Source organism: Saimiri boliviensis, chromosome X (assembly GCF_048565385.1).
Source record: "Saimiri boliviensis isolate mSaiBol1 chromosome X, mSaiBol1.pri, whole genome shotgun sequence".
Taxonomy (NCBI): Eukaryota; Metazoa; Chordata; class Mammalia; order Primates; family Cebidae; genus Saimiri; species Saimiri boliviensis.
Window position 1 is genome coordinate 131,756,278 of NC_133470.1, and position 136,180 is coordinate 131,892,457.

At 42.7% G+C, this 136,180-nt stretch overlaps 4 protein-coding genes, 1 non-coding gene and 1 pseudogene across 9 annotated transcripts in view; 3 read left to right on the forward strand and 3 right to left on the reverse strand.

Annotated features, from left to right (window-relative positions):
* The window catches only part of BTK (Bruton tyrosine kinase), a 45,921-nt gene extending 45,587 nt beyond the window's left edge, over window positions 1-334 (forward strand). For all 3 annotated transcript variants that reach the window (XM_074392332.1, XM_039464142.2, XM_074392331.1), the window contains exon 19: window positions 1-334. This exon is cut by the window's left edge and continues 171 nt beyond it. The gene's annotated coding sequence lies outside the window, so the exon portion shown is untranslated.
* A 765-nt stretch (window positions 335-1,099) lies between these two features.
* TIMM8A (translocase of inner mitochondrial membrane 8A) lies at window positions 1,100-7,140 on the forward strand. The gene is made up of 2 exons (XM_003940135.3): window positions 1,100-1,563; window positions 4,059-7,140. The coding sequence occupies exons 1-2, from the start codon at window positions 1,432-1,434 to the stop codon at window positions 4,218-4,220; spliced, it is 294 nt and encodes a 97-aa protein (XP_003940184.1). The 5' UTR covers window positions 1,100-1,431; the 3' UTR covers window positions 4,221-7,140.
* Window positions 7,141-15,800: 8,660 nt separating this feature from the next.
* On the reverse strand, window positions 15,801-15,907 carry LOC120362017 (U6 spliceosomal RNA). The gene has a single exon (XR_005578022.2). It is a non-coding gene; the product is annotated as a U6 spliceosomal RNA (small nuclear RNA).
* Window positions 15,908-41,565: 25,658 nt separating this feature from the next.
* Window positions 41,566-67,434, forward strand: TAF7L (TATA-box binding protein associated factor 7 like). Of its 2 annotated transcripts, XM_003940134.4 has the most exons (13): window positions 41,566-41,821; window positions 48,115-48,185; window positions 49,014-49,092; window positions 52,049-52,182; window positions 53,078-53,204; window positions 53,641-53,696; window positions 56,753-56,794; window positions 57,663-57,735; window positions 58,070-58,183; window positions 59,220-59,447; window positions 59,646-59,758; window positions 61,367-61,426; window positions 67,390-67,434. In XM_003940134.4, exons 1-13 carry the CDS (start codon window positions 41,566-41,568, stop codon window positions 67,432-67,434), a joined length of 1,398 nt encoding a protein of 465 aa, XP_003940183.2. The 2 variants fall into 2 exon arrangements, with proteins under 2 accessions (XP_003940183.2, XP_074248011.1); XM_074391910.1 differs by lacking the exons at window positions 41,566-41,821; window positions 59,220-59,447 and having other exon boundaries at window positions 48,117-48,185.
* LOC120361943 (5S ribosomal RNA) lies at window positions 59,870-59,987 on the reverse strand (annotated as a pseudogene).
* A 4,562-nt stretch (window positions 67,435-71,996) lies between the features above and the next one.
* Window positions 71,997-118,635, reverse strand: DRP2 (dystrophin related protein 2). 2 transcript variants are annotated; one of them, XM_074392290.1, is made up of 23 exons: window positions 118,242-118,635; window positions 105,403-105,580; window positions 101,132-101,295; window positions 99,388-99,544; window positions 98,044-98,164; window positions 95,585-95,853; window positions 95,048-95,194; window positions 94,540-94,618; window positions 91,726-91,786; window positions 91,359-91,420; window positions 89,653-89,727; window positions 88,533-88,734; window positions 88,225-88,310; window positions 86,229-86,386; window positions 85,404-85,570; window positions 83,470-83,581; window positions 81,520-81,656; window positions 81,157-81,222; window positions 80,832-80,897; window positions 79,832-79,975; window positions 77,578-77,815; window positions 76,315-76,435; window positions 71,997-75,986 (listed from the first exon to the last, which is right to left on the reverse strand). In XM_074392290.1, exons 2-23 carry the CDS (start codon window positions 105,517-105,519, stop codon window positions 75,862-75,864), a joined length of 2,874 nt encoding a protein of 957 aa, XP_074248391.1. In that variant the 5' UTR covers window positions 105,520-105,580; window positions 118,242-118,635; the 3' UTR covers window positions 71,997-75,861. The 2 variants fall into 2 exon arrangements, with proteins under 2 accessions (XP_074248391.1, XP_074248392.1); XM_074392291.1 differs by lacking the exons at window positions 105,403-105,580; window positions 118,242-118,635 and adding an exon at window positions 102,464-102,922.
* Window positions 118,636-136,180: the final 17,545 nt, after the last annotated feature.

Consider the following 136,180-nt stretch of genomic DNA (forward strand, 5'->3'; position numbering starts at 1 on the left):
TGCTCCCACTGAATACACAAAGACCCCTCTCTACATCTGGGAATGCCCCTCTTCTTTGATTCCCTGGGATAGTGGCTTCTGAGCAAAGGCCAAGAAATTATTGTGCCTGAAATTTCCCGAGACAATTAAGACAGACTGAATTTGGGATGAGAACATTTTTTAGGAGGGAGGATGTAAATAGCCGCACGAAGGGGTGCAACAGCTCTTTGAGCAGGCATTTGGTAGAGCTTGGGGGTGTGTGGGGGGGCAGAATTTGGCAAGAATGAAATGGTGTCATAAAGATGGGATGGGAGGGTGTTTTGATAAAATAAAATTATTAGAAAGCTTGAAAGTCTTTGGTATCTGTATTAATAATACAGCCCCTCTGAAGCGCCGTATCTCAGTAGTCCAGAAAGCTGCTGTGTGGCATTAGTTTGGCAAATTCCTACACTGAGAAGACAGGATCTTCCGCGTTTAAGCCCACTTGTTAATTCCTGCCTCTGAATCAGAGATGCATTAAGCCAAAACAGTCCTCCTTACAGCAGGCATACCATGTTATTAGAATCTGAAAGTTGGGCACAAAGTCTGCCAGACCTTCATTTCCCTATGTCGGGAGAGGAAAACTCCATCAAAAAACGAAAGCCGCCGGCCGCGGTGGCTCACGCCTGTAATCCCAGCACTTTGGGAGGCTGAGGCGGGCAGATCACCTAAGGTCGGGAGTTCGAGACCAGCCTGACCAACATGGTGAAACCCTGTCTCTAAGAAAATCACAAACATTAGCTGCGCGTGGTGGAGAATGCCTGTAATCACAGCTACTCGGGAGGTTGAGGCAGGAGAATCGCTTGAACCCAGGAGGCAGAGGTTGCCGTGAGCCGATCACACCATTGCACTCCAGCCTTGGCAAACAATAGCGAAACTCCATCTAAAACAAAACAACAAACAAAGCGCCACGAAAGCCGGGGCCCAGAATACCCAACTAACCGGCCCAGCTGTCCGGTCAGCGCACAACCCGGGTAGCTCAGAAAACGCGGGCCAATTTGGAAGTGCAAAGGGGCGGAGCTGTTGGGCTAGCCCGGAATGGACCACGTGGTCTGAGGTAACTTCCTTTTCTCCTTTCTTTTCTTTTTGGAATAACATCTCAACAGCACCTCGGCTCTGGGGTGCAAGCCCTGGGATCTCAAGACGCAAGGCTGGGCGCAACCACAGGGCTGTGGGGTTGCGGGATTGCACGCTTCAGTGAGTGAGATCCGCCAGCTTGGTGAGCGCAGCGCAGCGCCGGCGCCCCGGCATAGGAGGCGGCGTGGTGAACGTGAGCGCCGGCCTCGCGCAGACGCAACGCACTCACGGGGCGGTCCCGGAGGCAGCAAGCTGTGATTCCGGTTCCGTCGCGGAGACACGTGAAGGTCGGTTAGTTGGTACAGAGTTCGTCTCTGCAAGCGTGGTCGCCCTGGGATGGATTCCTCCTCCTCTTCCTCCGCGGCGGGTTTGGGTGCAGTGGACCCGCAGTTGCAGCATTTCATCGAGGTAGAGACTCAAAAGCAGCGCTTCCAGCAGTTGGTGCACCAGATGACTGAACTTTGTTGGGTGAGGAGCCTGGGGCTGGGACCTCAACACTGTGCCTACTTTCCTTCTGTCCTTGTCCCGCGGGACTCGAGACAACGTCGGGGATTCGGGGAGGGGCGGGCACCTGGCAGCACCCCTTGATTTTCTCAGGTTCCTGTGGCCTAGCCAGATGGGAGAAGGGTGACTCCACTTCTCAGGTGACAGTCATACCGGACCTCCGTTTTGTTGGTCCAGAGGACTGGGTATCAAAGAAGACTAATGCCACTGTGGACACCCAGCACTTGCAGGCACCCGAGGTTGAAGCTGCCTAGTGCTGGTCACCAAGACTGATCGGAGCCCCCAGTACTGGGATTTCATTTTTGGCAGCCCGAGTCCCAGAGAGTCAGTGAATCAGTGAATCTGCTATTCCTGGACTCCTCGGGATTCACCTTCATTACTCAGTTCTAACCCTCTCCGCTGAGAAATGAGTGGCTCCAGCCTACTAAGTATAAAAGTGGTGTAATCTCTTCCAACGTACATACGTATTTGCTTTCTTGTTGGATTGTTGTGTAATACCAAGCCGTTTCGGGTCTGAAGGTTGAGGAATTGAGCCTGCCCTGTGAGGGGACTTTGGCAAAAGGGTGGAAGGCATTTGCAGCTTGACAATAATGTGTTCTGGTTGCCAAGGACAGCCCTCCCTTAATATACAAAATTCACAGAATTCAGAGGCCAAGGATAATTTTCCTTGGAATTAGAGAGTCTGAGGCTTGTGTACATTGCAGAGAATAATGAACAAGATTTTTGAACTACTTAACTTGAACTTGTATACAGTTAGTCGTTTCCTTAGACTCTTTTCCATAAAGTTATGGTATTGCTGGACTATGACACCAGATGCTTACTTAACTCTGGTCTGCCTTGTACCAGAGTGCTTTCATCCTTTTTAAAAAATATCTGTGATTCATTACTTTGGGGCCACGAGGGCATGTGGTTAAATACTATTGTAATAATCCAAGGCCGGGCGCGGTGGCTCAAGCCTGTAATCCCAGCACTTTGGGAGGCCGAGGCGGGTGGATCACGAGGTCAAGAAATTGAGACCATCCTGGTCAACCTGGTGAAACCCCGTCTCTACTAAAGATACAAAAAATTAGCTGGGCATGGTGGCATGTGCCTGTAATCCCAGCTACTCAGGAGGCTGAGGCAGGAGAATTGCCTGAACCCAGGAGGCGGAGGTTGCGGTGAGCCGAGATCGCGCCATTGCACTCCAGCCTGAGTAACAAGAGCGAAACTCCGTCTCAAAAAAAAAAAAAAAAAAAAAAAGAATCCGGCCAGGAGCGGTAGCCCACGCCTGTAATCCCAGGACTTTGGGAGGCTGAGGCGGGCGGATCACGAGGTCAAAAGATCGAGACCATCCTGGCCAACATGATGAAACCCCGTCTCTACTAAAAATACAAAAATTAGCTGTGTGTGGTGGCGCGCGCCTGTAGTCCCAGCTACTCCCAGCTGTTCGGGAGGCTGAGGCAGGAGAATTGCTTGACCCTGGGAGGTGGAGGTTGCAGTGAGCCGAGATTGCGCCACTGAGCTCCAGCCTGGCGCCTGGCGACGGAACTAGACTCTGTCTCAGAAAAAAAAAAAAAAAAAAAAAAGAATCTGTAAACTGCCAAGTGTGGTGGCTCATTCCTGTAATCCCAGCACTTTGGGAGGCGGGTGGATCACTTGAGGTCAGGAGTTTGAGACCATGGGGAAGCCCTGTCTCTACCAAAAATGGAAAACATTAGCTGGGCATGGTGGTGCATGCCTGTAATCCCAGGCACTCAGGAAGCTGAGGCATGAGAATCACTTGAACCTGGGAAGTAGAGGTTACAGCGAGATCATGCCACTGTACTCCAGCCTAGGCCACAGAGCCAGCCTCTGTCTCAAACAAAGGACCAAAAGAAAAAAAAAAAGAACAAAATTGTAAGCTATGAACCCTTTAGGAAAATTCATACAACTTTCTGTTCGTTGTGACATGATTCAAGAATCTCTAGCTTAAGTAGACAAGGTTATAGAATCTCAAGTCATGGATTTTTTTCTTCTTTGGTAGGTTTTAGGGTAGCTTGCTGTAATGATTTATCCTTTCACCCTTTTATTCTGTAGTTAACTTGAAGGCATTTTGTGCGAACAGCATTGTGGAGTTACAGCCAAATTCACTGAAAGGTTACTTCACTTGTATTTTGCCATTTTCTTGCTCTGGAATATCCCAGCACTGCCATTTTCTGGCCCTATGACTTTGGGCAAAGTATGTCTGTGCCACAGTTTCCCTGTTTGTAAAATGAGGATTTATAATATATCTATTCCGTAGGATTGTTACAAGAATTTAATGTAAGGCTAGAGAACATTGCCATATACTTGGTCAGCTGCCAAACGTGAACTCTTATTAACATGTCAGATACTATTTTTAGGTAAAGTTTTTTTTCTCTAAGCAACAAAAGGGACCCCTGCCCCCAACCATCTTTTTCTTTCCAAGTTCCCTTTGTGATTCTGTATCTTGTCCTGAGCAGGAGAAGTGCATGGACAAGCCTGGGCCAAAGTTGGACAGTCGGGCTGAGGCCTGTTTTGTGAACTGCGTTGAGCGCTTCATTGATACAAGCCAGTTCATCTTGAATCGACTGGAACAGACCCAGAAATCCAAGCCAGTCTTCTCAGAAAGCCTTTCTGACTGATCTCAGCATTACCTCTTTGGAAAAGGAAAGTAGTTCAAGAAATGAAGAGCTGTTGATGGGATGATTGAAGAAACAGCCGATTGAACATTGGCTCCCATCTTTTGTTACTCTTGGGACATCCTGTCATCTGAGAATGAAGAAAGACAATTTTTTTTGTCTGTAGAGCTCGAGGGTCCTATGTTTGCTTGTATTTTTAATGCTAATCTTGTGAAAATAATTGACAAATGAATGGAAAACTCTATTAGATGCATATTACTGTATATGGGACTATGCTTTTCTCCAAGCCTCATTAAGTGCTTCCTAAAATTTTGATAGTGGGACCACATATGTAAAAATTTCTCATTTGTGTGGAATCATTTCTGATTTCAGGGGAGATCCTTGTCTATCAGAAAGGGCAGTAGTGGGGGAAGAATAATTTGGCATCCTTATCTTGTGCTTGATTATCACTGCTGGAGAAAAAGACCTGTAAGCGTGTTTATACAGTATACTTAAGTTTTCCTGATGATCTCCCTTTCCTCTATGGTGATTTACTTAAATATCCATATTAAGTATAGTCTCAAGGTAGGGTAGGCAGTGTGAGAGTCTAGAGGCCTTTAGTTATAAAGGAATCTAGCCAGTGAACATAATTCTTATTACTAGACTGCCACAAGGAAGAAGTTAACTTGCCCTGTATATCAGGGTACAAAAAACTTCAATGATGTGCCTAAATAAATTATAAAGATTTAGGCCAATCAGAATCTAACAGCAGTTTCAGCTAGAGGTGCATGCCTAATGTTAATCAGTGTAGATTCCATTTACTGCATTCTTTTAATCACTGAAATAAAAGCTATAAAAGATTCACCTCTGTGATTGAGAAGGCTTTCTATTGCAGTTATTATCTGCAACTCGGAGAGATTTAGCTTGGGCTAATTCCAAGGCTAAAATATAGTCAGTCCGTCTGGGTAACTGCTCTGCTGAAGATACAGCATAGTATTCCAAGGGTTCCTGATCTTTTTGAGAGAAAAGAGAACTTTGAGATGAGATGGGGAGGGAAGCAGTTCTGTGCCGGCAGTCAAGTCCCCGACTACAGTAGAGGTTGTATTGACTGAATTCACCTCTTACTTCAAATCCTTGTAGACTGGAGCACAGATCTAAAGTGAACCTACCTGTTGGGAGCCTCTAGTGCAAATCCATGAAAGCTGGGGAGATGAATATCTCTAAAAGCTTCAAGTTCCTGTTTAGATTTTCCCCATAAAGGTACTACAAGGAAGTTTTTGTTGTTTAGACAGAGTCTCACTCTGTTGCCTAAGGCTAGAGTGCAGTGGCACAGTCTCGGCTCACTGCAACCTCCACCTCCCGGGTTCAAACTATTCTCCTGCCTCAGCCTCCTGAGTAGCTGGGATGACAGGTGCACACTATCACACCTGGCTAATTTTTGTATTTTTAGTAGAGATGGGGTTTCGCCATGTTGGTCAGGCTGGTCTTGAACTCCTGACCTCACGATCCGCCTGCCTTGGCCTACTAAAGTGCTGGGATTACAGCTGTAAGCCACTGTGCCTGGCCAGAAATTTTTTTTAATCATGATGAAAACATAGTTAAACATTTTTTTTTTTTTGAAACGGAGTTTCGCTCTTGTTACCCAGGCTGGAGTGCAATGGCGCGATCTCGGCTCACCGCAACCTCCGCCTCCTGGGTTCAGGCAATTCTCCTGCCTCAGCCTCCTGAGTAGCTGGGATTACAGGCACGCACCACCATGCCCAACTAATTTTTTGTATTTTTAGTAGAGACGGGGTTTCACCATGTTGACCAGGATGGTCTCGATCTCTCGACCTCGTGATCCACCCGCCTCGGCCTCCCAAAGTGCTGGGATTACAGGCTTGAGCCACCGCGCCCGGCCTCATAAACTTTTTAAGTGCATACTCTGCACCACTGTTTTTAGTGACAGGATTTCAGCAGTGCACATAAATAAGGTACCTGCCCTTGAGGAGATCGTGGTCTAGTTAGGGGAGATAAGACAATAAACACATAAATATGTCAATGTAATAAGTACAGTGGAGAAAAAAAGCAGAATAAGAGTGTTAGGGAATATTTGTGGGGTATGGTTATTTTATATACAATGGTTTGAGAAGGCCTCCCTGGGAAGGTGGCATTTCAGCAGAGACCTAGATGAACTAAGTGACCACACTTTGTGGGTATTAGAGAAGAACATTTCGGGCAGGAGTGACAGCAAGTCCAAAGGCCCCAAGGTGGGAACTACATTGCCGTGATGCCATGGAGAACAGTCAAGAGGTCATGATGACTGGAGTGAAGTGAGTAAGGAGAATAGTAAGAAATAAGGCTGGAGAGGCCAGGTGCGGTGGGCTCACGCCTGTAATCCCAACACTTTGGGAAGCCAAGGTGGATGGATCACCTGAGGTCAGGAGTTCAAGACCAGCCTGGCCAATGTGGTGAAACCCTGTCTCTACAAAAAAATACAAAAATTAGTCAAGCATGGTGGCAGGCATCTGTAATCCCAGCTACTTGGAAGTCTGAGGCAAGAGAATTGCTTAAACCCAGGAGGCATAGGTGCCACTGCACTCCACTCTGGGGAACAGAGCAAGACTTTTTTTTTTTTTTTTTTTTTTCTAAAGACGGGGTTTCACCATGTTGGTCAGGTTGAACTCCCAACCTCAGGTGATCTGCCCGCCTTGGCCTGCAAAGTGCTTGGATTACAGACGTGAGCCACGGCGCCTGGCCCAGAGCAAGACTTGATCTCAAAAAATATATATAGCCGGGCGCGGTGGCTCAAGCCTGTAATCCCAGCACTTTGGGAGGCCGAGGCGGGTGGATCACGAGGTCGAGAGATCGAGACCATCCTGGTCAACATGGTACCCCGTCTCTACTAAAAATACAAAAAATTAGCTGGGCATGGTGGCACGTGCCTGTAATCCCAGCTACTCAGGAGGCTGAGGCAGGAGAATTGCCTGAACCCAGGAGGCGGAGGTTGCGGTGAGCCGAGATCGCGCCATTGCACTCCAGCCTGGGTAACAAGAGTGAAACTCCATCTCAAAAAAAAAAAAAAAAAAATATATATATATATATATATATATGGTTAGAGAAAAATGCATGCAATAGATCAGCGTGAGGAGTGTGTGTGCACTGATTATTTAGGGCTTTGTAGGCCATTGCAAGGAATTTGGGTTTTTACTAAGCAAGATGAGCCATTTGAGGGAGTTTGACAGATAAATGATGTAACAATTTTAGGAGGATCGGGGCTTTGGCTGCTCTTTGGGCAACATCGCATGATGAAGAAATTGTAACAGTAGCAGTAGTAGTAAGAATAATGGCATTTTGAAATCCAGGAAAATGAGGCGCATATATACTTTGTGTCTATGTGTCCCTGTTGATATTTTTACCTACAAAAATTAATGTGAAGCTGGGCACAATGGCTCACACTTATAATCCCAGCACTTCTGGAGGCTGAGATGGAAGGATTGCTTGAGCTAGGAGTTTGAGACCAGCCTAAGCAACATGACAAAACCCCATCTCTACAAAAAAATCCAAAAATTAGTTAGGTGTGGGGGCACATACCTGTAGTCCCAGATATATGGGAGGCAGAGGTGAGAGGATCACCTGAGCCTGTGGAGGTTGAGGCTGCAGTGAGCCATGGTCACGCCAATGTCACCAGGCTGGAGCCTGGGTGACAGTGAGACCTTGCCTCAAAAATAAAAAGAAAATGTGTTCTTGGCCAGGTGGAGTGGCTCACACCTGTAATCCCAGCACTTTGGGAGGCTGAGGCCGGTAGGTCACGTAAGATGAGGAGTTCAGGACCAGCCTGGCCAGTCCGGTGAAATCTCATCTCCACTAAAAACAAAAATTAGCCAGGCTTGGTGGTGAGTGCCTGTAATCCCAGCTACTCGGGAGGCTGAGGTAGGAGAATTGCTTGAACCCTGGAGCCGGAGGTTGCAGTGAGCTGAGACCACACTACTGCACTCCAGCCTGGGCAACATGGCAAAACTCCGTCTCAAAAAAAATAAAAAAAAGAAAATGTGTTCTTAAAACCTCAAGTCATAGAGAATGGTTCTTTAGTCTTTTCCTTATTATATTTATTATTTATTACTGTATTATTTTTCTTATTCATTTAGTATTAAAGTGATCTCATTACATGTACACAAACTTAAATGTCTTTACAGTATTGCTTGCTCAGCAAATATATATAATGAAAAAGGTCTGTCAGATTCATACAATATGCTTGAGCACCAATTATGTGTTTTGAGCACATAATTGAGCACAAGACAATGGAAGAGAAAAGATGTAACATTTGCCCCTGCCTTCAAAGAAGCTAAAAACTGGCCGGGTGTGGTGGCTCAAGCCTGTAATCCCAGCACTTTGGGAGGCCGAGGCGGGTGGATCACGAGGTCGAGAGATCGAGACCATCCTGGTCAACATGGTGAAACCCCGTCTCTACTAAAAATACTAAAAATTAGCTGGACATGCACGTGCCTGTAATCCCAGCTACTTAGGAGGCTGAGGCAGGAGAATTGCCTGAACCCAGGAGGTGGAGGTTACGGTGAGCCGAGATCGCGCCATTGCACTCCAGCCTGGGTAACAAGAGCGAAACTCCGTCTCAAAAAAAAAAAAAAAGAAAATGCTAAAAACTCCCTTGGCCAGGCGCAGTGGCTTAAGCCTGTAATCCCAGCACTTTGGGAGGCCAAGGCAGGCGAATCATGAGGTCAGGAGTTCAAGACCAGCCTGGCCAACATGGTGAAACCCCGTCTCTACTAAAAATACAAAAAATTAGCTGGGTGTAGTGGAAGGCGCCTGTAATCCCAGCTACTGGGGAGGTTGAAGCAAGAGAATTGCTTGAACCTGGGAGCTGGAGGTTGCAGTGAGCCGAGATCATGCCACTGCACTCAAGCCTGGGTGGCAGAGCAAGCCTCTGTCTCAAAAAAAAAAAAAAAAAAAAAAAAAAAAAGTTCCCAAAGCAACAATTTGGACTTTGGTTTGTTTTGACCGTCTCAGAAATGCATTTTCAGAACCTTGATAGATGGTACTGTTAGCCCTGATGACATTCAAAGTCTTCATTTCAAATATTCAAGGTAGAAAATTCAAAACTCAATTGTAAAACAATAGAATTGGATTAGCAGACCCTTTTCATGAAATGAAATCTCACCTAGAAGCCTGATATGTGGCCGGGCACAGTGGCTCACACCTTTAATCCAAGGACTTTGGGAGGCTGAGGCAGGCAGACATGAGGTCGGGAGTTCAAGACCAGCCTGACCAATACGGAGAAACCCCGTCTACTAAAAATATAAAAAAAATTAGCCAGGTGTGGTGGCGCATGCCTGTAATCCCAGCTACTCAGGAGGCTGAAGCAGGAGAATCGTTTGAACCCAGGAGATGGAGGTTGTGGTGAGCCGAGATAGCTCCATTGCACTCCAGCCTGGACAACAAGAGAGAAACTAAAAAAAAAAAGAAAAAAAAAAAAAAAAAAAAAAAAAAGCCTGATCTGATACGTAAAACAGAAAAGCCAAGTCGTTCTGGTGGTGGGTATCTGGAAGCCTGCCTACTGTTGTGTCCTCACCCACTTGCACTGCCAGTGGTACCTAAGGCTCTGTCTTCAAGATTCCACGTTCTACCAAGCACACTCCGAAACTGAGTCTATGTATAATCATTAGGGATAACAGAAGGAAATCAAGCAAAAACTTGCTATTTATTTACAATAAACTCCATTAGGAATTTGAACTCTAAAGTTAACAAATCAATAAACTCCATGTAAAATAGTCTTTACATGGAGTAATGGAAAACAGTAGATGGTCCTTTTCTTAAAAACCAATTTTTCCCCATAGCATAGCAATACTCTTTTTTTTTTTTTTCAATTTTTATTTTTTATTTTAAGATGGAGTTTCGCTGTGCTCTTGTCACCCAGGCTGGAGTGCAATGTCGCCATCTCAGCTCACTGCAACCTTTGCCTCCCAGGTTCAAGCAATTCTCCTGCCTCTGCCTCCCGAGTAGCTGGGATTACCAGCACCCACAGACACCCCCAACCACACTCAGCTAATTTTGTATTTTTAGTAGAGATGAGGTTTCACCAGGTTGGCCAGGCTGGTCTCGAACTGCTGACCTCTGGTGGTCTACCCACCTTGGCCTCCCAAAGTGCTGGGATTGCAGCAGGTGTGAGCCACTGTGCCTGGCCAGCAATACCTTTTGTTTTTGTTGTTGTTTTTTGAGATGAGGTCTCACTCTGTTGCCAAGGCTGGAGTGCAGCCATTCCCATCCCCCCATCACCTAGAGCTGCCATTTCTCCCCATGCTAGCCTTTCCTAACCTCCGTAGCCCCCGCTGTCCCTCCCCTAGTCCCCCCCAACAGATCCCAGTGTGTGATGCTCCCCTCCCTGTGTCCATGTGTTCTCATTGTTCAACATCCACCTTCTGAGTGAGAACATGTGGTGTTTGATTTTCTGTTCTTGTGTCAGTTGGCTGAGAACGGTGGTTTCTAGATTCATCCATGTCCCTACAAAGGACACAAACTTATCGTTTTTTCTTATTTATTTATTTATTTATTTTTGCTTCATTAGCAATGCAGAGAACTCATCATTTTTTATGGCTGCATAGTATTCCATGGAGTATATGTGCCATATTTTCCTTGTCCAGTCTATCACCAATGGGCATTTGGGTTGGTTCCAGGTCTTTGCTATTATAAACTGTGCCGCAATGAACATATGTGTACATGTGTCTTTATAATAGAACGGTTTATAATCCTGTGGATATATACCCGGTAATGGGATTGCTGGGTCAAATGGAATTTCTATTTCTAGGTCCTTAAGGAATCGCCACACCGTCTTCCACAATGGTTGAACTAATTGACACTCCCACCAACGGTGTAAAAGTGTTCCTATTCCTCCACATCCTCTCCAGCATCTGTTGTCTCCAGATTTTTTAATGATCGCTGTTCTAACTGGTGTGAGATGGTATCTCAATGTGGTTTTGTTTTGCATTTCTTTTATAGATTCACATGCACATAGCCAAAAGAACAACCCCATGTTTTCTAAAAGGCCTAGAGAGTATCTATCGTGTGCCTCTCCTCTTTTCCTTTGTGTTTATCATTTTGGCAGATTACTGGAAGATGGCGGTTCCAGCCGATTTTTTTTAAGAAAAGAATTATACTTCCCACATAACACTGGCATATCAAATAGATTATTTATATCTAAGGGCCTCGAGGAGGGCTGGGAGTAGGCTGGGGTGAATGAGGCACTTTCTTCACATGCGAAATTCAAGGGAGTACCAAAAAACTCAGTTATCAAGAAGAATGATGTTTTAATGAAATATTTAAAAAATAAAATTAATGCAAAAGTCCATAGTGAACAAAATATCAAGATTTTTAATAAAGACAGGACCAGTAACAGTGCCATACTGAGCCATATTGGAGCCTGAGGCAAAAGGCAAAATATAGATTCCATATACATGCTTTTATGTATTCTTGAATAGTTAACTTTTTTCAAGAACATTAAAGCAGTTGAAAAAATACTGAAAAATAGATAAATTAACACTCACAGGAGTTAAGTTTAAAACATGTTATTTACACCAAAACTAGAGTTTATTAAATTCTACTTTCTTGGTTTAATAGAAACAAACTCATTGAAAATATTTTCTTTTTCTTTCTTTCTTTTTTTTTTTTTTTTGTGAGACAAAGTCTCACTCCGTCGCTCAGGCTGGAGTGCAGTGGTGCAATCTGGGCTCACTGCAACCTCTGCCTCTTGGGTTCAAGCGATTCTCCTGCCTCAGCCTCCTGAGGGCTACAGGCACCCGCCCCCATGGCTGGCTAATTTTTTTATTTTTAGTAGAGATGTGGTTTCACTATATTGGTCAGGCTGGTCTCAAACTCCTGACCTCAGCTGATCCACCCACCTGGGCCTTCCAAAGTGCTGAGATTACAGGCGTGAGCCACCGCGCCTGGCCAGAAAATATTTTCCCACAATTGTGACTTTTCTGAGGTAAAACTGTCTGGCACTGATAATTTTTTTTATTTCTAAAAATCAAACAGAGCCTCTAAGAGAAAAGACTCAAAGCAAAACAATCATGGATCTAAATTAGCAAGGGCTGGAAGGTGGTGATAACTTCACAAAATTGAAAAGTTGGGATCTTGGATCTTGTTATATAGAAACAATCAGCTATGCCTTGGGATCAAAATCCAGGGCAAGCAAATGAAAATTACAGTGAAGACGAACAAAAGGGAAAGCAGAAATGGAGAGACCGAGGAGGAGAATCAGGCAGAAAGAGAGAGCAAGAAAAAAAGAGGAAAATGAAAAGGAGCTGGAAGATGAACAGGAAGAAAAAAGGAAAAGGGAAAATGAGAAACATCCCAAGAAAAGATTAGTCAGCAAATCCCTCATGGCCACTCTGTGGGCAAAGTTTAAATTAAACAGGTGCCCCGCAATACAAGAGAGTTTATCACTCTTGTTTCAATTTGGCATGACACATAAACAGGTAAGTCAATGGTTTTGTAAAAACAGAAAGAAATGTCTAAGAGAAAGCAAAGGAAAAAACAAGAGATGGGGTCTCTCTGAGTTGCCACAGCTGGTCTCAAACTCCTGTCCTCGGGGGAATCTTCCCACCTTGGCCTCCAGAAGTGCTGTAATTACAAGCATGAGCCATTGTGCCTGGCTAAGACATTTTTTCTTTTTCCTTCTTCTTCTTCTTTTTTTTTTTTTCTTTTTTGTCTCGCTCTGTCACCAAGGCTGGAGTGCGGTGCGGTGGTGTGGTCTCAGCTCATGGCCTCCACCTCCCGGTTTCAAGCAGTTCTCCTGCCTCACCCTCCTGAGTCTAGCTAAGATGTTTTATATGACATCATTTTCACCAATAAATGGAGTTCTGAAAGAATAAACAAGAAAATATTAACGATCATTAATTCCATGAAGAACTAAATGAGGGCAGTGCAAAGGATTTCCTATATATCCTATTTTTACCCTACTGTGGTTTTAAAGTTTTTATAATGGATGCTAATTAATTTTATTTCAGAAAAAAATCGATAAAGAAATTACCAATCTCTCAAAATATTTTGAGACTGAAAGGGAAATCCATTGTAAAAGCTGATGGGTTCAGTGCATTCTGCAACTTGTCAGTATATCTCTAAACATCCCTTCCAGGCCGGGCATGGTTGCTTACACCTGTAATCCCAGCACTTTGGGAGGCTGAGGCGGGATGATAACTTGTGGTCAGGAGTTCAAGACCAGCCTGACCAACATGGTGAAACCCCATCTCTACTAAAAATACAAAATTATCCAGGCATGGTAGCGCATGCCTGTAATTCCAGCTACTCAGGAGGCTGAGGCAGGAGAATTGCTTGGGCCCAGGATGTTGCAGTGAGCCGAGATCGTGCCGTTGCACTCCAGCCTGGACAACAAGAGAGAAACTCCATCTCAAAATAAATAAATAAATACATCCCCATATATATATATATATATATATATATGGCAGCAACTTGGCTGGGCACAGTGGCTCACGCTTCTAATACCAGCATTTTGGGAGGCTGAAGTGGGCATATCATTTGAGGTCAGTAGTTTGAGACCAGCTTGGTTAACATGGTGAAACCCTAACTCTATTAAAAATACATAAAATTAGCTGGGTCTGGTGGTGCATGCTTGTAATCCCAGCTACTTGGGAGGCTCAGGCAGGAGAATCTCTTGAACCTGGGAGGCAGAGGTTGCAGACCTGAGATCGCACCATTGCACTCTGGCCTAGGAGACAAGAGTGAAATTCTGTCTTAAAAAAAAACAAATCACAAGTTTAGGTCTAATATGTAGAATCTGGGGGAAGTTCTAGTAATCTGGTGCAATTTAAATGCAAGGTAGACATCGAAGAATCTTTAGAAATGAGAATCAGAAGGTAGACATGGACTACATAGTTATGCCATGCTAAGGAGTTTAGATTTTATTCTGGATGGGTATGAGAGTCTTGATCAAATTAATGGTTCTTAATTTATATATATATAAACAAAAAAACTGTTGACAATTTATTTGTTTGTGTGTTTGGTTTTTGTTTTTAAGACACAGTCTCGCTCTGTTGCCCAGGCTGGAGTACAGTGGCATGATCTCAGTTCACTGCAACCTCCACCTTCTGGGTTCAAGTGATTCTCATGCCTCAGCCTCCTGAGTAGCTGGGATTACAGGCACCTGCCATCATGCCCGGCTAATTTTTGTAATTTTAGTAGACACGGGATTTCACCATGTTGGCCAGGCTGGTGTCAAACTCTTGACCTCAGGTGATCCACCCACCTCAGCCTCCCAAAGTGCTGAGATTACAGGCGTGAGCCACTGTGCCCAGCAATCCCATAGGTTTTGAAAGACTGTGTCACTGTTATCATTCAGTGTGAAATTTTTTTTTTTTTTTTTTTTTTTTTTTGAGACGGAGTTTCGCTCTTGTTACCCAGGCTGGAGTGCAATGGCGCGATCTCGGCTCACCGCAACCTCCGCCTCCTGGGTTCAGGCAATTCTCCTGCCTCAGCCTCCTGAGTAGCTGGGATTACAGGCACGTGCCACCATGCCCAGCTAATTTTTTGTATTTTTAGTAGAGACGGGGTTTCACCATGTTGACCAGGATGGTCTCGATCTCTCGACCTCGTGATCTACCCGCCTCGGCCTCCCAAAGTGCTGGGATTACAAGCTTGAGCCACCGCGCCCGGCCTCAGTGTGAAATTTTTTAAAATTTTCATCTTGATTTCATTTTTGACCCAGTGATCATTCAGGAACAGGTTATTTATTTCCCATGTATTTGCATAGTTTTGAATGTTCCTCACCCCCATCTCCCATAGCAGCTGCTATAGTTTTGAAGGTTTTAAGATGGAGTTTTACTCTGTCACCCAGGCTGGAGTGCAGTGGTGTGATATCGGCTCACTGCAACCTCTGCCTCCAAGGTTCAAGCAATTCTCCTGCCTCAGCCTCCCAAGTAGCTAGGATTACAGGCACGTGCCACCACACCTGACTAATTTTTTTTTATTTTTTGTAGACACGAGTTTCACCATGTTAGGCTGGTCTCGAACTCCTGACCTCAGATGATCCACCCGCCTCGCCCTCCCAAAGTGCTAGGATTACAGGCATGAGCCACTGCACCCGGCTTCAGTTCAAATTGTTACAAAGTTCAGCTGGAGAGTTCCTTCTCCCTGTGATCTTTTCCAAGTGCCTCTGGCCACCCTACTGAAGGACCCCTGTAAGGCCAGGCAGAAATGGTTTGCTAGGGGACCCAGTGAGCTCACAGGACTTTTCCCACTGCTTCCTCTACTCCAGTATTTCACTCGACTTATCTAAATTGACTCAGCTCCAGGTAAGGTCAGAATCTTCTCCCATAATCTAGGCCTTCAGTTTCTCCAGCAGGGATGTGTGTTTGGGGGCAGACAATCTCCCTTTCCCACTTGCACGGTTTGTTCACTCACCGTATTTGGGGTGTCTCCTGAGTCCTGCAAGAGCAGTCCACTTCCTTCAGAGGGTCTGTGGGTCCTCTTGGGTTTCCTGATTTATTCCTGCAGTTGTTCTGGAGCAAAAATTAATGATGTGAGCCTCCACAAAGTTGGAGCTGCAATCTAGTCCTGCTTCCCATCTGCCACGATCCCCCACCCCCACCTTTTTAAAAATGTATAGAACAATGCACAGATTTGTGTGTCATCCTTGTGCAGGGATCATGCTAATCATCTCTGCGTCATTTCAATTCCAGTACAGGTGCTGTCGAAACGAGCCCAGGTGATTAGGTTTTGATGGCCTTGTAGAGACAGGAGACAGAGCCTTGGGCCTAAGTAAGGCAGCGAGGTGGAACATACCTGTAGAAAGTTGGGACTTTTACCAGCACTTTGGGAGGCCGAGGTGGGTGGATCACAAGGTCGAGAGATCGAGACCATCCTGGTCAACATGGTGAAACCCCGTCTCTACTAAAAATACAAAAAGTTAGCTGGGCGTGGTGGTGCGTGCCTGTAATCCCAGCTACTCAGGAGGCTGAGGCAGGAGAATTGCCTGAACCCAGGAGGCGGAGGTTGCGGTGAGCCGAGATCGTGCCATTGCACTCCAGGCTGGGTAACAAGAGCGAAACTCCGTCTCAAAAAAAAAAAAAAAAAAAAAAAAAAAAAAAAAAAAGAAAGTTGGGACTTTTAAAGGACTACACCTTTAATAAGGTCGAACTAGACAAAAATTCATTCACTAGCATAGGAAGACAACCTGGTCTCTGATAAGGTAGAAAAAAGGTCTCCCTCTGAGGCCTGCTTTCACATGGGTTTGGGATTCAAAATGTATACCTTCTACAATGTCCAGGAACCTTCTACACCAAAAAATGAGTATAAAGTGTATACTCACTTAAAAGTATAACTATTGCTATTCCTATCTGGCAGAAGCAACATAAAACAGCTGTAGAGAGACATATCTTTCACAAGATCCTCACAAGTAAAGCTGCACTGAACACAATTTAAAATAAAAAATCACAAAACACACGAAAAAACACCACACCATAATCAAATATCTGAAGACACACAAATAGAATTAGACCCCAAAATATGCAGACTCATCTGATAAACACAAATAGAATTAGACCCCAAAATATGCAGACTCATCAGACTAAAATAACTATGCTTAAAATGATTAAAGATATAATTGAAAACATAAGAGAAGAACAAGACATTATTTTATTTTATTTTTACAGATTTAAGGATACAAATGCAGTTTTGTTACATGGATATATTGTATAGTGGTGAAGTTTGGACTTTATTTATTTATTTATTTAAAGATGGGGTTTCACCATATCGGTCAGGCTGGTCTCACACTCCTGACCTCAGGTGATCTGCCCACTTCAGCCTCCCAAAGTGCTGGGATTACAGGCGTGAGCCACCGCGTCTGGCCAGAAGTTTGGACTTTAAAGTGCAACCATAACTCAAATTGTGTATACTGTACCCATTAGGTAATTTTTTTTTTTGAGACAGAGTTTCGTTCTTGTTACCCAGGCTGGAGTGCAGTGGTGCAATCTCAGCTCATTGCAACCTCTGCCTCCTGGGTTCAAACTATTCTCCGGTCTCAGCCTCCTAAATAGCTGGAATTACAGGCATGTACCACCACATCCAGCTAATTTTTTGTATTTTTAGTAGAGATGGAGTTTTACCATTTTGGCCAGGCTGGTCTCGAACTCCTGACCTCGTGATCCACCTGCCTCAGCCTCCCAAAGTTCTGGGATTACAGACGTGAGCCACTGTGGCCGTCCCATTTTTTTTTTTTTTTTTTTTTTTTTTTTTGAGACAGGGTTCCACTCTGTCACCCAGGCTGGAGAGCAGTGGCATAATCTTGTCTTACTGCAACCTCCGCCTCCTGGGTTCAAGCGATTGTCTTGCCTCAGCCTCCCGAGTAACTGGGACTGCAGGCGCCCATCACCATGACCAGCTAATTTTTGTATTTTTAGTAGAGATGGGGTTTCACCATATTGGCCAGGCTGGTCTCAAACTCCTGACTTTGTGATCTGCTCACCTTGGCCTCCCTAAGTGCTGGGATTACAGGTGTGAGCCACCGCACCCAGCCTGGCATGTCATTTCTATATGTTGGTAACATTTCAAGTACTCTCTTCTAGCTACTTTGAAATATACAACATATTTTTGGTAACTCTAGTGACCCTGCTCTGTTATGGAACATTAGAACATATTTCTTCTAACTGTATGACTGGATCCATTAACAAACCTCTTTTCGTCACCCCCTGCCACCCACACACCCTTTCCAGCCTCTGGTATCTATAATTCCATTCTCTATTTCCATGGGGTCAACTTTTTTCGTCTCCAACATATGAGTGAGAATATGTAGTATTTGTCTTTCTGTGCCTGGCTTATTTCATATAACATCCAGTTAATTCCATTTGTTCCATTTATGTTGCTACAAATGACACAATTTCATTCTTTTTATGGCTATATAGTATTCCATTGTGTATATATAGCAAATTTTCTTCTTCTTCTTTTTTTTTTTTTTTTTTTTTTAGAGAGAGATGGGATCTTTCAATGTTGCCCAGGCTAGAGTGTAATGGCACAATCATGGCTTCAATATCCCATTTTCAGCATTGGACAGGTTTTCCAGATAGAAAACCAAAAAAGAAATGTCAGACTTAATCTGCACTATAGAAAAAGTGGATCTAATAGATATTTACAAAACATTTCATCCAACAGCTGCAATATACACATTCTTCTTTTTGCACATGGGTCATTCTCAAGGACAACTGTATGTTAGGTCACAAAGCAAGTCTTAGAAACATTTTTTTGTTGTTTGTTTGAGATGGAGTCTCACTCTGTCACCCAACCTGGAGTGCAGTGGCACGATTTCAGCTAGCAACCTCTGCCTCCCCAGTTCAAGCAATTCTTCTGCCTCAGCCTCCTGAGTAGTTGGGACTACAGGCGAGTGCCACCACGCCTGGTTAATTTTTGTATTTTTAGTAGAGATGGCTTTTCACCATATTGGCCTCAAACTCCAGACCTCATGATCCACCTGCTTCGGCCTTCCAAAGTGCTGGGATTACAGGCGTCAGCCACTGCGTAGGGCCCCAAACGTGTGTAAATATTGAAATAACATCAAGCATCTTCTCTGACCACAGTGGAATAAAAGTAGAAATCAATGATGAAAGGGATTTTAGAAACTATACAAACATGCTGGGCGTAGTAGCTCACATCTGTAATATCAGCACTTTGGGAGGCCGAGGCGGGTGGATCACTTGAGGTAGAGAGTTCAAGACCGGCCTGGCCAACATGATGAAACCCCGTCTCTACTAAAAATTAAAAAAAAAAAAAAAAAAAAAAAAAAAAAAAAAAAAAAAAAAAAAAAGTAGCCGGGCATGGTGGCACATACATATATATGAATTGCTGAAAAACCGTTTGATAAAATTCAGTATTTGTTCATGATAAAAACCCTCAAAAAACTAGGTATAGAGGGAACATACCTCAACATGATAAAGGTGATATATGACAGATCCACAGTTATTATCACACTGAATAGGGAAAAATTGAAAGCCTTTCCTCTAAGATGTGGAACACAACAAGGACACCTACTGTCACCACTGTTGTTCAACATAGTACTGGAAGTCCTGGCTAGAGTAATCAAAGAAGAGAAAGATTAAAAGGGCATCTGGATTGTAAAGGAAGAAGTCCAATTACCCTTGTTTGCAGATAATATAATCTTATATTTGGAAAAACCTAAAGACTCCACTAAAAAACTATTAGAACTGATAAACAAATTCAGTAAAGTTGCAGAATACAAAATTAACATACAAAAATAGCATTTCTATATGCCAACAGTAAACAATCTGAAAAAGCAATCAAGAAAACAATTACATTTACAATAGCTACAAAACAAAACAAAACAAAAAAGCTAGGAATTAACAAAAAAGTGAAATCTCTACAACGAAAACTATTGGGTTGGTGCAAAAGTAATTGCAGTTTTTGTCATTACTTGTTTTTTGGTTTTTTGGGGTTTTTTTTAGACAGTCTTGCTCTGTCACCCAGGCTGGAGTGCAGTGGTGTGATCTTGGTTCATTACAACTTCTGCCTCCAGGGTTCAAGTGATTCTCCTGCCTGGGCCTCCTGAATAACTGGGAATACAGGCATAGGCCACCACACCTGGCTAATTTTTGTGTTTTTAGTAGAGGCAGGGTTTTGCCATGTTGGCCAGACTGGTCTCAAACTCCTGACGTCAAGTGATCCACCCGCCTTGGCCTTCTAAAGTGCTGACACTACAAGCCTGAGCCACCACACCCAGCTGCCATTACTATTAATGGCAAAAACTACAATTACTTTTGCACCAACCTAATATAAAACATTGATGCAAGAACTTGAAGAAGACACAAAAAATGAAAAGATTCCATTTTCATGAATTGGTAAATAAATGTTGTTAAAATGTCAATACTATCCAAAGCAATCTACAACAGAATCAATGCAATCCTTGTCAGAATAACAATGACATTATTCACAGAAATAGAAAAGAATCCTAAAATTTATATGCGACCATAAAAGACCCAGAATAGCCAAAACCATACCGAGCATAATGAACAAAACTGGAGGAATTACAATACCTGACTTAAAATTATACTACAGAGCTACAGTGACCAAAACAACATGGTACTGGCATAAAGACAGACAAATAGACCAATGGAACAGAATAGAGTACCCAAAAACAAATCCGTACATCTACAGCAAACTAGTTTTCAACAAAGGTGCCAAGAAAATATGCTGGGGAAAAGACAGTCTCTTCAATAAATGATGCTGGGAAAACTGGATATTCATAAGCAGAAAGAATGAAACTAGATCCCTGTCACCATCTACAAAAATCAAATCAAAATGAATTAAAGACTTAAATCCAGTACCTCAAACCATGAAACTACTACAAGAAAACACTGGGGAAACTTTCCAAGACATTGGACTGAGCAAAGATTTCTTTAGTACTGTTCCACAAGCACAGACAGCCAAAGCAAAAGTGGACAAATGCGATCATATCAAGTTAAAAAGCTTTTGCACGGTAAAGGAAACAATCAACAAAGTGGAGAGCCAACCCACGGAATGGGAGAATATTTGCAAACTGCTCATCTGACAAGTGATTAATAATGAGAATATGTAAGGAGTTCAATCAACTCTATAGGGAAAAAAATCTAATAATCCAATTTAAAAATGGGCCAAATATCTGAACAGATGTTTAGCACAAGAAGACATACCAATGACAAACAGGTTTATGAAAAGGTGCTCAACATCACTGATCATCAGAGAAGTGAAAATCAAAATTATATTGAGATACTGGCCGGGCGCGATGGCTCCCAGCACTTTGGGAGGCTGAGGCAATTGAATCACTTGAAGTCAGGAGTTCGAGACCAGCCTGGCCAACATGGTGAACCCTGTCTCTACTAAAAATACAAAAAAAAAGTAGCTGAGCATGGTGGTGCACACCTGTAATCCCAGCTACTCAGGTGGCTGAGACAGGAGAATTGCTTGAACCCAGGAGGCGGAGGTTGCAGTGAGCCTAGATCACGCCATTGCACTCCAGCCTGGGTAACAAGAGCGAAACTCCGTCTTAAAAGAAAAAAAAAAAAGGAAAAAAAAAAAAAAAAAGAACTCATTACTTAACAGCTTACGAAGAACAGTTAAATATTTATTTTTATTTTATTTATTTATTTATTTATTTATTTATTTATTTATTTATTTTCTGAGACAGAGTCTTGGCTCTGTCGCCAGGCTGGAGTGCAGTGGCACAATCTCGGCTCACTGCAACCTCTGCCTCCTGGGTTCAAGTGATTCTTCAGCCTCAGCCTCCCAAGTAGCCGGGACCACAGGCGCGTGCCACCACGCCTGGCTAATTTTTTTGTGTTTTTAGTAGAGACAGGGTTTCACCATGTTGGCCAGGATGGTCTCGATCTGTTGATCTCATGATCTGCCCAAACAGTTGAATTTTTAATTTATCTTTACCCCTGATGAAAAATATAAATAGTTTTAGCATTACTTTATTATATTACAGTGTTCTATAATTGATAGGTTACTACTTTTCAAACCTTTTGGAGGGATACCTAAAGTTTTTATCCCTTTTGAAGGGATCCTAAAGTTCACAGTGGTGATGCATACCTGAAGAAATGATTCTGGTGGGCTGGATTAATATTCAGTAAGTGTTCTTCACTTTACTACCTACTGGAATTACATTTAACCCAATGCTCATTTAATAAACAAGTTTGTGCTGAGAACCAGCAGAACAATATTTTTAAAACTTTTTCTTTCATGGATCACAGTCAGGTTTAGAATAAGTCAACAAGCATTCAGAGTTTCTCCTTTTCCAGAATTTATTCAGTAAAATCTCATTTCTTCCCATAATTACATGTACACTCCCATACACAGACATTGTCACATAAGCATAGACATATATTTACTTTCTTTTCTTTCTTTCTTTTTACTTTCTTTATTTCTTTCTCTTTCTTTTTTCTTCTTTCTTTCTTTCTTTCTTCCTTTCTTTTTGAGACAGAGTCTCACTCTTGCTCAGGCTGGAGTGCAGTGGCAAAATGTTGACTCACTGCAACCTCGCTTTTCTATAATAAAAAATTATCAAGAGTGTATCTCGGACTGAGCACGGTGGCTCTAGAATTGATATATTACTACCATTACTGTAATCCCAGCACTTTGGGTGACCAAAGTGGGAGGATCCCTTGAACCCAGGAGTTAAAGACCAGCCTTAGGAAACATAGCAACACCCCCATCCCTACAAAAAATTTTAAAACTAACCAGCTGTGGTGGCACACACCTGTAGTCCCAGCTACTCTGGAGCCTGAGGTGGGAGGATCATCGGAGCCCAAGAGGTCAAGGCTGCAGTAAACTGCGATGACATAACTGCACTCCAGCCTGGGTGACAGAGTGAGACTCGGCCTCAGGAGAAAAAAAAAAAAAAAAAAATAGAATTGTGCTGGGCGTGGTGGCTCACACTTGTAATCCCAGCACTTTGAGAGGCCGAGGCGGGTGGATCACCTGAGACTGGGAGTTTGAGAACAGCCTGACCAACATGGAGAAACCCTGTCTCTACTAAAAATACAAAATTAGCTGGGCATGGTGGCCATGGATTTCTCAGATATGACATGATCCATAAAAGGAAAAATCTATTAATTGGGCCTCATGAAAATTTAAAACTTTTACTCTTTGATAGAGCCTGCTAAGAGGATGAAAATACAAGCTACACACTAGGGGAAAATATTTTCTTTCTTTTTTTTTTTTTTTTCCTTGAGACAGAGTTTCGCTCTTGTTACCCAGGCTGGAGTGCAATGGCGCGATCTCGGCTCACCGCAACCTTCACCTCCTGGGTTCAGGCAATTCTCCTGCCTCAGCCTCCTGAGTAGCTGGGATTACAGGCACGTGCCACCATGCCCAACTAATTTTTTGTAATTTTAGTAGAGACGGGGTTTCACCAAGTTGACCAGGATGGTCTCGATCTCTTGACCTCGTGATCCACCCACCTCGGCCTCCCAAAGTGCTGGGATTACAGGCTTGAGCCACCGCGCCCAGCCGGGAAAATATTTTCAAACTATATAACTGTCAAATAATTTAGAATATATATATATATATATATATATATATATATATATATGTACACACATGTATCTCATAACTCAATAGCAAAAAAAAATCCATGTAGAAAATTGGCAAAAGACATAAACAGAAATGCATCAGAGAAGATAGACAGATGGCAAATAAACAGATGAAAAGATGTGCAACATCATCAGCCATTAGGAAAATGCAACTTAAAAAAATATATCCACAAGATATCACTACATATCAATCAGAATGGCTTAAAATAAAAAATAGTGAATACATCAAATGTTGGCGATGATGCAAAGAAACTCTATCAATGATCTTGAAGTGAGCATAAATGGTACAGACGTCCTAGAAAACTGCTTAACAGTTTATTTAAAAACTAACCAAGCCATTACTGTATAAACCAGAAATCACACACTTGGGAATTCATACCAAAGAAATGAAACTGATGTGCACACAAAAACCTGTACACGAATGTTCATAGCAACTTTATTCATAATAACAAAAAACCAGAAACAACCCAAATGTCCATAACAGGTGAATGGTTAAATAAAACTACTCAGGCATAAGGCTAGGTGTGGTGGCTCACACCAGCAATCCCAGCACTTTGGAAGGCTGAGGAGGGTGGGTCACTTGAGGTCAGGAGTTTGACAACATCCTGAAACAGCAAAACCCTGTCTCTACCAAAAATGAAAAAAAATTAGCTGGGTGTGGTGGCACACACCTGTAGTCCCAGCTACTTGGGTGGCTGAGGTGGGAAGATGGCTTGAGCCTGGGAGGCAGAGAGGTTGCAGTGAGCCAAGGTCGTGCCACTGCCCTGTAGCCTGGGCAACAGAGTGAGACTCTGTTTCAAAAAAAAAAAAAAAAAAGAAAAAAGAAAAAAGGCCGGGGGGAGTATATTTCTATCTCTGCCCTATAATCTGATTCATTTCTGTCTAAGCAAACATACCTTCACTTCTGTTGCTTGGCCTGGATTTACAGTTGAATCTCACAACTCAAGACTATACTATAGGGAAGCAACTTTCTTAGGAAAATGGTCCAAATAAGTGGGGCATTCTGGAAACAAATAACAGAAAGAGATAAGGATAAAGTTGATGTCAGACCCTAGAAATTGGGACTTAGTGAGACTTTCAATATAGTCCTGCCATTTTAGTCTTTTGATCTGGCAGAAGTAGCACTTTCTTAATCACAGTAAAATAGAAATGAAATGCTTAGGCCGGGCACGGTGGCTCAAGCCTGTAATCCCAGCACTTTGGGAGGCCGAGGCGGGTGGATCACGAGGTCAAGAGATCGAGACCATCCTGGTGAACATGTTGAAACCCCGTCTCTACTAAAAATACAAAAAATTAGCTGGGCATGGTGGCGCGTGCCTGTAATCCCAGCTACTCAGGAGGCTGAGGCAGGAGAATTGCCTGAACCCAGGAGGCGGAGGTTGCGGTGAGCCGAGATCGCGCCACTGCACTCCAGCCTGGGTAACAAGAGCGAAACTCCATCTCAAAAAAAAAAAAAAAAAAAAAAAATACAAAAAATTAGCTGGGCATGGCAGCGTGTGCCTGTAATCCCAGCTACTCAGGAGGCTGAGGCAGGAGAATTGCCTGAACCCAGGAGGCGGAGGTTGCGGTGAGCCAAGATCGTGCCATTGCACTCCAGCCTGGGTAACAAGAGCGAAACTCTGTCTCGAAAAAAAAAAAAGAAATGAAATGCTTATCTGCTACCCATTTCTCTAGGAAACATGATAGATTTGCTCCTTATTACCAGTCATTTGTGCAATTTCTTATATTTTAATTAATGGGTTGTAAAATGCTAGTAACTATCCATCTAAAAAAACTTTTAGTCTTTTCTCTCTAGAATAATGATACAAATTACTAGAGAATCAGTAAGAACTATACAGCTGCTGTGGGATTTATTTAATCAAAAACAAAAGATAGGGCTCAACTGAAATCTGGTAGAAGTTCAGAGTTTACATAACACAAGTGTGTTTCTAAGAGCTTTTGATTCTTTACATGGGCTGGACTTTAAAAACTGTAGTGTATTAGGCAAAATCATATACTCTAAAATAATTTTTTAAAAAAGAAAAAAACTGTAGTATGTGTTAAAACACAGCACAGAGACATTATGTTTTGTTTATAGTCACATCATCTTGCTTGACCATGAACTTTGTGTCATGTATGCAGTGGAAATTGGAGAAGCTGCCCTTTTCACAGCCTGTGCCTTTGCCATGGCAACACTGGTAACAACTCTGAGTGTACTGAGTATATTATTCAGGTAAATAGAATTAAGATGCTTTATTTGGGCCTTCTGTAAATATCAGCATCATTTTTACTCTAGTCTTCTCCATTCTTATTTTTAATTCTTATACCCCCAAATGAGTTCTAGCTGATGGTATTTTACTTCTGCTGAAAATGATCTTTTATTTCCCTTATTGCTTTTATTTAGGATAAATTTTATTTATATATATATACATATATATATATATGTATATATGTATATATATATATATATATATATATATAGAGAGAGAGAGAGAGAGAGAGAGAGAGAGAGAGAGAGAGAGAGTCTCACATTGTCACCCAGGCTGGAGTGCAGTGGCCCGATCTCAGCTCACTGCAAACTCTGCCTCCTGGGTTCAAGAGATTCTCTTGCCTCAGCTTCCCGAGTAGCTGGGATTACATGCACCCACCACCACACCCGTCTAATTTTTTGCATTTTTAGTAGAGACAGGGTTTTACCATATTTTTTGGTCAGTGGTCTCAAGCTCCTTACCTTGTGATTTGCCCACCTAGGCCTCCCAAAGTGCTGGGATTACAGGCTGAGCCACCGCGCCTGACCAGAAACTTTAATTTTTAGAGTATTTAGAAGATACTATATATTTCAGTAAATATTCTTCCATTTTAAAAATCCAACAACTATAACATTGCTTGAATAGTTACTTCTGCAACAATTTTTCTTTAATTTATCTGTCCTGTGTGTCTTTTGCTGCTGCTTCCTAGGAGCTCCTCGGTAGAATTAAAATATCTGTCATTTTTATTCCTATTGACTAGAAAAATTCTACGTGGTACAAGAACATTGAGTGAACCTGGTCACTTTTGTCACTTTCAAAGAATTGCCTAGCCTATGTCTGGAGAAGGAATTCTAGGTTTATTTGCCTTTTCTCTGTTTTTCCCACAGTTCGATTTTATCTTCTTACTTTTTGAATGAACAATTGAATATGCATGGTAAGATGCTAAGTGCATCTTAAGTGTCCTGAGCTCTATGTAATGGTGACCCATGTCCAACAGGGGGCACAGATTTCTAACCTGTCACAGATGGCTGAGAAATGAAAAAATCCAGGTACTGATTGAACTATATGAGATATGATTTTTATTTTAAAATAATATTTTTTCTACTTGAAAAAGTAGTTATATTTATTTCCAAGTATTAACGTATTAACAAAATAGATGATTCAGCAATTGGTTTACAGGCAGTAGGAAAAAAAGCAATAATATTAGAGCTCTACCTAATTTATTTTTAATTTTTATTTTTATTATTTTTAATTTTTAATTGACACATCATAATTGTATGTATTTATGGGGTACAGGGTGATATTTTGATACATGCATACAATGTGTAATGATCAAATCAGGGTACTTAACATATCCATCACCTCGAATATTTATCATTTCTTTGTGTTGTGAACATTCAAAACCCTCTCTTCTAGCTACTTGAAAATATACAATTAATTATTGTTAGTTACAGTCACCCTACTGTGCAATAGAAAACCAGAGCTTGTTTCTCCTATCTAACTGTAATTTTGTATTCGCTAACCAACCTCTCCCCATCCCCTTTGCTCCCTCTGCTTACCAGGTTTTAGTAACCTTTATTCTATTTTCTGCTTCTATGAGATCAATATTTTTAGCTCTCACACATGAGTATGAGAACATGTGATATTTATCTTTCTGTGCTTGACTTCTGTCTTTCTTTCTTTCTTCCTTTCTTTTTTTATTTTTATTTTTGAAACAGAGGTTCGCTCTTGTTGCCCAGGCTGGAGTGCAATGGCGTGATCTCGGCTCACTGCAACCTTCACCTCCCAGGTTCAAGCAATTTTCCTGCCTCAACCTCCTGAGTAGCTGGGATTACAGGCATACCCCCTACACCCAGCTAATTTTTGTATTTTGTATTTTTTTTGAATGACTTATTTCACTTAAAGTAATGCTCTCCAGGAGCATCCATTTTGCCATTAATGACAATATTTTATTTGCTTTATGGCTGAATAGTATTCCATTTGCTATATACTCCATTTTAATTTGCATTTTAAAATCACTTCACAACAAGCTAGACTATAACAAAGCAGGGTTTATTCCAAGAATATAAGGGTGGTTATACTGAGATACCATCTCACAACCGTTAGAATGGTGATCATTAATAAGCCAGGAGACAACAGATGTTGGAGAGGATGTGGAGAAATAGAAACACTTTTACACTGTTGGTGGGAGTGTAAATTAGTTCAACCATTGTGGAAGACAGTGTAGTGATTCCTCAAGGATCTAGAACTAGAAATATCATTTGACCCAACAATCACATTACTGGGTATATACCCAAAAGATTATAAATCATTCTACTATAAAGACAACTGCACCCATTTGTTTATTGTGGCACTGTTCACAATAACAAAGACTTGGAACCAACCCAAATGCCCATCATTGATAGACTGGATAAAGAAAGTGTGGCACATATACACCATAGAATACTATGCAGCCATAAAAAAGAATGAGTTCATGTCCTTTGCAGGGACATGGATGAAGCTGGAAACCATCATTCTCAGCAAACTAATACAAGAACAGAAAACCAAACATCGTATGTTCTCGCTCATAAGTGTGAGTTGAACAATGAGAACACATGGATACAGGGAGGGGAACATCACACACAGGGGCCTGTCAGGGGATGGGGGGCTAAGGGAGGGTTAGCATTAGGAGAAATACCTAATGTAGATGACAAGTTGATGGGTGCAGCAGACCACCATGGCACGTGTATTCCTGTGTAGCAAACCTGCACATTTTGCACATGTACCCCAGAATTTAAAATATGCTTTAAGATATATATATATATAAAGGTGGTTAAACATAAGAAAATCTCTCATTATAACCTGTTATATCACCAAATTAGAGGGGAATGCCCTATGATTATATAAATAAATAATTTAAAAGAATTTGATAAAATTTAGCAGGAATTCCTAATAAAAATTCTAAGAAAAATTTTAAAATCTACCTAAATATCATGGTTTATTTACCAGAAATGCAAAAGCAAATAGTAGCAGAAGACTAAAAGACTAAGTAGCAAAAAACTAAAATAATTTTAATGAATAGTAGGACTATACAAACACATATATTATTGTCATTACTATTTAACATTACTTTAGATATTCTAGAGCTATACTGTTCAATATGGTAGCTACTAGCCACATGTGGCTGTCTACATTTAAATAAATTAAAATTAAATTGAAAAAATTAGTTCTTCAGTCTCCCTAGCCACTTTTTTTTTTTGAAATGGAGTCTTGCTGTGCCACCTAGGCTGGAGTGCAGTGGCACGATTTTGGCTCACTGCAACCTCTGCCTTCCAGGTTCCAGTGATTCTGATGACTCAGCCACCCGTGTAGTTGGGATTATAGGCATGTGTCACCAAAACCAGCTAATATTTGTATTTTTAGTAGAGCTGGGGTTTCACCATGTTGGCCAGGCTAGTCTCAAACTCCTGACCTCAGGTGATCTGCCTGCCTCGGCCTCCCAAAGTGCTGGGGTTACAGGTGTGAGCCACTGTGCCCGGTCCCCTAGCCACATTTCAAGTTCCCCATAGCAACACATGGTCAGTGGCTACCATAACTGACAGTGCAACTATAGAACATTGCCATTGTCACAGGAAATTCTATTAGATAATGCTACTCTAGAGAATGAAATAAGATAGGAAAATCTGTATATATAGTGGGGGGAAAATGAGATTAATTTTCTATATCTTTTCGCTCATGTGTGCTTGTATGCATAGAAAACCCAAAGGACACTCACCAAAATGGTGGAGTAGAAGCGATCTGGCTTCATTCTCCCCCACAGAAAACTTAAAACAACTATTTTTTTTTTTTTTTTTTTTTTTTTTGAGACGGAGTTTCGCTCTTGTTACCCAGGCTGGAGTGCAATGGCGCGATCTCGGCTCACCGCAACCTCCGCCTCCTGGGTTCGGGCAATTCTCCTGCCTCAGCCTCCTGAGTAGCTGGGATTACAGGCACGCGCCACCATGCCCAGCTAATTTTTTGTATTTTTAGTAGAGACGGGGTTTCACCATGTTGACCAGGATGGTCTCGATCTCTTGACCTCGTGATCCACCCGCCTCGGCCTCCCAAAGTGCTGGGATTACAGGCTTGAGCCACCGCGCCCGGCCTAAAACAACTATTAAGTGCCAAGATTGTTACTAGCAATATCCTAGAACTCAAAACTGAGGTTGTGTTAATCTTTCGAGCCACAAAGAATTGAAAAACGGCGACTAGATGGTAAGAGAAACACACACCCCTACCTGTGACACCTCTTCCTCCAGCTGCCAGGCACCTTACAGAAAAGTCCCCCTGGATTCATGGTTTCTACACTGGAAAAAGTGAGATTGAGGTGTGCAGCCAGCTCTCTTACTATCTTGTGTTCCTTTGTAAGAAAGCCATTCCTGCTTTTCCATTTCCATTTCCCATGGAAAGCATCATTAGTGTCCGGAAGGAGAAAAACCCCTGAGGGCAACTAGAGACAAACAGTAGAGATGTGGCTAGCAACCCTAGTGCAGGGAAATTTAGGAGCTGCTCTTTACCTTAGGCAAAGGAGATGCCAAATCAGAGAGGTGGTTCAGCAGCAACATGCTGTAGGGAGCATGCTCCAAGGGTCCTCTGGCCACTAACCTCAGCCGGCCTTCCCACACAGGCAGGATATTCCCTTTCAGAGCCCCAGCCCCCTCATCTGGGGCAATGCTTGGAACTTTTGTGAGAACTACAGCAAATCTTGGCTAACTAGTGCCAAAAAGGAAACAGCAATCTGGGGTTAAGAGGACTCAACAAGCAAATTTCACAGAACTTCTAATCAGACATACTCTAGAAGTATGTGTTCAATGTGAAGCCATACACATATATACATAAGAAACAACAGCAGATGGAAAACATGACCTTCCCAAATGAACAAAGTAATAAGCCAGTGATCAATCCCCAACAAGACAATGATACATGAGCTTTCAAGAATACAAAATAACAGTTTTGAGAAAACTCAGGGAACTCTAAGATAACACAGAAAATCAGTTCAGTAATTTTTATAAGACAAATTTAACAAAGAGCTTGAAATAAAAGAAGTCAAACAGAAATTCTGGAACAAAGAAATACATTAACCAACTAAATTTCCAGATAGCCTGTCTTTAAGCTCACTGACTCTTTCTTCTGCATGATCAATTTTGTTGTTATCTTTAGAAAGCAAATCTAAGACACTGGCCTTAAAGAGGGAACTGAGAAAGAGCAAACGCTAGAAATCTTATTCAAAAAATAAGCACAGAAAACTCTCCAAACCTAGATAAAGATATAAATATCCAGGTATAGAAAGGCCAAACATAACCAAACAGATTCAATGCAAATAAAACTGCACCAAGGTATATAATAATCAAACTCTCGAAGGTAAAGAGAGGATCCTAAAAGAAGCAAGAGAAGCAAATAATGGGCCAGGTGCGGTGGCTCATGCCTGTAATGCCAGCAGTTTGGGAGGCCAAGTTGGGCAGATCACTTGAGGTCAGGAGTTCAAAAGCAGCCTGGGCAACATGGTGAAACCCCGTCTCTACTAAAAATACAATTATCCAAGTGTGGTGGTGTGCATGTGTAATCCCGGCTATTTGGGAGGCTGAAGCAGGAGAATCACTTGAACTGGGAGGCAGAGGTGCAGTGAGCCAAGATCACACCACTGCATTTCAGCCTGAGCCACAGAGTGAGACTCCATCTCAAAAAAAAAAAAAAAAAAAAGAAAAGAAAGAAAAAGAAAAAGAAAAAGGAAATAATGTATAAAGGAGCTCCCATTTGTCTGGCAACAGAATTCTCAGCAGAAACTATATAGACTAGGAGGGAGTGGGGTGACATATTCAAGTGCTGAAGGAAGAAACTGCCAAATGAGAACACTGGACCCTGTGTTTTCATTTTTTTAAAAAAAGCAAAGCTTTATCTCCTTCAAACATGGAGGAGAGATAAAGAGTTTCCCAAACAAAAACCGAGGGAATTCATCACAAGACCTGTCTTACAAAAAATGCTAAAAGCATTTCTTCAATCTGAAAGAAAAGGATGCTAACATGCAATAAGAAATTATGAGAAGGCATAAAATTCACTGGTAAAAGTAAGTAGACAGACAAATTCAGCATACTTTAATATTGTAATTGTGATGTGTAAACCACTCAGATATCTAGTATAAAAACTAAAAGACAAGGGTATCAAAAATAATAACCATAACAAGTTTATAAGAGATGGGCAGCATAAAAAAAATGTAAATTGGCTGGGTTTGGTGGTTCATGCCTGTAATCCCAGCACTTTGGGAGGCCGAGGTGGGCAGATCACTTGAGGCCAAGAGTTTGAGACCAGCCTGGCCAACATGGCAAAACCCTGTCTCTACTAAAAACACAAAAATTAGCCATGCTGGTAGCACATGCCTGTAATCCCATCCACTTGGGAGGCTGAGGCATGAGAATCACTTGAACCTGGGAGGCAGAGGTTGCAGTGAGTCAAGATCCTGCCACTGCATTCCAGCCTGGGCAACAGAATAAGACTCTGTCTAAAATAAATAAATAAATAAATAAAAATAAGTATAATAAGATGTAAATTGAGCCAATACAACATCAATAAGGAAAAGCCCAGAAGCTGATGGCTTCATTGCTGAATTCTACTAAATTTTAAAAGAGGCACCGGGCACAGTGGCTCACACCTATAATCCCAGCACTTTGGGAGTCCAAGGCAGGCAGATCACAAAGTCGGGAGTTTAAGAGCAGCCTGACCAACATGGTGAAACCCCGTCTCTACTAAAAATACAAAAATTAGCTGAGCTTGGTGGCATGTGCCTGTAATCCCAGCTACTTAGGAGGCTGAGGCAGGAGAATCTTTTGAACCCGGGAGGTGGAGGTTACGGTGACCCAAGATCATGCCACTGCACTCCAGCCTGGGCAACAGAGCAAGACTCTGTCTCCAAAAGGAAAAAAAAAAAAAAAGGAACTAATATCAGTTCTTCTAGAAAATTAAAGAGAGGAAAATTCTTCCAAACTCGTTTGGAAGAATCGAGGCCAGCACTACCCTGCTACCAAAACCAGACAAGGACACAACAAAAAAAGGAAGCTATAGGCCAATATCCATGATGAGCATAGATGCAATAATCCCCAACAAAATACTACCAAATCAATCCCAGGAGCACATTTAAAAGACCATTCACCAAGATTGGGATTTATCCCAAGAATGCAAGGATATTTCAGTGTATGCAAATCAATTAATGTGATCCATCACATCAACAGAATGAAGGACAAAAATCATTGTATCGCCTCAATAAACTCAGAAAAATGCATTTGATAAAACTCAACATCCCTTCATGATAAAAAGTCTCAACAAGTTAGGTACAAAGGAAATGTACCTCAACACAACAAAAGCCATATATGACAAACCTACAGCCAGCATCGAGCTAAAGAGGGAACAGCTGGAAGTCTTTACCTTCAGATCTAGGACAAGACAGACATATCCACTTTCAATAGTTTTATTTAATATAATGCTGGAAGTCTTAGCCAGAGTAATTCAGCAAACAAAAGAAATAAAGATAATCCAAATTGGAAAGGAGGAAGACAAATTGTCCTGTTTGCAGACAACATGATCTTATATAGAGAAAATCCTAAAAGCTCCAGCAAAAAACTGTTAGAACTCATGAACAAATGCAGTAAAGTTGCAGAATGCAAAATCAATTACAAAAATCAGTAGTGACTCCATACACTCCAACAATGAACTAGTGGAAAAAGAAAGCAAAAAAAGCAATCCCATTTACAATAACTACAAAATATACCTAGGGATATATTTAAATAAGGTAAAATATCAAGATGAAAAAGTTATAAAACGCTAATAAAAGAAATTGAAGAGGACACAAAAAAATAGAAAGACATTCATGTTCATGGATTGAAAGAATTAGCATTTTGAAAAAGTAATCTACTACCAAAAGTGGTCTATACATTCAATGCAATCTCAATCAAAACACCAATGACATTATGCATAGAAATATTTTAAAAATCCTAAAATTTGTATGGAGTCACAAAAGACTCTGAATAGCCAAAGTAATTCTGAGGAAAAAGAACAAAGTGGAAGGCACCACATTATCTGACTTCAAAATATACTATAAAGCTATATATAAACCAAAACAGCATGGTACTGGCATAAAAACAGACACATAGACCAATGGGGGAGAATAGAGCATGCAGATATAAACCCATGTATTTACAGCCAACTGATTTTTGACAAAAGTGCCAGGAACATTCATTGGGGAAGTGACAAGTCTACTAAATAACTGGTGTTGGGAAAACAGAAAAATGAAACTATACCCCTGTATCTCACCATATATAAAAATCAACTCAAAATGGATTAAAGACTTAAGTGTAAGACCTGAAACTATGAAACTACTAAAGGAAAACACAGAGGAAATACTTGAGGACATCAGTCTGAGCAAAGATTTTATGGCTAACACCTCCCAAGCACACACAACAAAAGCAAAAATAGAGTAATGGAATTACATAAGAAAGAAAGAAAATTAATTCAAAATGGATCAAAGATCTAAATGTAAGACTTTAAACTATAAAACTCCTAGAAGAAAACAGGGGAGAAACTTCATGACATTGGATTTGACAATGATTTCTTGGATATAACAACAAAGACACAGGAAGCAAAAGAAATAGTAGATAAACTGGACTTCACCAAAATTAAAAAAAATTGTGTACCAAAGGATGGTATCTAGCTGGGATTATAGGCACCTGCTGCCATGCAAGGCTAATTTGTTTCTTTTTCTTTTTTTGTACTTTTAGTAGAGATGGGGTTTCACCATGTTGCCCAGGCTGGTCTCAAACTCCTGACCTCAAGTGATCAGCCTGCCTCGACCTCCCAAAGTGCTGGAATTACACTTCACCCAGACAGAATATATGAAGAACTCTTACAACTCAACAACAACACAAAGTAGAACCCAATTAACCAATTAACAAATGGGTAATAAAGTCGCAGAATACAAAACCAACATAGAAAAATCAGTAGTAACTCTGTACACTCCAACAATGAACTAATGCAAAAAGAAAGCAAAAAAGCAATCCCATTTACAATAACTAAAAAAATACCTAGGAATATATTGAAATTGAATATACCGAATAGGCATTTCTATTCAATATTTCATGTGCTAATTGGCCATTTGTATCTCTTCCTTGGAGTGATGAAATAGGCATTTCTCCAAGAAATACAAATGACCAATTAGCACATGAAAAAGATGCTCAACACCATTAGCCATCAGGAACATGGGAATCAAAACCACAATGAGATACTACTACATACCCATTAGGATGGCTATTATTTTTTAAACGTGGAAAATATCAAGTGTTAGCAGGGACATGGAGAAATTGAAGCCTTTGTCCATTGTTAGTGAGAATGTAAAATGGTATAGCCACTGTACAAAACAGTTCGGTGGTTCCTCAAAAAGCTAAACATGGAACTATTGAATGATCTAACAATTTCACTTATAGGTATTTTCTTTTTTTTTTTTTTTTTTTTTTTTTTTTTTAGTATTTCCTTAAAAGAATTGCAAACAGGGACTCAAACAGATATTTTTGCACCAATATTCATAGCAGCATTCTTCACAATAGTTAAAAGTCACAAACAACCCAATGTCCATAGGCAGATGAATGGATAAACAAAATGTGGTATATCCATACAATGGAATATTATTTAGCCTTTAAAAGGAATGAAATTATAATACATGCTACAATATGGATGATCCATGAGAACATTATGCTAGGCAAATGAAGCCAGACATAAAAGGGCTAATACAGTCATTCCTCGATATCTGTCGGGGATTGGTTCCAGGGCCCCAGGCAGGTACCAAAATTCACAGATGCTCAAGTCCCTTATATAAAATGGCATAGTATTTGCATATAACCTGCACACGGCTGGGCGCTGTGGCTCACGCCTATAATCCCAGCTCTTAGGGAGGCAGAGGCAAGGAGGATAGCTTAAGCCCAGGAGTTCGAGACCTGCCTGGGCGATATAGCGAGATCCTGTTCTCCACAAAAAGGAAAAAAAAAAAAAAAACCAAAAAGACAAAAACAACAATAACAACAACAACAAAACCCTGCACACCTCCTCCTATTTACATTAAGTAATTTCTAGATTACTTATAATACCTAATACAATGTAAATACTATGTATATGTATTGTTTAGGGAATAATGACAAAAACGTCTGTACATATTCAATGCAGATGCAACCATCCATTTTTTTCTCCAAATATTTTCAAACCACAATTGGTTGAAACTATGGATACAGAATCCAGGGATACAAAGCACCACTGTACTGCATGAGTCTACTTATATGAGGTACCTAGAATAGGCAAATTAATGGAGACAGAAAGTAGAAGTTAGCAGAGGCTCAGGAGGGGACGATAGAAAGGAGACTAACTGTGAATTTAATTATGCAGGAGAGATCTGAATATATAGACATAGGCAGTATTGAGAATCAAATGGAACTGGGCTTAAATAAATTATTGGCTCTGCCCTTTATTAGGTGTGTGACATGGGTCAAGTTAATTAATTTTATTTTATTTTATTTTATTTTATTTTATTTTATTTTATTTATTTATTTTTTTTTTTTGAGACAGAGTTTCGCTCTTGTTGCCCAGGCTGGAGTGCAATGGCGCGATCTCGGCTCACCGCAACCTCCGCCTCCTGGGTTCAGGCAATTCTCCTGCCTCAGCCTCCTGAGTAGCTGGGATTACAGGCACACGCCACCATGCCCAGCTAATTTTTAGTATTTTTAGTAGAGACAGGGTTTCACCATGTTGACCAGGATGGTCTCGATCTCTTGACCTCGTGATCCACCCGCCTCAGCCTCCCAAAGTGCTGGGATTACAGGCTTGAGCCACCGCGCCCGGCCATTAATTTTATTTTAATTACATATTTTTATTTTTTTCTTTTACAGAATTGTATTACAAATTCTTCAGGGCTTTATAAATTTCACATCAATAAATTTAGAATACCTAACTGTCAATAGATAATACAGGGTCACTAATTTAATACTTTGTTCATTTGTTCTTGAGACGGGGTCTCACACTATCACCCAGGCTGGAGTGCAGTGGCACTATCTCGGGCCACTGCAGCCTCAACCTCCCAGGCTCAAGTGATCCTCCTATCTTAGCCTCCTAAATATCTGGGCAGGTACATGCCACCATGCTCAGCTAATTTTTGTAGTTTTTGTAGGGATGGGGTTTCACTGTGTTGCCCAGGCTGGTCTCAAATTCCTGAGCTCAAGAGATCCAACCGCCTCGGCCTCCAGAAGGTTTGGGATTATAGGGATAAGCCACCTCACCCAGCTAATTTGGTAAATTTATCAGGAATCAGGATCTGGCATTCAGCCTCACAGCTTCAAAACTCAATCTTGTCAGTTCCTCTTGTCAGCAAACTCACAAGATATACTAATGGATAACCTAGAATGACAATTTTAGACACTCAAGTATCTAGAAAAGAATGCTCAAACACCTTATTTCAGGCACATCTTTTTATAATTTTTCAATATCAAAGAGGCTGAAGTAATAATCAGAATGTTACTTGCGAAGTAAGTAATCAGAGCAAAGAAATGTGAATTGTCTTAAGCAAAATCTAATCCAGACTTCTGTGAGACACAGCAGACAGTACCTGTCTTTCTAGAAAAGGTTGTTCACATCTCCCAGTTTCAGACTCTCTCTCTCTCCTAGAGAGTGCAGGATATAAAAAGTCAATTCTTTTTGACTCCTCCTTTGCCTATGCTCCAAGGAAACTAGATGTATAATGGCTTTCAATCCTGGCTACACATTGGAATAATGTGAAATCTGAAATTTAAAAACATACCTAGAGCAATACCCATGCCTCACCCCAAGACCACTGAATCAGAATCTCTGAAAAGATAGGAACTTTACATCTGCATTTTTTTTAAAAAAAAGCTCCTCCAAAGATTCTGATGCATAGTAAGCATCAAATATATAATGGACATCTTATTACATGTCCATTTTCTGTTAATTTTATGTTGAGTTCTTGTCTCCTCTCCTATATTACGTACATAATGCACTTAAATAAAATATAGTTTAGGCATATACATAGATCTGAGAATAAAAATCACACTCGGAGAGGCACGGTGGCTCATGCCTCTAATCCCAGCACTTTGGGAGGCCAAGGCAGGTGGATCACCTGAGGTCAGGAGTTCGAGATCAGCCTGGCCAACATAGTGAAATCCCATCTCTACTAAAAATACAAAATTAGCTGGGTAGCGCATGCCTGTAATCCCAGCTACTCGGGAGGCTCAGACAGGAGAATCACTTGAAAGTGTAAGGCGGAGGTTGCAGTGAGCCGAGATCGTGCCACTGCACTCCAGCCCGGGCAACAAAGAGCGAAACTCCGTCTCAAAAAAAAAAAAAAAAAAAAGAAAAGAAAAAGAAAAAGAAAAAGAAAAACCACATTCTAGGGTTGACTGCTAATATACAATATTAAGAAAAATTTTAGCTTATTTTATAAGTATATTAAAAATAATTAGAAGTTTAGAGTCTGTGTAATACCAAAATCTAATACCTAGAAGATAGAATTTTGATTATTATAAATAACTGATCAAATTTATCCATAATTTACATATTTCTTTTAAATTCATGTATAATCATAGTGCATATTTTGGGGGGATACATGTAATAGTTGATACCTACAATGTGTAATGTTCAAATCAGGGTAATGGGTATATCCATCACCTGAAATATTTTTATCTTTTCTTTGTATTGGGAACATTACAATTCTTCTATTCCAATTACTTAGAAATATACAATGAATTATTTTTAGTATAATTTCCCTAATGTACAACTGAATACTAGAACTTATTACTTCTACTGAACTGTATTTTTATACTCCTTAACCCACTTCTCTTCATTTCACCCTCCTAGCTTCTGGTAACCACCATTTTTTTCTCTACCTTCATGACATCTACTTTTTTAGCTCCCACATACGAGTGAGAACATGCAATATTTGTCTTTCTATGTCTAGCTTATTTCACTTAACATAATGGCCATCCATGCTGCTGCAAATGATGGGATTTCATTCTTTTTATGGCTGAATAATATTCTATTGTGTATATATATATCTCATTTTCTTTCTCTGTTCATTCGTTGATGAACACTTAGGTTGATTCCATATCTTGGTTATTGTGAATAGTGCTTCAATAAACTTAGGAGTGCAGAGCTCTTTAATATACTGATTTCCTCTCTTTTGGATATATCCTATATATATATATATATATACACCTATACCTATACCTAGTGATGGGACTACTGGGGCAAATGACAATTCTATTTTTAGTTTCTTATTTATTTATTTATTTAGAGATGATGTCTCACTATATTGCCCAGGCTGGTCTCGAATTCCTGGGCTCAAGTGATCCTCCCGCCTGGCCTCCCAAAGTGCTGGAATTACTGGTGTAAGCCACCAACCTGCCCTATTTTTAGTTTCTTGAGGAACCTCCATACTGTTTTCCATAATGGCTGCACTACTTTATATTCCCACCAACAGTGTACAAGGGTTTCCCTTTATCTGCATCCCTGTCAGCATTTGCTATTTTCTTTCTTTTTTTTTTTCTTTTTTTTTTTTTTTTGGTCTTTTTGATAATAGGTATTCTAACAGAAATGAGATGATATTTCATTGTGATTTTAATTTGCACTTCCCTAATGATTAGTGATTTTCAGCATTTTTTCATATATCTGTTGGTCATTTGTATCTCTTCTTTTAAGACGTATTGAGATCTTTGCCCATTTAAATATTATTTCTCTCTCTCTCTCTCTCTCTCTCTCTCTCTGTGTGTGTGTGTGTGTGTGTGTGTGTGTGTGTGTGTGTTTTCTATTGAGTTGTTTGAGTTCCTTATATAGTCTGGTTATTAATTCCTTGTTGGATGTATAGTTTGCAAATATTTTCTCCTGATGTGATCCCATTTGTCTATCTCTGCTTTTGTCATCCGTGCTTTTGAGGTCTTACCAAAAAAAAAAAAAAAAAAAAAAAAATCTTTGCCCAATCCAATGTCCTGTAGTTTCCTCAGTATTTTCTTTTCATAGTTTTATAGTGCCAGGTTTTACATTTAAAAGTCTCCGATCCATTTTGAAGATTACATTTAAGTCTATGATCCATTTTCTATATGATGAAAGATAAGGTTAATTAACCTTTTAAAATCTCAGTTTGCTAATCTGAAAACAAAAACCCCAAAACAGAATCATAATCATAACAAACTCAGAGGGCAAGTGTGAGGGTTAAATGAAATAATGCGTACAAAGGATTAGCAAAGAGCCTAGCACGTAAACATTCAGTGAATGTTAGCTATTAATAACCTTAGGACAATTCTCGATTCCTAATAAACTTCTATTGAAGGAACACATGCAGCTGCATATTTGCTATAATGATGAAACTGAAGCATAGTTAGGGAGGGGGAAGGATGCTTTATAGGGAAAAGCATGCAAAATAACTTATTAAAAAGAAACTACAGCATGACAGAATAGAACCCGGAAATACACTCTCTATGTATCTGACAATATGGTAGTATGTATAAGACAGTAAGGCAGTTTTTTCTGTATTTGTACATCATGTTACTTCTTGGTCACCTCTCCCCTACCAAGAGAAACCATAATTCTTATCATTTCCTTTCTTCCACTTTTTATTACCCCGTTTCCTTAAGAAGAGGCTGGAAATCTGGCAATAATTAAAAAGTTACATATGTGTATGCTCTAACTAGATTAACTTTCTGAAGGATAATGTCTGCCTTCTTCTCATGAAACACTTAACCATATTTTAAGCATTTAATAAAAGTTGCAAATCCTGTCTGGCACACTAAATTCTCAATTGACACTTGTTGGATGACTGAATTTATAAGTGAGCAGTTACTGTGTTCCCCTCCTCTATCCACAGAGATGTTACCTGAGATATTTTTGTCAGGAGTACGATTTTCTTTTTTCTTTTTTTCTTCTTCTTCTTCTTTTTTTGAGAAAGAATCTCGCTCTGCCACCCAGGTTGGAGTGCAGTGGCATGATCTCGGCTCCCTGCAACCTCCACCTCCTGGGTTCAAGCAATTCTCATGCCTCAACCTGCCTAGTAGCTGGGATAACAGGTGCACGCCACCATGCCCAGCTAATTTTTGTATTTTTAGTAGAGGTCAGAGTGCAGGTGGGGTCTCATCATGTTGGCCAGGCTGGTCTCAAACTTCTGACCTGAGGTGATCCACCTGCCTTGGCCTCCCACATTGTTGGGATCAGGTCTGTGGGTGTGAGCCACCGTGCCCGGCCAGGAGTACTATTTTCATTTACCTAACGTATATATCTGATTGTTTTTGAAAAGGCTTTGAGCAGCTTTTAGTGTTATTTACTGCATAAGACAAAAAAATCATTAGGGAAATGGGAGATAACACAGTTATTTAAGATAAAAGTCAACATATGCCAGTAAGTCTCATAGTTTAAATTAGAGGTGGGTTGTAAATTTGGTTCTGAGCTTCCTAGCAGCCATCATAGGCTTAATTAAATATTTCACACTATTCTTACAATTCAAAACAATCAGCTATTTCAGTTACCAAAAACAGAATTTTCTTTTCAGTTTTCATAAAAGGATTCTTTTTTGATATAATGAGTGCCTTCAAGAATATTGTACAGTAAACGTAAAACTGGTCTCGTTGGCTTATTTTGTATCATAATCCTTGATGTAGCCTCATGGCATAACGCCAAAATAAAGATTAGCAGATGGATTCTAAAAGAGATCAAAATTATTTTGTCTAGGTCTGAAGTTTTGATAATCTAGTTTAATTAAATGAAAAAAAAAAAGTCTCAATAGAAAATGATTGTAGAATAGTCTTCCGAGAATATTTATTCCCTATTATTAAGTTTAGGTAAGTGTTAGGCAGTGGAGAGTTGGCCGCTACAATCTTGAACAGGCACCAGCAATGTCCCTAATAGTATTACGTGTTAAAGACATAAAAAATCTTTTATATTTACGAAGGTTCTGGAACCCTCTCCAGGTCACATGACTACACAGGAAGCCATTTTGCAACCCCAACGAGGTGGACCATGGAGTGCCGGGAGGGACAGCTTCTCATTTCTTCAGAAAATGATTCAACCCCAGTAGTTTCAACATCGGAAGTAACTAGTCAACAAGAGCCCCAAATTCTTGTTGACCGAGTGTCTGAGACCAACTGCGAAAGCAGCGCCGCCATTGATAGAGACCAAGGCATAGGGATTCCTGACGAACAAGACTCTCAAAGGGGTGAGGACGGCAGCCCCGAAGATGCTGCCCAGGCCCCAGAAAATTCCCAGGAAGGGAAAGGTAGGCGGCTTTTTAAGGTTTTTCCCCCATCGGAGGACCTTCTTTTGGAGAAACAAAGTGCTTTTAGTTCGATTACAAATTTGTTTGATTCGCAGCCCGCTTGAGGAGCAATGGGTGGTGTAACGTGTGCCCGCGTCCAGAGGACCCTGTTGAGGAGAGGGAAGCAGCGGATCATGTTAGAGGACTTTGGGCTTAGATTCTAGTTGTTCAGTGGGTTTGCACGGCAGTGTATTTGTCACTAGCTGAGGTCACCGTGCCTAGGGACAAACCGTCTGACCTGACGGAATCGTGGAGCAACCAAAAGCAGGCAACTCGCTTTTATTATTATTTTTTTTTTTCTGAGATAGAGTTTCGCTCTTGTCGCCCAGGCTGGAGTGCCATGGCGCGATCTGGGCTCACCGCAACCTCCGCCTCCTGGGTTCAGGCAATTCTCCTGCCTCAGCCTCCTGAGTAGCTGGGATTACAGGCACGAGCCACCATGCCCAGAAAATTTTTGTATTTTTAGTAGAGACCGGGTTTCACCATGTTGGCCAGGATGAGCTGGATCTTTTGACCTCGTGATCCGCCCGCCTCCGCCTTCCAAAGTGCTGGGATTACAGGCTAGAGCCACCGCGCCCGGCCAAGGTTAACTTGTTTTGAAGCCTCGATCTTATTTCGCGAGGTCCCTGACAGGACGCGTCCCCCTCAGCCCTCCCCTCAGCGCTCGGTGCCTTTCAAGCCTTCCGGCCCAGCACGCGGTGAGCCGGCCGCTGCCTCGAGGTCGTCCTCCAGTCGCCTGGGCAGCTCGGCCACGGAGGCGTGGCGAGGCGGGGAGGGGCCGGCGCGCGCCGCTTTTACTGTCCAGGCGCCGGCCGCCCAGCATTCACCTCTACGGTCCGCGCGGGAGACCACTCGCAGTTCGCCCGGAACCCATCGGCCAGAGACGCGGGTCCCAGCCTTTTCGGTGCCGGCGCCACTCCGCGGAGGAGCGGCTGAGTCGGAAGGCCGACCGGGTGAGCGCCCCACAGCGGTGCACTCCGCCGCCATCCCCAGCCCGCCTGCAATGCGAGGCGCGAAGGCTGGGACCCGTGGCGACCTTTAGGGTCCAGCGGGAGGTTTTCAAGGGAAACCGGATAAAAGCCTAGGGATCCAACTGTTCCTTGCAGAGCTTAGTGCCCCGGGGATAAGGATGGAGTGCGGGTTAGTCTCTAAACTGCAGCCGGCGACTGCGAACTTGATAAAATCCCGGTTTAGGCTTCTACTTACTTGCACGGCCTGGAGCGTGCTCCCAGGCGCCCTCCAGCCAATTATAATTCCAATTGTAATTCTACTACACCGAGGTGGAGCTAGAGGTGAATGGTGGGAAGGGTCCTGTTAATTTAATCAGGTATCAAAGAGGGCTTGCTGGAAAAAAGCCGATGCTTTTTCTTAAAGTGAATACCAAACAACTAGTTTTGTAGGTAAATGCAAGGAAAAAATTTAAAAAATTAAAACCCAGTTCAACCAGGATTGTCCAACTTCTCCCCCGCTGGACTTTTTTTTATTAGGTCTGCTTACAAAACAACTACATTGAAATAGTTTCAGTTCTTACATTCTTTCTTCCAAAAAAGAAGAATTACCAAAAAGGCTTGGGAATGAACAAAATGCCCTAGTTTTAGTTCTGCTGAGAAATCTAAAGGTTACTACTGATCTGATAAAATCTTGCTTAGCAGCTAGTTCTTCAAATAATCTGTTCCTGCTCTCAGCCTTAATTGTTACTATGTTCTGTTAGGGAATGTGCTCAACCCCCAGATTTTTTATGTATTTTAATCAACTCTCGTTGTATTTACATTTCACTTTTGCATATATATCTGTATGAACCAAGAAGAGAAGAAATTACAATCACAAATAATGCATCTTTCCTCCTTCCACCCTGGGTGTCTGCTTTTCTACTGCTGACTTTTCTTTTCTTTTCTTTTCTTTTTTTTTTTGAGGAGGAGTCGCACTGTGTTGCCCAGGCAGGAGTGCAGTAGCGTAATCTCGGCTCACTGCCACCTCCCACTCCCGGGTTCAAGCGATTCTCCTGCCTCAGCCTCCCGAGTAGCTGGGACTACAGACGGGAGCCACCATGCCCGGCTACTTTTCGTGTGTTTAGTAGAGATGGGGTTTCACCATGTTGGCCAAGCTGGTCTCTAACTCCTGACCTCAAGTGATCCACCCGTCTCGGCCTCCCAAAGTGCTGGGATTACAGGCATGAGCCACCGCACCTGGCCCCTCTTTGTTTTTTTCTATGCCTTTCTCATAGTTTTAAGGGATCGAAATCATTACTGGTGAATAATTTTACCCTAATAGGGTCCCAAATCCGCTTGTATGTGCTGAAAAAAGGTTCCAGTGTTTTTACCTAGATTCTAATTTAAAACTGTTAACCCAGTTAATGGTTTACAGAGTATTAGGGATTGTACATTAACTGGAACTTTTACTCTAACTTAAGGTATAAGATCTTATAGGCCGGGTGCGGTGGCTCACGCCTGTAATCCCAGCAGTTTTGGGAGGCTGACGTGGGCGGATCACCTGAGGTTGGGAATTCGAGACCAGCCTGACCAACATGGTGAAACCCCGTCTCTACTAAAAATACAAAAAAAATGTTAGCCAGGCGTGGTGGTTGGCACCTGTAATCCCAGCTACTCGGGCGGCTGAGGCAGGAGAATTGTTTGAACCCAGCAGGCGGAGGTTGCGGGTAAGCCGAGTTGATGCACTCCAGCCTGGGCAACAAGAGTGAAACTCTGTCTAAAATAAAAAAAAAAAAAAATAGAGAAAGAAAATCTTTTAACTTGGTGTATGATATCTATCATAGTGCCTTTAGAAAACTTTGTCAGGTTTCATATATGTACATTGCTTTCTTTCCGCTTTTTTGGGGGGGGGCGGAGTCTCGTTGGGACTGGAGTGCAGTGGCACCATCTTGGCTCACTGCCACTTCCACCTCCCGAGTTCAGCCGATTCTCTTGCCTCAGCCTCCCAAGTAGCTGGGATTGCAGGCGTCTACCACTCCGCCCGGCTAATTTTTGTATCTTTAGTAGAGACAGGATTTCACCATGTTAGCCAGGCTGGTCTCAAACTCATGACCCCAGGTGATCTGCCCCCCCTCGGCCTCCCAAAGCGCTGAGATTACAGGAGTGAGCCACCGCGCCCGGCCGTCTTTCCACATTTGAGAACAATCTTCCTCAGTAGTGTGGGCCCGGCTGGGCCCAGTGCCTCAGATCTGTAATCCCAACACTTTGGGAGGCCGTGGCGGGTGGAACACCTGAGGTCAGGAGTTCGAGATCAGCCTGGCCAACTCGGCGAAACCCTTTCTCTACTAAATATACCAAAAAAAAAAAAAAAAAAAAAAAAAAAAAAATTAGCCAGGCATGGAGGGCAGGTGCCTGTAGTCCCCAGCTACTTGAGCGACTGAGGCAGGAGAATTGCTTAAACTTGGGAGGTGGAGGTTGCAGTGAGCTGAGATCATGCCATTGCACTCCAACCTGGGCAACAAGAGTGAAACTGTCTCAAAGAAAAAGTGTGGGCCCTAATACCCAAAATGCAAAGCTCTACAAATACATACCAAATACATGGAAAATAAGATTAGAAATAAAGACTTGGTTCATTGGAAGATCATAAAATTGAAAAACAAGAAATGAGAAAATGGAAAAATGGTAAAATAAAAATTTGGGATCTAGCGATCTCACTTATGGATATATATCCTAAAAACTTGAAATCGATGTGTCAAAGAGGTATCTGCATATACATGTTCACTGCAGCATTACTCACAATACCCAAGTTATGAAGTCAACCTAGGTGTCCATTAACAAGTGAATGGACAAATATGTGGTATGTGTACCCAACTGAATACTATTCTGCCTTTAAAAAGAAGGAAATTCTGTCATTTGCAACAACATGGATGAATCTGGAGAACATTATATTACGTAAAATAAGCCAGGCAGAGAAAGACAAAAATCACATATTCTCACTTATATATGGAATCTAAAATAATCAAAATCATAGAAGCAGAGAATAGAGTGTTGGTTATTACAGGCTGGGGTGCGGGGAGGGGCAATGACGAGATGTCGATCAAAGAATAGAAAGTTTCGGTAGGGCCGGTCCGAAAGTAGTGGGATATTATCAGAACCGATTAACATTAATGCCACTAAAGTTGGTATACAGTCTCCCACTGCCAAATTTGACTGGCTTTTAAAATTAAAAAATGAAAGTTGCAGTTAGGGGGAATAACTGATAAGTATTTTAGGTGATGGATATGTTAATTAGATTGATTCAGTCATTTCACACTGTATATCATAACATCATTATGTACCCCATAATAATAATTATTATTATTATTTTGCGATAAAGTCTCACTCCTGTCCCCCACACTGGAGTGCAATAGCACGATTTAAGCTCACTGCAACCTCTGCCTCCCAGGTTGAAGCAATTCTCTTGCCTCAGCCTCCTGAGTAGCTGGGATTACAGGCACCTGCACACCATCCCCAGCTAATTTTTGTATTTTTAATAGAGACGGGGTTTCACCATATTGACCAGGCTGGTCTTGAACTCCTGACCTCAGGCGATCTGCCTGCCTCATCCTCCCAAAGTGCTGGGATTACAGGCATGAGCCGCCGCACCCAGCCTTATATATTATTATAATTTGTGAAAAAAGATTAACTTGGAAGAAAGTATTCACTTCACCAAAGGTATATATATTATATAAAGGAATCCATCTTAGAGTTCTTTTAAATAGCTTTTGGGAGCCTTCAAAGTAAGTGGTGGTTGTGAGGATTATATGAAATGATAGGCCTAATGCACTTAATGTAGCACTGGGCATATAGAATGCCCACCATAAAGGGTAGTAATGAATAAATCAAATCAGATTTTATGTTCTATTAATATCACCCTTTCAGGAATACATCTAGCCCATGAAGTAAGATATACTCGCATAGAGTCTAAAGATAAGAACTGGAATTCAGCTGGGTGTGGTGGCTAACGCCTGTAATCCCAGCACTTTGGGAGGCTGAGGTGGGCGGATCACCTGAGGTTGGGAGTTTGAGACCAGCCTGACCAACATGGAGAAACCCCGTCTCTACTAAAAATACAAAATTAGCCAGGAGTGATGGTGCATGCCTTTAATCCCAGCTACTCAGGAGGTTGAGGCAGGAGAATCGCTTGAACCCGGAAGGCAGAGGTTGCTGTGAGCTGAGATCGCGCCATTGCACTCCAGCCTGGGCAACACGAGTGAAACGCCATCTTAAAAAAGAAAAGAAAAAAAGAACTGGACTCCGTGCCAGGTGCAGTGGCTCACACCTGTAATGCCAGCACTTTGGGAGACTGAGGTGGGTGGATCACTTGAGGTCAGGAGTTCAAGACCAGCCTGGCCAACATGGTGAAACCCCATCTCTACTAAAGAATATTAAAATTAGCCAGGTGTGGTGGCACACACCTGTAGTCCCAGCTACGTGGGAGGCTGAGACAGGAAAATGGCTTGAACCCGGGAGGTAGAGGTTGTTGTGAACCAAGATCACACCACTGCACTCCAGCTTGGGCGACATAGTGAGATCAACATCTCGTCATTGCCTCTCCCCCCACCCCAGCCTGTAATAACCAACACTCTATTCTCTGCTCCTATGATTTTGATTATTTTAGATTCCATATATAAGTGAGAGCGAGACTCTGTCTCAAAACAAAACAAAACAAAAATACAAAAAAACTTGGACTCCTAAGTTTTCCCCAGAGTAGTCAGAGCTGTTGTTGCTGGGTCTACAGTCTTAAAAACCTGCCTGCCCTCCCATGGACTGGTTAATTTCTACTAATCCATTAAGGTAGGTGAAATACTGAAAATCAAGCCCTTATTTACTTCAAATCATCACAGAGCATTTCTGCAAGTGGTTTCTGGGTCCATTTCAGCTTTTGGTTTGCATTCTTCTCTGCAGAGGTTACATAGTTTGCTTAGGTAGCCACCACCGTGTTGAATTGCAGTCCTTTACCTGAGAGTCTAAGAATATCATTAAGAAGATGAAATAATGTTTCATAATAGCTCTTATTTCATTTGTTCATCAAATTACATCATGTAATTTGGATTGACTTTGGAAAATCTACACATATTGGAGAGGACATAAGGTGATGTTTACAAATAATTAAGTTATGTCAAATAAGGTATTGTCTAACTGTACACACATCATTCTAGTGAGGATTATGGGCAAGATCTTGTATAATTCAGACAGTACTACCAGAAGTGGTCAGGAGAGGGAGCAAGAGGAGTTTTTAGTGACTGTCGGTTTTCTTTTTGCTTTCATGAACTCAAAATTAAGACATGAGTAAAAGCCAGGATGATGAAGTTCCTGATGAAGTTGAGAACCAGTTTATATTGCGTCTGCCTCTGGTAAGAACTTTTATCTCGGAACAGATATCTCCAGTGCATAATTATAGTTCTACTTGGATTCTGTAATATTTCTATTTCAGGTAGGCTATAAAAACTCAGAACATTTGTTTCCCAGAAATCATGTTCTGTTAAGCAGTCCTATCTTAGCATGTACTTTTTTAGCAGCATTTTTTTTTCCTCCTGTACATACCACCTATCATGTAGGTTGATTTCCTGGCAAAACAGCTGTGACAATGATGAACCCAGTCACTTATCACCAATACTAACAGACTCTTCCCTGGACAGCCAAGATAAGACTCCTCTGAAATCCTTTCTGTCACCTCAATAGGGGCAGTGAGAAGTGCAAGTACTGTCTCTCCTCTAAATTCACCAACATGCAAGACTTTCAAAGTTCATCTCAACAAGTATTTGGCTCTCTCCCCTCCCACCGATACCTGTATTCTAGCATTACTTAGTCTAGGCAGCTATATTAAGGATGAGGTTCAGAAACCTATTTCCCTAATTAGGGTGAATTAATATACCAAGCAAACTGCAACTAGGTAAGCCTTTCTTTAGCAACTACAACAGAAGGGTAGCAGTGAGAGGCAGGATTGTAGAGCTAGGAGAAAGCATTAACTGTAGCTACTAAGAGACAATCATGAGACTAGAGTCAGCTTCATTCTAACTTGACTTATACAGTGCACAGTATCTCATGGTACGTGGCCTTGCTAGTAACATTTGGGAGGTATAACGTTTTATTTAAGGGAGGACTTTCTTCGACATATCTATTCTGTTAGTGGCCAAGTTGACGTTTAGTTCTTCTGATTTTTCAATTTACCTCCCTTTTAGGAACACGCTTGTGCTGTCAGGAACCTAATACGTTCTCAAAGTGTCGACATTAAGGACAAACTGAAAATTGACTTATCACGTAAGTCGTTAATATCCATTTACTATACATTGAAAAATAATTTATTAAGGGATTGCTGTGTGCCAGGCACCATAGTTGGTACTGAGGATGTGAACAATAGTAGAATATGGTCTCTGACTTAATGGACTCATGCTTTGGAGAGGAGGAAAGGAAGTAGGAATATTGCAACTTGAGTTGAGTGATTTTCATAGTGTGTTTAAGGAAACTTGGGGGTCAACCATGGGGTTTTCATACTGCTGGTAGTCTCCTATATATAAACTTTATGATTTCTGAACATCCAAGGGAATGACAAATGAATATGCTGTTCTTTGTTTACAAAGGTGACGTATATTTCTTTCCTTTTTTTTTTTTTTTTTGAGATGGAGTCTTGCTCTGTAGCCAGTCTGAAATGGAGTGGCACAATCTTGGCTCACCACAGCCTCCGCCTCCTGGGTTCAGGCGATTTTCCTGCCTCAGCCTTCCAAGTAGCTGGACCTATAGGTGCACGCCACCATGCCTAGCTCAATTTTTGTGTTCTTAGTAGAGATGGGGTTTTACCGTGTTAGCCAGGATGGTCTCGATCTCCTGACCTTGTGATCCGCCCACCTTGGCCTCCCAAAGTGCTGGGATTACAGGCGTGAGCCACCACACCCAGCCTGTATGTTTCTTTCTTTTAAATAATATTTGCTATATTTGCAAATCATGCATCCAATTAGGGGGTTAATATCCAAAATATATAAGGAACTCAAACAACTCAATAGCAAGAAGACAACCTGATTTTAAAATGAGCAAAAGCTCTGAACAGATACTTCTCAAAAGAAGACATACAAGTGGCCAAAAGGTTCATGAAAAAATGCTCAGCATCACTAATCATTAGGGGAATGCAAATTAAAGCAACAGCAAGATCACCTCACACCTGTTAGAATGCCTTTTATTAAAAAGGAGAACAATAACAACTGTTAGTGAGGATAAGGAGAAAAGGGAACCTGTGTACCCTATTGGTAGTAATGTCAATTAATGCATCCTTTAATTAATTTATTTATTTTTGAGATGGAGTCTTGCTGTGTCACCCAGACTGGAGTGCAGTGGCATAATCTCGCCTCGCTGCAACCTCCGCCTCTTGGGTTCAAGTGATTCTCCTGCTTCAGCCTCCTGAGTAGCTAGGGCTAGAGGTGTGTACTACCATGTCCAGCTATTTTTTTTTTTTTTTTGCATTATTAGTAGAGACGAGGTTTCACCACATCGACCAGGCTGGTCTCGAACTCCTGACCTCGAGTGATCCACCTGTCTCAGCCTCCCAAAGTGCTGGGATTACAGGCATGAGCCTCTGTGCTCGGCCTACAGCCATTATTTTTTTGAAATGGTATGGAGGCTACTCAGAAAACTAAAAACAGAAAAACCATATGATCCAGTATCCCCACTTCCGTGAATATATTCACAGAAAGAATTGAAATTAACATGTTGAAGTCATACCTCTCTATACTGCCATATGCATTGCAGCAGTATTCACAATAGGCAAGATATGGAATCAACCTAAGTGTCCATCAATGGATGAATAGATAAAGAAAATGTGGTATGTATACACAATGCAATACTACTCAGCCTTTAAAAAAACAAACAAAATTCTGTCATTTGGGACACCACGGGTCAATCTAGAGGACATTTGCACCAAGATCATGCATAAATAAATAAATATAAATAAATAAATGTTTGCACACAAGCTTGTCTGCCTAAAACACATACAACTAAAAATAAATAAATAAATTTTGCTAGTTTAAAAAATATATAGAGACGTATATAAAGAAGAAAACAAAAAGTGGCACATAATCTCACCACTTAGTTAACACTTACTGACTTTTTAAAAAAAGATAATGTAAGTTCATAGTTAGAAAATTCAAATAAAAGAGGCTGAATGTGGTGGCTCATGCCTGTAATCCCAGCACTTTGTGGGGTTGAGGTGAGCAGATCACTTGAGGTCAGGAGTTCCAGACCATCCTGACCAACATGGCGAAACCCCATCTCTACTAAAAATACAGAAATTAGCACATGCCTGTAATCCCAGCTACTCAGGAGGCTGAGGCATGAGAATCACTTGAACCCCCAGGGGCAGAGGCTGCAGTGAGCAGAGATCGTGCCACTGCAATCCAGCCTGGGTGACAGAGCAAGACTCCTCCTTCTCAAAAAAAATTCAAATGCAACGAAAGCTCAAAGGAGAAATAAAACTCTTCTTCCTTAGGGTGCCCCAACCTCAGTACCACAGATAACTAACATTAACTGTTTCTTCCTATTTCCTAATTGACAAAACTTTTATTTGTAATACTAGCATTGAAACAATCTCTCTCTGTATTTTTAGGGTTAATTCACACAAAAAAGGATCATGATAAACATAGTTTTGTAATCTTTCTTTTTTCATGTTATATTAGAGGATTATAACTGAATCCTCTTGTGTCAAAAGACGTTCATGTTTGGGACATCTGAGCAGCAAGATTCAGAATTTAGTTTATGGCTGTTGTATAGAATTTTATCTTTATGAAGCTAATTAGAGGTTTAACTTGAGACTTACTAGCCCCATTCTAAGGTCAGTCAACCCTTCCCTCACGTAGCCCTTTGAAAACACAGATGTACAATGACACGATTGAATGCTTCTAAAAGAAGGAATTGGTTTTAATGGATGGAATTTGCATTTCAAAATGAGAATGAAACATGTATCATTTCACCCATATTTCGTTCACATTCATTAACAAGAAACTTAGCTACTTTTGCACAAGCGACGTAAACTAAGCAAAAAGAGCTCCATATACTTTCCCTTTTTTTCTTTAAGAAGCTACCAAAATTGTGCACACAATTCTAGCATTATGAGAGATAATAGGTTTCTTGGAAAGACTAATCTGTCCCACACTAGTCTTCATTATTCAAACCTTAGGAAGTTTAAAAGTTCACTGAGAAGACGTCAACTTTAATTTTCACTTCTCTTCAGCTGATAGGCGCCATGCAGTTGTTGAAGTAGAAGATGTCCAACTAGCTGGTAAGCTGGTTGACTTGCCTTGTGTTACTGAAAGCCTGAAAACTCATGATAAAGAAACCTTTTATAAAACAGCAGACATTTCTCAGGTATGGACTAGTTTTCTTTACTAGCCTCACATCCTTCAAGGAATTCTTTTCTCTCCCTACTTTTCTTTCAGTACTCCTTTCCACTTGGTGAATGGTTGCTTGGCATTTCTAATTCCCAGATCGATTGCACAGGAATGAAATGTCATGTTCTAGTTTGGTGTTTGATCCTTAGCTTTCCGTACTTTATTTTAACCTAATAGCCTATAGAGAGTCCCATTTGCCATTTATAGTGACTTTTCATTAATTGAAACAGGAGCAGCTAGGATCTTCTTCTGTACTTGGTATTAAAACAGTATGTTGTTAACTCTGGAGGTTTAAATTGGTTCTGATTCATCATCACTGCTGTTGATTTCTTATTTCCTCTCTAAATCAAAATGCTAAGATAGGCCAGGCACTATGTCTTACGCCTATAATCTCAACATTTTGGGAAGCTGAGGTGGGAGGATCACCTGAGCCCAGACCAACCTGGGCAACATAGTGAGACCTCATCTTTACAAAAACAAAATTAGCCAGGTGTAGTGGCACACACCTATAGTCCTAGCTATTCTAGAGATTGAGGTGGGAGGATCACTTGAGCCCAGGAGGCTGAGGCTGCAGTGAGCCATGATTGCACCACTGCACTCCAGCCTAGGTGACAAAGCAAGACCTTGTCTTTAAAAAAAATCCCTCAGAGTTCATATACATAGTGCTGCTGGTGGCTGGTGGAGGGGAGGAGAGGGAGAGAGAGAGACCACAGAAATGAGAGAATAGAAATGTACATTACATAATACTTGGCTTTCTGTAAATGGCAAGTATCAGTCTCTTCTGTGCATTTCTGGTGGTAAGAATGATTATGATTGATTGCTAACCCAAGACTTGTGTCCATAGTCAACTTCTTTGTCTTTGTTAAATGTAGATGCTTGTGTGCACTGCTGATGGTGATCTTCACCCTTCTCCAGAAGAACCAGCTGCCTCTACTGATCCTAATGTAATCAGGAAAAATGAAAGGGAGAGAGAGAAGAAAGGTGTCTGGAAGCATGGCAGTAAGTCACAGCCCCTTGCTCATTCCTGCTGACTAACATTTATTTGCTGAATCCTAATTCCTTGTGAAACAGGGACCTCTCACCACACTTAAGTGCTTGGTTCATTAGGCCCTCAGACACTCTTAAGAAGAGTCATGTCAGCTGGGTGCCGGTGGCTCATGCCAGCACTTTGGGAGGCCGAGGCGGGTGGATCACCTGAGGTCAGGAATTCAAGCCCAGCGTGTCAACTAAACCTTGTCTCTACTAAAAATTAAAAAAATTAGCTGGGTGTGGTGGTGCATGCCTGTAATCCCAGGGGAGGCTGAGGCAGGAGAATCACTTGAACCCGGGAGGTGAAGGTTGCAGTGAGCTGAGATTGCAACACTGTACTTTATCAAATTCAGCTATGTGACTACCATCAGTCATGTAACATTTCACTGTTTCGTATTTATTTTAGTTACTCCACCGCTTAAGAATGTGAGAAAGAAAAGGTTCCGGAAAACAAAAAGAAAGGTTAGTTACATGTCATTTTTGTGTCTGCCAGGGTGATAAGAAGAGGAACACGGGCCAGAAGGAAAAGGAAAAAGTCCATTGGGAATTTATTTGTTCGTTCATTTATATGTTCAATAAACATTTATTGAATGTGAACTAAATGCCAGGCACTGTACACCAGCAGTTGGAAATATAGCAGTGAATACAAAGACCTGATCCTTGAGGTTATAGGCTAGTCATGAGGGGTCTAGAAGAATCATACATTTGAAACTTCTGTTAATGCTTTCGGTTTTCCATTGCAAGATCTAGTTTTAAAGTGAACCTATCTAGAACCTGAAAATTGGGAATTGCGGTTATATTCCTAGTCTTATTTCAGGCTTGTAGAACCTTGAGCAAACTACAGAAGTATTGTGGTTTGGCTTCTTCTTTTGTTTAAAATTAAACATTTTATTTTTAAATAATTGGAAATTTATATACAATTATAAGAAATAAAAGAGAGATATCAGATTAGTGATTACCAAGTGTCAGAGACTGGGGTGTGAGGTGGAAGGGAAGTGGGCATGGTTATACAAAGACAAAATGAGGGATCCTTGTGGTGATGAAGTAGTTTTGTATCATTTTCCCCATTTTGCAAAACTATAGTACAATATCACAAACAGGTAATTGACATGATTAGAATTCAGCAATCTTATTCCAGTTTCTCCAGTTTTACTTGTACTCACATATTTTTGTGTGTGTGTTTAGTTCTATGCAGTTTTATCCCATGTGTAAGTTCATGTATCTGCCTACACAATCAAAATACAAAACGGTTTCATCACCACAAGGATCCCTCATTTTGCCTCTATATTACCATGCCCACTTCCCTTCTACCTCACACCCCAGTCTCTGATACTTGGTAATCACTAATCTGATCTCTATGTCTGTAATTTTGTCATTTCAAAGTTAATATTAATGGAATCATACAGTATATAACATCAAAGACTAGCGTATTTTTTCATTCAGCATAATTCACTTAAGATCCAGGTAAGTTTTTGTAGCATCAATAGTTTATTTCTTATTGCTGAGTAGTATTCCATGGTACAAATATACCACATGACATAACTGTTCTCCTACTGAAGGACATCTGTTGTTTCCAGGTTTTGACTATTATAAATAAAACTGTGAACAGGTTTTTGTGTGAATATAAATCTTCATTTCTTTGGAATAAATGTCCAGGAGTGTAACTGCTGGGTCATATGGTAGTCGCATGTTTAGTTTTATAAGAAACTACCTCACTGTTTTCCAGAGTGACTGTACCATTTTATATTCCTGCCATTAATGTATGAATGATCCAGTTTCTCCACCTCCTTACCAGCATTAGGTGTTGTCAGTATTTTTTATTTTAGCCATTCTGATAGGTGTGTAGTAATCTAATTGTGGTATTAATTTACATTTCCCTGATGGCTAATTAAGTTGTTCATGTGCCATCTATTTCACTTCAGTGAAATGTCTGCTCATGCCTTTTGCCTATTTTCTTTCTTTCTTTCTTTCTTTCTTTCTTTCTTTGTTTCTTTCTTTTCTCTCTCTCTCTCTCTCTTTCTCTCTCTCTCTTTCTTTCTTTTTTTTTTTTTTTTTTTGATGGATTCTTGCTCTGTCACCAGGCTGGAGTGCAGTGGCACAATCTCGGCTCACTGCAACCTCTGCCTCCCGGGTTCAAGTGATTCTCCTGCCTCAGCCTCCTGAGTAGCTGAGACTATGAGAGCACACCACCACACCCAGCTAATTTTTGTATTTTAGTTGTATTTTGTATTTTCATCATGTATTTTCACCATGTTGGCCAGGATAGTCTCTATATCCTGACCTCATAATCCACCTGCCTTGGCCTCCCAAAGTGTTGGGATTTCTGCACCCAGCCTTAGCCTATTTTCTAAATTGATTTTTTATTATTGACTTTCGAGAGTTACTTTTATGCTCTAAATACTACTAGTGTTTTATCATGTATGTAGTTTTTAGTTTTGATGAGGTCCAATATATTGAGTTTTTGAAAATGATTTTGCTTTTTATAGTAAATCTAAGAACTCTTCTCCTGGTCCAGATCCTGAAGATTTTCTCCTGCTTTTTTTTTAACATCTTTTTAAGCCTGATACTCATTTTTGAGTTAATTTCTGTAAAAACTATGAGGTTTACTTCCAGGTTCTTTTCTTTTGCTTTTCTTGCTAAAGGATGCCTAAGAGCTCTAGCATCATTTGTTGAGGAAGCTATCCTTCCTCTGTTGTATTGCTTTTGCACCCTTGCCAAACATTAGTTGGGCTTGTATTTGTGGGTCTGTTTCTGGGTTCTATTCCACTGATCCATGTGTCAATCTCTCCACCGATATCAGTGTCGCTATATAATTGGTCCTGAAATCAGAAGACTGATGACTCTGACTTTTTTTTTTTTTTTTTGGTCAATATTGTTTAGCCATTCTAGAGGCCATATATTTATTTTTTTCTTTTTTTTTTTTTTAATTTTTTTGAGATGGAGTTTTGTTCTGTTGCCCAGGCTGGACTGCAATGGTGTGATCTCAGATCACTGCAGCCTCCGCCTCCTGGTTTCAAGCAATTCTCCTGCCTCGGCCTTCTGAGTAGCTGGGATTATAGGCATGCGCCACCCTGCCCGGCTGATTTTTGAATTTTTAGTAGAGATGGGGTTTCACCATGTTGGCCAGGCTGGTCTTGAACTCCTGACTTCAGGTGATCCGCCCACCCTGGCCTCCCAAAGTGCTGATTACAGGTGTGAGCCACCACGCCCCAACAAGAGCCCGTATCTTTTAATATAAATTTTAGGATAAGCTTGTCTATAGCTACATAAAACCTTGCTAGAATTTTGACAGGAATTGTGTTAAACTTTAAGATCAATTTGGGGCGAATTGACATTTTTACTATGTTGAGTCTTCCTATCCATGAACACAGCTACCTTGGCTTTTATACTCTGCAAGTCAACATTTATTGAGTCCCTACTAAATGTAAAACTAAGTTAAGAATAGTTGTAGAGCTCTTTAAGCTTTACTGAAGTATAGCAATCATAATATAACTTGTTTATTGTGTTTTACTTCATAGGTTCCTGATGTCAAAGAAATGGAAGAAATCAGCTCTACTGAGGTAGAGCAATCATAATATAACTTCATTTTTACCCTTAGTGTGTTTTATTTAATAGCTCATTAGTTTTAAATGAATCAAATAAATCACAAAAGGTATTTTTGAGCCTTCCTTCTCACCTCTAACCCTCATCCCAAACACATACACTGGGTTTGATTCACTGAAAAATGAATTCATTGTTTGATGTTTGATAACTCCTATAGGAAAAGATACAATTTGGCCAGTGACCCCATATATTCTAATCTGCTCTTTTTTCTCTCATATTTATTTCAAAAGCCATTTCTTGGAAGCCAGAGTTCACCTTTAACATCAGTTGTTTGCAATTGCTTATACCCCCTCAAAGTCCTAATTTATATTTGTGGCATGACAAATTGGTTGCTGTGGAGATAATTATGTAAAACTGGATTCAAGGGAGAACATGCAGCTAAGATCCAGTTTTTGTAGGAATGTCTCTAATAATAAAGATGTGAGGAAGTGAAATCTGGGAATTTGGATCTTTAAACCAAATTATTTCTAAATAACTAATAAGAAATTATAGTTCGTTGCCAATATAAATCAGGACAAATAATCAATAACTGAGACCTAAGGGTTGCACCTCTGAGAAAGGTCTTTACATAGAGCTGCAGATTGAAAAGATTAAACGTCTCAAGTAATTTGTTTAATTAGGAAAAAATAAGTTTGCTGTACAAAATTCTAGACCCTGACTAAAGATTCCTTCATAAATAACACTACTTAAAGTAGAAATTTGGTTGGATCAGAATTTAGAGACCTAACATTTGAATTCATTGGTACCTAGAAGGGCACTCCTGCAAAACACAGGGTGTTAAATGACAGTACTCGAATTCCCCTCTAGTTCCCAACTTCGCTTCAGAACACTGAATCTCCAGATGTGGAAAAGGAAGTAAGGAGACTGCTGCATTCAGATGCTGAAGCCGTAAGTACCCGTATCCTTTATAAAAATATTTTATGCATAGTCTGTTCTGCCCCATTTGTACATGCTGATGTAGCCTCACCTCTGGTGTTTGTGTGCCAGTCTTGATGTGTAAAAGTTAAGATTTTTTGAAATGTTCTGTTCTAGCTAGGAACAGTAAATTTATGTAATAGAAAATTATTTATTGTGTAATTCAATATAAGACACTTCTCCAAACTAGGAAGTCCGACACAAACGGTCTAAAGTTGGACTAAATTAAATAGCACTGTTAGCCAAAGAGCCTCTTCTCTTTCAGCTATGCCTTTTCCTTTCCTTCTATGTTTTCCTTGACTACCCCCTACTCTCAGGTTGGGAAGTTATTGCTGAAGATGGAACCAAGGAAATAGAAAGTCAAGGCTCCATCCCAGGATTTGTGATATCCTCGGGAATGAACAGCTACAAGCAGAGTCACATCTCGTCAGGTACTTCAGTAAAGGCAAAGCAGGAGCGTCAGATATGGGAGGTGTCGACTGGGTGTCAGATCATTTTCCATAAATTCGTAGGCCAATAAAAAAAAAATGCCTTCGTCCTTCTTCCCTCTTTTTTTTTTTTTTTGAGATGGAGTCTCTCTCTGTCCCTCAGGCTGGAGTGCAGTGGCATGATCTACAACCACTGCCTCCTGAGTTCAAGTGATTCTCCTGCCTCGGCCCCCCAAGTAGCTGGGATTACAGGCATACACCACCATGTCCAGCTAATTTTTGTATTTTTAGTAGAGTCAGGGTTTCACCATGTTGGCCAGGCTGGTTTCAAACTCCTGACTTCAGGTGATCCACCCACCTTGGCCTCCCAAAGTGCTGGAATTACAAGCATGTGCCTAGCCTCTTTTTTTTTTTTTTTTTTTCCTTGAGACAGAGTCTGACTCTGTTGCCCAGGCTGGAGTGTAGTGGTGTGATCTCAGCTCACCGCAACCTCCGCTTCCGAGGTTCAAGTAATTCTTGTGCCTGGGCCTCCCAAGTAGCTGGGATTGTGGGCATGTACTGCCACAACCAGCTAATTTTTTTTTTTTTTAATTTTTAGAAAAGAAGGGCATTCACCATGTTGGCCAGGCTTGTCTCAAACTCCTGGCCTCAAGTGATCTGCCTGCCTCGGCCTCCCAAGGTGCTGGGATTACAGGCATGCGCCACCACACCCAGCCCTTCTTCCCTCTTATTGGTCTCTTGGCAGTTTAGGGGTTTTAGATTGGTATTCCAATCTCCCATCCACCGCTGGTATTTTAACTTCCTATGACCCTTAGATTCTCTAAATGTCTTGATCATTCACTACATGAATGAATGTTACAGTGTTTTGCATTTGCTGTCCTTATTTTATGAAGGGAATAATCTTCCTACAGAAAAAAATGATTTATAAAATTCACTGGTTGCCCAGGGAATTTGAAAGTAAGGAATATAATTGTATCTAGAGTATAAGTTATTTGCAGAATTTTAGATAGTTCACCTTCTTCTTGCTTAAAACCAGTAGAATATTATATGCTTCGAGAGATGTTCAGTGGTTCTAGAAGTAACAATGATGAGGATGAGGATGAGGATGAAGATGAGGATGAGGATGAGGACGATGAGGATGACGAGGATGACGAGGAAGATGAGGAAGATGAGGAAGATGAGGATGAAGAGTATCTCAAAAGGCAGACACAGGCCAAGTTTATTGAATCTGGCCAGTATAGGGCAAATGAAGGTACCAGTTCAATAGGTAAGTCAGAGAAAAAACAAAGGGATGGGACCAGGGTGGGTGACAGTGCTAAAGGTTGACTCTAAGCATACATTAGACTCAAAGCTAAACTTAAGAAGTTATTGCTGCAGTGTGTAGTGGAGTTTTATTTGATTTGGATCTTGGTCCATTCATTTAGGCTGTATTTAAATACATAAAGTTACTGTGTATCTCTGTTAGTCATGGAAATTCAGAAGCAGATTTGTAAAAAGGAGAAAAAGCTCCATGAGATTCAGAAAAAAGCACAAAGACAGAAGGATCTCATCATGAAGGTGGAAAACCTGACACTCAAGGTAAGTTCTTGGCTGGCATGAAGGAATCCTGATATCTTTCTTTCAGTATCTTGCCTTTGTGTTTCCACTTATGTCATTTCTTTTTTTCTTTTTTAAATTTTTTTATTTTTAAGCCTACGGCACCCAGTATTCCTAGGCCGTCTCCCATCCAAGTACTAACCACGCCGACCCTGCTTTGCTTCTAAGATCAGACGAGATCGGGCACGTTCAGGGTGGTATGGCCGTAGATCCACTTATGTCATTTCTATGCAGGGTTCTTGTTTGTTCATGAACCTAAACAGTCTCTTAGAAACTCCTAATAAAAGATAACCCTGTTTCCTTTTACCTGAGTAATTTTGATCATCTAATATAAGCATTTGGGGGAAGGAACTAGGTGATTTGAGATAAAAATTGGAAATATTGAGCATTTGCTATGTAAAAGGCACATAAAGGGCTAAGAATTGTACATGTATTACCACATTTTTATCCTCACACCCTTGAAACGTAGCTACTGTCACCACTCCCATCTTATAGATAAAGAATTGAAGAGGTTAAGTAACTTGCCAGGGATCACAGTAAATGGTAGGGCGTAAATTGAACCCTGTTATTTGTATTAAAATGTATCCATTGCAGTAAAGAAAAATAATTAGTTTTTAAATTTTTGGTGCATGTTTGAACAAGAATAAATATCTTGCTTTATTTTTATTAATATATGTTTAAGAGCTTCAACAAAAAGAAAATGTATGTTTAGGCCATGTTTGCTCACCATTTTTAGTGAGGGAAGTTCTGAAGCATTTGGAATTTCCTGCCAGATTTCATTTTCTTTAGAGCTGTAGTCAGCAAAGGGGAGCACAGAACTATATCCTTTTTGAGTGTTATCCTTTAGAATAACCAAGTAAGATAACAGATAAGGGCACACTTTGAAAGATACAGATATATGCTATTGTTGTGATTATTGTTACACATAGTACTAGTTAGGAATAGTGATACTCTGCCCTAATTAGGGGAAATGGAGGCATCACCAGCACCAGATTCTAAACCAACTTCTCTAACAGGTCACCACAGACAAAGGATTTGTGCTAAACTAGAAAAAGGTAACATAAGGGCATTACAATTATTTAGGGTAAGAAAAAAATGCTATAGTGTATATAAAATCAAATTGGATTGTGCTGTAGTTAGGGGGGATAGTTTTTATACTCTAAATCCTTTAAAATGAGTGCTCTTTTGTATGACTGGCAGTTTAATATTTGTTTCTGGGCCCGGTGGCTCATGCCTATAATCCCATCACTTTGGGAGGCTGAGGCAGGTAGATCACTTGAGGCCAGGAGCTCGAGTCCAGCCTGGGCAACACAGTGAAACCTCATCTCTACTAAAAATACAAAAATTAGTGGCATGATCCCGTAATCCCAGCTACTCAGGGGACTGAGGCATGAGAATCATTTGAGCCTGGGAGGTGGAGGTTGTGTAAGCCGAGATTGCACCACTGCACTCCAGCCTAGGTGACAGAGGAAGACTCTGTTTCAAAAACAACACAAAATGAAAAAAGCAATTATTTGTCAAACTCTTTGTCTTCCTTGGTTCTTTTTCCTTTGAGACTCAGCATTCATCGTTATTCAATTTATTTTTCAGAATCATTTTCAGTCTGTGCTGGAGCAGCTTCAGGTACAGGAAAAACGAAAAAATGAGAAGGTAAGAAGTATGTTTTCAGATTAACCAGAAAACACTTAATACAGAGAATCCCCCACCTTACCTCCAGTATTATTGCTGGCTGTTCCTCTCATAGGAGTAGTGGTGGCCAGATCTTCTAAATAAAGACGGTAGGGTGGAACAAGGTCTTTGTGAAAATTCACTCATTCAACAGATATTGAATGCCTATGAAGTGAAAAGCACTGGATGTACAGTGATGAATAAGACAAATACAAAGCAGGAAATCTTTGATGTCATTGATAGGTTCTTGGAAACTGTAACTTTAAGCAAAATGATGTATATATAATGAAACCAATTTTACTATAGGCTAATTGATACAAACAAGAGTTAAGTTCCTGTAGCATATTTCTGGTCACAAAAACATCATCAGACTTCTAAATGAAAACCAAAACACTTCTAATATTAAACACTGAAATAAATGTGAGCTTTATGTACATTTGAGAAAGACTGATAAAAACAAGTAAGATGATTATGTACCCAGTGATTCCAGTTCAGGGTTTGCAGATGGCCAGAGCTTATCCCAGTAGCTCTAAGTGCAATGTGGGAACCAGCCCTGGATAGGATGGCATCCCATTGCAGGGCACACTCACACCCACACTCAGTCAGACTGGGACTATTCTGACAAACCAATTCACCTAACATGTATGGGGAAGTGATTCTTTTTTTCCCATCAACATTGTAATGAAGTCAGGTGTAGTGGCTTATGTCTGTAATCCCAACATTTTGGGAGGCTGAGGCAAGCAGCTCGCTTGAGCTCAGGAGTTCAAGACCAACCTGAGCAACATGGCAAAACCCTGACTCTATAAATAATTAGCCTATTTTGGTAGCTATAAGTCCTATAAGCCTGTAGTCTCAGCTACTTGGGATGCTAAGGTGGGAGGATTGCTTGAGCCCAGGAGGTTGAGGCTGCAGTAAACCATGATCACGCTACTGCATTCCAGCTTGGGCAACAACGTGAGACCCTGTCTCAAAAAAAAAAAAGAAAAAAGAAAACAAAAGCATTATAATGAAACGACATTGAACTAACAATGTTAGTTGGAGACCTTTTGCATGTCATTTTGCTTAAAGTTGCAGTTTCTAAGAACCTATTGATGACATTAAGTGAGGACTTACTGTAACAAAATGACACTGAACAAAATGATGTCATTCAAGAACCTGCTGTACTTGTCCTCATGGAGCCATCTAGCAGGGGAGATTGACAATAAACAAATTATGCTAATATAAAAGTACAGAGTGTGAAGAAGTGCCATGAAGGAAAAAAGTCAATGGTGCTCTTAGAATAAAGACAGTCTTGAATTAATGGAGGATCATGATAGACCTCTCCTAGAAGGTGCTATTGAGTCTGAGACCTGAAGGATTAAGTTCAGGGAAAGAGCGGGATGAGGAGCCTCTTAGGTGGAGCATGTGCAAGGTCCCATGCTCGGAAATAACTTGGCGTCTTTGAGGACCTTTGGAGTATTTAAAGCAAGGAAGAGAATGGCTTAACATATGGTTGGAGAAGTAGGCGAGGCCAGAATGTATGGTTCCTTGCAGGCCATAATTAGGAGGATGGGTTTGGCCTTAAGTGTAACGGGAAGCCCTTGAAGAATTTTAGGCAGAAAAATCACATCTACTTTAAACTTTTAAAAGATTACTCTGATTGTTATCTAGAGAATGGATTGGAAGAAGGTGAGAGTAGAAGCAAAGAGGTTGGTTAGGAGGCTTTGTGGTACTCTAATAACAGGATGGTAACTTGGACTAGGTAGTAGCAATGGAGATGGAAAGAATATAGATTTTTAAACTGCAATAAAAATATTTTTATAACTGCTTGAGATGTAACTCACATACCATACAATTCGCCCATTTAGGCTGGGTGCAGTGGTGTACACCTGTAATCCCAGCACTTTGGGAGGCCAAAGTGGGCAGATGGCTTCAGCCCAGGGGTTCAAGATCAGCCTGGGCAACATGGTGAAACCCCATCTCTTCAAAAAAGCATACAAAAATTGGCCAGGCGAGGTGGTGTGTCCCTGTCGTCCCAGCTACTCAGGAGGCTGAGGTGGGAGGATCACTTGAGCCTGGGAGGCAGAGGTTGCAGTGAGCCAAGATTCCCACCACTGCACCCTAGCCTGAGTGACAGAGTGAGACTGGCTCAAACCCATTTAAACTGTACAATTCGATGGCTGTTGGTATATTCAGAGTTGTTCAACCATCACTGCAGTCAATTTTGGAAGAGTTTCATCACTCTAAAAAGAAACCTTGTATCTATTAGTAGTGACTCCCCATTTCCCTGGAACCTCTCCCCTGCCCAGCACTAGGCAACCACTCATCTACTTTCTACGAATCTACTGCCTATTCTAGTTATTTCATATAAGTGAAATCGTTTAATACATGGTCTTTTGAGTTGGGCTTCTCTCATTTAGTATATTTTTGGGGTTCATCCATGTTATGGCATGTATCAGTACTTCTTTCCATTTAAGACTGACTAATATTCCATTGTATCAATGGAATATCAATATCAATATACCACATTTTGTTTATTCATTCATCTGCTGATGGACATTTGGGTTGCTTTCACTTTTGGCTATTATGAATAATGCTGCAATGAACATTGATATATTATAGAATATATTTCAAAGGTAGAACTGGGGAGTTTGTCAATTACTGGGTGTTGAAGGAGAAGGAATCATTAAGGATGTATGCCAGATTTCTAACTTGAATGACAACTATATTTTTTCAAAGCCGCAAGAGAGTGTACAGAGGGAAAAGAGAAGAAGGCAATGTAGGCTAAATGAGGGTCAAGTAGCTGTATAGAAAATGTGTGCTGACTCTAACCTTATACTGTTGAGGTTTACAATTTTAAAGAGACTGGAGTTGGTATGAGGATGGGCTTAGCATGGTGCCCTTAAAGTACAGGCACTACTCACCATCCCCATTCCCCAAGGCCAGGGGAATTTTTATGTTCTATATAGCCCCTTCGTCTCAGCAAATCACTTATCCAAGTACTGCTTTAAAACAATCAGATGAACAGTTAATGCCAAGATTGTTCTAGTACCCGCCAAACATCTTTGTTTTCATCAATGTAAGTACAGTTGTGTGCTGTATGACAACATTTTGGCCAATGACAGACTGCATATATGATAGTGGTCCCATAAGATCATACTGGAGCTAAGAAATTCCTGTCACCTGGTGACATTGTCACCTTCATAACATAGCACAATTACTTAATTTTTAAATAAATTTAGTGTAGCCTAAGTGTATAGTGTTTATGTAGTCTACAGTAGTGCACAGTAATGTCCTGGGCCTTCACATTCACTCACCACTCACTCACTGACTCACCCAGAGCAATTTCTAGTCCTGCATGCTCCTTACCATTTTCTTTTTCTTTTTTTTTTTTTTTTTTTTGAGATGGAGTATCGCTCTGTCACCAGGCTAGAGTGCAGTGGGGCGATCTTGGCTCACACTGCAACCTCCGCCTCCCGGTTTCAAGCGATTCTCCTGCCTCAGCCTCCCGAGTAGCTGGGACTACAGGCACCTGCCACCATGCCTGGCTAATTTTTGTATTTTTAGTAGAGATGGAGTTTCACCGTATTGGCCAGGCTGGTCTCAAACTCCTGACCTTGTGATCTGCCTGCCTCAGCCTCCCAAAGTGCTGGGATTACAGGCATGAGCCACCGCACCTGGCCCATTTTTAATTTTCTATACTATATTTTAAACTTACTTTTTCTATGTTGAGATACACAAATACTTAGCATTGTGCTATAATTGCCTACAGTATTCACTGCAGTAACATGCTGTACAGGTTTGGAACCTAGGAATGATAGACTATACTGTGTAGCCTAGGTGTGTAGTAAGCTATACTATCTAGGTTGGTTTAAGTATGCTCTATCATGTTTGCATAATGACAAATCGCCTAAGGATGTATTTCTTAGAACATAGTCCCTTTGTTAAGTAACACATGACTATAGTTAGTATTGAGGAGCAGCATAGGAATGTAGCTGTAAACTTTATTTACTCAGAGTCCTTTAATGTTAGTTCATTTACCCAAATTAGATTTAGTGGGCATCTACTTTAAGCTAGGCTCTGCAGGGAGCTGTGATATACTTATGATGTAGTCTCTGACTTCATTTGGGGAGAAATTGACAAGATGGGTAGGGACTTAAAGGAATGAGAGATTGTTCATGGATATTAAGGAAAGCTTCATGAAGAAGATGGTGTTTGACTGGGGCCTTAAAATATAGGTAGGGTTTTAATAAGGAGATAGGAAAAGGAGTGCATTCCAGGAGAAAGCAGCATGCACATTGGCTCGGAGGTGGTGATGCCAGGGTGAAGAGTTTAGATTTTTGGTGTAGGTCATAATGAGCCTTCAAAGCTTTTTTACCTGGGGCGTAACTCAGGAAGATTTTTATAGGAGAAAGTATAGAGGAGAAATTGGAGTGGGTACAGCCTAGAGCTTCAAAAGTGCAAGTGGTAGAAGCAAACAGAACTTAACAATTGATTGGATTTATAGGGCAGAAAGGGGAACAAAGATGAAACCAAAGCCTGGGCAACTGGGAAATGATGTGCTGTTGACTGAAATTAGGATAACAAAAAGTGGATTTGGAGGGATATGTGGAGAAGTGCTTTTGAAAATGAGAAATTGGAAAGAGGCCCATACACAGAAATGATCATTGAAGCTGTGGGGCTAGTTGAGTTAGCCTGATTGACTGTTCGGCAAGAAGTCTGAACCTAAGGAAAAACCTATCTTTAGGGGGTGGTGGGAAGAGAAAGAGCCTACAAAGGAGAAAGAACTGGAGCAGTCAGTGGTTGTAATTGTGGTCAGTCAGGGGTCACTCAGCAACTGAATGAGAAGAGCTGCTAAGTTACTGTGGATGGCAATTATTGTGGCTTGGTAGGTGATGTGCAGCATAGGATTGTTTCATAATACTCCTTTCATTTCACAGACTAAAAATTCATTCTGGTATGGGGTGTTCTGAAATGAATAATATTCAAAAACAACTTTTGTTATAAAGATGGCGCATATTGCTGAATGTTATTGGTCACTTTACCATTTCAAGTTAAAAAAATTAAATCCTATACCACAAAACGTTCAGGGTTTCTGACTTAGAAAGCATCATCAGGCTCCTGATTGGTCAGCACTCTGACTCAGTTTCTAAGTGTCTCATAATGTGGTAAGAAGCAGCTGGTAAGACTCAGTCTAAAACCCATGGTGTTCATTAGGATAAGAGGGTATCCCAACTGTTTTATCATCTGATTCTTAGGATATGGCTGTAGAGAGATCCCATCTCCTTTGCCCCTACAGTGAGCTGTTACCTCTGTGTATTCTTTACAGAAGCACAGATTCTTAACAGCAAACATACTGGTTTTTTAAAAAGCATATTCAATTTTAAAGGTTGATACGGTTTGGCTGTGTCCCCACCCACATCTCATCTTTAATTCCCATGTGTTGTGGAAGGTATCCAGTGGGAAGTAATTGAATCATGGAAGCAGGTCTTTCCCATGCTGTTCTCATTAATAGTGAATAAGTCTCACGAGATCTGATGGTTTTACAAAGGGGAGTTTTCCTGCGTAAACTCTCCTCTCTTTGTCTGCTGCCATCCATGTAAGATGTGACTTGCTCCTCCTTGCCTTCCACCATGACTGTGAGACCTCCCAGCCATGTGGAACTGTTAAGTCCATTAAACCTCTTTTTCTTGCCAGTCTCAGATATGTCTTTATCAGCAGCATAAAAATGGACTAATACAAAGCTTCCTTTCATAAACTGGGCACCATAAAGGACAACATCATGGCCACAGCATTATGCATGCATTCTTGACTGTGGCCAGTATTCTTTGGAACATTCAAGACTAAGATAACCTCAGAAATGCAAATAACAATAGCTCTTTTGGGTTCATGTAAATAAATTTCAGATCAGGTAAGGGGACTTCCGATTTCAAATGAATTTTTCGTGTCTTTCTGCCTCCCTACAGCTCATTTCTCTACAGGAAAAATTGCAGCGTTTTCAGAAGAAGTGATGAGAGCCATTAGCCTGGCACACAAACCTTGGATTCACCATCCAAACTGAAGACTGGATGAAACTGTGCATGTTTCTGTCCCTTCAGCTGCCTTATGTTGAATCAGTTATATTTATCTGTACCTTTTTTGCTACTTTTAATATGCTCAAGGTTTGCAGTCATGTAGAAAAGAGCAGTATAAAAAATAATAGACTTAGAGATCCCATTCAGCCATGTGACTTTCTCTTTGTCAATTTGGGAATTATTATTATTAATTTAGAAATGAGTCCCTTCAGCTGCCTTATGTTGAATCAGTTATATTTATCTGTACCTTTTTTGCTACTTACAGTATGCTCAAAGTTTGTAGTCATGTAGAAAAGGGCAGTAGAGAAAATAATAGACTTAGAGATCCGATTCAGCCATGAGACTTTCTCTTTGTCAATTTGGGAATTATTATTATTAATTTAGAAATGAGCTCTTGTTAGGTTGCCCTGGCTGAAATCAGACTCCTGGGCTTAAGGAATCCTCCCATCTCAGCCTCCTGAGTAGCTGGGACTACAGCTGTGCACCACTGCACTGAATGAGAATTAATTTTATTGCTTCTGTGCTATGGTACCAGCAGATGATTCAGCCATGCTTCCAAAAGCAGTCTAGTCTAGAGGCCATACAGCTGGTTGGTTTGCATATGTTTTAGCTTTTCTTTTGGTTTGTAATATTTCCTAAAATATACACGAAAAGATGAGGTAATTTCTACTAAGCACTAGGACCTGCCACAGTGAATTTAAGTGCCTGCCTTGCAGCAGTTAATACTAGATTGTGTCCTGTCTCTGTTCAGGTAACAGAGCTGCATTCCTGCTCAAGGATGATTTATTGCTGCTGTTTATGTTTGTTCTGTTGTTTTTAGGACTGGAGCTAGTTGTTATTCACCAGCTAAGAGAAGAGATGAAGAAATTATGAACTGTTACCCTTATTCTGAGCCTTCCCCTCTTAACCCCCATCAATTAAGGTTAGGGAGAGCAAGCTGCCGTAATGCCTGTGAAGACTTCTTTAACAATCTTGTTTGTTTTTTTTCCAGGTATACTATTAGTGTTTTATGCTCTATGTTCTTTAAGCAATAAATAAATTGTTCCTTTTAAATGGATTGCCATCAATTTATTAAACCATCCCCTATGATGAGCACACTCATATCCAAAAGGAAACAAAAAGATAAGCAACAAACTCTATATCTTAGTTCATTAGGGCTGCTGTAACAAAAATACCACGGACTGGGTAAATTATAAACAACAGAAATTTATTGCTCATAGCTCTGGAGGCTGGGAAGTCTAAGATCAAGGTGCCAGCAGCTTTGGTATCTGGTAAGGGCTCTGTCTGCTTCCTAGATACCGTCTTCTGAGTGCATCCTCCGATGGCAGCGGGGCAAACAAACTCCCTCAGGCCTCTTTTAAAAGGACACTAATTCCATTCATAAGGGTGGAGCCCTCATTACCTAATCACCTCCGAAAAGCCCTAACTAACTCTTAATACTACCATGATATAGATTATGTCTTAACATATGAATTTTGGGAGACACATTCAAACCATAGCACTCTGATTAGAAAATGGCAGAAGATGCTATCGGTCTTGGGGAATCTTTCCAGAGTTCTTAGGATAACTCTTAATGAACTAAGCAAATCAAATCCCAATGTTATATGATTAACGTGAGATGACTTGCCCCAAATCCCAATGCCATATGGTTAATATGAGATGGAGGGGAGGTATACAGAGAACTGATAAAAATGGCAACTCTAATATTTGGGTTGAATTATGCTGTAGTAGAACAAACACAAGGTTGGAACTTGGCTTGGGCAAGTCCCTACACTTCTTAGCGCCTCTGTTTTCCCACTGGAAATCATGGGTGATAATGCTTATCACCAAGAGGCATCCGAGGATTTTCTGGAAGTGGCCCAGCTAGCCCCAGGTCTGATCCCAATTGACAAAGTCAGAGCTGCTAAGTTCTCTGTGCCGCTTTTAGTGCTCCTACTCCAAGTCAAAGTTAAGCCATGGGCAAAGGAGAAGTCATGTATGGGCAGGGCCTGTGGAGTTGGGATGGAGACAGCAGGAATGCTGGAGAAAATGCAAGAGAAAAATAGGACTAAGGGAGATGGGCATGTTAAAGGCAAACAAAATGTAGCCCAGATTAGGAGAGAAGTTCAAGCATCACTTGAAAACCAAGATGATATTTTTAAAACACTGTCTTTTTCAGAAATCCATAACTTAAAAGATGAGAATAAGGAGAAAGAATGGGGGAAAGGAGTTGAGTGTCAGAGGTGGAAGGTGGGGGAAGAGGAAGAGTTTGAAAAGAAGATGGGCCTTTCCAGATAAAGGCAGGCAGGGAACTGATAGAAAGTACCCTGGGGTCATGCTGGAGAGACAGGCCAGTGAGTGTGGCACATGTGCCACAGCAGGCATCCAGGAGTGAGAGAGGTAGAAGAGCCCTCGTGCAGCCTCTGATAACAGCCAGAGCTCTGCTGAGAGGCAGGGTGGTAGGGAAGACAGCAGGAAGGAGCAAAGGCAAGCTCGTGTGTTTGCAATACCCCTCCATCTCCTCTGCCGCCCCTTCTCAATGAACCCGGGGGGCTGCTTCACCCCTGCCCTCCAGTCACCCAAGGCTAGTGCCGTTCTGACTTTCCACCCCACCCCAGCATACACATGTACACATTGACTCTGACACCTCAGAAAGTTTTCCTTTGCTAATAGCCCAGTAATTCTGACTTCTGTATGCTACAGACTTTGGCTATCCAATATGGTATCCACTAGGCACATGTGGCCTTTGAGTACCACATGGCTAGCCTGAGTTGAGAAGTGCAATAAATGTGAAAAACAAAAAAACAAAACAAAACAAACAAAACAAAAACAAAAACACTGGATTGATTGATTGATTGACTGATTTAGAAATGCAGTCGCACTCTTTTGCCCAGGCTGGAGTGCAGTGGCACAATCTCAGCTCACTGCAACCTCTACCACCCAGGTTCAAGTGATTCTCCTGCCTCAGCCTCCCAAGTAGCTGGAATTACAGGCACCTGCCACTGCACTCGGCTAATTTTTGTAGTTTTAGTAGAGACGGAGTTTCTCCACGTGGATCAGGCTGGTCTCGAACTCCTGATGTCGGTGATCCACTTGCCTCGGCCTCCCAAAGTGCTGTGATTACAGGTATGAGCCACCGTGCCCGGCCTATAAACACTGGATTTCTATAAAGGAACTGCTCTATGCCTGCATCCTGATAACCTTATTACTATTCACGTAGGCCACACAGGCCAGGGTCAACTGCAGGCTGACTCAGGTCCTGGCAGAACACCCTGTGATCCTCCTGGAACACGGAAAGACAGGCAGTCTTGTGAGAATTTGCTACAAGAATGTTTCTCAGTCATCTCCCTATCTTGAGGGAGGTTGCCATGAGGCAGCTGGTTACCTGCCTCCCTCATTCTAGTAAAGTATAGGCTTTCTGCCTGCTTCCCACACCAGAGGGTACAGCTGCAGGCCATAAAACTGCTTATCTGCAGTGTCATTAGCTACACGGTACCACAGGGTCCTACCATTCATGTTGCCTGTCATCTGGCCCCTTTTGTTGTTCTGTTGTATTGTTCTGTGGGTTGAGGGATGCAGAGAGCTGATACCATTGTTGATCTTGCTTTTGCTGTCTCCGTAAGAAATAAACTGTCTGGATCTATCTGGATTTCTTGTTTTTGTTTGTTGTTGTTGTTTTGTTTTCCCCAACTGGATGTGTCAGCTTGCTTGACATTTCCATAACTTAGTTAAAAATATATTTTAAAATCTCATTAATAATTGTTTTATACTGATTACGTGTTGAAAGGGTAATATTGTGGATATATTGGGTTATTAAAATTAATTTCATCTATTTTGACTTTTGTAATATGGCTGCTATAAAATTTAAAATTAAATATGTGGCTTGCATTATTTTATACTGAACAGTGTTGTTATAGTTTGGTAAGAGGCTGAGGCAGGAGAATTGCTTGAACCTGGGAGGCGGAGGTTGCAGTGAGTCGAGATTGCACAACTGCACTCTAGCCTGGGTGATAGAGTGGGAAAGAGGGACTGACCGGGTTTTATTTATTGACAGAATGTGTGTGTGTGTGTGTGTGTGTACACACACACACACACACACACACACACACACACACTTATCCATAATCTCAGAATAAAAGGTAGACCTTTAAACTAAATATATATAACTTTATTAAAACTCAATGCATTGTCCTGACTTTTCTTAAAATGCTTCGGGGTGGTGAAAAATCCTCAGATTAAGGAGGATGAAATTTAGCAAGCATTGCTATATACAGCTCACCTCATAAGGTGCCAACTAGCTAATTTGGGAAGGGTTGGAGGGGCACTGAGAGGTGACTGATCCAGGTAACAGTGGCAGATGGGCCCAATGGGAAGGTCTTTTTGTGCCCCACAGGTGTTGAACTCATCTGGTGGCCTTATGTTTTATAGTACTTCTGTGGCTTCTTGGTCTACCCTGTCTTCCCAACCCTAAATAAGGGAAAGATATGAAATATCAGAGTCAGAAAGCATAACCAGAGGAACCAAAGTAAACAAGTACAAATTTATTCTTTTCAAAGCAGAATCCAAAGGAAAGGGGGAAAGCACCACAGTGAGTGGCAATGATAGTTAACCAATTTGTTCCCAACTCTGTTCCCTTTGTCCCCTAGACTTCCATGCCACCCTTGTCACCTCCCCCAAACCCGTTCCCCAGTTTTCATCCTTGTGACCAGTTCTTACAGCCAGCAAGCAGTATAGCAGACTTCAATGAGGCTTCAATACTGCCCCAGTGGACAGCAAGGACATCCAGCAGGCCCCCTCCCAAATGCAGCAGCTGTGGGAGGCAATGGACTCTGGGAGCTGAGCCCTGGCCTTGAGTCTTTCCCTCTCCCACAGCCATTGGTGTTAAAAGAATAAGAAGTAGCTAAAGTGTTCCTTGTTCCCACGGGAGTCACCCAGCTGAATAACTAAGTCTCCACAGCCCTAGGACAAGGCCCCCGGTTTTTCTCCCAGAACTGTTCAAATTAAGGCAGATACTTTCTTGCTTATCTGTAACCTATGTGAAGGGAAATTGGATGGGATTCTGGGCCTTGAAATGGTGCCAGAGGCCCTGGCTCTGCCATTAAGAATGCGAGATCAAATGCTGGCTATGGAGCCCAAATCTCAAGCACACACCTCGGGAAGCACAGGTATTCCTTAAAATGAATCTGGAGGCAAAACGTCTCCTAGGATTGGCCTCTTCCTGGCCTCAGGGTTTCTCATTTCTGTGTCCTGCCAACCCATTTCCTGGAGCACCAGAAACTCAAACAAATTTCTCTTTAGGGAAATAATTCTCAACTTTGGGCCTTGAAGAAAATGGGCACTGAGAATCTTGACTCTAACCTTTCTGATCAGGAGAGAAGGGCACATGTCCTCCCTAGAGAAGCACAGCACAGCCTGATGTCCTCCAGCTAGTCAGCCTTCCATAACAATGCCCAATCAATGTGAATCCACTCTGCTGTCACTGGAAGCCGAGGTATCTTCTTAATGGCTTTTTGGCCTCTATCACATTCTGTCAAGAAGAAATCACCTCTCTGTCCTAACTATTCTCTGATACTATCTGACAACAACCCCAGCAAATGCTCACATTTCTTATCATTGATGCGAATCCCACAGTCAGAAGGTTTTCTTTAGGCTATCAACCTAGCGACTCCCTTTACCATCCTTCCAGTGTAGGGCTATAAACTACACAGTGCCGTGCACAATACCCTCAGGAGACAAATACACAACAGATGTCTAACAACATACAACACATTTTGCTAAATCCAACCCCAAGGTGGATTCCTAGTAACCAAGGATCCATTTACCTTACAGTGGGAAAACTCCCCACGCATGTTGCATTGACTGTCCCTGGACCCTTGAACGATATACTCACCTTAGGCATTAAGGTAAACACAGGACCACAAAGTGTCAGCAACCCCTTAGTGAGAATTCAACACTCTTGACCTGCTGCTTCGGTCCACCTACAGCGCAAATCCTACATAACAAGATCTACATCTTTTCTACCAGGCCTGGCCCACTGCAGTTGCCACAGGCCCTCCACAGCCCAAGAGCTCTCAGGTGGAGTGGGGATAACAGAAAGGATTTTCCAGGACTTTCCTGGTAAAAGATTGCTCCATCATCTGTGCCCTCCTAAAGCTTAGGTAGGCATATGCCTCCAAGTCCCTGAGCCCTCTGTCCTAGATTCCTGCCCACAATCTTGGCTCCTACAAATATGCTCCCACTCTGACTGATACCCAGGTTCCGTGATTGATGCCCACCTACCACCTGCTCACCATCTCTCTAGATACCCAGTTCTCCCGCAGAGACCTCATGAACACTAAGGCAGGTGTTACGATGTGAAGTCTGACACCCTGGACCTGTGGCTTAGTGGGAGAGGAGGCAGCCCGAAGCTTCTGGACCCAAGCCACTGCCCTGCCTCCCGTGCGGCAGATCTAGCTAGGTTCCTAGCACTTCTACCCACTGGCCCACTGCTGGATTACAATACAACACTCCAACCGTCACTCCCTCCTGATTGTGGTAGCAACTGTTGCTTTCTTCAGCCCTGAGCCAGACTCAGAATTGGAAGGGGCCAGAGAATGTTCTCTGTGTCTTAGCTGGCAAAGGCGCAAAAAGGCCTAATTGTCCTCTTCTGCATGGGGTGGGCAGAGCTTTGATTTGCTCTATTTTGGCAGCTGAACCATTTAGGGGATCCCAGGAAAATTCACTCAAGGCCCAGGTCTCAAGGGAACAAGATTTGGAATAAGTGAAGAGAACAGTGACTCTTCCTGTTAGATTCTCTGTGGTCATGGGTTTCTGTTGCTTTGGTCTTGAGGGCAGCCCACCCCAAACATCAATGTAGAGAGATATCCTAGGGGAGCAGCCAGGACACATCTGTCTTTCCAACCAGAGGCTGGGGCTAACAAAGAGCAAGGCAGAACATTAATCCGTCAAGAGGTATTAGAATTTAATGTGTGAGTGAGGCCAGGAGAGCACTGATGTACAGTAGATATGTAGAATAGATATGTATGTATATAAACTTAGGCAAATGAAGTCAACTACAGGGCTCTAGGTTATAAAGCTTCTCTTGGTAGAAAGCTGCTTAAGTAGGCTCTGAATCACTTCAGCATTCCCAAGCCCACTCCCCTGCCCCTATTATCTATTCTGAACAGTTTCTGGATAAAGAGATCATGGTAAATGCTGCCTAAGAAGAGTTAGTTCAGTTTGAGGATTGAATTCACCTTCCAGAGTTAGAAAGAACAATTTTAGGCACAGGAAGGCCTTGCTGTTGTCTGGGTGGAAAGTGGCCAGCTTCCTGATTTGTGGCTTGTGGCTCCTATGGAGGGACCACTACTCAGGGTGACCAGTTGCAAACGCCTTATGATTAGTTGGGGGCAATCAGCCACGTCATCTGATTCAGCCTGGGAGCTAGAAGGGTCACAGCCTGGAAGGGTGTTGGGCAGCAGTCATATGACTCCAGACTAGAGATGGGCTTCCTCTTCCTCACCCAAGGAGAGCAAGGGTCCCTTGCTGAGCAAGCTGCCACTGCGCCCCCAGGTCTGTGAGGACAGACTCAGCGGAGCAAAGGGTGGCTTCAGCCGGGTTTCCAGAGGAACTCAGTGGGTCTCTCAAAATGCTGAGGCCTTTAAGAAATAGGAAGATGTGGGGCGAAAAAAAAAATCTAAACCCATAAGTATATCTTTAATGCTTCCAAATATAATGTGGAAGAACCAGAATGAACTGTTCTCCCCTTAAAGAAGGTCTGTCAGGGACTGAGGCTAAAGAAAATGATGATATTTGAAGAGAAACCAATACCTAGGTAACATTAGGATGGCTAGAGATCTGTCCTGGAGCTGAAGTAATAGAACACACACTGCCCAGACTTTTTCAGGGGTGCTTGGGGTGGGAAAGGTGTCTTGGGGATACCCTTTTGCCTCCATGAATTGCTCCAGAGAGTAGGGATAACTCCTGTGGATTCATAATGCTGGAATCTTGGGGTAATTAGGCTTCTCTCTCTCCATAATTCCATGAAGAAGGGAGAGGGGCCAATGGGTACCACTTAGCTCTGCAAGGCAGCTTCTTTGCTCCCCATCTTTATGACCAAGTGATATTTGCCTGGGCTGCAACAGAAAGGTACTTAAATGACTGATCTCAAACTTAAAGATTAAAGGGAACATTTCTAGAGCCCGTGGAATCATGCCTCCCCTTCCCCCATCACTCTCTGAACCCACCTCACATACCACCAGGTCCCTGCTGCTGCCCAGAGCCCAAATAATACTAGTTGAGGAATGTGGGGCCAGCGGAAACTGGAAAGGTTGTGTGAAGGCTGAGGAAAGGCTTTGAGCGGAACCAGGAGAGGACTATGAACTATAGGATGGGGATCTGGCTCCATCAAGAGGCCAGCAGAGTGTTGGCAGTCACATCAGAGCTTCGCACACTGGGGAAGGCATGACGGAGCTTCTCCATGATGTCCTCCAAGCACAGGCTGACATCCTGGCTCTTTGACCCCACATCATCTGGGTTAAAAAAAGAGAAATTTGAGAAGAGAACTAAAGACTCCTTTATGAGGCCAAGGGGCTGGATAGAATTCTGCCAGCTTAAGGGCAGACCGGCCCACAGTATTGGCATCTTCCCGGCACAATGCCTAGTGCACAGGTTGTGCTCAATGTACATTTATTTGTAGAATAAGCAAATTAATTAATCAATCAGTAAACTAGTCATCCCTGACCCTAAGCACAAAGCCAAGAGGAGAAACCAGTCCCAGCCACGCAAAGTCTTGGGCAGGAAATCGAGAGCAGGACAAAGCCATGGAGAAAGGGGCTGGGAGGGGCCCGGGGAACTCACCTGCAGCCTCAGTGTCTGGAGTAGTCTGTCCCTTCTCTCGGGGGTGACTGCCTTCTGACTGCTGTGGAGAGGAAGCTAGGGACGAGCCTGCAGAGCCACTGCCATCTGATTCGGTGGGTGGCTACCAAGAGGTAAGGCATGACTTAAGCGGCTTTGCCTTCTTGACCTTACTTTTGACTCCTGAATTTAGAAGGGATCTGAGAGACTTCATACCAGCCCTTTGCCCTTAGACTTTAAGAAGCTTTTGGTATTACCTAAAACGGTGGCTTCCACTTTTGGGAAACTTCTTAGAATATTCAATTACCCATTGCCTTCTTCCTTTAACAATGTGTCAAATGCTCCCAGTTCTTATAAGAAAGGCATTGCACCTAAAGGTCTCTTGCTGTCATTTCAGCTATAATTAAGCTATTTAGAACCCAATTCTCTCTGGAAATGTACAGTTTCACACCTGATCCTTGGTTCATGACATAGCGTATGTTAGAAACCTCCAGGAATCCATAGAGGCCCTCCTTTGGAGCGTCTGCGGAAGAGGCAGCAGAGTGGTATTTTCCATTACATATAATAATAGGTAATATTTATGAAGTGTGTACTAGATTCCTGGCATCATGTTAAATTCTGTAAGTGAATTATTTCCTTTTATGTTCACCACAATTCTATGAAGTTGGTACCATCCCCATTGTACAGATGAGGAAACTGGGGCTCGGAGAGGTTCAGTAACTGTCCAAACACCCCATAGTCAATTGGCAGAGCCACATGCAAACCCAGAGCTGCCTGACTCCAGAGCTGTACCACAGCATACACACTGCCTCTCAGAGATGAAAGGTGCAAAAAGCAAGAAACATCCTTTGGTAGCACAAATATTTCTCTTGCTAACCTTGTCCAAACCTGCTTCTTTCTAGAAAATACCATACTGGCAAAATCAATGTTTTAGATGATTTTTGAAGTCTGTTCTTTCAGTATGGGTTTCCAATGGGTCATGAAGAAATAAGCCCTCAGAAGTCCTCTCTCTGCCCCAGGCCCTGCAGTGGCTGGAGAGTGTCGCACAGGGTGGTGTGGAAGAGAGTTGCCTGGAGATGTGACCATAGCAGTGTCTTCTTTCCCGCCCCCCCCCCACCAGCCTCAGGCCCAGTTCTCTTCAGGAAGCTACGTGAGAGCCCCTGCCAAGGCGCTCTCTCTTGTGTCTTCTTTGCCACACCTCTCGGCTCCCCAGCCTTCCCCTGGGCTCAGAGGCTGCCCTGGCTCTTTTACGGTCTCCAGCCTCACCTGCAGTAGCAGCTCCCTCAGGCGCTGCAGCTGGGACTCTAGCTGCTTGTTGTGGTCTTCGAGGATCTGCATCCGCGTCTCCAGGTGGCTCTTGTGTTGCCGAAGGATCCGGGCCTCAGCCAGAAGTTCCTCGTTGCGGTGGTCTGGTGCTGCCTCGGCGGAGCCCTCAGCCAGAGCGGGCGCCTCAGCAGCCTCCTCGTGCTGCCATTTCAGGCGCCGCAGTTCTCCCTGGAGAATCCTGCCGTGGAGAGAGACACCAAGGCCTATAGCTCTAAGAGGGCTCTGACTGTCCAGGTTTCAGATGTCCCCTCAGGCCTAGGTGTGAGCAATCCCTGTGCCCTCCCCCCCCACTTCAGTCCCACCCCCGCCCCCAACCCCGTCCCAGCTGTGCTCTTGCTTCAATGGCCACGTCCACTTCCTCTCCAGCGCATAAGTCATTCACTCTGCCATTCTGAGACCTCAGAGCCGAGAAAGTTGACATTTTGCCTAATACATGTCTCAGGGCTTTGATGGGCTGCTTTAGGGATTAAGTCTGACCTTAAAATCAGGCAGAAACACAGTCTGCAAATACATGCGGCGTTAAGGCCACTGACTCACCTACTCCATTTTTAGATGTTTCGATTCCAAGGGAAAAGGTAACATAAACAGGAGACCACCTGTCTTGCCTCCTCTCTCTACAACCTTCCTCTTTGGCCCACTTTGAACACCCATGGTGGGTCATCAAAAAAACAAGTTCCAAACAGGTGGCCTGCTGTTGGGGACATCACTTTTGGCTTTGTTTTTTCTTTATTTGCAGCAGAACAGTCACTCTCTGTCCAGTGTTCCCTAGGGCCTGCAGGCTGCTGCTCAAAGGCAGTGTTTCTGGAATGATTCATGGTACAAATCCAGGTTTGTTTGTTTGTTTTTTTTTTCACTCTACTGTGGACCAATACGTGGCCCCAATGCACATGACTAGTACATACCTCACACAACGTGCAACTCATCACACAAGTTCAACAACACTCAAACTGGTCTCTACCCTATTCAACGAGACGAGCCCACTAATTCTGTACTTGAATATCATAGCAATTCAAATTGCTGTAAAAGTTTCTAAAAGCTTATTCTCTGTTTGTTTTATTCATCTTGCCTTGGACTGGTGACGAACTAGTCACAAACTGGCTCTGGTCTGCACTTCACACTCTGAGTAGCACTGTTCTAAAGACTTGCTACTCCAGGTTGGTCTGCGGAACAGCAGCATGAGCATCTGCTGGGAGCTGTTAGAACTGCAGAAACTCAGGCCTCATCCAGACCTGTGACTTAAAATTTGTATTTTACTGAGCTTCCCAAGTGATTATCTTATACACTAAGGTTTGCGAAGCACTGCTGTAAGGCGTACTATGAATTCTACTTCATGCCCCACAAGTAGCTTGGACCCTCCTTAGATTCCTGCTGCCACGTCTACTTTACGGAAAGTCATGCCCTCTTCCAGACCTCAAATGCTCTATGCGGTGTCAGCATCCTCTGGAATACTTTTACCAGGTGATGCATATTTCTTACCACTTCTAACCCTGAAAGGTCTCTGAGGGCAGGAAGATGTCATACTCTTTCCCGTTTTCTCTATGCATTGTCTCTGCTTGCATCTCTTGTGTTCTCGGAAAAATTCAGGTTAAATTTTGGATTCAGGCCAGGCGCGGTGGCTCATGCCTCTAATCCCAGCACTTTGGGAGGCCAAGGCGGGTGGATCACTTGTGGTCAGGAGTTCGAGACCAGCCTGGCCAACACGGTGAAACCCCGTCTCTACTAAAAATACCAAAAAAAACATTAGGCAGACATGGTGGTGCATGCCTGTAGTCCCAGCTACTCCGGAGGCTGAGGCATGACAATTGTTTGATCCCAGGAGCCAGAGTATTATAGTGAGCCGAGATCATGCCACTGCACTCCAGCCTAGGGAACAGATTGAGACTCTGTCTCAAAAGAAAAAAATTAAAAGGATTCAAATAATTATAATAGCTAGTGTTTATTGAATCCTTGCTATAATATAAGCCAGGCACTGAGCCAAACACATTATATGCTTGATCTCGTTTGGTCTTCACAAGTGACTCCAGGAGGCAGGTTTGATGAGCATCATCCCCATTTTACAGATGAGGAAATAGATGATTACAGAATTTAAGCAACTCGTTCAAGGTCAGACAGCTAGGATGTAGAAGTTCCAAGACTTAAATTCAATCTGTCTGCCTCAAGAACCCACACAGATTTCTGCTATCATCATACCCACCGGTTCTCATCTTCCAAGTGGGCCAGGATCTTTTCCAGCTCCCCCTTGCTTTCTGTGGCCACGCTGCATGGAGCCTGCTGTCCAAAGGCTGCCTCCCGGTCTGTGATGGGGCTGGAGTGCCGCAGCAGGTACTGGTCCTCATCTCTGCATGGGTGTGGGGAAAGCAGAGTAGGCAGCCAGTTGCTGATCAGACAGACAGCTCAGGGCATAAGTTCTGAGCTCTAGGCTCAGGCCCCAGGAAATGCATGCTGGAAGATTCACTTCTAAGTCACATCAAGAGGGAAAGGACATATATTGAGGCTTGAGTGGGATGAAAGTATTCAAAGGAGGCAGATACTGTGGCTGGGGGTACTGAGAGAGTGTCTTCAGGATGTGGGTTTCTGGATTCTACTTATGGCCCCCCAGGAAACAATGAGCAAATCAATTTCCCTTTCTGTGCTATTCCCTTACTCTGTCCTCCTTTGTTTCCTCTTCCTCTAGAGGGATCTGAGTCCCAGTCCAGGCAGATTGATCCATGTAGCCAGCAGCTCCTAGGACCTCTGAGCAGGATGGGGACCTCCCTAGAGATACAAGGCCCCTTCTCTGGGCAGTCACACCAGGGAGTTCACTTGGCTATACTTCAGCTAAGTCCCTGACATCTCCCAGGGTTATTGTAGCACTAGATAGGGCTTTGGCATCTTGAGCACAAGATAATGGCCCCTTTCTGCAATTTCAGATGAGGGATGGCATATTCTTCCTTCCTCAAAGTTGTGTATAGAAGGATAGGATCTTGCAACAGGAAGGGACTTAGCTAGTTCATCACTCATTTCCTAGGTCGATTGATAGAAGACTGCCTTTCTTACTGAACACTGTGGCCAGAAAGCAGCCTTCCTTCCTTAGGGAGCTAAGGATCCTAACCACCACACACCCCCATTCCCTGGAGGATATACCCTTCCCAAACAGTGGCACACAGATCTCAAGGAGAGCTATTTCTGGCAAATAAGCAGCTGTGGAAACTCACATGCTGTCATCTGGGGACAGGCTGTCATTAAAGAAGGAGCAATTTTGACTTTCCATCTCAGCAAGCCTAGAAAGAAAGAGCAGAGGCAAGGAGAGAAAAAGGATGTGGGGCCTGCTTCCATCTCAAGGACTCTAATCTCACAATAGGATCATGGGCTTTGAGAGCTATCCCGACTACCCCCAAGTATGGGGCCTTGCTGGCTGCTGCGTATCCCACTATGCACATCCCCTGGCCCTGACTCCATTCTCCTTACCCCAACTGAAGATCCTTTCCCCTCGGACTTCCTACAACAGCCCTCACCCACCTCCCGCAAACCTGGTGGTACCTGCTGGCAAAATGCTCAATTCGGGAATGTGTGTCAGCGTGTGGCAACATTGGGGAAGAAGCCGGCCTAGAAGAAAGCAGCAAAGGCTCAGAGTACCAAAGACTGGGCAGCCCGTTTCCTCCTCCCTCTCCTGCTCCCTACATTATTGGCATGGGCACGAGCTGATGGGAACAAAATACAAAGAATGCATTCCAGTTTACTTCTCAGGCCAGAGTCCAGGTCAGGCCCAAGCTGAACTGCCTTACCACTAGTGGAATTTACCCTGGAACCTTCTCCTGGCCCACCTGGAACTCAGCCCCTTCACAGCATACGTCCAGGCTCAGCGAGGCTGCCTGCAGCCCCTGCTCAGCCACTGGTACTCACGTCTCGCTGTAGTCAGCCTCCAACACTGATTGTACAGGCAGATAACCTCGCTGAGGGTGTTTGCTGAAATAATGCTTGGAGCGAAATTTGTTCTTTAACGTTGTGGCAAAGTCCCTCATGTTCTCACTAGATGTGGTCTGAGGAGGAGACAGGGCAGAGGAATTGACCCTAATGCTTCCAGATATACTGGGCAGGTGTGGCTGCTCTTCTAGAAAAGACAGCATGCTAGGTAAGCTACTCTTTCTCATCCCACAACATCTTGCTCCTAGAAGAAGGTCTGGGAGGATATATGCCAAACTCTGAACACTGGTTGCCTCTGGGAAGTTGAACTGGAGGTGTGGGGGGCCAGGGTGAGGAGAGAGGAGGACTTTCATTTTACACTTAAAAATTTTTTTTTAATTGCTTCAGTTCCTCTAAAAGCAAAAAATAAAATAAAATAAAATTGTAGAGACAAGGGTCTCATTGTGTTACCAAGGCCAGTCTTGAACTCCTGGGCTCAAGAAATCCCCCTGCCTTAGCCTCTCAAAGTGTTGGGATTACAGGTATGAGCCATGGCACCTAGCCTTTGCCTTATACTTTATTTTATTTATTTATTTTTTTTTCTGAGACGGAGTTTCGCTCTTGTTACCCAGGCTGGAGTGCAATGGCGCGATCTCGGCTCACCGCAACCTCCGCCTCCTGGGCTCAGGCAATTCTCCTGCCTCAGCCTCCTGAGTAGCTGGGATTACAGGCACGCACCACCATGCCCAGCTAATTTTTTGTATTTTTAGTAGAGACGGGGTTTCACCATGTTGACCAGGATGGTCTCGATCTCTTGACCTCGTGATCCACCCGCCTCGGCCTCCCAAAGTGCTGGGATTACAGGCTTGAGCCACCGCGCCCGGCGCCTTATACTTAAAACACTTTCATATAATTTGAATATTTTATAAGGAGCATATGTTTGTTAATTTTTAAAATAGCTGTTCTATAAATTCTAAGGATGTAGAGGATGAACAGGTGGCAGGGGATTATCAGTCTACCAGATCCAGCCAGTTTTCTCTGTATGACTTTTCCAATGTTTTCTTTAAGATGATAATAAATGAAAAGTAAAGGGCATGGTCTTTGTTTCCCACTGGGCCTCACGTTTCTGTGCCAACAGGGTTTGAAGAGATGAAAGCTTGGACAGATGGACTGTGGGGAAACAGATTGAAAATAGGAGCGAGAAGGGGGAGAGAGAGCAGTGGTGGGAGCCGGGGATATGATCAGGGCTTTGAGAGAATCTGCGGGAACAGAAAAGGATAAAGATGAGTAGGGAGCAGAGTCGATGCTGGAAGATAAGCCCACAGCTGTGGGTCTTAAGCACAGCACAGGAGCAACTCTGTGGCTGGAGTGCAGGGATGCTGACCGACCTGGCTAAGGCAACTATGGAGGACAGAGTTACCAGGGAAAACCAACTGCAGTTTGGGGGTCCAGGTAAAGGACATACCTTGCTTTTTTCCCTCCAAGGGACTGAATAATTAGTTTGAGCACAAGCTTTGGTATTAACAAGCAGGGGTAGAAATAATGACAAAGCATCAGGGAAAGACTGAGTGACCCAGTACAGAGGCAATATAGGAAACCAGCCAGGAAAAACTCAAGTGACCGATGGAAGGCAAATCAGCTGCAACTGACTTGCTCTCTGTTTTTATTTATTTATTTTTTTTCATGAGACTTTTCTCTGCAGTAAAACAGTGAGTGTCCTTTAAAGGGCTGAGAGTGTCCTGGGCCAGCTGTGCCCAGGCCCAGTGAAGGAGAAGCTCTACTGGAAGAACAGAGAGGTCTGATTCCCCCAAACCAGTGAATCACCAGAGCTCCTTGGAGAGTGCTCTTCATGGGAGAGCAGAAAACAATGAGCCAGTGCTGGGCAAAGTGGATCAACACCCAGTGCCTGAGAGCTACCTACCCCTCCCACCCAGCCTGGAGGCTTCATACCGGCGTGTAATACTCCATGATGGGGTAGTGCAGCTTATTGCCTTTGCTGGCCCTGCCTGTCAAGAAGCAGGTCTGGCAGATGTCGACGTTGAACTGTTTCAGACTTCGGTATCTTGGGAGAGAAGAGATGTAGTAGGAAAGAGAATCCCATGTACCACAGTGACCTCCCTGCTGTCCCGCTAACATCAAAATACACACACTAGAAGGGGATGAGGCATGGAGCCATAACATGCCCAACCTCGTATACATAGCAGTGGCTGAGTTCTCAACAGATGAACAACTTTATTCTAGAGACCAGAAATCTCTATGAAATCACAAGGCCAGATTCCCAGGAAGTGTGGGAAACAGCATTGTCTCACCACCTTTGTTTAACGGAGACAGGACGGAAGTGGGGTCAAGTATCTCATTTTATCAAATGGCCTTCTAAACAAGGATGGCCCAAACAGGTCCGGGATCCCAGGGACCATCACCTACCCTGGAGATATTACACTTCCAATATGAAGGAAACTAACCAGTCTTGGCTAAGTTGGCTAAAGGTTATTTTTCCAAAGGTTGTTCATAATAATATACCTATTATTGCAGAATAAAGAATAGCCCTTCAGATCTACTTCCAAAGCCTGGCTGAACTGCCCAGACCTTGTAGTGCAGGACAGTGAAATGCCTAGACTTAGTGGAGTCATACGATATAATATCTAGTCTAGATCTACCACTAACTAGCTGCGTGCCTCATTTGCTCATCTTATGAAAAGCAGGGTGATTATAGGGAGAGTTGTGTGTTAGTGCTTTGCAAAGGTAAAAAGTTGAGTGTTTTATGATGAAAGTCAAATCCAGGATAGTGGCTGGGTACAGTGGCTCACACCTGTAATCCCAGCACTTTGGGAGGCTGAGGCGGGTGGATCACCTGAGGTCGGGAGTTCGAGAAGAGCCTGACCAACATGGAGAAACCCTGTCTCTACTAAAAGTACAAAATTATCTGGGCATGGTGTCACATGCCTGTAATCCCAGCTACCTGGGAGGCTGAGGCAGGAGAATTGCTTGAACCTGGGAGTTGGAGGTTGTGGTGAGCCAAGATCACACCATTGCACTCCAGCCTGGGCAACAAGAGCGAAACTCTGTCTCAAAAAAACAAACAAAAATCCGGGGTAGTAGTTACCTTTGTAGGGGAAGGAGGGGACTATAATCAAGGAGACCTCAAATATATTACAATAATGTTTTATTCCTTAAGTTGGTCATGGGTATAAACTGTGGTGTGCTGAGGCCAGCTCATACCAGCTCACAACAGCTGGCTGTTACAATTTCAGGGGTTTTCTAAGCCAGTTGTTAAATCTAGCCATTATTAAAATTTAAATTATATAAACTCACAATTAAATAAATTATATTACCAAAAAAAGGTAATAAATACTCAAAACTCATTACTTCCGAATTACTTTGCTATTCTTTATGATCTTGAGGTTACTTACATCTATTGTATCTACATGGTGGACATACTATATAAATGGTGTACAACTGAGTATCTCTTTCTGACTCTGCTCAGAGACCTCCTGCAAATAGCCTGATATCATTCACAGTGGGAGTACATACATCACAGAAACTAGCAAATGCTACAGATCAGGTTTCCTTTTTTCTTTTTAGAGAGTAGGCTGTGAAACATTTGCTGGCATACTATTAGTACAGAGGTGTTCTTACAGTATCTTCTATACATTTTTGTAGGTCCGTAGTACTTTATAATACAACTAAAACAAAATATTTCCTCACTTCCCATTTAAAAATAATTACACATTCTGCAATAGAAAGATTACAACAGTATATGATAATATACAATAGACTAGCTGTAATGATATAATAATTAGATAATACTTTATTTTATAATATCTGAGTTATATGTCAAATGATATGTTTATTATTATCATCCCAGCAGGTATTGTTTTCCCTACCTGAACCCCTTGATGGGGCACTGCCTACAGATAGAGCACTTGGCCTGATGCTTCACTTGCTCAGCAATGGTGACCCGATGCAGAACAGCCAGCCACACCATAGACTGGGGCTCCAAGTTAACCCACTCCAGGAACTGGGATGCTTCAATGACTGGCTTCCCAGTGCTCTGCGGAAGCAAGAAGACCAATGGGAATGATTAAGGCCCAAAGTGTCTTATCCCTAGAATGGCAGTCCTCAGAGGAGCAGCAGAACCAGCAGGGGCTGGGTTGACCTGTTCTCCAGACATATTCACCTTCTGCCCTGTGCTAGTTGAGCTGGCACCCTCCCCAACAGGACTGAGATTCTATTTTTTTTTTTTTTTTTTTTTTTTTGAGATGGAGTTTTGCTTTTGTTACCCAGGCTGGAGTGCAATGTCGCGATCTCGGCTCACCGCAACCTCCGCCTCCTGGGTTCAGGCAATTCTCCTGCCTCAGCCTCCTGAGTAGCTGGGATTACAGGCACGCGCCACCATGCCCAGCTAATTTTTTGTATTTTTAGTAGAGACGGGGTTTCACCATGTTGATCAGGATGGTCTCGATCTCTCGACCTCGTGATCCACCCGCCTCGGCCTCCCAAAGTGCTAGGATTACAGGCTTGAGCCACTGCGCCCGGCTAGGACTGAGATTCTAGAGCCCAGAAAACTCTCTGCCCCATTGTCCCATCCCAACAAAATCCCTTGCATCTGCATACTTCAGATCAAAAGCCTAGCTCGTAGTCCTCCTTCCCTTCTTCCCACCCTACCTGCAATCTCCCGTCCCTCCCCCACTCCCCAGTTCCATACTCACAAAACGGAAGCAACTACGGACACTGGGCTCCACGTTACTGCCCCCAAAGGCTGCCACTTCACCCAGCTGACGGGGCACCTGAATAGCCTCATGAAGCAAGACACCGAGATGGCGCTGGTCACACTGGCTGCCTGAGTTGGCCACTTGGCTGAAGAGGTCTGCTGGCCCCACCGTCAAGAATAGCCAACCCCGACACAGGAATGGCCGGAGAATGGTGTGAAGAGAAAGGGCAGAAAAGAAAAACAGGGAAAGAGCACAGCCTGAGCTAATGACTTTTGAAACTCGACTACATAGAGTTCTATCCCTGACCTTCTAGAAGCCTGAGTTCTAAAAAGAGCATTCTCTGAGTTCAGAGAGAAAAACCAGGCAGATACAAAGAGAGAATATCAGGGGGAGGGGGAGAAAGAGTGAGTGAGAGAAAGAGTGAGAGAGAGAAAAAGAAAGAAAGAAAGATATATCAAGTGCACTGTGTGTTAAAAGCAGTGCTAGACACAGATATGATACTGTTTGGAAAACAAATTCTTCCAGAAGCAAGATGAGGGTACGGGCTCAGGGACACCTGAACATGAGTCACAGTCAGGTTGTCATAACCTCTCCTGTTTATGTGGTCTGACACTGCAGTAATCTCTCAATTGTCCAGACAAACGGAAGGAAACACTGGGCATGTATAATCCAAAAAGGGAAGCTAATTCAAAACATCTGATCATCTAAAAATTATCTCTAAGTGGTTGTGCAATACACTATGATACTTATCTTTGTATATGGGTTTTTTAAGCCCTTCTAGGACCGTTCCCTTCCACATCCCAATCCAGCCTTAGCAAACCTCCTCAAGAGGTTATTCTCTGTCTGCTTCATACGTTGCCTAAGGCCTAGAAAATACACAGAAATAGAAGGCAGAGAGCCTAGGTTCGAGTTCTGGGTCCATTACTGACTAGTTGTAGAATCATGGGTAAGTCATGAAGCTCTCTATGCTGCCGTCTCCTTACTTTTTAAAATTAGAGATGGAGTCTCACTGTGTTGTCTAGGCTGGTCTTGAACTTCTGGGTTCAAGCGATCCTCCCACCTCAGCTTCCCAAAGTGCTGGGATTACAGGCACGAGCCACCATGCCCAGCCCAGTTTCCTTACGTTTAAATTGATGATAAATAATTACTGTTCATCCCATCGCAAAGACATGTTGAGAGAAATACATAATATCATAGCCATGAACATGTTTGGAAAAGTTCTCTTCCCTGTAGTTTTTCCAGACTGCTGTCATGTGTCTCTCTTCTGTGATCAGATATAGGACATATTCTTGGCCACTTGGATTATTCTCATCAGTGCTTTCTAAAAAATGCTTTCTGTATACTTCCATCTCCTCCTCTGGACTGTAAATGTTTGGAAGCAGGGACCATGTCTAACTTAACTTAGCATTCACCCCATTTAGCAGAGTGGTCAACACACATTAAGACTCAAAAACGAATCATGCTCCTTCTAAAAAGTTCGAAATGCTGAACATAAGATGGAGGATAGAGGGGAAAGCAAAGGTACTATAAGCCAGAGTGGCGAAAAACTACAGACAAATGTAGTGTCCACTTCCCAGATAATGGGGATTACTGTGTCCTGCCCATGTATAGAAAAAGTCGCTAGTGACATAGCTTGAGCTTCAGACTGGAAGAGGGCTGAGCCTGATAAGCCACAGGGAAATGAAACCAGAACATCAGGGCCCTGGGTACCTCAAGATGCCAACATAGATCCTGACTAAGTACTTCCATGAGATCAGAAGGAACGAAGCACACTGGAGTAACACTGGGGATAGTAATAGGCCTTAGGCCCTTCTTGTCCTTTGACTGTCATATGTCCTTTGCAATAACATGAACCAAGAAGCATCATAAGGTAGCCCAAGTAGCCCTCTGCTGAGTCATAAGATGTACCATCTGCTTATCTTACATCACTCCTCCTCCCTGCAACACCTCTCCCTCCACCCAACACCATGCCACACTTTGGAGTTACACTCACACTGAAGTTTTTCCTTCACTTCTGTACCACACAAGCATGCAATGCCAGTCTTAAAAGACAATGCCCGCATCTTTCCACTGCGACCACTAGGTTTAAAAGAAGACAGTAAGAACATGAATGTATGTAAAGGGTTAACATCTTGGCAATTATTTCCCTCACAAAGTTGATCCCAGCAGGGCCCTGCTCCAACCATGCCCCAGATTGAGCTGGGTCCAAGTCTACTATGGGAACAACACCTTTCCACCAGACCCACTTGAGATATCCCATTGAATTTTATCCTAGAGGCTTCCAGAGATGAAAGCCCTTACCTATCAAAAACATTGAGGAGCCAATTAAGGCTCATGTCCACACAGAGTGGCACGTTCACCAGGATGCCTCTTTCCTCCTCCAGCCGCTCATATAAAGCAGTCAGGCAGTGAATGACCTCCACCACATCCATCACGTGCTCACTGGCCTGCAGATCATGTTCACTGAAGATTTCCAGAGCTGTGGTTAAAGTTACTAGGTCCACTGGGAAGGAAAGAAGGGGAAAAAATATAGCCAAAAGCACAACCCTAGGGATTAAATAGAGAGATAAAGCCACCAGCATCACCAAATTTGATTCAATCTCCAGATCAACCATTTGCAAATATGATACAAGCTTGTCCTTTACTAAGACCCTCATCCAAGGAGGGAGAAGGCAGCAAAATGTCCCTCAAATTAACCCAACAGGTTTTTATACCCAATGTTCTTTGACATCAGTTTCAAAAAGATGGTGGGACATGAGTAAACTCATCTCCTATGTTGTACTAACTCCCAAGGGTTCAAGTCTCATTTTAAGTTTCTCTGCCTTTACGTGAGTTTCAACTGCAAATAAGTTTGTCTATGAATTTTGTCCTGAGAACCTAGACACCAGCAATGAAGGCTCAGGCATGGCTGGGGAAATGTGACATACATCAAGAGGACATCTTATTTACCCCCAAATGCTGGCTCAGCCTAGCTAGACATGCCTAAGCCAGGAAGCTTGAATGAACAGTGTCTCTGAGAAAGGCCAGAAGGCATATTATATCTGCAGCCACTGTTTCCTAATCACTGATACTTGCTTCAACAGTTTTGCTGCTACATCCAATAACCCCAAGATGGCAAATCATGGGTTGGGGTACTTCCTGTCACAAAGTAATTGCTTGGTTATGCATACTGAACATGGGAAAAGGGTCAAGGAGGAGGTTAACAGTGGGGTTAATTTGGAAACACTTCTGGGATTTAGCGAGAGTAGAAGGGAACTGCGAAGAGCAGAAGTTGACAGCTAGCATATTGCAAGCTTTGGAGAGTTTTCACCAAGCCAATCAACAGCCCTGACCAAGCTGGGACGAAAATGAGAAACAGCGGACAAATGAGGAACAAGAGAGGGGTGGTGAACGCCATACGGAAGTGCAACAGGAGACGTACAGCGCAGGGCTTTCTGGACTCTGCGGAGCTTCATGGCAGTGCGATAAGCTGAGAACTTAATGTTGTTCAGATCGGCTGTAAAGAATGGAGAGAGATCCACTCAGATCGGAAAAATTCAAGTTAAAGCCACAATAAGATACCATTCTACACCCACCAGACTAGCAACGAATAGAAGTCTGACAATAGCAAGTGTCAACAAGAATGTGGATGAATGAGAACTGCCAGTGAAAGTGTGAACTGATACAATCATCTTGGAAAACAGCTTGGTATTACCTAGTAAAACGGAACAGTCATATATCCTACCACCCAGCCAGCTATATATCCCAGAGCAGTGACTCGTAAATGCTTTTTGATCAAGACTTACAGTATCAAATTCATTTTATAGCATACATGCATATATGTAAAAATAACTAAATCAAACATTTCAGGAAGCAATTCCTCACTAGATTGCATAGAGCGAAAACAACAAAATTAATACCAACTATGACTCTTGCTAAGGATCTGTTGCTTGTTAATATTTCCTGGTTTATTTCAATTTTTTAAAATGTTTGTCACCATACACCAAAATGATGTTACGACCTGCAGATTGAAAAACATGCCCCAGAGAAATCCTTGCACACATGCACTGGAAAACACATACTAGAACCTCCTCAGCAGTATCGCCCTTATTAGCTTCAAACAAGAAATGACCCACGTGTCTGTCAACAGCAGAATGGATAAAGAAACTGTGCTACATGCAATGGAATACTCTACAGTGGTGAAAAAGAATGAACTGTAGTCACGTGCATCAGCATGGATAAAATGTGCAACATAAAGATGAGTTTCTGTTAGACAAAGATAAGGAATGCAAGAGTCACACTCATCACAGCCTGGACAGTCTTTCAGAGCATCTGTAAGAATAATTCATTAATGCATTGATAACATGGTCCGGGGGGAATGTAGAGCCTCCAGTTGAGAAAGGTGCAGAGGGCAAAGGCAGGAAGGCTGTTGGAGAAACGATGACACTCATTCCCTTTCCCACCTGCTTAATGACTGTGATTCTCTTCTATTCTTTTCTGAACTACTTTATTGAGGTATAGCTGACATACAAAAAGCTGTACAGATTCAATGTCTACAAGTTGATGAGTTTGGAGACAAGCATACATCTATGAATTCATCACCACAATCCATGCCATTAGTACATCTATCACTTCCAAAAAGTTCCAACTACCCTCTTCTTTGTTTTTTTTTCTGTAAGAACACTTAACATAAGATCTACCTTCTTAGCAGTTTTTAAGGATGCAATCCAGTATTGTTCAGTGTAGGTACTACAATGCACAGTAGATCTCTAGGACTTATCCTAGAGATTGCATAATTGAAACTTCTTTGTACTCTTGACCAATATTTCCCCGTTTTCCCCTCCTCTCAGCCACTGGCAGCCACCATTTTACTCTCTGCTTCTATGAGTTTGACTATTTTAGATTCCTTGTATACATGAGATCATGTAGTATTTGCCTTTTGTGTCTGGCTTATTTCACTTAGCACAATGTCCTCCAGATTCATCCACGTTGTTTCAAATGGCAGTATTTCCTTCTTTCTAAAGGTTGAATAATATTCCATTACATGGATATGCCACATTTTCTTTATCCATTCATCTGTAGATGGCCATCATAGGACAAAGGCAGCTGTGTATATGCCCGCCCTACACAGGAAGCCCACATTCTTACCTAGGGTTTGGTATAACTCTGTCATCTTGGGATGGTCCCAGCATGTGGTCTGAGCCTGGTGGCTACAAACAAAAGCATCAATAGCACCAGCATCTATACCACCCACCCACCCTCCCACACAGGTGTGCACACCACTCAGTGACAGGTTGGATGCAAAAAGCTGCAGGATTCAAGGGTGAACCCAAGATGCCAAAGCCCGAGGGTTCACCTTTACCCAGGTAGAATCTTGAGATCTTGAGATGAGTAGGAGAAAAACCGAACTGGATGGAGGAATCCCAACAGAGTGACAAGGACAGGTAGCAAAAAGACAGGAGAGGGAGGGGGTGGGCAGGTAACTGACCCGCTTCTGATTCAGGTGGTCACTCACTTGATGTAGTAGGGAACTTTATTGGGTGAAATTGCTCTTTCCCAGGGAACCTGGACAGAGGCTGGTAAAGGAGAAGAGAAAGAGAAAACAAGCTGGCCACTAATGCTCTTCAGGGCCCTAGCCGCTCCCTTGCTCTATCCTCCCAAAGAGGTGCTCAAGCCCAAAAGGGGATGTCTGAATTTAATTGCCAGCTGTTAACAGCCTCTAAGGGTGGGGAAAACACTTCTAATTAACATACTTCTCTCCCTGATGTTAGGGCAAGGCAAGGAGAAGAGGTTGTCACTAATATCCCAACATACCAGAGATGTGGCAACGACAACAGGAATACTTGGCCTTGGCCACCCTGACAATCTTCTCCCTGAACAGACTACCATTTCTACCTATCAGCTGTAGGCAACTGGATTACTCCTATGGATATGAAGCCGACTCCTTTTCCTCTTACGGCTCAAAGCTCTTCCCCTAGAACAGGCGTCCCCAGTCTATGGCCCGCGGGCCGCATGCGGCCCCCTGAGGCCATTTATCCGGTCCCCCCGCCGCACTTCAGGAAGGGGCACCTCTTTCATTGGTGGTCAGTGAGAGGAGCACAGTATGTGGCGGCCCTCCAACAGTCTGAGGGACAGTGAACTGGCCCCCTGTGTAAAAAGTTTGGGGACGCCTGCCCTAGAAGGTGAGGCTTCTCTGTCCTATAGGACTGTGGGGAATGGTACTGCCCGTTTCTCTCTCTCTCTCATGAGGAACTCTGGAAATTCATGCCTCTCTCTGCCTGTGTCTTTATCTTTTGGCTCTTCCAGCAATGGCTCAGGTTACATGGTCAACGTACTCACTTCAGTTTTGCTGGGTACAAGAATCCTCTGCCTGCAGGTATAGCTGTATGCTGATGATTATAACAGCAACAACTTTAACCACAGTTAACATTTACTGAGCTCCTACTATGTGTCAGATACTATGCTCCTTGCTTTGTGTGCGTATCTCATTTTCCTCTCTGTATATTCTCACCATCTCCACCACTACCAGCCCCCCAATCTGGGCCACTACAATCCCTCACCTGGATTACTGCAATGTACCTCCAAACAGACCTCCCTGTTCCTACTCTTGCTCCCCAGTAGTCTCTTCTCAACACCTTGACTCTGTTGAAACATAAGGCAGATCATGCCATCCCTTTGCTCAAACCCTGCCAGTGGTTCTCCATTGTATTGAAAATAAAATCTGAAGTTCCTCCCATCATCTACAAGACCTTACATCAGGCGTCCGCAGACTTTTTACACAGGGGGCCAGTTCACTGTCCCTCAGACCGTCGGAGGGCCGCCACATACTGTGCTCCTCTCACTGACCACCGATGAAAGAGGTGCCCCTTCCTGAAGTGCGGCGGGGGGCCGGATAAATGGCCTCAGGGGGCCGCATGTGGCCCGTGGGCCATAGTCTGGGGACGCCTGACTTACAATGCTCCGGCCTACCCTCCTCCTCTGCTCTCTGCTCTCCTTGCTGTTACTTGGGCATATCCCTTCCTTAAGGGTGTGGCATACATTGTTGCCTTTGCCTAGTATGTTCTTCCCTCAACTATCATCCCGGCCGGGCGCGGTGGCTCACGCCTGTAATCCCAGCACTTTGGGAGGCCGAGGCGGGTGGATCACGAGGTCAAGAGATCGAGACCATCCTGGTCAACATAGTGAAACCCCGTCTCTACTAAAAATACAAAAAACTAGCTGGGCGTGGTGGCGCGTGCCTGTAATCCCAGCTACTCAGGAGGCTGAGGCAGGAGAGTTGCCTGAGCCCAGGAGGCGGAGGTTGCGGTGAGCCGAGATTGCGCCATTGCACTCCAGCCTGGGCAACAAAAGCGAAACTCCGTCTCAAAAAAAAAAAAAAAAAAAAAAAAAAAACTATCATCCCCACAGTTCATCCCTTCACCTCCTTTCCACCTCTGCTCAATTGCTACCTTCTCAGTGGGACCTCTGCTGACACGCTGCTCAAAATTGCAACACCTCCCCGCTGAAGTCCAGTGCTCCCTATCCACGCCTTCCCTGCTTTATTTTTTCCCATAGCCCTTGTCACCAAGTGACCTTAGATATATTTTACTTATTTGTTTGTGGTCTGGTTTCCCCAGCTAGAATATAAGCTGTCTAAGGATTTCTGTGTATTTACTAACTGATGCAGCCCCAGTGCCTAGAACAGTATCTGGGCCATAGAAGGCCCTCAATAAATATTATCGAAAAAATAAAGTCATTAATTCCCATAACCTGATGAGCCAGGTAAAATTTTTTCCCTCTTTTTAAAGATGGGAAAATTGAGGCTCTGAAAGAGTAAGCTATTTTTTTGAGCTGGCACCGCTCAAAAAAATAGGGTGAGATGTTGTGCCTCAGACCCAGATCTCTCTGATTTCAGACCTTTTTTGTTGTTGTTGTTGAGACAGAATTTCACTCTTGTTGCCCAGGCTGCAAACTCTACCTCCCAGGTTCAAGCAATTCTCCTGCCTCAGCCTCCCGAGTAGCTGGGATTACAGGCGCCCACCACCACGCCCAGCTAATTTTTGTATTTTTAATAGATGGAGTTTTGCCATCTTGACCAGGCTGGTCTTGAACTCCTGACCTCAGGTAATCTGCCTGCCTCAGCCTCCCAAAGTGCTGGGATTATAGGTGTGAGCCACCATGTTTGGCCAACAGGCTATTCTTTTAACTGCTATAGCACACTGTTTTATCCTTACTGCTTCTCAGATGTCAAGGTATACTGGGCCCCCACCAGGGCCCCAGGGGATAGCAATAGACTCTTCAGGAAGATGGCTGAGGTTCTGCTAAGTGGAGTCCACTTTGGTTCACGTACAGGAGAGAAAGTGCTGTGACCCAGGCCCAAAGTCCCGATGGGCATCCTGGAGCTGCTTAAGCCTCTCACTAACTGATACCTATGGAAAGAACAGGGTGAGGTCAGTAGATTCATTCCAGCTATTTAGAGTGGGATCCCCAGGTGCCTCCAGGAACCTTTATGAGCTCCCTCAGAGGCTGGCTTTTCTCTCGTTCCAGCCTCTCCCACCGTTACCCGACTCCTAGCCATCCCCCAGAATTCCCAAGGGTCACAGCAGAGCATCCCTAATTCCAGGCCATAGTCACTCTTCCCCTGTCCCTGTCTACCCTGAGTGCCCAAATCCAGAAAGAATCCTCTACATTTCAATCACTCCCTGCAGCTTAGAGGTTGAAAAGCCCATTCCCCGGCCCCACATTCTCCATTCCTCTTTTCCCATGCAGATCCCATTTCAATACCCCTGAAGAAGTTTCCCCCAGGCCTAGTTATACGGAGGCACCTCCCCATGGTTCACTCCAGGCTGCTCTTCTACCTGTAGTTGTTTCCATCGGACGTTGATCTGTTCCAGGGCCTGGGAATTCTCCATTGACAAGTGCACATCAGAAATGGCCAGTTGGTGGGCCAGATCATTCACTAACTTTACGCCATCTTTCATGGGGGAGAATTCTTCTTTGAATAGCTGGAGAGCCAGGACCCAAGTCCCACAGCACACAGAGTGGGAAAGAAGAACCATTAGTCATTCACCCCTACTCTTCCCTCTTCACCTACACATTTGGTTTCAGTAACACAGCCTAGTGCTTGTCCATTAGGGCAACCAGACTAAGGAGTGAGTGGCCACTGTCCTTATCCTCTCCCTCTGCTCCTCTCAGAAAACACCAGGAAAAGAGAAGAAAGTAGAAAAACAGAAGAGACTCGTGCCAAACCAACCCCAAATCTAGCCCATAAACTGACAGCAGCTCAGTTGTAGTCCAGGCCAACAATGGAGTCTCAGCAGCGGAAACATTGTCAGGGTCTGGGGAGAGTGTCAGGTCTTAGGATGGACTGTAGCCAGTGGAGGGGGGCTGCATACCTTAAGAGCCTGGATGTGCTCTGGGAGTGAATCAATGAAGAGATCCCCAATGGGCTCCCAAGTGGCTCGGACGCCCTCAGCTTGGGTCAGAGTAGTGCTGAGTTCCTCCATTGCCCCTTGGATCTCCAAGAGCTGCTCCAGAGTGCGCTCAATGTGACGGTGCTGGTCCACACAGCGGGCTGTCAGCTTCTCCCATAGCTCACTGGCCACTGTCGCCTGCTTCCACACAAAGCGGCTGAGATTCTGGATCCGCTGTTTAGGGGAGGTATCTGCAGGAAGAGGCAGGAAGCCAGGTTGGGCCAACCAGACAGGGTCAGCCCAGAGAAAGAGACAGAGACAGCCCTTTATAAAATGTGTGTGCATGTGTGTGTGCACATATGGGCATGTTTGTGCATATATTCATATACACACAAATACATATTTTTCCATGGTTAAGTTCTTTAATTCATTCACATTTTTTAAAAAGCTGCTTATTTTTAAATCATAAGCAGATATAACTAATAACACGGAGATTTCATGTACTCTTTACCGTTTCCCTAAATGATAACATCTTGCAAAACTGCAGTACAATATCACAATCAGAATATCGACATTGACATAATCTGTCAATTTTGTCACAGGGTCCCCAGTTTTACTTGTATTCATTTGTGCGCGCATGTGTGCGTACATGTGTGTTTAGATCTATGTGATTTTATCACGTGCGTTGGTTTACATATCCACCACCACAGCCAAGAGACCATATCGGTTTTTCCCACTTACCGTATCATAAAGGACTTCCTCAGATTTTAAAACAGTAGGAAATGAAAAGGTAAGACATTTTAAGAGGTATAGTGAGGCGAACCATCTAGAGCCCTACTCACATGACCACGGAATGTGATTTTGCATTAGTTTCTGTTGCCCACTTCCATCCAAAGGGAGGCATTTTATGAAGGCCCAGCCCAAGAGAAGTTGGTATAAAGTCCCAGCTTTTCCACCTAGGCTCTTAATCTGTAGATTTCTTCTTCCCTCAGATCTCTCCTCAGAAGATTCAGAGCCCCAGAGCCCCAGGCTAACTAGAATTGTGCTGCTTTCTCTAGAGCTTCTCCTATCTGAGGCCCATTGGGCATCAAGTTAAGTTCTAGCCATCCCATTGAGGGGCCAGAAATAAACTGAGAGGGCATGTGGCATTGACAAAGGTCTCAATTCATGAAGGGGCCTCTCAGGCTATTCACAATCTATTTCAGAGGGTTGAGGATTCTTTTTGGAGAAAAGGGCTTGCTGGACCACCACTCAGATCTAGTCACTATGAATCCCACCCTGCTGCCCTATTTGAATCTAGACCAGAGTGGCCCTCTCTACCAAGGGAAGGGGCTAGAAGTCATCGGAGTCAGTATCAAACAGTCACAGTTGGCTAGGCGCAGTGGCTCCTGTCTGTAATTCTAACACTTTGGGAGGCCAAGGAAGGCGGATCGCTTAAGCCCAACAGTTCAAGACCAGCCTGGCCAACATGGCGAGACCTGGTCTCTACAAAACATACAAAAATTAGCTGGGTGTGCATAGTCCCAGCTACTCAGGAGGCTGAGGCAGGAGGATCCCTTGGGCCTGGGAAGTCAAGGCTACAGTAAGCCATGCTCACACCACTGCACTCTAGACTGGGTTACAGAGCGAGAGGCTATCTCAATAACGAAGACAAAAACCAAAAAAAACCCAGAGTCATAGTCAATTTTCCTTTCAAAGGCAATCATCACCTAACTTTTTAGATTTTATAAAGGTTTATTATTCACTTGTTTGCATGTCCCTCAATGTTGGAATAAAGCAGTTTTTTAAAAAATTATTTTTATTTTATTTTATTTGTTTTCAGAGTCAGGGTCTTGTTGTGTTGCCCAGGCTGGAACGTAGTGAAGCTCACTGCAGCCTTAAACTTCTGGGCTCAAATGATCCTCCCACCTCAACCTCTCAAGTAGCTGGGACTATAGGCACACACCACAAAACCTAGCAAATTTAAAATAAACTTTTGTAGCAATGGGGGTCTCACTATGTTGCCCAGGCTGGTCTCAAAATCCTGGGCTCAAGTGATCCCAAGCCTCCCAAAGAGCTGGGATTACAGACGTGAGCCACTACACCCAGCTACCACTATGCTTTTAAAGGACATATTGGTACTTTTATTCACTGAGTCAATTCAATTCATTTGAGTGGTATTTTTTTTTTTCTTTTCCAAATCTCATTCAAAGGCCACACATGCTGCTCCAAAGAGCCACATACAGCTCTGGGCCGCACAACTGCTGATCCCTGCCCCAGGCTATATTCTCTTGGCTTTTTCCTGCAGTAGGAATCTTGCTTCTCCTCAGCTTTGAATGGACTCCTGGGGGAAACTATCCTCCTAGATAATAGATCAGAGTATGAGTTTGAGGAAGGCAGGAGGGTGTCTGTTCAGCAGTACATAGCTCAAGAAGAAGTGGGAAACACAGAAGACCACCTACCTTTGCTCTCAGAATGAGGCTCCTCTAATTCCTCAAATGGGTGTTGGGACAGGAATGCCTGAGCTGACTCCAAAACAGAATAGATGTAGGGGCCCCGAGACTTGACTTCTTCCATAAAGGCCTATAAAGTTTAAGAATATGGTCAAGAGGAAAGGAAAGTCTTTCAATCACTTTACATTCCATCCTGCAATTGACAGCCTTTCTTCTTCTCAGTGCGACTTGATTCTTGGGCATTATCAGGTATCTTTGGGCTACCTGGACAAAAAAGATGAGCAATCCTCTTAATAGGCAGAAAAATAACTCTGACACTGGAAGGGCTGTTTCGTATGAAATTTGTCTGTCTATGCCACAGGGTAGGGAAAAATTGGGGATCTTGGTTCTCCAGAAGACTCAGAAAGCTTCCTGTAAGGGTCTTAAGGAAATCAAAACCAAGATAGGCAGGATTTATATTAAAATTATAATAAAATTTTTGGTGGAAATATATACAGAGTACACAAATTAAAAGTGTACATCTTGATGTAACCAGTACTGAGATTATGAAACAGAACTCTACCAGCATCCCCCGTGGCCCCTGCTGGTCATTATCTCACCTTCACACCCCACCCCTCCCTCCCTCCCCTCCCGACAAGGTGACCACGATCCTGACTTGTAAAACCACTGATTAGTTTTGCCTGTTTTTAAACTTCGTGTAAGTGGAATCATACATTATGAACTCTTTTTGTATCTGGCTTTTTTTCCCTCAACATACTGTCTGTAAGATTCACCCATGGGGGAAAAAAAAAAAATTCACCCATGCTGTGGCATGCAGTTATAGTTTATTTTATTGCTGTATTATATTTCATTCTGTAGTCATTTTAAGAAGTATTTTAACTACAGTAGTAATATATATCACGGAAATACTAGAAATTTGAGAAAGATATGAAGAAGAAATTTAAGAACTCTAATTTTAATACCTAGAGTTAACCATTGTTAACATTTTGATATAGTTCCTTCCTATGCTGTTATATGTCTGTAAACATCACACTACATTTTTATACACTTGAGGTCAACTTGCACTTAGTTTTGTATCCTGTTTTTTCACTTAACATTATATTATGTTCATTTCCCCATGTTCCCATTAAAAATCATGGCAGTATTTTAAGGGAGGTCAGAATTTGATGAGAAGGGCAGAAAGAAAATATTTGACTTAGGCTGTGGTATGCTAGCCACAGACTAGTAGGACTGCATACAGCTTCCTATTCGTTTATGTGTCTAAGCAGAGCTGGGTGTCTGTCAGGGTATTGCAGAAGGGATTCCTCCCCAGCTGAGAGCCTATACACCACGGCTTCTCTGATTCTAACCTACCGCATGTGTCTCCTTCTCCTGTTGCACCAGGGCCACATCTCCTTGTAGGGGCAGCTGAGCTGACAACTCCTCATCCTTTTGGCTGAGCCAGTCAATAATCTCTTGAAGAGGGAGCTGAAGCTTTCCACTGTGGTCTGAGAAGGCCTCTAGGCGAGCGCTACACACAATGGGTAAAACCAGTGATGTTCAGTCTTATTAAGTGGCAAAACATTTTTTTTCCAAACTAAGTTATGTGGAACCTTAATATAGAAAACTATTCCAAGAGGAGCTTTTCTGGTTCAAGTGGGAGGAGGCCTGGGGTCTTTCCTCTTACTCACCCACAGAGGTTCCCAAAGCACCTCCACATGGAGCCCAGTACTAAAACCATGGTAGAACCATGGGTGTGGAGGCATCCCAAATTTGAATGGCTTAAAATGTCACTCTGTGGATCTCAGTTACTTCAGTTGCATGCTAAATGTCAGGCTGAGAAGGGGAGGAAACTGAGCAAAGGCATTAGAGGTGACAGCTATCTGGTTCCCCTCTTGCTCTGGTAGAATTCAAGTCACCCCAAACTGCTCATCCATAGAGGCTGTTCTGAACTGCCTTCTGAGCAGAGGAGGATTCAGGAAGCGGAAAGGGCAAGTTGGGTGGCTGAGTTAGTCATACACGTGTGCAAGGATGCATACGAATATAACAGCCCGTGCGACCCAAAGGAATACTGGCTAGAGGTCTGAGATTTGGAAACAGAAAAATCTGTACTGTATAATCATCTCTGTCTGCCCTCCCACCCCGCTGCCCTCCAAATGAACCATGGTAGGAAGCTGGAGGCTGGCCAAGGATGTGTGTAGCCATCAAGCCATTCCCCTTGGCTGACAATAATAACTAACTTTATTCATTGCCACCCCCGCGACCACCACCAGCACCACCTAGGCCAAGATCTTTAACTAAATTATTGCTTCAACTAATTCTTACAACAACCTTACCAGGTAGGCATTCCTATTGCCCAGAAAGGGGAAACAGATTCCCAAAGTTCACACAGTTAAGTCACTGACAGAGCTATGATTTAAACTCAGGTTTCCCTGACTCCAAAGCCTGCATTCTTTCAACACATTCACAATGCGTCACCCCGACCAAAGCCCACAAGAAGCCAGAAACATGGACTTTGATGATAGAGGGTGGAAAAGAAAAGTGGCAGGCGTGCACAGACGGCCATGGGAAACTGATCAACTGAGAAAGAGATTGCCTTTAGGCTCTTACAGAACTACCCTTAGTTTGGGGAGAAATATGTGGGCTGCAAACTTATGGATAGAACGTAAAAGGATGGGGAAGTGAACAGATGAGACCTACCAAGATGTAGGACAGCTATGAGAGGAAGAGGAGAAGGGAGCGATCATCCCCTTCATTTATGCATTGGCACTTTTAAGTTTAGAGAGCATTGCCACATCTGATTTGAATCCCCATGAGATAGTTAAATCAGGTATGATTCTTCCACTCATTTTTTTCCCATATAAAAACAAAGACAAATGGAAGCTAACATTTCAAGAACTCAAGTTATTCAGGGTGACACATCTACTTAAAACTGAGGCTCAGGTCCAAGTCTCCTGACTTCTAAGCAAGGCTCTTTCCCTAGAGCCAGCGTAGGAAAGCGAGGAGAAGTGGGTAGGCTGAGGAAAGGGGGAGGCACAGGCCGAAAGGAGGACAGGCTGCTGCAGCAAAAGGAGCCCAACACCATCCAAGCCAATTCCCTAAGGTACCTGTTTCTTACCGGAGGTTGTGAGACTTCTTTTTGATTTCATTCCAACACAGATTCATGGCTGGTGGTTCTAGGGGTCCAGAGGCACCAACAGACCCGTTCAACAGCTTTAGGCTTAGGCAGGGAACCCCAGCACCATCCTGAGGAGGTGCAGGGCTGGTGACAGCAGCTCTATCCTGGACAGAAACACAAACATCCCGTGATCCTTGGATTGTACCACACCCTGGTCTGCTCCAATCCAAGGGTGAGACAAGTACGAGCAAGGGGAGAGAAGGGCTGCTGCCAGGGTTCAGAAACACCATTCTCTGTGTGTGTGTGTATTCAGGGACTGAGATGAAGAAAGACCCTGTGGCCCTGTTCATTGCATGGTCTTCTCTTGGTACATGTCAGTTACATAGAACTTCTGCCTACTATTATTGTTACTCATTATTATAAATTTTGCCCGGACCACTGTCCAAACGGGGTTTTGGAAGTACCTGCATTAGGTAAGAAGCTGCACAGAATTGCCCAAATTCTAGGCAAACATAGCATTCCAGGTGAGCTGTTGGCTCATACTTCAGGGTCCTACAGTTTACGCAACCTTCTAGGAAGGCAAGCTGAGGAGTTTCACTATAAAGATTTATAGAGGGAGTAGACTGGCAAGAGAGAACCATCACTGGTCGATGTCTCATGTCCCATATGAACCTTGGCTTTGATGTATCCACCACCCTTCTCCACCCGTACTTCCCACCACAGTCAGAAGGCCTGGACACAGTTTTCAAGAGCTCTGCTCATAAAGATGAGCAAAGGACTCTGACCAGAGTCAGTGACCAAGAGGACAAGGCATGGAGCCTACCAAAGTCTAGTCTTGAGCCCCCAGGCACATAGTCTATCGCTTGCTCTCCTGGGCACTGGTAAGGCTCTACGGGGGGAATTGTGAGGTTTGGGAGAATGGTGGTTGTCCCACATAGTCCAAAGGAAGACAGCTACCTATAGCACACTGCCAGAACTGCCCAGCCAGAGGGCAGGAGCAGGTGGAGGGAAGGGGAATTGGCGGAGGAAGTCAGCCTGGGCTGCTCTACCCCAGACGAGGGAGACCCACACCTGCCTACTAGCTTGTCGACAGGCTTGTCTTCATTTGGAAAGAAAACGGCCCTGCTAGTCAGTGGCTGAGATGCTTGTGGTCTCCCCTCACCCCTAAACCATACTTCCTCCCCACACAAGACTCTCCAGGCAATTTAGGAAACCAATCATCCCATTAAAACCATAGCTCATAGCCACACTGCAAAAGGGAAGTGATTAAGGAGTTAAGCTATGGGAAAAGCTCAGCACTCAGCCAGCCTGCAGCCCAGGAGCTGACCCTACCTGTGCTGCCTGGGGAGTCCGTTGCAGGATCTGGCAGCTCCATGATCATCCCTCACCAGGAATCCAGACCTAGTGCCTGATGAGCCGCAGACAGGCAGAAGTCCTGACAGTCTCTGAGCAAGCCCTCTCAGGGAGGCAGGTGGGGCTGAGTCAGGTCAGGAGGCGGGGGCTGTTACCCTGTTTGTTTACTGACCCCCCAGGAATCTGGAGGGGGCGGCTATGTCAGGGCCTGGCTGGTGAATCAGAGCTTTGTTTCTGGGGAATTCCAGCATGCTCCCAACTGTGAGGGCCTGCCACACCGGGGCTGCATCGCCCTCTCAGGCTGGCAAAGGTGGCGGGAGTGGGACTGGGCATTCCATGGTGTTGAGGAGGGGCATGCAGAGGGTAGCTTCTGTTGATTTATTTTCTTTTTCCATGGAAGACACAAAGGGCTCACGCTGCCTCTAGGCCCACCCCTCCCCTGAGGTGGAGCATAGGAGCAGATCACTTTGGTGACAAACTTCTGGCAAGCAATTTCCCCAAACATGACTAGAGGATGGGCTTTGAAAATAAAGCCTCGTCTTCGACTAAGTAAGCCTCCTCAGAGACAGGAAGGAAGGTTTGTGGCATATCTGGGGACAGATCCATGGGATGGCAGCATTGGGAAGCATGGGCAGCAGAATTCCTCAGAATGTGATTATCCTTGGATGAGTGCAGAGGCCAGGAGATCCATCAGAGCCCACTGTGAAAATGGAGGGGTGCTCTGCCCTACCTTTGAGAAGCAGAGAGGCATGGAGGGAGAGCCACAGCCCTCAGACCTCTCACTGCACCCTGAGGCCAAAGGGAACTGGAGCTTTGTGGGCATCCCGTTGAACCTTCAGAGGGGAGGGAAGGGGTCATTGGGACCCAGCAGTTCCATGTAGGCAGCTGGTGCCAGGGAGGCTCCTGTGCCCTGCCTGTGCTACCCTGGATGGGGGCAGAAGGAAGCCCCTTTCCCATAAGCCGCTGGCCTGCGGGGAAGGGCCCCTCCTGGAAGTAGCCACTCTTCTCCTTTTCCAGCAGACTTGTCTGGGGGAAAGGTTAACATTCCCAAGCTGGGCCCCCACCCCTCAGCACTGAGGGAAAATACATCGTTTTTACCAAAAAGGGTTCTGTTCCCATCCTCATTTATCTCCCACAGAGTCTTCTGGGCTTTCCAACAGTTCTACATTGTTCCCATGCTGAGGCCCACCTACAGGAATAGTTGGAACAGCTGCCTGACTCTTTCTGGGGTTCTGGGGTGGAGCCAACCAGGGTGGCTGGGGGATGGCAAGGGATGGCAGGCCAAGAGCAGGGAGTGACTCTAGCTCTGGCCCATAGCCTCACTTGTGCTGGGTCCTCTGCACTGGGAATACCCCAGAGTTAGAAACAGCTCCCTGTGACCCAGCTACAACAAAGCTGTCTGTGCTCTGAGAGGAGCACCCATGATGAGCTGGGTTCCACCCATGTTAGCGTTGCATTCCCTGCAGACTTCTTGGTTTCCTAAACCCCCACTCGGCTGCCACACTTTCTCCATTGCCCTGCTCTTCCTCTCCTACTTCCCAGTGTACTCTCGAGTCACACCCAGCAGAGCCTGACACACAATAGGCAAATGATGAATAGTAATGTTTCCTTCCCTTTCCCTGTCAGTTGCCTTCTACTTTTGGCTTTTATAGGATATTTGCTTCTTGCACTCCACTCCCTGCAGGGCTCTCTGTCCCTCCCTTGAATCTTTGAGGAAAATGCTGCAGGAAAGGAAGAGAAACCGGATTGTGGCAGAAGGGAGAAGTTGAGCCATCGGCAATCACCAAACGAAGCCTGCAGGTCCCCTTGCCTACGTGGTAGTGCTTGGAGGGGGCAGACAATGAATAGGGCAAGCCTTTTGGAAGGGCTCAGTTTCCTCAATCCCTAGATCCTGTGAAAGTCTCACTCTGGGGAAGGGGTAGGTTAACGGGAGAGTCTACATTGACCCTGGCTTTGAGAATATGTTTGAGGCAGCAATGTCTTTCCGGCCGGATGTGGGAAAATAGCTCAAGGGGACCTGACTCTGATGCCTCTCCAGACCTTGACTTTTCTTCATTACTGCCCCCTCAAAAGGGCTCTCCAGCATCCATATTCTCCATCTCCACTTCCTTTCTTCCTCCCTTCCTCCTCCCTGTATATTCAGTTGCTGCCTGCCCCCTGCCAGCAGCAGTGACTCAGCACTGCAGCCCATCTGTGAGGCTCCAGGAGACATAGCACTTTCTCATACCCCCATAGCTTCTGGACCCCAAGGCATTAGAGGGCAACCCAAAGTATGTTTACACATCTCCCTTCTCTAGTCAACTTTCCCTAGACCTATTTCATTGTCAGGAAAGGGGGCTGCCCTCTCCTGTCTCACATACATCCTCTACCCGCCTACCAACATACACTGGCGGGCACACACCACCACCATTGCATTCCTAGGGGAGCAGAGAGAGAGGAGAGGCAGATAGGAAGCTCAGGGGATTCTAAGTGGGGCTGAACCAGGAGCTATGAAAACGGCTAGGAACTTGAGAGGAAAAGCCAATGGCAGGAGACAGACAGCTGCAGAATATGCATGCCACAGAGAAGCCAAGGCAAAGGAAGGTCCCGCCTTGTCCTGGACCATGCTCTGAACGATCATACTCTTGTAGGGCATTCCCAGATCTGTAACTCTTAGAAGGTTAACATGGAACCAGCCCCCCTCAGCCACAGTGGGCCCTCTGACCTGCCCAGCCCCACACTCTTCCTTTCCCTATGCACCCCATAAAAGACCTCATGAGTGATAAAGGATGGGCCCAATATATTCCTCGTGCTATCCAAGGGGTTGCATGTATACAGAGAGTGCCCCTGAGCCTTAAGAAGCATGGGTACCCCAAGCACACACAAATCCTGTGTCCACTATTTCTCCACAGGTCTTTCTTTTACAATCAGACTCTTACCTGAGACTGGGGGCAGGTACTTCGGAGGCTGCTGCTATGACGGAACTGGTCAGCTGCCTGCCAATCATGACATCGTGGGAGGGTGTAAGGGCATCCCTGCATGACCATAGGTTGCATAAAAAGCAAGGCTCATGGGGGGTGAGGATAGGCAGTGCACCAACTATTGATCATTAAGCACCTGGAAAAACAATACAGAGAGATTTCAAGTCAAGCCCTAGAAAAGCCTATGAATCTAGCATCTACCCAGAGGTGCTTTGACCAGATATACAAATAAGTGTTCAAAGCTTACTGACCTACCCAGACCACCACGTACCATAAAAGACTTTATGTCATTATTGATCAAGGAAGTATTTGTTGTTTGCCTACAGTGCTTTGTGCTAGAGACACAAAGATAACTGCTGAGATCTCAAAACCTCAGGGTGGAGGTGGGGAGATGGGTAGGAGAGGCAGTCATGTATACTGATAATTATAATAAAATGCTTTCATAGTAAATGCTAAAATCAAGGGTTTACCAAAGACTAAGGGAGCACAGAGTGGGGAACAGTTAACTCTGGGAATGTGCACAGATTTCGGAAAGACGACACTTGAGATGAGTGTCAAAGGATGAGCAGATGTTTGCTTGTGCAGAGAAGAGGAGAGAAAGAGAACAGTGTCATCAGTATGGCTGAAGTTTTAAGAGGCACAGAGATGAAAAAGACATGGGGGCTTCCCCTGAGGAGTTCACATAGAGAGAGGACAAATGTGGAGAAAATAACGGCCATAAAGTGTTATTTGAGGTCATAATCGAAGTGTTTATGGGATGAAGTGAAGAGACTGATGAGGGAATGGTGAGTTCTATCTGGTCATGTCAAGAAAAGTCTCCCCAAAGGAAATGTGCTTGAGGTCAGTCATGAAAGAGAAATTAGGCAGTGAAGGTTAAAAAAAATACAAACATGAAAATAAAATGTACGGTGTGGTCGGAGTGACCAGAGTACAAGGTAGGTGCCTTGTTGTGAGTAGCAGAAGATGAGGATGTGACCAGATTGGCCCATGCCTTGAATGACAAGCAAAGGATTGTAGGCTTTATCTTGTAGACAATGGGGAGGCACTAAAGATTTTAAGCAGGGAGTGACATAATGAGATTTGCATTTTATTTCATTTTTATTTTATTTATTTTTAGACGGAGCTTTGTTCTTGTTGCCCAGGCTGGAGTACAGTGGTGCGATCTCAGCTCACTGCAACCTCAGCTTCCTGGGTTCAAGTGATTCTCCTGCCTCAGCCTCCCGAGTAGCTGAGATTACACGTGCCCACCACCACGCCCTGCTAATTTTTTGTATTTTTAGTAGAGATGGGGTTTCATCATGTTGGCCAGGCTGGTCTTGAACTCCTGACCTCAGGTGATCCACCCGCCTCGGTCTTCCAAAGGCGTAAGCCACTGCAGCTGACCAAGATTTGCATTTTAGAAAGAGCTCTCTGCCTTTCCTGTGGAGTGATTCTCCAAAAGGAAGAACCTGTTGAGAAGTTGTTATAACATAGGCAGGCAGTTGCAGTGAGGATGAAGCAGACAGCATGACTCTAAGGTACATTGAAGAGGTAAAATATATTGGGCTTGGTGATCAATTGGATGTGAACAGTAAGGGAGGTGAAGGAGTCAAAGATTTCTAATTTGGAGCTGAGTGGATAATGTGGCCAACAAGAGAGGGAAGACAGGAGAAAGAGTAAATTTGCTGTGGTAGGGGATAAGGGCAGTGTTACATAATAAGCTATGCTTGAGACATATTCAGCTTTAGATGTCAAGAGCTAGGCTTAGTAAAGGAGAAAAATGGAGATAAATTTTAGATGTACAAACCAATTGACAGTTTAGCGAATGTACACAAATGTGATGAGAATGGGTGGCAAAGATGATGTTTGCACATAATAAGGGTGATCTCTTTTAGCGTGGGGCAAAGACACACAAACCCTGATTCAAAGGGCCAGAACTGAGCATCTTTTATTCATGATGCTGATAATTAAATAGCCACCATTTTTAGACTCTATTCCAGTGGTTCACAATGTTTTAGATATACGGGCCCCTTCTTAAGACTTAAAAAAAAAATCTCACTTCACCCACTCTTACCCACAATAGTAGCTATACTTTTAGAACTTACCAAGTGAGAAAAACATTTACGCATCTAAAGATATGTGGACTCCTTGCATTAAGTATCCATCCCTCCTCCTCAGGAGACCATAGTCCCAAGACTAGAGACTATTATAAGTCACAAGGGCACAAGAGGTTGTGGTCTAAAGGGTACTTTGTTGTAGTCAAAGTCCTTAGAGATTATACAGCTATGTAGCCACTCATCCCCAAAGAATGACTGAAAAGATGGCTCCTCTGTGATCAAACACCACAAAAGAATTAGTCACTTAGATTAAAAAATGAAGTATTGCTATGGATGTGTTATAAGCCTAAAGGCTACAAGAGGCTTGCTTTCAGACCTATTTTTATGTTACTATTTTTATTTTTGCTGATTATACAAGTAATACATGTTCTTTATAGAAAAACTGGGCAATACAAAATGTAATAAGGATGAAAATAAAAATAATCCATAATATTACCACCCAGAGATAATCATTACTAACAGGTATGAAGCCTTAAGTTTTTCTTTGAATGAAAAATATATACATACATTTAAAAAATAAAATCGCCATCATACACTATCATTTCGTATCCTGCTTTTTTCACTTGCCATTATATCATGGTCATTTTAGAATGTCATTAACTATTCCTTTAAAACATGATTTTTTGGGGGGACAGGGTCTCTCACTTTGTCACCCAGGCTAGAGTGCACTGGCGTGATCTTGGCTCACTGTAACCTCCCAGGCTCAAGCGATCTTCCCGCCTCAGTGCCCCCAAGTAGTTGGGACTAGGTGTGTACCACCATGTCTGGCTAATTTTTTATATTTTTGGTGGAGACGGGGTTTTGCCATATTGCCAGGCTGGTCTCAAACTCCTGAGCTCAAGTGATCTGCTTGCCTCAGCCTCCCAAAGTGATGATATTACAGGTTTGAGCCACCAGCCCAGCCTAAAACATGATTTTTGGCAGACACATAGGAAGTACAGCACTGTGATTGAGGCCATGGGCCCTGGCATCAGACAGACCTACAGTCAAATCCACACTATTCAACCTATTAGCCAGGCATCCCCAAACTACGGCCGGCCCGAGGGCCGCATGCGGCTCCCTGAGGCCATTTATCCGGCCCCCCGCCGCACTTCAGGAAGGGGCACCTTTTTCATTGGTGGTCAGTGAGAGGAGCACAGTATGTGGCGGCCCTCCAACGGTCTGAGGGACAGTGAACTAGCCCCCTGTGTAAAAAGTTTGGGGACGCCTGGTTTAAACCTCCTCATGGAGACCTTCAATCTGTAAACTCAAGAGAAGGCTGCAAGTGCCTCCTTTAAACTTGACTGTTTTCATCTCACAAGGATGTTGGTAGAAAGTAATAATTTAAATAACTTAGCAACAATGCACAACTCAGTAAGTGTTAGCTATAATCATTGTATAGTATTCCACTGAACAGATACATCGTAATTTAACAATTAGACATATGTTTACAGTTCTTCTTTTAGAAATCAAAGTGCAATAAATGACCTTGTGCATAGTTGCGATTCTTTCCATGGCCTAATTGCCTAGAAAGGGGAATTCCTGGATCAAAGTGTTTATGATACATATTTCTAAATTGCCCTAGAGAAAGTTCTATCATTTTATACTACTACTAGCAATGTATGAGAGTGTCAGTTTCCCAGCACATCTACCACACAAACAGTATGTATTCTTATTTTGTTTGCCACCTTTGTGAGTGAAAATGGCATTTTGAGGATTCCTTTGCATTTCCTTAATTGCTAAAATATTTAGCTTTTCCTCCACACTTTTAGTGGTCATTTGGATCTCTTCTTTCATCAGCTATCTCTTCTCTCCGCTTTTGAGCTTCATTTCTCTCCAGATTAACCTCCTTCTTTCTTATTCCTCTACTGACCTGACGCTAGGCTGAGGCTTCACACAACAAAACTAAGATAAACCCAGAAGTCTGAGAATTCAGACCTTCTAATCCCAACACAGGCAGAAAAGGAGTAAGTTTCTTCTGGTCCTAAAATGACTATCCTCTGACCCCCTTTTCAGACTTAGCCCCTGACTGTGACCTCAAGTCATATTGCCTCTCTAGGACTTAGTTTGCTAATGTGTCAAATGTTAATGTTTAAAGGCTGCTAAGCACCAAATACTATCATTCCCTCTATTCATATAACGTGGCTTTTTAGTCTGTTGTGCTGTCTTTCACGATCCTCAGCACGACGTAGTAAAGTTGTCCCAGCCAGACTTAAGATCCTACTTTACAGATGAAGATGCTGAGACACAGAGAACCAGGGCCTCCTGATCCCTGGGCGAGGACTCTTCCTTATACACATTCTTCTGCCTCTATCTAGCTCCATCCTATCTCAAATCACCATCTGCACATACTGATTATTTTCCTATTCCTCTTTTTAATTTACAAAGGCTATGAGGGATTAAAGCTGAATCAGACTTGGTCCCCAACTGGTCAAATGTAGGAAACAAGATATATACACCAAAAAAAGTATAATTTTAGGGAGGAAAATTATTCATACCCTACATGAGTGCTGTGGTTTGAATATTTGTCCCAAATGTGACAGTATTAAGAGCTGGGCCTTTAAGAGGTGATGAGGGCTTTGCCTTCATGAATGGATTCATCCACTCATGGATTAATAAATAAGTTATCATGGGAGGAGAATTCGTGGCTTTACGAAAATAGGAAGAGAGATCTGAGCTAGCACACTAAGTCCTCTAGCCAAGTGATACTCCATGCCATCTTGGGATATTTCAGAGTTTCTACCAGCAAGAAGACTCTCACCAGATGCAGCCCCTCGACCTTCGACTTTTCAGCTTCCACAACTGTAAGAAATAAATTCCTTTTCTTATAAATTACTCTGTTTCAGGTATTTCATTATAAGCAAAAGAAAACGGACTAAGACAGCAGTACACAGAAATCATACTATAAGAGGTCACATAGAAATCACGCTATAGAGGAGGAAGTATTCACTTCTAGTTGGAGGGATTTAGGATGTATTTATAGAAAAGAAGCTTTTGAGCTAAGGTGAAAGAGAAGATTTTGACATATGCAGGTGTGGAGGATGCTTTTTGGGTGGCAATAACTGTTCTGTGCCCTCCCCTAGGGATCCTGCTGGATACCAGACGATGGCTTTTTGCCACTACGAGTACTCTTTCCTGTTCTAAAAGCCACACACAGGCTGTTTCAGGAGGGCTCAGTGAGAAGGCATTGTTTATCTTGAGCAGAGATAAAAAGCTTTAAAAACACGAGGGAAATATTAGGATTTCAGCATGAAAGCAAGGTTGTTGGCTCATGGAAGACAAAGCCCACACCTGATATTTATTTATTTCCCACATATTTTTAACACACCTAAAAACTAGAGATGTCTAGGAATGTATGCTACTTAAATTTGTGTGGCATAATGTTAGCATTTGAAACAAGTACAATAATAAGTACAAGGTTCACATTTGAAATAAGGTTTGAAATGGCAAAAAATTGCAACAATTTAAACGTTTGTCGCTAGGGGACTAATTAAATAATGATGTATCCATACAATGGAATTCTTTTTTTTTTTTTTTTTTTTTTTTTTTTTTTTTGAGACGGAGTTTCGCTCTTGTTACCCAGGCTGGAGTGCAATGGCGCGATCTCGGCTCACCGCAACCTCCGCCTCCTGGGTTCAGGCAATTCTCCTGCCTCAGCCTCCTGAGTAGCTGGGATTACAGGCACGCGCCACCATGCCAGCTAATTTTTTGTATTTTTAGTAGAGACGGGGTTTCACCATGTTGACCAGGTTGGTCTCGATCTCTCGACCTCGTGATCCACCCGCCTCCGCCTCCCAAAGTGCTGGGATTACAGGCTTGAGCCACCGCGCCCGGCCTCATACAATGGAATTCTATACAGCTACTTTAAAAAGAGTTAAGAACTCTACGTGCGGATACAAAATATCTCTTATGATATACTTTAAGTAAAAAAAACTACTTTAAAAAGAGTTAAGAACTCTACTTGCGGATACAAAATATCTCTTATGATATACTTTAAGTAAAAAAAAAAAAGAGAAAAATCAAGCTGATAGTACATCTATATTTGTATACTAATAATATGTGCTTATAGATGCAATAAAATATCTTTGGAAGTATACAAAAGAGCCTGTTACCATTGGAGAAGGGAACTGAGCCGGAAAATTCTCCCCATTTCTTTGGAATTTCTACTATTTCTGCCCTTTTTGCAAATGAGAAATATACGTACAAAAGTACAGAAAGCATATATGTAAAGTATGTGAAATTATTATAAAGTAAATTCTCCATACAATCACTTCCCAGGTTGAGAAATAGAATTATTACCCATACCACATAAGCCCCATGTTACCAATAGGAGATAAAATTTTTTACTAAATATCATTTTGCACTTTTTCAATTTTGACCCATGTGAACACAATTACCTATTTAATCACAGCTAACTCTTTGCCCCCTTTCACTCCCCACCAAAATGCAAGGAAGTCACCAACTATTTTATGGAAAGATTGGTGTGGCAGCTTTTCCATACCCACGTTTAAGTTGTTGCAATTTTTTGCCATTTCAAGCCTTATTTCAAATGCAAACATTGTATTTATTATTGTACTTGTTTCAAATGCTAACATTGTATGTTTTTCAACACAAATTTAAGTAGCATACATTCCTAGACATCTCCAGTTTTTAGGTGACTAGCACTGGGTTAAAACTATACGGGATATAAATAAATATCAGGTGTGGGCTTTATCCTCCATGAGCCAACAATCTTGCTTTTATGCTGAAATCCTAATATTTCTCCCATGTTTTAAAAGCTTTTTATCTCTGCTCAAGAGAAAAAAAAATGTATTCTGTGTTTTATATATATTAACTAAGCAGTCTACATATATTAACCCATTTATTCCTTACGACAACCCTATAAAGTAGTTATACTGCTATCCTCATTGTGTGGATGAGGAAATTGAGGTACAGAGATGATAACTAACTTGTTCAGAGTCATGTTGTGAATACATCGTGAAGAGCTGGGATTTGTACCCAGGCAGTTGTGTCACAGAATACAAGTTATTTACCATTATGCTATTCTGCCTCTGTAAATTCTAGAACCCAGGCTCTGAGGCATTGTAATCACTGATACCTGGCAAGTGGAGATGATTTTTTACTATGGACCACCACGTGGGAGCCCAAGCATTGACTCAGTTATGCCACTACCCAGGCAAAGACACAAGCAATTAAAAACAGACAGGATGCAGTGAGTCTAGGGTCTGGGGCAGCACCAGGCTGGCAAACCTGAAAAGCACTTAAGTGACCTTTATAGGACATCTGAGAAGTGAAATTCTGGTCAAGTTTCCTGTTTTGAGCTCGGAGCCTCTTCAATGCCCAGAGCTCAATAAATACTTTTTGAATAAATAAATAAGCTCTTTCCACCTAGAAACTGAAGAAATCTAAGAACCTATGTTACAGAAAGCCCTGCAGAAGTGGACAAAAATGTCTGCTGCAGTATTGTTTGCAATAGCAAAAATCTGCAATTCACTCAAATGTCCACCAACAGGGGCCTGGTGAGTAGACTATGTCTGAGACATATCACAGCAGGATTGTCTGGGGCTCTGAACCAGGATGCTCTGGTTTGCACCCTGGCCACTTATCAGCACATATATGGACAATCTCCCCAACCTTACTGTGTTTCAGTCCCCACATCTGTAAAACAGGGATAACAAAAAGACCCATCTCTTAGCTTTTTTTGCAAGGAGTTAATTCATAGTTTCTGGCATTTAGTAAACATTCAAATGTTATCCATTACGATAGCCACTTATAAGGCAGAATATTATGTAGCTACTAAAAATAAAGACATAGATCTATATGCACTAATTTGGAAAGATTTCAAAGACATACATTTTAGGCCAAAGAAAACAAATGTCAGAATAGCATGTTTAGTGGAACTCCAATTTTGTAAAAACTTTTTTTTTTTTTTTTTTTTGAGACGGAGTTTCGCTCTTGTTACCCAGGCTGGAGTGCAATGGCGCGATCTCGGCTCACCGCAACCTCCGCCTCCTGGGCTCAGGCAATTCTCCTGCCTCAGCCTCCTGGGTAGCTGGGATTACAGGCACACGCCACCATGCCCAGCTAGTTTTTTGTATTTTTAGTAGAGACGAGGTTTCACCATGTTGACCAGGATGGTCTCGATCTCTTGACCTCGTGATCCACCCGCCTCGGCCTCCCAAAGTGCTGGGATTACAGGCTTGAGCCACCGCGCCCGGCTGTAAAAACAGTTTTAAAAAATCTACTGTGTGTATGTGCAGAAAGGAAGCCTGGACATCTGTTGTTCATTGACATTACTTTTAGAGAGTTGTATGAAGGAAATTCTTTTTTCTTTATATTCTTTGCTTTTTTTTTTTTTTTTTTTCCAGACAGAGTCTCTCTCCCTTGCCCAGGCTGGAGTGCAGTGGTGTGATCTCGGCTCACTGCAATCTCCCCCTCCCAGGTTCAAACAATTCTCTTGGCTCTGTCTCCCGAGTAGTTCAGATTACAGGCACGTGCCACCACACCCGGGTAATTTTTGTATTTTTAGTAAAGATGAGGTTTTGCCATGTTGGTCAGGCTGGTCTCAAACTCCTGACCTCAGGTCATCTGCCCTCCTCGGCCTCCCAAAGTGCTGGGATTATAGGCATGAGCCACTGCACCCGGACTGCTTTAAAAAAAAAAGAAAGAAAGAAAGAAAAAAGCAAACATTTATTATCCTTGGGAGAAAAACATTCAAGAGATAGGGAAGACTTCTAAGATGAAGAGGTTCTGTAACGAACAGGGCAGTAGAAAGGAGACCCCCTTCCCATAGGCTACAGATTCCTCTCCCTAATCCAAGGTAACACTGTGTAACTGCCTTTCCTCTCACACCACTGCCTTTCTACCCAACAGTATGGCGGTAAGAGAAGAGAAACACATTTCACTGGTAACATACTTTGTTATAGTTCCTAAAATAATTCCTGCAATGCAGCCAAAATACCAAGGTTCTGCTTCAGATGTACCTCATTTAATGAATAAATCATAGAAACTCAGATTTTCAAGCTAGAAAGGACCTTTGAGATCATCTAGGCCAATCCCCTCACTTACAAATGAAAACAAGGAAATGTATTCCTGGGAAGTTTAGCTGTCAAGCAATTTTGAGAAATAAAATTTATTGTCCAATTTAAAAATCAGAGCTGCATCCCCATGGGGGAAAATTGTAAGAGCCCATTAATGCAATAAATCTGAAATCTTTATACACTGCTGGTAGGAGTATAAGTTAGTAAACTATTTTGCATAGTGATTTAACAATATCTCCCAAAGATGACAATGCACATACCCTGTAAGGGGACAATTCTACCCAGATATTTACCCAATAGAAATTGTCACCTAAGAATAGCTACACAAGAATTATCACAGTACCCCTGTGATTGCTCAAAACTGGAAATAGCCTAAATGTCCATCAACAGCAGAATGGATAAAGTGTGGTACAGTCATTAGATGAGTATACAACAGGGAAAAAAAATGAGTAAACTAGAGGCCCATGTTACAACACGGATGCATTTCACAAATATAACATCGAAAAGACAAAGTAAGTTTCAAGCTAGGTTCAGTGGCTCATGGCTGAAACCCCAACACTTTGGGAGGCTGAGGCAAGAGGACTACATGAGGCCAGGAGTTTGAGACCAGCCTGGACAACACAGCAGGACCCTGTTTCTATGAAGGGAAAAAAAATTAGCTGGTCACAGTGGTGCCACCTGGGGGGCTGTGAGGCTGGAAGGTTGCTCGAGCCCCGGAGTTCAAGACTGCAGTGAGCTATGATCACACCACTTCATTCCAGCCTGGGAAACAGTGCAAGATCTTGTCTCTTGGGAGGGAAAAAAGAAAAGAAAAACCAAGTTGCAGAAGAATACACACAATACGCCACTGATATAAACTTTTAAAACATATAAAGCAGTAGTATACAGTGTTTAAAAATAGGTACACATGTAGTAAAAGTATAAATCAATACCTGGGAATAATAAACACCAACTCTAGGATAGTGGTTACTTTGAAAGGAAATAGAGAACTTTAATCATGGAGAATAGACAGAAGGTTTCAACTCTACTGCTAGTGTTTCTTTATTAAGCTGGGCAGTGAATAGCCTGATTTTCACCATTTTATTTTTATACCTTTTTGAATGTACAAAGGTATTTTATAACACATTGTTTAAAAGAATGCAACAAAGCCCATGCTGAAAAGAAAATTGACAATTTTTGCATTTAACAAAATACTAGAAAAAATGTATTAAATGTAAATGTTGCACTCAAAATCAAAGGATTATTCCTTAAATCTGCTTCATTTTTCTTGGACTAGTTTCACAAGAGGGAATCTGCTAGAGAAGCAGCAGTTGGGTACAGTGGGCTGGGGAATCAGGAGATAATCCCAGATTCTCATCTATGGGAAGGAAAACAATATGATCAATTGCTTGGGTTTTTCCTGTTTAGAAATGCATTGTCAAACTAGACTATTTTAAAAGTGTTATTCATGTGACGATTTTTTTCTAGTTTTTTTTTTTTTTTCCTTCTTCTTCTTTTGGAGCAGCAATTCCCCAAAATGCAAGAGGCAAAAGTGTTTTCCGTGCAGAAAAGTGTTCCCTGGTCAAACCAGTCTGGGATGTACTGGGTTAAACAAAATCAAACAGATTCATTTACAGCAGTACTTCTTAGAGTCTTTAATATGCATTATATACACTGTGACTCTCCAAAATGAGAATTCGGTTAAGAAGCATTTCCAAAAAAGTACTGAACTGCAGAATATATGCACACATGCACACACACACACACACACACACACACACACACACACACACCACTTATTTTAAAACAGAATCTATTAACATTCCCCCACGATGGTGCACTATAGAACACTGGTTTGGTAAATGCTATCCTAGAAGGATTTATCTCACTTGCTATTTTTGTTGCTGATGCATGTTTAGAATCTTTCGTAAGGGAGGAATGTCATTTCATAGTATAATTTCCACTGAATGGGTTTCCTCTGAGTGTGTATCCCTAAGAAGTTTAGAAGGCTATCTTCTCAGCCTTCATTAGTGAGACCCCATCCTAGTTGGCATGGTGGCAGATCCAACATCAGAAACTTGTGCGCATCCATAGTTAGAAGGGCTGAATCCCAGATGTGCTCTCACATCTGTCTCAGGGCTTCTGCTAAATTCACTGCTTCAAGCTATGCTCCCCTCCTTTCTGGCGGAGTTGAAGGGTAATTCGACCTGCAGCACAGAGCTACTTAGCTAAGGCTGAATGCCTAGAAGTACAAATCTCACAGGAAGAGGAGCTCTTTCCATGTGCCTTCATCCCCCAGCGCCGGTTTACAGAAAGCAAGACTAGAGGGCAGAGGCCTGCCCACCCAGAGACAGGGGGGCTTGGTCTTCTTTCAGAGACAAGACACAATACTGCCACTTCAACGCTGCCTTTTCATGGAGGTTTCCTCACAAGGCCCTGAGATTCTCTGGGATCATGTCCCCACGCAAACCTTAGAAGGAAAATCTCCTGAGGCTTGTGGTTCCCACCGGCCTTTTAAAAGGTGATTTACCTGAGGGCTTCTCATCTAGAAACAAGGATTCCTTTGGAAAAGTCAGGAGTTAAGATGAACTAGCCATAGCTTTTTTAAGGCTTTTGTTCTTTTGACAATCAAAAAGAAAACATTTTTAAAAAGCATGTTCTTTTCCAGACAGCACGCACCATGCTTTCAACGGAAGCAGGCGGCAGCTGCTGCTGACGTCCCCCTCTACCCCACTCCACCCCACCCCAGCCTTGCCACCTGCTTAGACCCAACACCCGTGAGGCCCGGTTCGACCTGCCTCCTAAAGGAAGGATAAATCTTACCTACCCTCAGGCCCACTTACTAGGCTGGGGCACTTGGCCTGATGCCAGGAACGGCAGTGAGAGCAGAAGGTGATGGGGTGTTAAGACTCCAAGAGAAACAAGCCCTATTTGAAACCACTCCAAGCTATGCTTTCAAGAGTGGAAAGATGCCTCCTGATTACAGGGTGTAGAAAGGAAACCAGGGAAGAAAACAAGGGCGAAAAAACGTAACAGGAAAAACAACAGAGTCAGGAAGTGGATACAGAGATGAGACGAGACCTTCGGTTCCAGGCTCTTAGGTAGAGCCTGGTTTACTTCAGGGAAGAACTCTTGTGTCCTGTCTGCTGGCCACAACACTCATTTGTTCAGGGAATCTGCTCCAGGGTCCCATGTTTGCTCCCTCCTCCTTGTGAGCGAATGCTCTCCGCACACCTTTCCTTCCCTCCTGCCAAGAAATATACTCTCGGACAAAAAGCATGCCATTGAGAACCTAAAATAAATAAACAAACGTCCCTCTCTTCTCAAAGAAGCCATCTGTGTACCTCCTTCTTATTCATTTTTAGAGCTTAGTTGCTCAAATTGGCTTGAGTTTCTATGATTGGGCATCTTTTTTTTTTTTTCTTTATGAATCTAAATGGTGACTACTTTATTGAGGGCATCTTTTAATGCAAGTTTTCCAGACAGGCAGGCAGGCACGCGTGTGCACACACACACACACACACACACACACTCTCTCTCTCTCTCTCTCTCTCTCTCTCTCTCTCTCTCATACTCATCCTCCTCCTCCCCCACCCCGCCCCACCGCGCCACACAGTACCTCTGGAGCTTCCCCTTCCTCAGTCATTTCCCTTCAGCCAGCTGAACAAGGGCAAGGCTTGGAAATAATTTTTCTGTGGCCTACCTTCTGATTCCGTCCGGTCTAAGAAGCAGGCGGCAGCTGTAAGCTGGGAGGCCGGGGCTGGGCTGCCTCTGTGAATCAGCAAAGAAGTCCCTGAGACAGGGATGCCGACAGCTGCTGTATGCACACTCTCCCTCTGTCTCTCCCACCTCCCTGTCTTCCTTCTCCTTCTCCTCCTCCTCCCCTCTCAGAGCTGCTCTGTGTTGCTATGCAATCATATCACCAGGACTAACAGCATCATTCCGACCTCAGGCAAAAATACCCTTGACTGGGCAAATGCAGGAAGAGCAAGGACAGTTTTGTAAAACTACCAGAGATGTGGTGGCTCTTGGAGATTCATTAAAAGCAGAGGAGGAAAGCGGAAGAGCCTGAGAGGCAGAGGGGGAGCTGGGGAGGGGGGAAGGAGGAAAGGGGGAGCTGGGGAGAGGGGAAGAGGGGGGAGAGGGGGAGAGGCTTCCACTGGGGAGGAGGAGACAAAAGAGCGCTGGAGATCCATCAAGCTGCTTAGCTGAGCGAGCAGCCTCGACCCCAACTTACACTGATCTAGCGCACAGGCAAAACCAACTTCGGAGCCAGCAGCTGGCAGGGGCCCCTCAGCAGCCAGTCCAGGATTCTGTTTTTGTGTGGAGGGTTGAAACACTGTGCTCTAGAATCATCACTGATACTCAAGGCACAGTCTTGGGCTCAGGACACTCTGCCAGTCACCCGTAAGTCTCACCTTTACCCCCTCTCAGAGCTTACATGTAGAAAAAGCCTCAACAAATGGGGAAAACAAAATGGATCTTGAATAATTTGGGAAAATACAGCTCCTCCATGACTACCCTCAATGACTACCCCAGGCACTTCCCTGCTTTCGTCCATACCAGCCCTTACCGTTTTAACCATCACCCTTGTTAAAGAGAAGAGGTTATGAGCTCCAAACACCCTGAGAGACCTGGAAGAAGCCACTAGCAGGATAGAGAAGATTACATTCCTTTACCGAGTGCCCAGTACATAGTAGGTTACTTACTAAATATATGTTGAATGCGTAAATTGAGCGAATAGGTGGATGAATAGCAGTCAGAAAGCCCCCATCCTCATCCTCCTACACAAACATATTAAGACTTAAAGCCGCAGCAGCCCCAGGCCACAGCAAAGGATAAAAGCAGCTTTCTTCTTTCCTCCCTCCATCTCTGGGAACAGGATGTATATGAAAGAGAAAGAAAGATTGGTTGGGAGTGGGTTGCCTAACTTCACTGATTTGCCTCTAAAAACTTTATAAGCTCTGATGGCATTGAAACTTAGAAAATACTTCCTAGGACTAGTATTTACATAGGATCTAGGACTAGTGTTTACAAAGTGTCTAAAGGACCCAGAATTATTGTTTTTTGAGAGTTGCATTTTAGAATTATTATCTGATCTTTTTATGAAATATTTTTATGATTTACTTTTAATTGACAAATAATTGTATGTATTTATGGGCTCCAGTGTGATGTTTTGATCTATGTATATGATGTAGAAAAATTCAGCCCAGCTAATAACATATTCATCATCCCACCAACTTACCATTTATTTGTAGTGGGAACATTACAAATCTAATCTTTTAGCAATTTTGATATATATAATACATCATCAATGACGGTGGTCATCATTGTGATCATTACTATTATTGAAAACCTTCAGCTAGAAAATAGTGTGTACATATGTGTATGTTTTCTTTTGAAGTTAAATTTTAAAAACAAGTTGCTAGTTTCATTAAAAGGTTAGAAATAATTTACACTCCCACCAACAGTGTAAAAGGTTTCCTATTTCTTCACATCTTCTCCAGCATCTGTTGTCTCCGGATTTTTTAATGATCGCCATTCTGACTGGCCTGAGGTGGTATCTCAATGTAGTTTTGATTTGCATTTCTCTGATGACCAGTGATGATGAGCATTTTTTCATATGTTTGTTGGCCTCATGTATGTCTTCTTTGGTAAAGTTTCTGTTCATATCCTTTGCTCACTTTTGAATGGGCTTGTTTGTTTTTTTTCTTGTAAACCTGCTTTAGTTCTTTGTAAATTCTGGATATCAGCCCTTTGTCAGATGGGCAAACTGCAAAAATTTTTTCCCATTCTGTTGGTTGCCGATTCACTCTAATGACTGTTTCTTTTGCCGTGCAGAAGCTGTGGAGTTTGATTAGGTCCCATTTGTCTATTTTGGCTTTTATTGCCAATGCTTTTGGTGTTTTGGTCGTGAAGTCCTTGCCTACGCCTATGTCCTGAATGGTTTTGCCTAGATTTTCTTAAAGACAGTATGGCAATTCCTCAAGGACCTAGAAACAGAAATTCCATTTGACCCAGCAATCCCATTACTGGGTATATATCCAAAAGATTATAAATTGTTCTACTATAAGGACACGTGCACATGAAAGTTCACTGCAGCACTGTTTACAATAGCAAAGACCTGGAACCAACCCAAATGCCCATCGATGATAGACTGGACAGGGAAAATGTGGCACATATACACCATGGAATACTATGCAGCCATCAAAAACGATGAGTTCGTGTCCTTTGTAGGGACATGGATGAACCTGAAAACCATCATTCTCAGCAAACTGACACAAGAGCAGAAAATCAAACACCGCATGTTCTCACTCAAAGACGGGTGTTGAACAATGAGAACACATGGACACAGGGAGGGGAGCACTACACACTGGGGTCTGTTGGCAGGAAATAGGGGAGGGACAGCGGGGGGTGGGGAGTTGGGGAGAGAGAGCATGGGGAGAAATGCCAGATATAGGTGATGGGGAAGAAGGCAGCAAATCACACTGCCACGTGTGTACCTATGCAACAATCTTGCATGTTCTTCACATGTACCCCAAAACCTAAAATGCAATAAAAAAAGTTAAAGATAAAAAAAAAAAAGGCTAGAAATATGGCCTGATCTCCTCTTCAAAATAAGCAACAGTTGCCCTTGTCATCAAGTTTTTGGAGCTGTATAAGTAGCCCTTTCTATCTGGTCCAAACAACAGAAGGCAGGCCCCTATGCAGGTGCAGAAAAGGCCTTTGATTTCTGAAGGGGCTTTTGAAAACACATCCGGCTTCTCAACCTATACATCTGCAACAGAACATTTCTCTGGCTTTTTTTTTTTTAATATATATACGGAGTCTTGCTCTGTCACCAGGCTGGAATGCAGTGGTGCGATCTCGGATCACTGCAAGCTCTGCCTCCTGGGTTCAAGTGATTCTTGTGCCTCATCCTCTCAAGTAGCTGGGATTCTAGGCACGTGCCACCACACCCAGCTAATTTTTGTATTTTTAGTAGAGACGGGGTTTCACCATGTTGGTCAGGATAGTCTCGATCTTCTGACCTTGTGATCTGCCCACCTCGGCCTCCCAAAGTGCTGGGATTACAGGTGTGAGTCACCACGGCAGCCTGTTTCTCAGCTACCTAGCCTAGCCCAGCCCTGACCCTGTGTCTTGGCCTCCATCTTAGCCTGGAAGTTTACAGGGTTTGTCAGTATAATCCAGAACCAGGGCTCTCAGAGTCCTTTACAACAGACTTGGAATGAGTTGGAGAGGGGAGCTGGCTAGAAGAAAGACCAGACGGAACATTCTGAGAAATAGTTTGGGATGGCACACACAGAACAACTGTGACAGACATATACCAAACACACGGGAACCTGACTCACTGCTCACCCTCGGCACCAGCTCACCACATGCCAACAAGCACATAGGCTAGGCTCAACTATTTCTTGGAGGAGGAAAAAGAACAATAAAAGTAGGTCAGGCCACAAGCTTTAACTTTAGTTTCACCTTGGTAACTGGCAGAAGGATGTTCAAGGTTAGCCCTGATATCACTGTGCAGGACTTTGCTAGGATATTTCAGGTAGGGAGAAAGCATGTGTAAAAGTGCAAAGGTTAGAGCACACAGATTGCTAAGGAACTTCAAGTCCCAGTTAAGTATGATTAACTTAAGACAGGGATATGGGTGGGAAAGGGGAGAAGGTGGCAGAAGATGAAGCTATGGAAACACATGGGATCAGCCCATGTGGGCGCTGGAGTATCATGCTAAGGATTATTTCAAATGTAAGGCAGGCAAGTGGCATGATGAGGTTTATGTTTTAGAAATATCGCTCCGGTAGTTTTCATTCAAAGAACCGTTACTGAGTGCCTACTACACTCCAGATTCTGTGCTAGACCCCAGAGGCACAGAGAAGACTGGAAGACTGCCTTCAAGTTGCTCATAGCCTAATGGCTGAGACAGTTAATTAAACACAAATACCAGAGAGTGATAAGTGAAATGAAGGATGAATCTGATGGGAGAAAAGCTGGAAGCCTGGGTGCCTGGTAGGAAGCAGTTGCAGTACTCATCCAATAAGAGCCTGAAGTAGGGCAGTTGGTAGTGAGGGTTCTATATTGGAAGAGTTGGCCTCATCCCCAAACGGATCTTCTTCATATTGGCCTTTCCTTGTATTGATTCTTCTTAGTCTAACTACTTGCTGTGCTTCTAAAGGAGAAATAAACTATATTTTTGTCCTTTGTGGGTGAGAGAGGTGGTGTAGCTTATTCTCATGGCTGTTTTGCCATTCCACAGCCTTATTTACTGGTCCCTGACCATGTTTACCAAAACAACTACTTCGATTCATCTCTACTCTTACCAGACAGCCAACCCCAGCCACCTACCTCGGCAAATAACTTCCATTCTCTTGCTTTACTGAAAAGGTGGACGTTCTCCCTGCAAACTTCTCTATCTCAGAATGTCTTCCAGTCTTTCCCTCCCATCATCTACAGACAGAGTGAAATCATTTATTACCTCCCTAAGGTCAACACCTCTTCCCATGACCTCAGGCCATTTTCTCTATCCCCTCTGGGAACTTCTTAATACATTGTTTTCCCTCTTGCTTTCATCTTCAATCTTTTGCTTGTCTCCCTTTCCCTGCTGTGGAAAAATCATGTGAGGAACAGGAAGTTTGTTGGCTCCTGTGAGCTGGGAAGTGGGAAGAATGTTTTCTCACTATTGAAAGCCCCACCTCCTTGGGCTGGGCACAGTGGCTTACATCTGTAATCCCAGCACTTTGCAGGGCCGAGGCAGGATTTCTTGAGCTCAGGAGTTTGAGACCAGCCTGGGCAATATAGTGAGACCTTGTATCCAAATAAAGTTTTTAAAAAGAAAGTCCCATCCCATGTACACACACACAACCAGGTTAAGACTACATCATCAGGGCAAAGGATACCCAGGTTTCAGTAAGGTTGGAAAGTAAAAAATATCCCCCAGAAAATGCAGAATAATAATAATAAATCTTTGCCAGCTATTATTTGCAGAGTATCTTCTGCCATATTATTTGATTTACATAGCAGAGATTGCTTCCAATGAATTGAGATTCCATGCAGAAAAACCAAAAAGGTTAGTAGAAGAACAGATAGAGGCAAATGTTTCAAGACAAACAAGATTAATGTGAATTGGGATGAAATAATGAGTCAGACAGTAGAAGGGAGGGATTTTCACCATGTATGACAAGACGCAGGAGGCTGGGAGATAAGTTGGAAGAACAGGTTAAGTTGGAGAAACAGGTTAAAAATGTGGGGTCACAATGCTGAAAAGGCTAGAATTTGTCAAGGGAGTTGATAAGGAATAATGCAAAGCCATGAAAGGTGGTCTGAGCACTTTCTGTTGCTTTTATTGAACATCTGAAAATGCGGAACTCATTTTACACACTTGGTTACCTCCCACCCTCTTCTGCTGTTCTTCAAGCTTCTGCTAAACCAGATCCAGCAGCTGGGATGTTATATAACGTAACTTCTATTTACGTTTTCAAATATATTCCATTTAGGCCAAAACCATTCAAGCTACAGTTAAACTGGTACAGTGGAAAGAATGTTGAATTAGGAGTCAAAAAACAAAGGTTATAATCCCAATTTTGCTACTAAATTATCACTGACCTTTTTGAGTTTTAATATTTTTCCTTCACCAGAAAGAACATAATATCTGCCCTGTTTACTTCACTCAATTGAATTGAGACTCAAATGGGATAATGGATGTGAATATATATTGAAACTATAAAGTGTTATTCAAATGGAAGAGACTATTATTTCCATTGCTTCAAGGTCCTGGTGGTTTTCCTATATGCAGAGGACAAACCTCTTAGAGTAGATTATAGCAGCTAAGGACATCATCCAGGAATGTAATTAGCTCCCAGTTTCCACGCTACATCAGATACTGTATTTATTTAAGTAGACGTACCAACCACGTAGTTCAGGTTTATTCACTATCTTTCACATTATCGACCTTCCCATCCTCCTTCCAGCCCAGACTGCTAGACATATGCACATTCACTAGCAACCTTTCACATATGAGCTTCCAGGAAAATATACAATTCAATAAGAACTACTGATTTTCCGCTGGGCATGGTGGCTCATACTGTAATCCCAGCACTTTGGAAGGCCGAGGAAGGCGGATCGCCTGAGGTCAGGAGTTTGAGACCAGCCTGGCCAACGTGGTGAAACCCCATCTCTACAGAAAATACAAAAATCAGCCAGGCATGGTGGCAGGTGACTGTAATCCCAGTTACTTGGGTGGCTGAGGCAAGAGAATCACTTGAATCCGGGAGGTGGAGGCTGCAGTGAGCTAAGACCATGCCATTGCACTCCAGCGTAGGCAACAAGAGCAAAACTCCATCTCAAAACAAAACAAAACAAAAACAACACAAAACTACTAATTTTCCAGGCTAAAGAGAACTGCTATTAATTTATACTTTCATTGTGTTTAGGATACTGAGGCAAGATGGTCACTTCTTGCTTGTGACTTGGATCGAAAGGGGAAGGGAACTAACATTTATGCGACTGTATTCTATGCCAAGTAGTATAAGGCACTTGACATCTGTTACCTCCTGCAATGCTCACAATGACTCAGTGAGGTAAGAGTTATTATTTCCAACATTACAGACAAGGAAACTGCAGCTCAGAGATGTTAAAAGTAACTTGTCCAAATTCATAAGGCTAATAAAAAATGCAAGCTGGAATTCAATCCCAAATCTACCTGACTCCAAAGCTGATACTCTTCCCACTTCCCTCCTACTTTACTCAGGGCCACAAATAGGACACACCCTAGAACTTACCACTTCATAATTCTAGGTGCACTTGAAAGCACATATTGGCATATACGTGTGGCAAGCACCTTGACCACTAACTGGTAGAGACCCCTTTCATCGATGCCTTTAAACCCTGAAGTTGCTTTGGAATATAAAGCAAGCCTGGGCCTAAATAATGAGAGCTGTCTAGGTTTTATATCTAGTAGCAAGCTCTATCTGTCTCACAAAAGAAAGGGAAGATATTTATTTGCTTGGTAGAGGCAAAGTGACAATTTCAAGGTAAGACTGTCAGTGGTAAAAGGATGTCTCATACAGGTCAATAACCAGTCAAACTCAGAGCTACTATATCGGCCCCTCCTTAGAGCCAATCTTAAATTCAATCTCACAGGAGTCAGTGGAGTTAGTAGGTACCTACTCGGTATGATTTGAGGAGGACTGAAATGCTATCGCTAATAAAAATGACTTCCCCACTGGCCCCACCATGGTGCCTGCAATTCACTATTAATCACTTCCTTCAGGTTAAAGCAGCTGTGAAAGTGTAAGTGCTGTCTTCAGTTGCTATACATTATACTCATTAGTGTGTCTCTTTCATTCTAATCACCAGACAGGCATGGGACGGAGGGCAAATTATTTTGAAGGGGAAGGCAAAGAAGGAAAGATACAATGTGATGTATGATGCATAGCTAGAGTCCAACAGGGCCAGGTTAAGACATTTTACAACCCCAAGAACAATGGCTGGGCACAGTGGCTCATGCCTGTAATCCCAGCACTTTGGGAGGCTGAGACAGGTGGATCACGACGTCAGGAGTTCAAGACCAGCCTGGCCAACATAGTGAAACCCCGTCTCTACTAAAAATACAAAAATTAGCTGGGCATGGTGGTGCATGCCTGCAGTCCCAACTACTCAGGAGGCTAAGGCAGGAGAATCCCTTGAACCTGGGAGGTGGAGGTTGTGGTGAGCTGAAATCTCACCACTGCATGGCTGAGCTGAGATCACGCCCCTGCACTCCAGCCTGGGCGACAGAGCAAGACTCCATTTCAAAAAAGAAAAGAAAAAAAAAAACAAACAAACCCAGAATGAAAGAGATGGATAATGGTACAAACCCTAAATGCCCACGTAGAATTTAAGATATAAATAATACTAACCTGTAAAATAAGCATGAGAAAATTCAACAAAATCTGAACTTTTTCATAATTATAATTCTTTCTTATTATCATACAGTTCACCTTTTTTTTTTTTTTTTTTTTTTTTTTTTTTTGTGACGGAGTTTCGCTCTTGTTACCCAGGCTGGAGTACAATGGCGCGATCTCGGCTCACCGCAACCTCCACCTCCTGGGTTCAGGCAATTCTCCTGCCTCAGCCTCCTGAGCAGCTAGGATTACAGGCACGCGCCACCATGCCCAGCTAATTTTTTGTATTTTTAGTAGAGACGGGGTTTCACCGTGTTGACCAGGATGGTCTCGACCTCTTGACCTCATGATCCACCCGCCTCGGCCTCCCAAAGTGCTGGGATTACAGGCGTGAGCCACTGCGCCCGGCCAGTTCACTTTTTTAAGTGTACATTTCAGCCAGGCTGTGGTATAATCTGAGCACTTTGGGAAGCTAAAGCAGGACGATTGCTTGAGCCCAGGAGTTCAAGACCAACCTGGGTAACACCGTGAGACTTTGTCTCTACTGAAAATAATTTAAAAATCAACCAGTGGTAGTGGCTTGTGCCTTTAGTTCCAGTTACTCGGGAGGCTGAGTGGGGAGGCCAGGAGATCCAGGTTGCAGTTAACTATGATTGTGCCACTGTACTCCAGCCTGGGCAATAGAGTGAAACTCTGTCTCAAACTAAAAACTCCATACCCATTATCAGTTACCCCCCATATCTCCCCAGTCCCTTCTCAGGCCTAGGCAGCCACTAATCTACTTTCTGTCTCTATAGAGTTTTCTATTCTGGCCATTCTACACAAATTACGTCATACAACATGTGGTCTTTTCTGTCTGGATTCTTTTCACGTGGCATATTATCATCCAGCTTCACTACATCATTCCTATGTATGGCTGAATAATATTCCATTGTATAAATATACCACATTTTATTTATCCATCCATCAACTGATGGACATTTGGGTGTTTTCACCCTTTGGTTATTATGAATATTACTACTATGAACATTTGTGTACAAGTTTTCATATGAACATATGTTTTCAATTCTGTTAAGTACATACCTGGGAATGGAATTGCTGTGTTATATGGTAACTCTACATTTAATTTTTTTAGGAACTTCCAGACTGTTAATCAAAGTGGCAACTCCACCAGCAATGTACAAGGGTTCCCATTTCTGCATATTCTTGCCAATACTTGTCTTTCACTATAGTCATCCTAGAGGGTATGAAGTGGTATCTCATTGTGCTACCACACAATTGATCCTTTTTAAAAAATGTTTCCAATACTCAATTCTTTACAAAAAAAGTCTTCAATGCCTCTATTTAGCCGGTTTTCTAAGCATGTGCTTGATCTACCTATTATTAGGCCATTGCAGACTGGGATCAGTTGAATTGATTAGGTTCCGGGGGTTAGGCAGCACATAAGGGAAGGCCTGCTCTGGGCAAAACATTTCCAACATCAAACCAAGATTCAAAAATGACTAAGTCACAACTGCTGTCTAATAGGAGAGGCAGACACCTACTCAAACAACGATTAAACAATGTAGAATGAGAGAAGTGCTATAATAAGGCAGTGGAAGTGCAGAGGGGTGTTAAGGCAAACTAGATGCAATTCTTCCAAAGTATAGTGCTAAGCAGCCACAAACATCATCAAAGCAGCCTAATCCTTACCCCTATGCAGATACCACATTAAGCCAGAGTCTTCTTGGAAACCGCTGTAAGAGCAGGGAATGAGGCTCTTGGAGATATACTCTGCTGCACCTGAGAAGTATACTTGTCATTTTCTCATTTCAATGACTATTCGTACTGACTACCCACTGGGTGACCTTTCAGGCCTGGCCTCATTATTTTTAGTCTTACATCAATTTGTAGGACTGTACTGAAGAATAGCTGTAAAGCGCTTTGTAATTCTGTGGTATTTTATAAATAATAATCTCTCATTGCAACCATCTTACCAATAATAAGCAAATCCTACTCCAGCCGCTCCACACTGTCCCCTCTCCAAGCTACTATTTTACCTGAATCACTCCCATTACACTCCTTTGTATCAGTACACTCCAGCTTCTGGAGATAATGCTCATAATCAGCTAAATCTTTGGAGAGCCTTTGTAGTCTTAGAGCCACTTTGATTCTTCGGAAATAGAAAGCAAGCCAGGAAGATTGCTCCCATTTCATAAATGGAGACACTGAGGTACACAGAGATTAAGTCACCCAATAATTAAAAAGGAATTCATATTACCAGACTGAAGTTCTATGTGTCTTCTCTATCTTACCCTCACCCTACCCACAAGAAAAGTGCAGCTCTTAAGGTTGTGGGCTTGGGGTGCCTACACCCCAGGTCCCAAGCCTTTCTCCTAAGAGTAGCTAAGAGTAAGCAGGTTGCCGGAGCACAGCTAACTCATATTCAACAGGCCAGAGAAGGCAATTTCACTTTTGAACTGCTCTCTACTTTCCTGAAGTGGGACTCAATTATGCTTGAAAATGCAAGCACAGCCTAATTGCCTTCAACCATCTGTCTAAACTCTCCTCAGAGCAACGGGCCAAAAACATGTGACCCTGCCTAAGGGAGACCTTGGGGAAGCCCTTTAGAAATTAGAGCCCTCTAATCATTTATTTATTCAAATATTTATTGAGCACATACTCATTTTAACACTTCAGAGCAGCACTAGTATAGTACTCACCAGCATGAGATCTGAAGGCTGACTGCCTGAGCTCAAATCCTGACTCTACTATCTGCTTATTGATTTTATTTTTATTTTTATTTTTTAAAGATGGGGTTTCACTATGTTGGCCAGGCTGGTCTCAAACTCCTGACCTCAAGTGATCCGCCCACCTCAGCCTCCCAAAGTGCTGGGATTACAGGCGTGAGGCACCACGCCCGGCCTTGCTTATTGATTTTAGTTTCCTTCTTGGTAAAATGAAAAGACTAAAATTGCCAGAGGGTAGGTATGAGGATGAAATGAGGTACATGTATGAAATGCCTAGCACATTACCTGGTACATGGTAAGTATTCAATAAATGTTAGCTATTGTTATTCATGGTGAATCAGAGAAAACCTGTTAGGAATCAATGAACACATACTAGATCTACATAATAGATAATAGAGTAACATTTTAGGGACCTTCCACCAGTTCCACGGGCCCATTGCTGGAAGTGCTCTGGAGAAGAAGAATGTGCTATGAAGAGCAGTAGGGAAGGTGTCGTGATTCAAGGAGGTAAAGTAGAAATTACACTTGGATGACAGAGAATGATTTGTTGCATTACTGAAGTTTCAGAAAAATATAAACGCCAAAGAGGACATTATTGTACATCAATACATTCCATTCTAGAGGAAACGATTCCTGCTAACAAGCCCAGCCCGTAGCGCCAATGTTTTCCATCACCCTACAAAGCGTAGAATTAAGGCAGTGATTCTTAGGTGCAAAGCCAGAACCTAACAAATTACCCCAAATTTCTCCCAGCAACACTATTTCTGGAATTAGTTCTGTGAGTTGGGGTACTTAACTGACCCCGAGAAAAGGAAATAGTGGCTGGGCATGGTGGCTTACGCCTGTAATCTCAGCACTCTGGGAGGCCAAGGCAGGTGGATCAACTGAAGTCAGGAGTTCGAGACTAGGCTGGCCAACAAGGAGAAACCCCATCTCTACCAAAAATACAAAAAAATTAGCCAGGTGTGGGGGCACCTGCCTGTGATCCCAGCTACTAGGAGGCTGAGGCAGGAGAATTGCTTCAACCGGGGAGGTAGAGGTTGCAGTGAGCCAAGATTGCACCACTGCACTCCAGAGTGAGACTGTGTCCAAAAAGGAAAGGAAATAGTGGCCGAGAGAAAAGCCACCTGATAAGCTATTAAGAGGATGAATTTAGGACTACCTTGAGGGGCTTGGGGGCCTCCCGCTGGGGCAAGTCTCAAAAGAAATGTAGGGAGGGTGGGGAGTGACAGAACTCTATTTTGACTATACTAATGACTGTCGAGCAGGGATCTTTAACCTCATTCCTAGCTTTCATGTTTATTTAGTGTCTATTCTGTGCACAGCAGAGCCAAACATTGTAAGGGATAGAACAGAAGCAACAAATAAGCTTCCAAACTGTGATTAAATTGAAGTGGGAAAAATATTCTGTATTTTCTGCCTGTAACTTAATTCCAGATTGCAGAATACAATGTAACAGCTGCACTAATTGCTTTTATTTTACATACAGCACTTAGATTTAGGGCCTCTTGAACTCAATTCACAAACTGACATAAAACAATGTGTGGGTACTTCTGTTTGTTACAGGATTGCAGCCAGAATTGTATAAAATTCTATGTTTATATTCTTTGCTGCACTGGTCTCTCGTTGGACTGGTATTCCATAGTCTTTAAACAATAACTAACCCACTGAAATATTTCTGGTCCTTCCAGGGACCCCAAGGACATATACACAGTGGGTTAACACCATCGGACATTGCTCTGCTGTTTTCTGCTGTTTTCTCTCAAGTCCCTTCGCCATTTGGAGGTCCTATTTTTGTTTTCTGCTCTCAATGGGCTGGATCTCAGGAACAGTGGGCTGGTGAACAATCATTTGTGAACAATCTAATTGTGAGAGACGAAGGACAATGGCAGACTGAGCAGAATGGACCCTAAGAATCAATAAGCTATGAACCCAGGCATCGGTACACTCTGCAGATTCCTCAGAGTTCCACACACCTCCCACTTAGGGTAAGAAGGTTCACAGTGAGGAGGAGGTATGAGGCAGAGGCAAGTAATTTTCTGATAATTTTTCTTTTCTGCAAGACATGCTCAAAGAGTTCTCCTTTGATAATGTGGGATGGGTTAGGTGTAGTTCGTCTTGAAAGCAAAGAGCCTTTTTCACCCATGTGAATCTGATTATACTTCCTGACTCCCACAGAGATAAGCCAAGTTAAGCATCCATGCTGTCTACTCTTTTCTTCTGTCCAAGCTAGCCAAACGATCTCCTATTGAAAGCTTGTGGGTACTGCTATTACTATTACTACTACTTTTTAATCACTATCTCATGCTCTTGGAAAAGCTCAGCGTGATAGCACAGGAACTGAGAAATTAATTCTGACCTCAAAAGGGGATAGCATCTGTGAGACTTGCAAAAGGGACTGATATTTAAACCAGTCACTAGGCAGAGAAGAGCATTCCAGGCTGAGCAAAGAGCATGAGCAAGTGTGCAGAGGTCTGCAAGGGCACTGTTCTCATATTCAAGTTCAGGGAAGTGAACAGCCTAGTGGGGCTACAGGGAAGTCCAGCAGAGCAGTGAGAGTGATCCCAAAGAGACTGGAACAAGGTAGAGTGGGGCAAATTTGTGAAGCACATTGAATGCCCTGTTAAGGGAATTTAACTTACTTTTTTAGGTAATGAGGCATTCTGAGCAGCTGAAACACAATCCAATTTCACGTTTACAGAGAACTCTGGCAGGAGTATGGGAGTTTGATTGGCAGAAATAAGGAGATCATTCAGGAGGCTCTAGCAATGGTCTATATGAGAAATTAGAACCACATCTAGGGTAGTGGTAGTGGGAACTAAAAGGTGGTGGCAGGTTTAAAAAACACTAAGAAATAGTAGTATGTTGCTAAAACTTAAAAACAAACAAACAAACAAACAAACAAAAACCCTAGCTCTCTGGAAAAGCCAGGAAAAGAGACTTCACAAGGAACAAAATTGGCCAGCACCCTGATTTTGGACTTCCAGTGTACAGAACTGTGAGGAAATAAATTTTGTTGCTTAAGCCACCCAGTCTGTGGTATTTTGTTATGGCGGCTTGAGCACACTAATACACATTGTATAAGATTGTTAAATAGTTGTTGAATGAATATTCGAGTGTTAGGAGTGATCCTAACATTTGTATTGGAATTAGTATTTTTTTAGAGATAAGACCTATTAAAACATAATGAGAAAGTAGAACTAGCTCTGTGGCTCCCACCTGTAATCCCAGCACTTTGGGAGGCCGAGGCAGGCAGATCATGAGGTCAGGAGTTCGAGACCAGCCTGGCCAGTATGGTGAAACCCCGTCTCCACTAAACACACACACACACACACACACACACACACACACACACACACACACACATACACACACACACAAGTAGGCAGGCGTGGTGGCAAGCGCCTGTAGTCCCAGCTACTCGGGAGCCTAAGGCAGAAGAATCGCTTGAACCCAGGAGGTAAAGGTTGCAGTGGGCAGAGATCGCACCACTGCTCTCCAGCCTGGTAATAAAGTGAGACTCCTCAAGAAGAAAAAAGAAAGAAACGTAATGGAAGAGTTAGAAAGGTATTTATTAAGTAAACAAATAGGTATTGAGTATCTACTGTGGTATACAATATGCCAATTATTTATTTTTTACCACAAGGCTTAGAGGCAGTTAATATTACTCCCATTTTGAAATAAATAAATTGAGGCTGGTAGAGGCTAAGTAACTTGCTCAAGTTCATCTTATAAGTGGTATCCCACTTTTAAACTCATGTCTGACTTTTTAAAAAATGATCTTTTCCCTTTCCTTACCCCTACCAACCAGCAGGGTGCGTTCTCTACTCAATAGATCTCTTGGCTTCTGCTTCTTTCCACACGAGGGTACTGTGCTGATTGCTCTACATGCATTCTCTTATTTCATTGTCATAACAACTCTAGGCATCTAGCGCAGTTTCTGGCAAATACTAAGTATTCAATAAAGTTTTTAAAAAATCAGACTTGTAACAATAATAGTAACTAATATTTAGTTTGTCTTTTATGGACAGGACGCGGAGGTTGCGGTGAGCCAAGATCACGCCATTGCACTCCAGCCTGGGTAACAAGAGCGAAACTTCGTCTCAAAAAAAAAAAAAGAATAACACATACAGAAAAGTGAGCATACAAATATATATAACTTAGTGGTTTACCAGGAATCAAACAGCCATGTAACCAGCACCCAGGTCAGGAAACAGAACATCACCAGCAGCCCAGAATCCCCCTGCCAACCACTAAGGCCTTTCTCTTCCACATAAGTAATCACTAACCTGAGTTTTAGGAAAATCATGCCCTTATTTTTCTTTATAGCTTTATCATCTAAACATGTGTCCCTGAACATTAGTGACTTAGTTTTACTGTTTTGTTGTTGTTGTTGTTGTTGTTGTTGTTGTTGTTGTTGTTGTTTCTGAGATGGAGTCTCGCTCTGTAGCCCAGGCTGGAGTGCAATGGCACAGTCTCGGCTCACTGCAACCTCTGCCTCCTGGGTTCAAGCGATTCTCCTGTCTCAGCCTCCTGAGTAGCTGGGATTACAGGCACCTGTCACCATGCCCAGCTAATTATTGTATTTTTAGTAGAGACTGGGTTTCACCATGTTGGCCAGGCTGGTCTCAAAGCCCTGATCTCAGGTGATCTGCTTGCCTCAGCCTCCCAAAGTGCTGGGACTACAGGCATAAGCCAGTGCACCCAGCCTGTTTTTTGTTTTTAACATGAGACAGGGTCTTGCTCTGTTGCCCAGGTATGAATCAATATGCCCTGCCTTAGTTTTGCTGTTTTTCGAACTTTTACATATATGTAATCAACAAGATATATTCTTGTATGTCTGGCTTCTTTCACTCAACTTATATCAGTGAGATTCACCCATTCCTATGCAAGAAACTTTAATTCATACATTTTATTGCTGTATAATATTCCATTGTATGAACAAACATGGCTACTCAACAAGGTCTGATTTGAGGATATATTTCCAAAGTAGATACATCAGGCACAATAATAGATGGCTTGCTGAGGATGATCAAGATAGTAAAGATCTAGTTGCTCACACTAGAAAAAGAGAGGCCAATTGGGCAAAGAAGAAAAGAAGTCACAGCTGCCTTAAAATTTCTAAAGAGCTATTATGTAGAAGATGAAACTATTCTCTGCACTTTTAGAGGGTAGAGTTAGAGCCAATAGGGAGAGGGCATAAATAAGTATATTTCGGCCATCTTGCTACTATATTCTTGTCCTTATCATCCCATAAAGTTAGAGATAATCTGGTCAGATAGGTATGCTGTAGCAGCACTAAATATAAACTACAATGATCTGCACGACTAGCTGCCTGAGCCAAAGGTTTCCAAACCCAATATAACAGTTCTAGAAATAATCCTTAGCATTCTCTGCATGCTTTTCTTTGAGAGAAACTTTTCAGTTGGAGCAAGCAGTAGGCTAGGAACTGTAGTAGATACTGACTAGTGTCAAGAGAACTAAAAATGTGGAGACCTCTGAATTGAAAAATTAGGATGCCATTTGAGTTAAACACTGATCTTAAAAATTATTCCCTATGCCAGATCACTTTGGGAACCTTTCTAACAAAAAGGTAACCTTGAATATATAAAGTCTGAGAAAAAAAGAGAGCAGAAGTTTTTAACAACTTGTGTGTGTGTCCACACATGCAAGTGCGCATGTGCATGCTCTCTGCCTTAGGGAGTTATAAAGTTCAAACCAGATAAAGTCAATATAAACACTTCATAAACTCCTAGGTACATTAAACTAGAAGACAAACTTAATGAAAGAAAAAAGCAAAGTTTCAAAGAACTCTCGGAAGAATCAGCCTTAGTTTCAAAACCAGGGTTTAGGCTGAATGATTTTTCAGATATGAAGTTCCTCAAAATTTCCTAATGAAATTCTTGAACAGAATTAAAGACATAAAAAGAATCCACCTCTAGAGAGGGAGTAAATTTTATGCATAATGAATAAACGCTAAAGAGTATACCATTAGACTGAGACCCTCAGGTCAAATTTTTGCTAAGAAAATAGTCTCTTCTAGTCTACGGTACCCTCTTTAAATACACTGGCAGAGCTTTTCCCTTTATAGGCTCACCAAAGCACTAAATGGGTTGCCTGAGTGGTAATTGCAGAAATGGCTGATAACCAAAGTAGGTTTTGCTATTTCTTCCCCTAATCTAAGTGTACTGAAGAAAAAGGTATGGAACCTAGTGTTAATCGTGAATGGTAGGATAAATAAGCTCTCCCAGAGCCTTCAAATTCTTAAGATTTTGTGGTGAATTTGTAATAATATGAGTACAGTGATTTTAATGATCCCTCTTTCAATTTACTATCAGCCATAATATGATGCTTTATTGTGCTTATGTGGTAGTGGGGAATGGAGACTTTAAAAAGACACATTAATGGCTGGGCAAGGTGGTGCACGCCTATGATCCCAGCACTTTGGGAGGCCAAGGGTGGGGGGTGGATCACCAGGTCAGGAGATCGAGACCATGCTGCCAGCATGGTGAAACCCCCTCTCTACTAAAAATATAAAAATTAGCTGGGTGTGGTGGCGCACGTCTGAAATCCCAGCTACTCGGGAGGCTGAGGCAGGAGAACTGCTTGAACCTGGGAGGCAGAGGTTGCAGTGAGCCGAGCTGAGATTGTGCCACTGCACTCTAGCCTGGAGACAGAGCAAGACTCCATCTAAAAAAAAAAAAAAAAAAAAAAATTGGCTATGTCTTTCTAGCAATGTGTAAGAACAAAAAAATATTTTAAGAAAAATTCATATCTAACAGAAAAACAAAGTAGATGTGGTTGGGTGGGTATTTTTTTAATGTTGGAGAAAATGAAAAGACAGTAAACAATTGTAAATGTTATTAAGTAGCTGCATAAGATATAAAATTACAAAATATTTCTTTAATTTTTTAAAATCCAAATAAATAAATATATTATGCTTATTGGTTAGCAAACTCATTATTTTAATGTTAATTTTATCCAAATTCATATATAGGTCCAACACAATCTCAATAGAAATACCAGCATAC

What these genes read in the sequence shown, in the direction of transcription:
- TIMM8A (XM_003940135.3), top strand. Translation starts at nt 1,432, where the DNA reads ATGGATTCCTCCTCCTCTTCCTCCGCGGCGGGTTTGGGTGCAGTGGAC. An exon ending in AGATGACTGAACTTTGTTGG is followed by an intron (nt 1,564 to 4,058) that starts GTGAGGAGCCTG and finishes TGTCCTGAGCAG; the next exon opens with GAGAAGTGCATGGACAAGCC.
- TAF7L (XM_003940134.4), top strand. Translation starts at nt 41,566, where the DNA reads ATGGAGTGCCGGGAGGGACAGCTTCTCATTTCTTCAGAAAATGATTCA. An exon ending in AAGAAATCAGCTCTACTGAG is followed by an intron (nt 56,795 to 57,662) that starts GTAGAGCAATCA and finishes ACTTCGCTTCAG; the next exon opens with AACACTGAATCTCCAGATGT. An exon ending in GCAGAGTCACATCTCGTCAG is followed by an intron (nt 58,184 to 59,219) that starts GTACTTCAGTAA and finishes TAAAACCAGTAG; the next exon opens with AATATTATATGCTTCGAGAG.
- DRP2 (XM_074392290.1), bottom strand. Translation starts at nt 105,519, where the DNA reads ATGCAACCTATGGTCATGCAGGGATGCCCTTACACCCTCCCACGATGT. An exon ending in AGAGTTATACCAAACCCTAG is followed by an intron (nt 89,728 to 91,358) that starts GTAAGAATGTGG and finishes CATTCTTTACAG; the next exon opens with CCGATCTGAACAACATTAAG. An exon ending in TCATGGAGTATTACACGCCG is followed by an intron (nt 81,657 to 83,469) that starts GTATGAAGCCTC and finishes TCTCCTCCTCAG; the next exon opens with ACCACATCTAGTGAGAACAT.